This window comes from Nylanderia fulva, unplaced genomic scaffold, assembly GCF_048542155.1.
Source record: "Nylanderia fulva isolate GAGA-0341 unplaced genomic scaffold, ASM4854215v1 Scaffold13, whole genome shotgun sequence".
In the NCBI taxonomy this organism is placed as follows: Eukaryota; Metazoa; Arthropoda; class Insecta; order Hymenoptera; family Formicidae; genus Nylanderia; species Nylanderia fulva.
Window position 1 is genome coordinate 5,460,704 of NW_028189518.1, and position 121,896 is coordinate 5,582,599.

At 30.9% G+C, this 121,896-nt stretch overlaps 4 protein-coding genes across 12 annotated transcripts; 2 read left to right on the plus strand and 2 right to left on the minus strand.

Moving 5' to 3' along the window:
- Positions 1-22,813: 22,813 nt before the first annotated feature.
- On the plus strand, positions 22,814-50,182 carry LOC114932601 (neuroendocrine convertase 1). Its single transcript, XM_029304888.2, has 15 exons — positions 22,814-23,263; positions 23,776-23,935; positions 37,144-37,248; positions 37,513-37,728; positions 38,088-38,234; positions 38,627-38,687; positions 40,292-40,563; positions 42,675-42,884; positions 43,302-43,402; positions 44,165-44,230; positions 45,228-45,383; positions 46,715-46,887; positions 48,991-49,124; positions 49,844-49,969; positions 50,045-50,182. The coding sequence occupies exons 1-15, from the start codon at positions 23,256-23,258 to the stop codon at positions 50,153-50,155; spliced, it is 2,046 nt and encodes a 681-aa protein (XP_029160721.2). The 5' UTR covers positions 22,814-23,255; the 3' UTR covers positions 50,156-50,182.
- Positions 50,183-54,783: 4,601 nt separating this feature from the next.
- On the plus strand, positions 54,784-78,341 carry LOC114932495 (uncharacterized). Of its 4 annotated transcripts, none has more exons than XM_029304725.2 (14): positions 54,784-54,951; positions 65,844-66,064; positions 67,290-67,393; positions 67,547-67,645; positions 67,968-68,066; positions 68,730-68,936; positions 72,842-73,039; positions 73,385-73,483; positions 73,702-73,800; positions 74,058-74,156; positions 75,213-75,308; positions 75,682-75,895; positions 76,208-76,348; positions 76,598-78,341. In XM_029304725.2, exons 2-14 carry the CDS (start codon positions 65,959-65,961, stop codon positions 76,681-76,683), a joined length of 1,647 nt encoding a protein of 548 aa, XP_029160558.2. In that variant the 5' UTR covers positions 54,784-54,951; positions 65,844-65,958; the 3' UTR covers positions 76,684-78,341. The 4 variants fall into 4 exon arrangements, with proteins under 4 accessions (XP_029160558.2, XP_029160560.2, XP_029160559.2 ...); XM_029304727.2 differs by having other exon boundaries at positions 76,220-76,348; XM_029304726.2 differs by having other exon boundaries at positions 75,685-75,895.
- Positions 78,342-78,724: 383 nt separating this feature from the next.
- Hrb27C (Heterogeneous nuclear ribonucleoprotein at 27C) lies at positions 78,725-121,426 on the minus strand. 6 transcript variants are annotated; one of them, XM_085479846.1, is made up of 8 exons: positions 121,241-121,426; positions 119,436-119,643; positions 119,064-119,250; positions 116,362-116,444; positions 115,310-115,700; positions 113,141-113,341; positions 109,819-109,974; positions 78,725-79,896 (listed from the first exon to the last, which is right to left on the minus strand). In XM_085479846.1, the coding sequence occupies exons 1-8, from the start codon at positions 121,276-121,278 to the stop codon at positions 79,832-79,834; spliced, it is 1,329 nt and encodes a 442-aa protein (XP_085335972.1). In that variant the 5' UTR covers positions 121,279-121,426; the 3' UTR covers positions 78,725-79,831. The 6 variants fall into 6 exon arrangements, with proteins under 6 accessions (XP_085335972.1, XP_085335970.1, XP_085335975.1 ...); XM_085479844.1 differs by having other exon boundaries at positions 79,829-81,642; XM_085479845.1 differs by lacking the exon at positions 78,725-79,896 and adding an exon at positions 84,477-85,993.
- prage (RNA exonuclease prage) lies at positions 87,075-92,775 on the minus strand. Its single transcript, XM_085479850.1, has one exon. The coding sequence runs from the start codon at positions 91,849-91,851 to the stop codon at positions 91,060-91,062; it is 792 nt and encodes a 263-aa protein (XP_085335976.1). The 5' UTR covers positions 91,852-92,775; the 3' UTR covers positions 87,075-91,059.
- Positions 121,427-121,896: the final 470 nt, after the last annotated feature.

Genomic DNA, 121,896 nt, shown 5'->3' on the forward strand with positions numbered 1-121,896 from the left:
GTACAAATTAATTTAATCGTACACTCACAACTGTCTCACTTCATCGTTCTGTCTTCCAATGTATAATATGCAATTCTTATAATATATATATATATATATTTGAGATTTTACATCAAACCCCCCGTGAAGGACCGATTGTTCCAAAACATAAGGGAGTCGGTTTTCCTTCTTTCAACAAAAGCTCGTCTATCTTAGCGCGATTCGAGCCATCATTTCTTGCATAAACCGTGTCAAGCGCAGATTACAGAGCGCGGCGCAGACATGGTTGTGTTCTAAAATCTGTTTTCTGCGCGACCCGCCACTAAAAGCAATCAACTTTAACCGAGACTTATCAGCGACAGTCGAGCGCGCCAGACGGCTGAATGGAGGGCGTGCTGCGGCCAGCTTCATTAACCGTTAGATACATACCGGTATACGAAGGTCTGTATGATGCTTTTGCCGCGCAAAAAGCCGCAATTCGCAGGAATCGGGGCGGTCGAGTATTATTTTTCACGGGCGGTTCTCTTTGTACGAAAGGGCGGACTCCCAACATCCTCTTTTATCCCCATGCCGCGACGTTCTTTGCTCGCGCGGATCCGGTTGACCGCGTGCACGCTTGGCATTTGTCATCCGAGATTCCTTTGTTCCGGCGCGAAACAAACGAGAAACTCCCCTGCCAACCCCGTGTTCTCCAACACTCTCTCCACGATCGCGCCAGTTCTACCCTTCCCTTTTCTTCTCGCGTTCCCCGGCCTTCCTTCACGCCCTCTCGTCCCCGTGTGCGACTTAATCAGAAGTTTTTTTCGCCTCGGCTTTGAGATTACTGAATTGTCTCGCTCGTTTCTATCTCGCCTTTACACCTAGTGAATTCTGCACTCGGCAAGATTCCGCTTCGTTATACGCTACATTTATACGATACGGAAGTGCATACGGTTGGTTACACGCTAAATTATTTTACAGGCTTTTTTACAAGTTATTTAGCAGGCAATTCTCTGAGAGAAGTTTAAACACGAAAAACGTAATTGTGTGTAATATTCAAAGGAATTAATGGAAAGATTGATGGGATTAATTTATATTACGCTCGTCAGTTTCTTTAATTCGATTAAAAATTATTATTCTTTAGAAAATAAGATATATTTTTATTATAACAGCTTCTGAAATTTGCGGTACAAAGACAAAAATTAAAAAATATTGTATAACTCTTCTCAAAATCCTATTTAGTGAAGCGATATTCCTGAACGTGGCAAATGTTTATCGTAGGAAATGCAATAAAAACTACTATCGGAACCGTCGGCAAATAAACGTAAGAGGGCTGGAAATGTGCCTGACCTAACAGAACAGGAAACTCAAAGGTAACTTCACAGGATAGGTCAAGCACCTTACGGTTGGTCGGCCAATTGTATGTTCTCGAGAAGCCACAGTTAGGTACGACAAGGTTCATCCGTCACGACGTTATCGCATTGCCGACTACGTGACGAAGATGAAATCTCGTCACGGTGGTGGATGGCGATCGTACCGGGATGAGAACATCAGCCGGAGGCGCCATTTGATCGACTTGCCATCCCCTAAAGGGATTCCGCCGACACGGGCGATGCCAGGCGTTGACGTTCATGTGTCGCAAACCGATCGAAATTATCCACACGCGCTTGCGTATATTCATTACATCGTGAACAAGTATTGGGAATTTGCAACATTTCGCAGCTGTCAAAATATCTATTAATGATATACCTACAATTATATTATCCATATGTTTTTCATTAACTATGATAATAATGCTGCTCATTATTCTTATATACAGATTTTGTTATATATACATGTAGATTTTATTAATTTTACTTCTAAATATATAATGACATGATTAGCAAATATTTATTGGAAATTTGCAAAATTTCGCAGCTGTCAAAATATCTATTAATGATATCCTATATTTCTACAATTATGTTATGCATATGTTTTTCATTAACTATGATAATAATGCTGCTCAAATTATTCTTATATACAGATTTTGTTATATATACATGTAGATTTTATTAATTTTACTTCTAAATATATAATGACATGATTAGCAAATATTTATTGGAAATTTGCAAAATTTCGCAGCTGTCAAAATATCTATTAATAGATATCCTATATTCCTACAATTATGTTATGCATATGTTTTTCATTAACTATGATAATAATGCTGCTCAAATTATTCTTATATACAGATTTTGTTATATATACATGTAGATTTTATTAATTTTACTTCTAAATATATAATGACATGATTAGCAAATATTTATTGGGAATTTGCAAAATTTCGCAGCTGTCAAAATATCTATTAATGATATACCTACAATTATATCATGCATATGTTTTTCATTAACTATGATAATAATGCTGCTCAAATTATTCTTATATACAGATTTTGTTATATATACATGTAGATTTTACTAATTTTACTTCTAAATATATAATGACATAATTAGCAAATATTTAATAAATGTATTATTTAGCCCACAATGATCCAAAAAATATATAATAAAATCAAACAAATAAATTCAAGAACCCTTACTACTTTAAGTTACAGTTTTAGATGACTATAACGTTGCATTTCTAGCAAAATATAAAAATGGAATTGATCTTTGGGAAACAATGGCAAAATTTAGACGAAGAAATCTAATCAGATACGCGAGTTCGTACTTTTTGTCGCGAAAAGCGAGTTGCGCGGCACGAACAAAATAATTTCCAAAGTTCCCACGCGACTCTAAAGAGCAATGAAAGAAAGAAAAAATAAAAAGTCGAAAGATCAGGCGGTTTCTCTCCCATCAAAAGTTTGATTGCGATACGACGACAGTGACGGCACGGGAAACTTCGTTCATCACCCGGGGAGAATTTTCCAGCGGAAATAATAATTCCCGTAGAAACGGCGGGACAGTCCGAGGGACAGTAAGTAACGTCGCGGCCGTCTTAATTCCTTCCGCCATCTTTGTTCCTCCGCGCTAGCATCCACCCCTAGTGCAGGGCCGCCACAAACTTCCCGACCGAAGTTCCACCAACCCGTCACCTTCCGCGCCCACGTGACCGCTCTCCTCTTTCATCTTATATGAAGTTAATTACATTTTTATGAGCCGCCATCCTTCTTCACGAACGCACCTATACACCAACCCGCCTTTATGTTTCAGTTCTGTAAGAAGCCAAGTGCGAACACTCGCCCCATCCCCACCTGCCATCTTCGCCGCCACTTTTCTCGCTTTTTGCAGCACGCCCGTCGCTTCGCCCCGCCGTATCGTTTTTCCGCGACGGAATTGACCGAACGGGCAAGGGTGGTCGGGAGAATAGAGGAGCGCGCCGTGGCGGGAAGTAAATGAGAATGACTTTATTGTCCTCATTTCGGAGCGTCTACCTCCGTGCTACCTGATTGTGAAGAGACGTCGTGAGTGGGGATGAAATAGAGAGAAAGAAAGAGGAACGAAGAAAAGAGGGCGGTGAATAGCAGCGGAGTTCCCTTCGAAGGAAGGTTAACGTAGCGGTAGAAGGAGGAATACTACCCCTCCTGAGTAGAGGGAAAGACGTTACGTTTTTCATTTCCTCTGCTTAAAGGTGATTTCCCGAATCACCTTTAAAGTGGAACCGACGGTGTGAGTAGTTTTTAATCTCGCTTCTTAGCTGCGGAAAGTGTATTTACTGTGCAAAATATAAAATGCCATTTTAACTGTGCTACGCTCCTCGAGATTTAGCCTGCATTATTTCAATTCCGTGGAATATTTTCGCAAAAGTCAAATACCGCATGGAATTAACATATCAAATGGAATAAGTAGTGATAAGAAAAATGGGCAGGATATTTATTGATCCTTCTCGTCGCATTTCACATTTGACAGCTGTCAATCACGATTGAAACGATTAACGTAGAACGCATTATTTTTCAATTGCAAGTATATTAATAATCGAGATACCGTTTTAATGCATACACAAGGCAACAGAAATATAACACAATATTTTATTTTTGTACAAGAAATGGATAAATATAGCAGAATGCTTGTAAAGTAGAAACTTTAAAACTTATTAGTTATTTCTTCATCCATTTACAAATAGTTCAAGGAACCTTTCTCCAAAACTTTTAATGACGTATTAATGTCATGCTCAGAATTTCATAGATCTTAATATACATATGTAGGTTTGATACTGTTATATATCTTTTCATATTCAATATAAATGCAAATATTTTGCTAACTTCTGAATATTTTATTTTTGGTCTATAATTAGTTGCAACAGTATCTCGTGAAAATCATAATTTAATTTCAAATTATAGAGAAACGTAATTTATATAAAATAAATTCACAATTGACATTATATATTATAAGAGATTAATTTTAATATTGCTTATTTTAAATGTATTTATAATGGCTAACTTAATATTTATAGTCTTGGCCGTACTATATAAATAAAACTCCCAAAAAATCGATCTTTATGTGTTAAATAGAAAAATCACCAATAGATAAAATTCATCTTTATTCAATCCCTTAACAAAAATTACTATTAAAAATAAGTAATTTTACTTTCTCAGAGAAAAAAAATTTTTATATTAACTACCAACTATAAAAGTTACTCAAATATTTGTTTTATATTCTTTTTTATTCATATGAGCATTAATAGGCAAATCGCAAAAATATGTAAACGAAAAACAGCAAAAAAACGGATGTAAAGTTTTTAAAATTATACTCTACATTTCTATCAAGCGCATAATTTTCTGTCGAACAAATATTATTCAGCTCACTCGGCAAGTCAGTTGGAAATCTTGATTACACTGTATAAAACTCAAGTTCAGCGGAATCGTTCGCAAATATGAAACGATTTAAGCTCACTTACATCTATTTTTTTATTAAATACTCGTATATGTATATATTTAGTCCTTTTATCTCCAATTCTCCTTCTTTTTATTCTCTCCACTTCTCCTCTTTTTCTGTATACCTATATAATTTTACACAACTAAAATTTTATTACAAATAATTGATACTGTCTTCGAAATAATAGATCTTTTAAAGGATAATTTTTAGCATTTCTTACACAGTATTATTCAACAATATCTGATTGTGAAATTGTTATAACTTTGCTCTCTTTTTCATTTATAACCACATTACAGTCTACATTATTATTCAACTGTAACTCAAAATATCAAAATATATTTTAAGAATTATTACCGTTATTAATACTTAAAAAATATCATTATAAGCATTAAAGGAAGTTAATGAAAGCAATGGTTTTGATCTTGCTAAACACGTTATTTCTTTTTCTATAAATTTATAAACATTAATTTTTGTATTATTTCACACAATTAATATGAAACACGAACATAATTGTTGACAAATTTTTTATTAATACAATTTTGTGGGCCTTGAAGATTATTTTCAGAGAAATTCAGAGATAATCGTATAAATCTTAGCGGAACAGCTCTCGACTAACGAGTAACCCGATATCCGTTCTGGGATTTAGTGCCTGGTCTCATCGTTAGATCCATGATTCAATAAAGGAGTACCACGTCCAGCTATTGCAATCTCCACCAACCCCTCTACCGTTTTCTCACTACCTCTTACCTTGGCCAACTTTGTTTAAGTCTCACAGGGTCGCTCACGATAACCTTTGGGATAAGGTGGTTCCATCGAATAAGTATTTCAGCCACGGCGAAACGATAAGAACCATTCTTTTTTCTCTTGCTTCTTACTAAACCTACCAATAAATCTTATTAACTGTATGATGCTTAGGAGATAGCTCAATCTGCCGAATATATCGCTAATTTGATGAAACATTAGGAGCATTGAGAATAATGCAGCGAATTTACGCGATTAGGAGTTTGGTTGCTCGGTGCTTTGCTTGAGATACATTATCACGATCAGGAAAGTTATTTATTATTTCTTTATCGATATAACAAAATTAAAATAGTTGATCTAATTTATATGTCGCGTTTTTATTATTTTATTTGTCTTGAAAAATTGCATCAAAAATATTTAAAGTTGTGTGAAAATATTAAGAAATTTATAAATTAAGAATATTAGAAATATAGATGTAAGAAAGAAAGAACTCTCTCTTCTAATGTAAGAAAAAGGAAATGAGTAATAAAATTGCTCGATAAAAAATGACTATGGTCATAAGTGTTGTTTAATCAAGGAAAATCAGTTCAAAATATATTAATTGTATTTCGCGAAACATAGTATTTATTATTTAATGTCTATTTAATGCAAAGTGTTGAACTAATTTTAATTATGCAAAATGTTCACATTAGTTGAAATCAATGGATAACATATTAATAGATTGTTTCCATAGCTAATTATTGCAACAACACGAGGGATCATCAAATATAGTTTTGCCATAAATTACATGCGCCTAGACAATAGATCGATTTACAAAGGCAAGAACCGCACTCGCGACCGCGAATGGATTTTCCCGCTGAGAGTCAACTCGAGGTACACAAGTTTTCTAGAAATAATATTTGACCGCCGAACGCGCATAATTAGCTTAATGATCGCGTATGACTGCGTATCCCTGACCGCGCTCGCGAATTATCCTAACAACTTTGCCATAAATATCCTATCATTATCGGCGTTTCATTCTCTCATCAGGGTACGCGCAAGTTGATTAAATTATTCCTCGGTACGGGCAAACATTATTCGCTCGCTTCGACCCATTCGCGATCGCGCTCGTGCCGAGCGGAATCCACTCGTCGAGTGTCATCGGAGATTTAAATTGTGCCCGACAACAAAATGGAAATGAGGGTTGTAGAATGGAAAATGGAAGGCAGCTTAAAATACAGAGGTGAATTGAAGAGAGAGAGAGAGAGAGAGAGAGAACGGAAGAGGATGGTGCTAGAGAGAAATCGGGAGAGATAACGAGAATGAGAGTAAGAGAGAAACACGTTACATGCGCGGAAAAGGAGAAAAAGACAGAGAGAGAAAGAGACAGACTGTTGGCAGAATTTTGCAGCGATCCGCGCGTTTGTTCCGCACTCACCCCACGCGAAAAATAATGGCCGACGGATGCGCCTGTTGTTTCATTTTTGAATTCGCAACCATTCGCGCGGCCTTGTTTGTGCGTTTCCTTCTCCTCGTTCCACCATGATTTCTCTCGCCTGCTCTCTTGTTCGTGTTCGTTCGTTCGTCTTCCTGAGAGGGTGAACTGAGAGAAAACCCAAGACGCGTAACCCTCAGTCGAGAAACCAATTCCTATAACCCTCTATATACTATTAGCGCCAGCGCAACTTGCGTGTTTCAACCTTCTTGATGAATATTCACGTAAATAAGACTGTGTGTAACGAGGGTCGGGTTAATGTAAATCCACGATGTACGTCGAGACATTTAAAGAGCCGCGAAGGGAAGACGGGGATGTGGCGTGCATTCATTTAACTGGATAATAAAGTACTGATAATTATATCAATGAAATGGGGCGAGAGGCACGCAAATGTTGTGTTACCACACCCCATAACTGGTTAATTCAAATTTTATTTTAAAATCAGTACTTACAAATAATCCACGATTTTATCACAATATTTTATTACTATAACAATTGAACGTCAGTTTTGGTTTTTTATCTTAAATTAAATAAACGTCTTTATATTCAACAGATTTTTAAATTTTTGTACTAAATTTTAAAAAATTGCAGCGCATTAGTTGTTAAAATATAATATTATTCTATCTATTTACGTAATTATAATACGTATTATAATACGTATTATATTACGTAAATATAAAATTTTCATTTTTTATTTTAACGTATAATGTACCTCAAATTAACAGTCGCAACAAAATCGAATCGTTACTGAAACATAACAAAATATTAAATTGCGTATTAAATAGATTTATCTTTTTGAGAAATTATAAACATTTATTATAGATTTATTTACATTAGGAATAAATACAGAATTATGAATTCGAGAATTATATAATTCAATATTTTTCTTAGTACACAAAATATGTTTTATTTAATCATACAAAAGGCGACATAAATATATTTTATCATGTAATATTATTGTCAAAATTATAAATATAATTTTATAAAGAATAAAGACATTATAAAAATATGATTTTTTAAACTTATTATATAAATTTGAGAAATCAGTATGCAAAAAACGTATTTGAAGCTACGTGTTGGAAAGTGGAAGAGTCGGTAGAAATTGCCGTGACTTTAGACAATCCGTTCTAGGAGAGCAGGACTGCTTAACGCGGATCTTCGTTAAAATTATTCATAAAGTTAATGTAATACCAGAATCCAATTAATTCAGAGGAATGATACTGGTCTTAAAAGAAGAATCTTTACTCTTTCTGTACGACTCGTGAAATATTAATAACCTCGACGAGTGTCTCAGCGGTCTGCGACAATGTCAGAGTCTTGCAATGAAATAGATTGAAGAAATAATTTTCCACGTATGAGGTAGGATTTTAAACGGATATACTGTTTGTTTCCCGGAGTGGAGCTTCGCGAGGCATTGCAGACGACGTCTGAAGGAGATATAAAGATCTCGGCAGTATAGAATTCGCGATTTTCTCCAGCGCAGATGGCACGGAATGATACTTTTCGCTCTACATTATACGCTGCAAGCGACTGCTTTCATCTCCGCAATTGTAAAGAAAAAAACAGCATATATTTTGTTGTCGAACGGCAAAATTTCTTCTTGCTTGATCTTTAATCTTACTTTATCCCAAAACTAATAATATTTTCAACTTATTTTATTGTCTTGCGACAATTGTTAAGCATTTCATAATTTTTAATAAATCTGACGAGTTATTTCTTATTAATACTTTAATTATGTAATAGAATTGATTTATAAAATACAAAAAGCAGCTGTCTATAAAATAAAATTTTTTAAAATAATTTCTCTCTCTCTCACTCTCTTAAAAAGTGTTCTTTTACTTCTGAAAATATTGCACAATATTATCTCGTATTCTCAAAGTTTATATCAATACTTTTATATTGTAAAGACTTTCTACTTATTATTTAATTCTACTTGTTCTACTTTTTATCTACATCTCTTTTCTATTAATTACATGCCCATTTGTAAAAAAGAAAAGTTTTTTTAAATAAATTACAATTGTTTTTTCTTTTTTTTCCAAATTTTGCCGCATGATCAAACAGGAATCCATGTTAGCCATCGTATTTCCCCGAGGGTGCAAATCCACCCCACTAGAGGACACGTAAAATCAAGCAATAGATTGCGAGAAAGATTGGAAAAAAATTAAAATAATCATATTTATCTATTAACTTATAATTACAAGACAGATATATTTTTTTCTCGCAAAGATATTTACAAATGGCCCATTACATTATTATATTATATATTATTTGTACTTATTAAAATCTTAACTTAAAAGTAACTCTCATAATTATTATTATTATTATTATTATTATTATTATATGGCTCCGAAAACCCTCTAATCAAATACACTAGTTCTCGTATAACACAAATATAACACGAATCATGCACCAACAATGCATTATCAGTTACATCTGATATTGTCAGCTTATCAAGTTATAATTTCACGTTCAGTGTGTAACTGGATAATAATCAATATGTGATTAAACACTGACAATGAGTGACACATTATACGTTACATACCAGTCCTTTTAATTATCATAGCTGCACTCAATGTGCCATTCGATTTATTTAATGATCGAGAATATTGCTGTGAGAATAGCATGAAAATTTTCATTATCGATTTTAAAGCACAAAAGAGACATTAAAAACTATTCTATAATTTCTAATTATATTTATAATTTAAACTAATTAAATAAAGTCAAGAGATAAGATAAAATATTTAATAATTTATTTATTTGTAGATAATCTTGTATTAAATTTTTTCAGCATTGTGCTATGATTTTAAATAAATTCTTTTCGAGTAAGATACACATACACACCAAACAGATATAAAATTATATTTATATATACAGTACATTTATATTACATTTAAAAAATAAATATAATTTTTAATAAATCTTTCTTTATATATAGCAGAACATAACTGATTTCTCGCTTAGAAAACTATTCTTTTGTAGTTTGGATGAAAAATGTACGTCGTCACAGCACGAAGTAATGATTTTAAAATTTGCTGCGATTCCGAAGAGAACGAGACCATCTGGAAAAAAATATTATTTTTATCAAGATGCATACTATAATTTGTATTAACCTCGTATAAGACTTCAACTAAAGCTATAATAAAATGCTTTTAATTCAAATATCAAGACTTTTATATATTCTAAAAATATGTTACAAAGTGGTATGTTGGATGTGCAATGTTATTTCGCAAAACAGGAAATTTTGAAATAGTATTGTACATAAGATATTACGAATATAAATAATTTTTTTGTATAATTCTAAATTCGTCATTTAATAGACCATGATTTATGATAGAAACAAGGTTTATATGACCTAATTACGACTCTTGATGAGACCGCAATCATTACAAGAAGTACACGCATTAAAATCCAAGCAGATTTTGCATGAAAGCAAAATTGATTAATTCGATAATTCCGAGTCCTCATTTCACTGTGACGCATCTCTATGAGAAAACTTTCCGCAATCTACTTTCATTTCCACGTCGGACATCTCCGACATCTCCGGAGAGACTTGTGTTCGAAAGTAAATGCTTCCCACTCCATCCTCGATCTTTCTCATGTCCTGTTCCTCGCTTGCCGCTTAGTTACCCGAAACGCACCTTTGCCGTTCTGTCGTTCCATCCCTGAAAGCTCGCCAACCCTTGCCTACCGCTCGATCCTACAGTCGGATTCTCGGCAAATAGCCTCTTGTCTAACCACCACACTAATGCTGAGGGACTTTGAAATGTAATACGTAGGAAATCGGCGTACCACTAATACCTTATACCGGTCCAACCTCGCCTTCATGAAAATACCGGAAAGGAATTCAGTTTCGTTGCATCAGAATTCATCAAATTTTGCACAATAATTAAACTTCCCCCAATAATTGACATTTGTGATTAATCAACAGCAATCTCGCATAGAGAGACATTATTATATTCAAATTGTCATTATGATTGTCATGATGAAGAAGAAGTGTACATCGGAAATAATGATGGGCAAAATATAAGCAATTCAAAGCAGAAGTAAAAAGATATTCGAATTTATAATTTATAAAATGTCTAGGATTGCATAAATATAAAATGATAATATCAAAGGATTGTTTTTTTAAACAATTCCCTTCTTCTCAAAGAAGGCTGCTCTTTGAGCAGATTGGTGAATGAATTATGAACGAGCTCTGAATCAAAGCAGATTTTTAGCTGATGCAGTAGCCAATGGCAGAGTCATTTCTTCAATCTCATAATCTCATTCCACCGGAATTGAATTCCACTTTTTGTCTTTATGAAACACGCGAGAGATAGTCACGTGGAACCTAATCGGTTCTACATGGAGGATTATTACAGTTTTATAGCCGCCACCGGACGATTATTACGCCGAATGTTTTATTTGATGACGCAGTAACATTAACCTTGAAAATATATTATACATTTCTCAAGTGTCCGACATTTTTTCATTTTCTCACGCGCGTTTAAAATCCCATAAGCATTAAACTTATAAATCACATTAGCAAAAGACGATGAAAAGAGTAGTATTATTTCTTTTATTTCAAATCTACCGACGTAAAGAGTTTCCTTTTCTATTGACCCTGGGGAAATTAAATTTAACGTCCATTAAATCGCCGAATAATGAACACAAAATAAGCATGCATTTTCAATACATGTACACACGGTGTTTAAATTATACTATCTGTTTAAACAAAAAACTTTACTTTTCGCACATTATAACGAAATTGAATTTCTCTAATTATCTGTAATTTTTTACGCAAATTATTTATATAAATTATTATCTATACATTTCTTACATGTCTCGATATTCTGTCTTCTTCGTTTTTACTTCCTATAAAATAGATGTTTTTATCAAGCAACGGCATATTGCAAGTACATATTTTGCGAAACAATTTACGGTAAAAATGTTTATTGCTCTTTGTAGATTGTAAAGCATTTTAATATAATATGAGAAAACTGTCGATACATTCAGTGGGATTCGGTAAGCAACATATTGCAAACTAAAGTAGAAAGAACGAAATTTTACAGAGACGTAATTTCTCGTAACGAGATTTGATAATCTGAATGCCATCGAAACAGCTGCGTGGCGTACCGTCTCGAAAATAAATTTCCAGCATATACACTCAATACAAAAGCGGCAAGAGCATTACGAATGCAAATTGCTCGCAAACTGCACGCGTATATACATACTTATGCGAAATTGCCACTCGTTCGGCGCATCGATCGTGAATTACTGGATAATCCGAGTTTACGGCGTTCCACTCATGGAAACGTTCGCATAACAATAACTTCACACCGATGCGCAGCAACACCAGCGTGTCATCCAATAAATTTGTAACTTTATTAAAAGCCTAGGTTGCAAAAAGCGAACGATTGTCAACGATGCCCGCGGGAGTATATATATATATATATATATATCTACTAAAAGGGTCACCTCCTTTTTCATTTCCTGTTTCACCGAGCATCCCCGGAACCGCTCTTAATATCCATTTGATGAACATAGAATGGAAAATCCGGACGTAGGCGCACGCTCCCGCATATGCGAGACGAAGAAGTTACAAATAATGTTTCTCGCATCGAAATCTGGTGAGATAAAACGCGTACACGAGTGTCATTGTGCGCATATATATTTATTGTATGTATAAAGAGCCACGTATACATAGATACGCTCCAATATATTATAGAAGATATAGAGCGACCCGAAGTCACTTGATGACCTGTTAAGCTTTGTGGGAGATGAACGTTTCCAGGATACGTACGTGAATACAGACTCGCGGATATGGTAATTATATCGTTGCAGACTCAGACCGCAACACTAGTTTCGCATTTGCGTTCGCGGTCACTCGTATGTCTCTCCGTTTACATTAATATAACTGACTCGACATGGCTGAGGAATGGTTAATTATAGACGAAGAACATTGATGAGAATTCTCGTGTAATATTTAAACATTAAGAGCATTATTAGGAAATGTACAGCTTTGCTAAACAAAAACATTAGTGTTTTCCTGCATTTTTAATCATAAACTGCTGTCTAGATGGCATTCCATCGGCTAAAGAGAACAAACTAAAATATTTACCATTCATTCTGTCACAATAATCTTTTATTGTCGCTTACAATCTCTCCCGTTCGAGTTATCTATTCTTGCGTAAATGTATCTTCGCGGACTTATTATTGCAATAGGATTTTTCGTAATTATTCGGCGCTAAATTAGCAAGCCAAATTAAAATCTCAGAAATGGAAACTCAACAATCGATGGCGACGTAGCTCTATGTTCGTCGCTCACGTAACAAGAGCACATCTCGCTTTCCACCTCAGCTTCCGCACCAGCTATACCTTCGCAATGCTTCCTCCAGCCAGCTCTCCTTCTCTTTCTCTTTCTCTCTCGCCCGCAATCTCTTTGCTCTGCACGAAGACGGAGGCAGATGCGCTAAATAGCCCGCAGGGAAACCGAACCGCCACCACCCTTAACGTCATGAATGCGCGCGAAGGGTGCATTTTATGGGGCATTGCGCTCATCGACCTTTCTCTCAAGCTGACCTTCCCATGCTTTCGTATCGAGATCAATCATCGCGCCATTTACGTGCTTCTCATTACGTATCTATAAGTATCTCGTTTATGATCATTAAATTATATACGTATAATTAATTTATCTGAGCAAAACTGAATTAATGCTTGTATTTAATAATTTGCATCTGAGAAACAAAATAAGTACATGCGTGATTTTATTCTTTAATTTTATACGATATTAATTTTGCTAGAATTTGTATAATATTCAATAATAAAATTATATATAATGATTAAAAAGATTCAATTTTAATAATACAATTCGCGGAATCTTATTTTTTTATAAAGACAATATTAATATCTAGAATTGACTGCATCGTGCATTTTTAAAAAAACTTGCATATGTATATTATATAGTTTATATGTACAACATATACACGTACAGAATGTATAATATATTAATATATTTATATAAACTATATCATAAATGCGTCACCCGCTAGAAACAATGAAGTTGACCGCGTGTGCTTTATGGGCGCTTAATCTCTTCGATAGTATCCAGAAAAAATTTACTTTATGAAGGATCGAGCGAGGAAAGCAAAAACCCCTTGGTGCTACATCGACGTCATAATATATCCGCGCTAAACACACGGATAAATCAATACGAGTACAAAATAATGATGATTACGTACTGTTTGAAATAGTATATAATAATAGTATCAGAAAACATTCTATTTATATACATACATATATACAATTTATTATTTATAAATATTATATTTACTCTCTTTTTTTTATAACTCATTCATAAACATAAATCATAATTTACAGTGATTTATCGTTCTAAAATGCACAATTCCATCCCTGCTAATAAGACGAATTCTTTAAAGCAATAGTTGTATAATAAATGTGATTTTATACTTTTAATAATAAACGAAAATTCTGAAACACATGACAGAATAGATTTACCTATAACGCGGAAAGATTAATATTAACATCGGCATTAATTTCACATATAAATAGGAAGAAGTGCGAGAAGGGAACATTTCCTGTAAGCTCGGCAAACATTTAGATATCATTATTGTTCGTCAGGCCAATTGTAGATAAGAGCTTTAAATATTAAACACACAGGATAAGATCACGACTCTGTACGGATTTATCTTAAGGCCAAACAAGCCCGCAGAATTTATGAGTTGAATTTTCTTTCTACCGCGCGATAAGGAGTTCCGCTCGAGCAATTAAACAATTCTTAATTATTCGATAGAGATAACGCAAGTAAGTACCTACTTGTTTTTCCCTCTCCGCACGTGCGCATTCTTATCTCGCAAGTGCAAAATGCACGACAGGTATTCTTCACAACGGACAAGACTCTCGCAATGATAGAAATTATTATTACGCCGAAGCGACGTGTCTTTATTACTCCGAAAAACAGAGACGAAACGCAGAGAAAACTTGGAAAATGGCCGGAGAAAATGTTTCTTCAATAATTTCTCCGAAAAATTCTTTTTGAAGAGGCAACGTTTCGGAAAACAGAAGAAACTTCTCTCTTCAAAAGCTAATCTTGCAATTACGTATCTCGACTAGCGTATGCGTGCATTTCAGTTCTGTTTACGCTACATCACTTTCGTCGAGAAATTCTATTTGGCCGGGTTTACGAAAGTACTAAACGTTCCGGGGGAACCCGCACAGGGGTTTATTGCGCAAGAAACTTGAGATACACCCTCTCTCACCCATCTCTTTACTACCGAAATTTTTCCGGTATTATTCGACCTACCCCTATTCTGGTACTCGCAGCAGCTTACTTCATGTCCGCCAGGCGCGCAATAAAAATGTGACGGTAAAGGCGACTGACACGTCAATATAATATCGTTTTTATCGCACTGATCTCTCCAATTTCTTCTTTTTCTCCACGACAGACGACCATTTCTCGATACGCTCAACAACTAGGAGCGAGATGGCGAATTTCATCGCGCGGCGCAGTTTCCGACAGGAGGAAAGAAACACATCACGTTTCCATGTGCCGCCTTATTGCTGCTTATAAGGAGAGAAAAGCGCGAGTTCAAACGCTAAAGTTTTCACGAGTGTTAAACCGAAAGCACCGAAATGTGCCGCGCAGAAGGCGACAGGACCGAACGGCCGTAATAATTTATGCGATCATAGATGTAATCGCATTTGAATATTCACAACTATGCGCGCGTCGCCGAAGGTAGGGAAAGGGAGCCAGTAACTTTATAATTACCAAGTAAATTACCTTTCCTTCCCCGACACCCCACCAACCAGTTAGCGTCGAACCACGTACGAGAGCGAGCGCGTTTCGCGCTCCCTGGAAGGTGAATTTATTGAAAATTAAGTCCGATTTTATCGCGCGGAAAGTTTCCAATTTTCCACGCTTACTTTCGCGTTCTATTTCGACGGCCGGGAGGAATTTGTGACGAAAGCCGACGGAGTGCTTAATAAACGGTCCTACTTTCCTTCCGTCTAGTTCGCGCTATCTCCCTTCATATCTCTCGCTTCTTTCCCCTACATATATTTCTCTCTACTTTTCCCATCATTTTTACAAAAACAAACTTGCTAGAAGATTGTTGAAATATTTTTCAGATAGATTTCCAAGCGATTCAAAGAAGATGTTCGCAAATTGTAGTCTGCGAAGCTTTTACAGCTTTTAATTGTCATATTAGGAAATAAGGGAAAAGCAATTAGGGATCGATTTCAAACTTAAAATAATATTATATGAAATGATAAAAAACTTTTATTATTAAAAAATTGCTTTGCAAATTTAATTCATTAAATTAAATGTATTGCAAAACCAAGAGATCTATTCAATTAAGAAGATACATATATATATATATATATTAAAATGATTTCAAAAATCGATGTTATTTTTTATATATATTTCAATGATAGGGTTTTCTAAGTAAAGGATTCTAACTCAGCAAATAAAGTAGGTCAAATGATGTGACGCAGCTGCTTCTCAGGTACTAAAATCTGCTCTTTTGTATAGAATCTTGAAAAGAGCTATTCTTGAAATTGACCATCTGCATGTAGAAAAAGATCTTTAGGGTATTTTGTCAGTAGCTTATCATCCGTGCAACTATATGTTTCGAAGCGGTTTAATAGTGAATTTGTGATTATCATGCGAAAATCTTTAATAAAATTGATCAACAAACCACGTGTAGAAAAATAAGAATAATACAGTGAGTATGAAAATAGATATAAAGTAAGAAAACAAGAGAGAATGTATATTTCTTCAAGAAAAAATTAAAATTTTACGAATGATTTTGTAAAGTGCTCGAAGAAAGAACTTAGGATATCGAATTCTGAACTATATTATTGTATTTATTGTAATTTATAAATCATTGCGTAAATTGTAAAAAGTTGTAAAGAGAGTTGAAGAGAAATTTCAAACAAAAAGTACTCGAGGAATTACAGCGTCAATTTAATAAGATACTTGAAAACATTTATTTCCCTCCGTACATTTCGAATACTATGAATTTTGATTTTGTTTTTTTTTTTTTGTTTTTTTTGCATTAATGACTTTTGCAAAAGTTTTGCGGTATACATCGAAAATACATTGATAGATGCATGAAAAGTGGAACGTATGCAGAGTTGAGTAGGGGACGATGGAAATGCACAAAATACACGAAGTTACCTAATGGAATACGAACTTCCAATAACTAATGTAATGAAATTATCTGAAAACTGTCGGAACATACTACGTATGGGATGCACTAATACAAAACTAATGCCCGACTGCATATATACATTATACTTGCCAAATCACGAAATTACTTGATATAGGCGTCAAGCACAAATGCAAAGTTCTAATTTTATTAAAAATTTTTTTACAAAACGTTAACATAATTAACACATTACATCATTGTATAAAATTACAATATTGACAAAATGCCATTGACATGTGGATAAATTTTGATTTGAATTGCAAATCTACATATAGGGTCGTATCGTTAATACACTGCGCTATATAAATCCTGCAGTTTCAAATGGTATCGTTATATCAACCACTTTTGATTGCCGTCGATGTTAAATACAAACGTGCATTAGGTGCAAATCCGTTCGATGTAAAATTTGAAATATCGGAATTACGAATTTACAAACGACAAAATTTATTGATATGACCAACAAGCGTATCAAATTTGTAACAAATGTAAAAAATAATTGAGAAGAATATAACTGAAAAAAGAAGTCAAATCTAATCATATTTTGCTTTAACAATAATACATTTTTATGATGCATTTATATAAAATAACAATTATTATTTCTAACAAACATATTCGAAGTATAGTAAGAATATATTACTCGCCACGATCGTCAAAGTTTTCGTACAAGCAAGAGATTCGGTTGAGACGTTTTTAAATCGAGAAATTTGGTTGAGACGTTTTTAAATCGCTATCCTTACCAAAAAGTGTCCAATAAAAAACAAAAGTTACACCGTCGTAATTCTCTTGTTTCTTTGAGGGGAAATTTGCGTAAGAAACAAGAAAAAAGAGAGTGAGAGACGGGAGAAAGAAAAGAAGAAAACTACGGAAGGGACAAAGATTTATCGCCAAATTCGACGTGAACTGAAGCAAAACGAGTATCTCTTTTATCGATATATACTCCTCTCTCCTTCTCGTGCGGATTTTACGTTTGCTGCTTCTCTGTTTAGGCTTTTATCGACTGTCTTTTCCGTGTATATCTGCCTTAGCGATAAGGACAGATAGACAAAAAAAAAGCCGAATTTATTTATAAGCATTACCCTCGAAGAAACGACAAAGTGGAGTCGCTTTCCGAACCGAAAACTGTGAAATGACTTTTATTCGCTCAACCACCCTTATATTTCAATTACACGGATTTAAATGTCACACGGTCGTTTTCATTACTCAAATAAGGAAACGCTTTGTTCATGTCGGGGGATTTTGGAGGCGCGAGAACCCTCGGTAGCTATTGTTAATGGAACTAGCCAGAGAATGATATTAGAAGCAAATGCCAGAATATATAGTTAAGATATTTAATGTTTTATATTTGAATGCATGAGAAAAAAATTATAATATTTTACAAACAGTTAACATATTTAATCCGAATAATAATTTAACTTTGAATAATTTTATTAATATAACATTAAATTTTTCTATTTTCTATACACTTCTCAAAATAATTAAGGGATCAAGAAAAATTGTCCAAAAAATAAACAAATTTTAAATAGCTGTAACTCTTGATTATAGCTTAAATAGCTTTGTTTCAAAAAATAATAATTTTTTTAAAAAAGAGTTTAAAAAGCTTGAAATCTCTACTTTCGAAAAGTCATAGCTTTTTTCATTTTCTTTAATTCTGATATATTTTACATACAGAAAACGACAAACATAACAAATGGAAAATTTTCTTCTTGCTTTGTAAACATATGGCATACACAACAAGATTTGAAAACATTTTTTGACATTTTCACGTTAAAGTCTGAAGTTTTCCCTGCAAAATCGTTTTTCAAAATTTAAATTTCGATCTTTCCTTATGAAGTTATCGCAAATTAAAGAGAAAACGTCATTTTCACTTTAATCGTTCATAACTCTGTTAAAAATCATCTTACAATAATTTTATGAATAGATTCTTGAAGCTAAATCTTTGCTCTATAGCATGATACAGAGACTACATTTTTTTTAACTCGTACACTTTTTACAAATTGGTAAAAATAACAAAGAACTTCATGAGTTTTCTCCTTTTTGTTTAAACTTTAAAAAAAAGTTACGTAAAGTGACTAAAAGAATTTTATCGACTAAAATTTTTGTGCCTTATAGTACCCCAAACTTGGCAAAAAATCACAAACTTGCTGTGATAATTTCTTTATAATGATCCGTGTGTTTAAAATGATCAATGTGTACAATATGTTAAAACATCTTGATTTGCTTTGATAAAAAAATTAAAAAATAATAAAATCCGTGGCAGAACAATCTTTTCTCCACTTTCTAACATAATCTTTTAACTCAACATAAAATTTAGAAAATGTAAAGTTGCATATCATGTCTAAAATTACCGCCGACATCAGCTTCACCTAAAGAACAAATCCAATCAAACAATCTTCACGTAATGCACTTTTAAAAATCAAGAGTTACAGCTATTTAAAATTTGCTTATTTTTTGGACCATTTTTTGATCTCTTAATTATTTTGAGGAGTGTATTTATAAATCAAACAGGCAGAGTTTTAGATTAGCTTTATATATAGATTAACTTTCACAAAAAATATATTTGACACACACACACATATACATATTTATTGTATACATCATCCTGTATGTATCGTAGAAAATGATTATTTATTTGATATGTAAAAGATTGAAACACATTTGTTATTCAAATATGACTATTTTCATCAATATTTTGGATCAAGTATGTAAATCCAGCTTAGTAATTCGCTACTTCTTAACTAGCTTTTCCTGTAATATAGAGAAAGAGAAAGAGAATAGTTTAATTAACTTAATGAAACGTAGTTCTAAGCTATGTTGCTGTAGAGGGCCCTAAATGGATTATATCGAGGATTTGGTGCAGTTTAAATCGTATGCGGAAGGTTCCCACGAGGCGACGACCAGAAACTCCAGAAACCGGCGGGGCAGGCAATATGCGAGTGAAATTCCGTATCAACGTTAAATCCATACGGGAGTACATATTCGTGGTACGAACGCTTGTAGAATGCCCGTAATTGCACAGTCGGGACTGCATAACGGCACTTAACCAGTCGTTTATAATTACCAAGTTATCATCTCGCGAAAATAAAACAGATCGGAAACAAAGGAAAATAAACGCGATAGATATCAATGAACACGATTTGCGCGCTAGAGGCAAGTTTGCAGTTTAAACGCAGGTCGATTAAACGTGACACACACATCTCAAAAGTTAAATTCCGTTTACTTAATGATAATCCACGTCTAAACGCGCTTACATGTTACGTTACTCCGAGCGTAGTCTACGAAATGCATTTCTACTTCACGTTGATTTAATGTTAATTCTCGATTGCACGAAACTGAATAAGATTCTAAGTATCATTTCCTGAAAGGGCAACTTATTTCAAATTAATTTATAAATTTTCGTTAAATAATTCGTCATTTCACATGATTCAACTTTTTTTCCTTTGCGCAAAGATGAGAAATTAATATTTCAATAAACTATATTACGAAAATAAAATGTCTTCAATAAAAACTTGTCATTTTAATTAATTTCTGCTAAAAATTATAATTCATAATAATATAATAAATATAAAATATAACGCAAACATTGAATATTAAGTGTATAGCATCTAAAATCCCTGACGTACGCTTTAGCAATAAATTTAAATATTCCGAGTACTCAGAACTGCATTGTCTGGCTTATAATCCTCCAACATGAACTCAAAGAATTAATTCAAGCTAATCGCCGCGCAAATATCCGACGATAGAAGGAAATAACCGGCGTTAAATACTGCGCTTGAACAGCCATTCGTTAAAAGATTGCGAATATAACTCCAGGGCGCCGCAAAGAATTAATCGAGTGTATGGAAGTAAGTTTCGCGCCAAGAATATTAAGTATATTGATCTCCAATTTTAACAATCAAAGAGAAGTTGCGCGAAAGTTGAGTTTCGAAGCGCGATTAATTCTTAACATCATAAACGTCGGTATACACAATTGTGAGCATTTGGATTACTGCGAAGGCCCCGACGTACGCGACTTGAAGCATCTGTTTGATGCTGTTATTTCGCGTCTCAATTACATCGCAACTAACCCATTTCGTGGGGCAATGGCTCGGAATAATTCCCTCAACAAAATTGCCGCACGCCATTTCCCTTAGCGAGCTCTCGAGGGACTCTACAACGAATGTCTTCTTGTTTCAAACGGTGTCGATCTGAATTCTCATTAAATTCCGCAAATACGTCCAGTTATGTCAAACTTGGCTCTTTGGAGAACTCTCTACAATACTCTTCAATAATAATTAACTACAATTAATACCTTCCATATGAGCCTTACATTGCGGGTCGATATTGCCAAATTCTTACAAGCTAAAAAATATTGTCAGAGTATCTTTTTGATTTTTTTATATCAATCGAGAATCTGTCATACATCTTCAAACTTATTATTAATTTTACTTTTTATCGAATCTCTTTAATTATTTTATTTAAATTGGACGATAGAGTATATGTATATATATTCCAGAATTTTGCCTCTTATTTTCTCTCATAGTCGAACAATGATAAGAGCAAAGCAGTAAGGATAGAGAATCCCCTACAGATAAAAAGAAAACAGCGCCGGGCTAATTACCGTCCACGCTACGACCTGTTGTCGCTCGACCAGCAAACTTTATTGCCCGGATTATCAGCGCACACTTGACTTGGTAATAAACGGCTTTTCTTCTTTCTAATCTATCCATCCGTTTTCTAATACGTTCGCTTCAATAATTTATATAAAAAACAATACCCTAAGTAGCGCACGAATAATTTTAAGCGTCACAACAAAATTAAAATTAAATAAATAACCAATCAAACATATATAATCTTCTGTAGGCATTTTTTGTATAAAGACGTTAACCGACGATGAGATTAGCTGATTTACGTGTTTTGTTTGTCGACCTCGTGCCGGGTACTTATTTATTTGTAATATTTATTATTGAAAGCGTTCTGAGCGATCCTTTGTTTGTCGAGAAAACCGAAAACACAGTTCTGCGCGATGAACAAAGGTAATTCTGATTGGTCCGATGTTTCGGGTAGGGAAGGTTTTAACACCGGGTATAAATATGCCGACTTTTTGGGAATCGGCACAGATCGTCGTTGAGAGTATCATCTTCGGAGCGTTTCATCGAGATACCAGCACGCATTCTCTCACGAACCGGCAGACAATCCTTCATATCGAGGCGGCGGAAGGAAGATAGAGTAGAACCGGGACTTGGACAGCGAAGACGTTTCCGACTCGCAATAAACATATATATATATATATCTTCCGAACCTGACTTCTTTTCCTGAGTCAACAAAATTAATCCGGCCTTCTCCTGCACTCCTACATTTCCTTAATCAATAATTAATTGATATATTCGATATTAGATAAAAGATACGCCTACACTTCTTAATTAAAATATATATAGATATAAAAATCCAAGCGTTATCGAGAAAATAGATGCGCCTGTATTCCACGGCACACAAAAAATATTGTGAAATATTTTGTTCGTTCGACAATGGAAAAACGATATCAGTAGGAACATATTGCAAGGCAGCTTTGTTCATTATCGAGAATCATCCACAAATCGTTATCATTGGCTTGCTCCGTCCCACGCGCGTCCGTTACGTCATGTATGCTTAGTTTAATCCGCCACCCTTCCGAGCCCCACCGGCCGGATTATCGTCCAGCGTAGCGTGGAACTCCGGGGGTGACGACAAACTCCCACCCTCCTATAGACAGACAAAAAGACAATCGCAGCTAATTGCCACGCACACTGTCCGATCACTTGTCACTTGCGATCCAATAGCCGGCGAATTCCGTCTGTTGTTCTGTTGTTGCTTCCAGTCGCGTAGGTAATACGAGAACGGATCGCTAGAAACTCGTGGGAGCGGTATCGCGAAGAAAGTGATAAGAAAAAGAACGACGATATAATCCTCGGGAGTATAGTGCGCTGAAAGTATTAATTAATTGCACGCTCGTCGCTATATTTATTGCTTTTTCCTCGCCCCACGTATCACCCGAGAAGGAAGATTACCCTGATGGTCAGGTACGTGTCACGTTTGCACGTGATGGCAGTGGAAAATAGTGTCTTTGCTATTGAAAATTGGACCGACGAATGCAATGATAATTGCAAGTGATAAAGCTGATGAGATAGATAGTTTCTACGTGAATATATATCTCACGTATCGCGAATGAATTAAATGTCAAAATGAAAGATATTTGGATATAGTACTCTAAATATTATATCGCCCTTTTAATTTATACGGTTTTTCAATCTCTTGATGATTAATTCAGAAAGTGTGCCGATTGCGCTCTTTTTAAAACGGAAATTAAATGCGGCGGTGTCACGCAGGAAATTTGCGAGAATAAAACAATCGCGCGTTTCTAATATTTTCATATCTACGGCAATCGAGTATTCTTAATATATACCATATGTAACAGAACGGTTCGTAAAATTGGCTTACAGAGGAAGAGGCTTACCGCAATCTTCTTTCTTCCACGCTACGACGTGAACGGAAAAAATGTAATTTTCGAAACTCTTTTTATTCATTTATACAGAGTGTACTGGCTAGTTATTATGCAACTCTTGCATACCGCATCCAATTTGATCGACGACGTCGACGTGGATTATTATGAGGAATGGGTCGTCATGGTACAAGGTGGACCACAAGTGGCGTCGCTATTGGCAGCTGAATCTGGTTACAAACATCATGGCCCGGTAAATTCTTCTATTAATTTGATATATTTTACTTATATATAATAGACTATTTTTGTCTATAATCTAACGACGTTCTCTACAATTTTATAACGTCGCAAGAATTATTATTTTGTCTGCTTGAAGAAGGAAATAATGGGATTAGTTATAAAAAAAAGGCATAATAAAACATTCACGGTATTATTTAAACTGTTAATTCGCGTAATTAATTAATAGAGAGTTGCTCAATATTGCAAAGTAATTTTCATTTTATACATTGACGTTATTAATTTTATATTCTTTTTGAAATTCGCTCAATACATCTTATGACGAAAAATTTATACATTATTTTGCACATGCGTCACTGTTTAACGAACACTTAAAAATAGATTGATTTTATGCAAAGATTATCTCACGCGAAAGAAAGATGATGCTTTGTCAAGTGCTTGACATATGGTGTGTATTGAGCTGCATAAATGATAATGCCGACTATTGAAAAATATATTAAATATATCGTATTATATTATATATAATATTAAAAATATTTAATTATAAATACAAATTCTTACAAATATTATTTTTAACTTAAAGTAAAATATTTTGGTCGCACAATTTAATTTGAAAATAAAAATCAGAAAATAATATATATTTGTTACGATTCTTTTAATAAATTAGCTTGGAGTGTATATAACATGGCAAAAATGTTTAGTTAACTTTAATAATAAATGCCTTTATTTCAAAATGTTTTACAAAGTCTTGAAATTTAATTAATAATAAATGTTGAAAATGAAAAAATTGTATTTACATGTTAAAGAATATTCCGCTAAATTTTTGTTAAATGAAAATTCTTTAGTAATTACATAAATAAAATATTTATATATGGAAAGCTCCTAGATAAATGTTAGACATATCTTATAGCATAAATACATACATGATTTTATTCAGTAGCAACTTTTTTATCTCCAAAGATCGGCTAACTATTTTTAAGAAAGTCTTATCCTAAGAAGCATAAAAGTTAAACTACAATACTCTGACGTGAACAAGACAAAGTTAAACTAAAATTGGGCGTTGTACAAGTAACAATAAGTTATCAAGCAGTTATTCAACTTTTAATTGCATCCCAATGTTTCACTTTATGTATTACTTTCAAAAAAGATACAGATATTTTTCGCAAACTTATTCTTTATTAGCTCGGCAAATATCCGATGGAAGAAAACTAATCTCTTTAGTTAACAGTGGCAATAATATGATAAACACAAATTGTATTATAGACACAGACACCTTCTAAAAGTCCCTGCAATATCAACACATTTCCATAAATTCAATATTTCCTACTTTGATAGTAAAAATATTTGTCGTAACGAAATTTCTGCAATTTTCACTCGCAGAATGAAGAGAGATGTTTTCTTACGTCAGATAATTTCGATACCTGCCGCAGAAAGGAGTTACTAAATATTCACTACAATGTAAATGTACGTGCAAATACGTATGGATATCAAGAGAGATCGACCCCATCGCGAGGGCCGGCATTACGGCGAAGGCCGTAAAAAGTATCCCAATTTCTACGAAAAGTTTCCACCCTGTGGGTCTCATTCAGTTCGCAAATACAACTTTGGGAAAAAGGGACGTTCACCGCCGCGTCGAGGTGAAGGAATTTTTACCTCGCCCGGCCGAGGGTCTTTGAAGAAAGTATTCACTTTTGTACGTACACACACACATATACATGCCACCAACGCAACGTTTCGAATCTGACCGGGAAGCGTGAAACGTGTTTTGGAGTTTCGGCAGCAGCTGATGGATTGGCGGCCACGCCAAATCGTTTCCTTTGCCATACGGATGACTGCAAAGAGATTATCCCCGTAAGCGAGAGGCCTCTCACACGAACCATTTGATCGTTCGTTCATTCCGTTTCGTTCGCGTCCGCTGCCTTTGCCACTCGCAGACATCTCGCGCGGATCCTAAAGCCCGATGTACTTTGCAAAACGAATTTTTCTCCCTCTTTCTCTCGCCTTCTCTCGTCACGAGATCATCGCGAGAACCCCAGAGAAAATATATATCGGCGAATGGGAACCGATATCGTATCTCTTTCCCTTTGACAAGAACGTCTCAAGCAATCGCCTTATTTTCATCCGCCACGTCGGGTGCTCCTCGCAATTTCCGATGCGTAATATCGAAAGACGTATGAGGAGAATCACCAATGCAAGCCTAATCTTTTAAAAATATCTCGTTAATCATATGTTGAATTAAGTAGCACACGTGTAGTATAGTTTTTATGCAAAAATATAATTTGAAATATATTGTCTTGTGGGTATATAAAATATTGTAAAGTCTGAACAATTAAATTTTCAAACATATTTATATAGATAAAATAAATCGCGCAAATAAAATTTAACAGTAAAAAATATATATCAATCAAAACTTTCTCAGATTTTCAAGAATGTGTACGGCAAAGAGGAATAAAAATTTTCTATTATAACATAATATTCTATAATAAGATGATTGAACATAAAATTACTGATGTTTGCAAGAAATTATATTTGCAAACAAATATTTATTATTTGTTTGAAATATAATCTAATATTTTTAAAATGCAATTGCTAAAGAAATTAATAACTCTGAAACTCACTTAAACTGCTTGTGATATAATAAATTTAAATCTAATCTTAAGAAAATCTTCATATCAACCTTAACATGTCTGTTTACGATAAACCGAAAACAGAATCAGAGTTACTAAAATACGTTGTCTAAATTCACAAATAGCGGATAGTATGTATAGTTATCGTGCACTTTACACAACGAGTTTTACCTCACTATCTATAGAAGGAAGTATCGATGGGAAGAACGATATCGTACGTTTTCCCTTGGCTTTGACAAGTGCACGAATGCAATCGATGCTTTCCATCTGTCTCACGATACGTGGTTTGCGTCGGGAACGTCAAGTCATCTATGTATTTCCGAAAAAAATAAAATATACTTTAAAAAGATGTTTTTGCATAAAATAACATCTCGCAAATTATTTCCACCGACAATTATAATGAATAAAGAAACAACAACTTTTTTTTAAATATACGCATTTTAATAATATTTGTAATATAATAAAAAATAATCCAGTTATCCTCTGTTACGATATAACATAATTAAAGATATAATATAATTATTTAATGGCCATTCATTCAAATTAACGGCTCTGTAATCAATAAAAATATCTGTACACAAAAGATGGATATGATTGTTTATCTGTATGGATATTTTCTCTGAACAACAGTATAAAAATAAAATCAGTGTTTACTGATACAGTTAATTTCATCCAATAATTGCAGAAAATAAATATAAAATAATCATTAATTTTTTGATTATAGAAACAAACGTCTGTGGAAATCAAATTTATATTAAAAATTAATCCTGAGTATACGTTTTTAAACCAAAAAATAAATAAGTAAATAAGAAATTTATGATTTATTACGCATCTAAATTTTTCAACCTAAAGAAGTTCATACTCATCTCTCAGATTCCTAATTTGTCATGTCACCGCTTTATCACAGTATGCGTTTTCTGCGTACAAGAATGTATATGGCATAATTAAACGTAAACATATCGCAGCAGCTTTTTCAATCTATAATGTAGATTCCCCTCTTCAGATGCGACACTTTCACCCGAGAAACTGCGAGCTACACGCGAGAGGAAAGCCGCGTGCAGCTGCTTTGCCGAGCACGCGGTCTACCGCAATCCGCAAGCGAGCGCGATGCATGGGGCTGCTCTTAGGCTGTCTGTAAGCGCATATATCTAACGTGGCTCCACGACATGCAATTATTTTATATAATTAAAAGCCCACTCGTAACGACCAACCAAGAATACGCAATGTAGCCGCGATGTTAACAGGCCGAATGGAAAAGTGATGAGCGCACTTTAAAGAGCGGACTTAATTGCACACGCAGAAAGTCAGATAAGATATTTGACGATTAATAGATTATAATAGTTATATTTCATTGGTGGGCAACTATCATATTCCTTTCTAAAAAAGACATGCAAAGTCGATTATTGCAAATATTGTTGCTGCTTTTCGACGATGCTGTTTGGTTGTTTCGATTAATATTGTGTGTGTTTTATTAATAGCATCAAACAACTGCTATCGTGAAGATTAATAGTTTGACAATTGTAAAATAAAAAGTAAAACTAATATGAATAACCCGCGCAAAGTGTGCGCTTGTGTTGCCTGGTACATAACAAAAATTCAAAAATTAAAATTATATACATAATTAAAATTCGGCAAATTATAATTATGTACTTAATAGACATTCGAGAATTAAAATAAAAATATATACTAATATATAAAATTAAAATATAACTGTTTAATATAATATACTGTAGCATTATTTATACCTGTATTATTGTTTAATGAAAATTATTGAATTGTATTTTTCATATTTGTATTACTATCAGTTTCCTATACTAACAATCATTTACTATCATAATTACTTGATAAAAAAAACTGAAATGATTAATGAGTCGACACAATTACTTTTACTTGTAACTTCCTATTATATTAACAAATCTGCTTATAAATGCTATATTATTATAAATATTGTAGCATATATATATATACAATATATATATATATATATATATATATATATATATATATCATTTTATTTAATCTAACCGAATATAATTATGCACGCAAAGCGAAGTTATATTATTCTTTGATAATAAAATTTCAAAAATTACGACGCATGCGTGCAAAAATTATTATTGCAATCAATGCATAAAAATATATCAATTAATTATACAATGCATAAAAAATTCAATATTTAAATCTTTTACAGAAAATACTAACAAAGAAATAAAATTTTCTACAAAAATCTTTTGTGATTAAATATCTACACTTTCATTAGAATCGCGCGAGACTCACATCCCATACATCCATTAAGCTGCGCGGCTTGCGCGAAACTGATTCTCGTGCGGGGTATCGCGAGCGCGGGCCCGATGGTCACATGATCACTGGTCATGTGACTACTGATCATGTGACCACTGATCATGTGACCATCGGTCCCGCGCTCGCGATACCCCGCACGAAAATCAGTCTCGCGTGAACCGCGCAGCATGTCAGATGTGGGGTGTGTTAATCTGATGGAAAGAATTCACATTTTCGTGCGCAAAGCGCGCGCTTATGTTGTCTAGTACTAATAAAAAATTTAATGTACATTTTAATTCCCATAAACAAGCGCGAATCGAACGATCATACAGTTTATAACAATAGTAACTCGTTCAATACGTCTGCACAGAATATATTATTATTTTTAAAAATCCACATTTTTACAACACGATATATAACAGTAACAATTAAATTAAATCTCAATTAGATTGAAATGACACGTAAAACTTTTTGAAAATATGGCTTTGCCTTACAGTTAAAAATAATGTACGAATTTATATGTACATTATATCATCTCATTCACATCATCCCATTTATTTCTATTAGAGAAAAATTTCTAGATCTGTCGAGAAATGAATACGATGTCGTTTGTCAGAGTAAAATGCATGGGTCTCACTATTTCGCGCGTAACAGTGACAGAGAAACTGATTGCGAGCTTCCTAGGGTATGAGGCTTGGCAACGTCGATTTGGCAGGACATAAGATAAGGATAATTCCGGTCCGACCATCGTTCTTCGATAACGACAATAAATTACGACCGATATATCATTTATATACACATGTAGACTTAGCGCGAATTTCATTTACTTATTTACAAATTCCAATTAAAGATTGAATAATGTATATGAGTGTCATTTATATTATGTAAATACCATTTACGATATATTTACTCATTATTTCGCTTAATTAGCTCTTTATTGACAGTACATTGTACTGTTTAAATACAATTGGTCGCATTTTATTCACTCATCTGTGAGAAGCGACAATATCGTTTATCTAACAATATAATTTATACGTTAAAGAGAATTTGTTATGGTTATATAGCAACTTATAGAGTTGTCAAATTATATTATCCGCAATTCTAGAATACTCGATTAACAAATGGATGGCAATATTATCTTACTATTCAATCGGAATTTTGAAAGTCTCCCTAGTTTGCTTCGCATTATCGTACATCTTACGCACAATCTTCCGTTATAAATGGCCAAGATTGCTCAATCAAGCTCGGGCCTCAGGGCAAATTGGAATTCGGTTATCGAAAATCTGTTATGGAACTGTCAGGATGAATTTCCTGACATTAATTTTCCTGCTGACAGACAGAAACCATTTCTTTATTTTAAAGGGCAAAAATAGCAATCGCGGTTATTTAAGGAGACAGGAATATTATCGTCCGAATATAAATTGTAAGTTACATCTGTTTTATTTGAAATACATTTTAAATATTTACTAAATATTTTATTTTGATAACAAAATATATATTTTGTTATCAAATATATCAATATATTTTTAAATTATTATTTTTTATGTAACATATTATCTACTATTTTTTATATAAAGAAATATGTATATTGCTCTAATTAAGCCAGAATAACGTAAATAGTTTTTCTAAATTAATTCTTTTATCTATATCTGGTATTTTGCAAATTTGTTAATAGTTTGATAATAAAATCTTTAATAGCAGTTTTCTATTTTAAAACACAATTTTTTATTTTCTTATTTTTTATTGTCTATTATAAAATATTAATAGATTATGAATTAATAAATTAGAAATTATGATTAACGATTATTCCTACGCAAACGTTTCAACATTTCAAAACAGAAGAAACTACTCTATTTGTCAAGTAAAACGATTTGTGACCTATATATATAGTTCGCGTAATGATGGTATTTTTAGACGACTTGGTCCAACGTAAGTATTAATGACGTTCGTAAATTATCGATAGCTACCGATATCGATAGTTTGCTGATTCAGCGTTTTGCAATAATTGAAATAAATGGCGTGACACCCTGCTGAACGCCATAATGAACTTCACGTTATGTCGGTTGACAGATGTCACAGTGATTTGCTATCCGGGGCTCGCCTTTGTTAGCTTGCTCCTTTTCTCTCTAAAAAGATTTAATCTCAAGGTGAATCTGCCCACGTCGATATTTCGGCCGATGAGCTTAATAAATATTTGATAGCGTTTTCATAAATCACACGGTAATCCAATTTATGCAATTTATGCAAAGCGTTATAGGTCATGCAATTTGGTTGAAAATCTGATACATTTAGACATAATTAGTTAAACATAACTTTGATAACGTTTCAATTTTTTCGCTTATTATCCAATTATCTTTATTCTTTTCCGATATCATTAAAATTATATACATGTATAAAATACTAAAAATGATGTCAATTGTACATTTTAAAAGTTTCGAAAGCATAGTTTCAAAATGTTACTAAAATCGACGTATCAATTTGCATCTCATTAAATTTCGTAATGCTTCCAAACTGAAATTGTAAAACTTTCGATATGAGCGATTTTTTAATAGATCTGAGCAATATTTACAATACTTATGCTTGCAACATTTTGCATGCGTAATATATATATATATATACTTGCTTTACAAAATCTAGGTAAACTTTTAAGAAGTACTTATTGAGTATATCTTTATCGATTATTTCAAAATATATTATAGCGTAATTACTTTTGCCATTATAAGTAGTTATTCGACATAAGATGATTTGTTTAGGATATATAAGAGAAGCTATATAAGATCTATAATCAATATTAATCGGTTTAAAACACCCCAATGAGATCGATTGTACCAAACTAGTTGGAGTTCTTTGATCAAATTCACGTGATACTAGCGTGTTATAGCGTTGATTTCAATTAAAACTTTAACTTTTGACATCGACTTCGAGATGATGAAGTTTCAAAGGTCGAACGTATTAATGCAATTTCTCCTTGCTTATACACGCCCGTTGCGATTCAACTATTATACAGATTGCCAAGTTTGATACTTTCTTTGCTTCTTTAAGTTTCTTAACATCACCCTTTGAAACGTTCAAAACTCTTAAAAAGATATTTTTAAAAAGCACATAGAAATATATGAGAGTAATTAGAATTTGTAGAAATGCAGCTTAGACATCATTTCTCGGAATGCAAATATTAAATATTAACTCTGAGTCTTAAATACTGTTTACATTCGTTTACTCTTTATTTGGTGAATCCATATTTAAATGGACTTAGAAAACTGTTTTAATCCCAAATATATTTTTTTCTTTGTATTTTATTATTGATACGTTTATAAAAATAAAATTTAAATATATTTAAATAATTTAGAATCAATAGCTACAGATTTATCACCTTCTAACAAATTGCAAGTAAATCAAAGTAATCTTAAGTTATTTTTTATTATTCTCGCGTGTACAAATTTCTTTCCAAATATAAAAATTAAAATTATAGCAAAAAATGTGATCTGTTTGCATGACATAACTTAGCTTACAATAACATTATCAATTTAGGTGTTTATTCCTATATCTCATCACGCTTGCGCACATAAGCACTTGCCTAAAGTATGAGTTTTGCCAGTTTACACGTGAACTTGTACACACAGAGCAGCGGAAACTTCTACCATCTGCTAAATTCAATGCATGTAATTGAATTTGCAGCCCACAAGTGCCAGACATCGCGTAATCCTAAGTAACATGTACATATATCAGAATGTCATGGGCCGCTACTTATCATATGTTTAGCTGGTAAAACAAAAATTTTCACATATTACTATCTAATAATTATAATGAAAATTTAAAATCTTCAAGCCTTAAAGTAATATCGTCAAAAATAATTAATAAATCAGCTTATAAATTTTCTCTTGTGTTATATGCATAAACATGTATATATTATTAACAAATTGTATACTTCAACATAATTGCATATCACTTATGGGATTCATTGTACTAACAATAAGATGAGAAAAGATCAAATATATTTAATTAGAGTAGACTCAAAATAAAATGCAGAATAAAGTTTACAAACAAATAATAATCACAACTTTTGTACTTGCATCTTCAAAATTGAATTCTTAGTCTACAGTACTCTTTATTTTAATTAATAATTTATCTCGATATTTCGATGTTAAGAAAAAAGTCAACTGTAATGTGCTTCATAGATTCCTAAGAAACGGTTTACAAAAAATTTGAGAGAGAGCACACGACAGGTAGGACATTGTGTACAAATGTATATACGCGTGCACACACTCACGTACGTAAAGTACAGAACGGAGAACGCGGAGAATGCTCGCAGGAATCCAAGAGACGAAGGTGTGCTCGGGAAACATCGACGAGGGTTGCATGGCCAGATGAAGGGGAGAAGAGGATAGAGACGTTAGGGTTTTCATTGGAAACTGACGACGCCTGCGGGAGCTTACGGGTGCGGGATTACGAGAGACAGTTGGAAATCCGATCAAAACAAATGGACTGCGAAAATACTTCGTCTCTCTCTCTCTCTCTCTCTCCCTCTCTCTCTCTACATTTCTCTCATCTTTACCCACGCTTGCCATTTCGCCCAAAGGGGGTTGCAAGCGACTTGGACTACCACAGATTTTCCTGTATCTATACCGAACACGAGGTGTCGTCCCTTCATAGCAGTCGGAAGACGCAATCTGAATACCGATAAGACGAATCGCCCGCTGATCGCGAAGTAATAACCGGCTCTGATTTTTCGCCTCTATCTGTTCTTCCCTCTACGCGTACAAAGACATTTTCCATTAGTATATATACTCGTACATTCGTGTGAAATACTACGGTCGATGGTGATGATACTAGAGTTCCGAAATGTCTTCGCGCGAACTTAAGACGATTGGATAGGAAATGTATATAGGACGCGGCAAGGGTAGCATAATCCTTTTCCGAGAGTTCGTATCGAGGAATCGTTAAATGGCGAGGAAGTCAGGCAAGATGCAATTGAGCGAAACTTCGCTAGTCAGCGAATATTAGTCGAGTGATAACAGGATGCGATATAATGCAACCCTACAAAATTAATAAACAAATAAATCATATTTGCTAATAAACTAATAATTCATTTTTAGCAATAATATTCTTTTTTTATGCAGAGCATTGGCCTATCCAGCAAAAGATGTGTAAAAATATTTCTCGTGAAGAGTATATCTTTTTTTAGCAAAACTGTCGACGTGGATTATTAGACGTATATCAAATTTTTATTATATATATTTAAAATAAATATTAAAAAATATTAATTACTTATTTTTATTTCGGACTATGATCTTTTTTCATTTTTATGGCAAATAATTACGACTCTCCAAATTTAATAGAAACTAACACTGCGCATTTATTTCGTACAGTTTCTGAAATATATCTTATTGTATATTTGAATTTTTGTATTTTATAAAAATGGAGAGAATCTTGAGTTACTTATATAATATAAAAAAAACTGCATACATATTCCTGGCGTAATATGTTACTGCATTTCACGTACATCGGATTAATACTGCGATATCATAGTAATATCATGGTAATACTTGGCAATAACTGTAATATTTGCCTTGTCGCTCGCTGATTGCGAAGTAATGACCGTCTCCGATTTTCCCTTCGCGCTTCTCTCACGTACACGTTCGTGCAGCTCTCCCAGTGTGCATCTCTTCGACCACTGTCGAAAGTGGCTTACCGATTACGACCGAAGGGGGCCAAAGGGAGAGAGCCATTATCACGTAGTCGACGAATTCGAGTTTGAAACGTTTTCACGTGCAATTTAAGCACTCGCGTGACACCTAGAAAGCATCTATCCGTCGGGCACAATTTTACGTTAAAAGCGGCGATTTTGTTTGAAGTTGCCGCTTGTTAAAAAGAAAACGCATTCACATACGCGTGCTAATTAAGAATCCCTTCTTTGAGAATGTTACAGTTGAAAAAGTTTGCGAAAATTGTCTTGGACCGCGAGATTTCTCGAATTAACTCCATTCACGTACCTACGAAGTTGAAGTAACTTCGAAATCTAATTAGTTGCTTTAAAAGTTTTTATCTCAAAATCCATTTACAACACACACGCATATACACATATATATGATATCTTACACAGAAAATTAACTCTAGAGATAATTGGTAACAAGTGCTAAATTGAAACATACTGATTTTTTTTATAAATTTAGAAATTGAACAAACATTAATTGTATATAAGAAACGAATTAAAAACCACAATTACATAACTTCTTATTAATATAACTGATTTACATTATAATTATACAATACATTTTTCCTTATTTAATTAAATTACTTGGCAAAAGATTAGCAGATCTTTCCAACAAATTTTATCTGCCCGTATTTATTTGACATTAAATTCCTATATATTTGTAGACCTAGTTTGCAAAAAGGAGAAATGTTTCCCATCGATCCACGGATCGTGATGTAAAATCCTAAATGCTTAACGCGGCGTGCATGGCATACGTGATCATGGATACGCAAACGTGCAACATTTATGCGCCGCTGTATTGAAAAGTGTATCCCGCCGGATATTCACTAGTTTATCAGCGAGTTCAGCGAAGCATTTTGACGATCAAATTTATTTCTTTTAACCGAATGCACAACAGATATGATGGATAGTGGATTAAAGGATTTTTGCTCATGGTTGTATAGGGTTAAGAGGATAGCAGAAACGATTATTGTTTTATAATCCCAATGACCTGAATATTTCCTTAAATCCTACTGTGGAGATTGATCGTGTTTGATGTCATATCTATTTTGTGGAAATTACAATAAAAAAATTATTATATTGCCAATAGCAATTAAAATATATGTATACGTAAAACAATTCAAAATGCTGTTTGGCAACAATTAACTGATTTCTTAAGCTGTCACTAAAAAAATGTCAATAATAATAAATATAATGAAATGTTTAACAAAGTATCAATTTCAAATATAAAACATTAGCTCAATATTAAATTGTACTGTAGTAAATAAAATTATAAAAATAATTAAACAATGTTTTACATAAAAATTATTTGAAGTACAATATTAAAATTAATAAATTATACACAATTATATTTATATGTATAAATTATATAATACATTTATGAATTTTATATATTTAGGATTTTAATTTTTCCAATGAATTAATCGCAAAAATAAATTTGCAACATATATATATAGATTAATTTTTTACGCGCAGTTTCATGTGGTTTAATATTTGAAAACATGTCTACTTTGCACAAATTATACTCTCGGATCAATAAAAAAAGATTAACATGGATGATTATCAGGAGAGACCGGTCGGACAGTCAGGAGGTCTCGAAATAGACGGTATATGCTTGATGTTACGGAAATATAGTCTGCCCCCTTGCACGAATGACGTTGTTTCCTACCAGGTGGTCCCCTTCTCTCACGATTCCCCTTACTCTATCTCTGTCATATTTATTACTTGCGCCATGTGATGCAGCACATTGCATACGGATGCCGTACAAAAACGAAGGCAAACCGGCCACGTGACACCATGGATAATAATAACGTTACACACGCGCGATAGACCCCCATTTAGACTTTCGATAGTTCCCCCTAAAAGAATCGCTCGATTTACCAACTGCTTTCGTATGCTATCCTGATCATAGCGTCCCTTTTGCTCATTCGAAGGGCGCAAACGTCGGGACGTCCAGTTTTACTCTCACCCTAAACCAACGAAGGGTAGTTAACCCCTTGCAATGTACATGAAATAGAGACATGGTATATTCTTAACACACAACATTCGAAACATTTCAAAGTATATTGATTCAAGTATCGCATGCAACAATTATATATTATTTTTTAATTTATATTAGTTTATTATTATAGTTTTTTATCTAAAATGAGTAACTTTTAATTTAAATAATAATTTAATAATAAATAAATATTCTCAGTTATTTTCTATCATGTATAACGTTTATTTCTATTTTAATTAGTTAAAAGATAGATAAGTGTATGTACATGATAATAACTATGATAATTTTAATTTATAAATATCGCACTAAATAAAAATCTTTCTCTCAGCTTATATAATTAATTAAAGAAAAGAGCATATTGATAAAATTTACAAAACGTAATATGTTGATATAAAATAAACACATTTTAATTTTAATCTATACTGATGAACATTGAGAAAAAGGATTAACTGTAAAATGATAATAGAACGGATGGATAAGACTGGTGCTTTAATACTTATTTAAGCAAAAATTTAAATAAAATTTTAATTCGGCCTGAAATTCATTAAATATGCAGCGTATATCGCTGCTCTTCTTCAAAAAATTTACATGTAATGGATCTTTTCATTCAGGTTCTTGGATTCAATGACACATATATATGGCTTAAGGATAATAGCCCAAGACAGAGGAAAAGAGGAAATCTTCACTTAACGAAGGATCTTAATACAATTTCCAAGGTAACTTTATATTTTACACGAACATTATTTTATGATCTCAAATAATATTCTAACTGCAAAACTTAACAATTATCAATTCTTATAACTTTTTTTTAATATTACTTGCGCTTACATAAAATATTAATGCAGGTTTCTCTACATAAAAATGTGTATTTTTTAATATGTATCTCTATATAACAATTATAATAGCATGTAATATATTACAATATGGTATGCAACAAGAATGCAACTTTCTTAGCACAATTCACATTTTGCCAAGGAAAGATCGTCTGGGCGGATCAACAGAAAACCGTGAAACGACTTAAACGCGATTACATCTCGTTAGCCGACCTGGAGTCTGAAAAACCTTTAACGAGAGAAAAGCGTTTGCAATTAAACGCATACGAAGTTGCATCAAATGCTGTTAACAGCGAGGAGGAAAATTACGATGCTGCCGATAGAATATTTAGTGATGAGCTTTGGGATCAACAATGGTATCTGGTAATAATGCTTTACACATTTTCTCAGTATCGCTCAATAAATAAAATATTCTCGTTTTCAGATTATACAAAATAAGATATTTCAATAATCAAATAATAAAATTGTTTTAAGATAAAAATATAAACTGCAAATATAAAAATTATTCCAATTATTTTCAAAATATGTAATTTTAAACAATATAATTCATAATTTATATAGAATATTATACATTTCAACACAAGTTTAAACAGTTTAAAAATTTTATTTATTTGAATACATCAAGCTTGAAAAAATTATTTTGTACAACTAATTACTTTGACATATATTTTTGTTATTATTATATTGTTGAGATTCTTGAAAGTTTTTATCAATTGCCATAGCAAGATACGAAGACCGAAGAAGGTTTGCCGAAGCTCGACTTAAACGTTCTGCCTCTCTATCGACAAGAGATAACTGGTCAAGGAGTGAGAATTGCAATTCTCGACGACGGTTTAGAATACAATCATGATGATCTGCGGAGTAATTACGTACGTAATATTTGCTTTGAGCTTTCTCTTCATCTCATAGATGACGAATCATGCCTCAAATATATATTTTAAATTTTAAAAAACATTCCATTTTTACGTTTATATTACATACGACCATTATTATATTTTTTATGCATAAATGACTACAATATATATGCATTTAAATTATACGTATTACACCAACAAATATATGTATATAAAAAATTATATTTATAAAAATTTATCTTCTGAAGAAGTTTATAAAAATCTTATAATATTATAATATAACACATTAAAAAAGATAAAGAATTTTTTCTGCCAGACATTATAAAAAAAGACATATTATATATTTATTACTGCATTATTTAAATATGTTTATATCTTAGCTTTATTATTATAATATTTAAATTTAGGATGCGGCCATTAGTTACGATGTGAATGAAAATGACAATGATCCTCTTCCAAGATATGATGGTAAGGTAATTTCTATTTAAGTATATACTAAATTTTTTTATAACAATATACCATATACATACATAATATATAATAAGTAGTATAATTAAATAATATGATATTTTTTATACAATAATATATTATGCAACAAAATTTTAAAAAATAATATCTTTACATAATTACATATTTAATATATCCGTTTAATAACAAGTAAACCAAAAATATTCACACATACAATTTTTTAAATTACGATAATCTAAATGCTCATAATAACTCACGACACGTGACGATATGGATATGTCATTATAATTACATTCACGTGTGGTCGCACATAGCACTCACGTTACAATATATCGGTCAAACTATGGTAGAAACTACGTGATGTAAACGTGTCAAACTCTCGAGTAAATTGCGGTCTATCGAGGGGAAAACGCGCATCCAGCGGATTCGGTAATGCATTTAAACCATAAACTATCGATAGGTCACAAAACTAGTTTAAAACTTGCTTGCAGAAAACTTTGCTCTCGTTGAAATTATCCGACGATGATAAGAGCTTTAATATATAGAAAAATATTAAAAATTTTGCATCATTCGCGCAAATTAGACTATCTCACACTTATCTAACTGTAAACAACTTCTTATATCCGATATTTTTTTAATTTGATGTTACTTTGTATTAATATATCATTATTTTATAATTTGTTTTTTCTGAAAATATTTAAATATTAATAATTATTGAAAAGAATTAGATCTGCATTTATGTGACAGTTTTTAAAATTAGACTGGCAAAATAAATTTAAAAAAAAAATAAATTATTGATTAGATTAAAAATATATAAATACTTTTATATATATAACAACTTAGATATAATAATAATTTATATGGTCAATTTTATTGATGTTTTTGTCAATATTATCTTGCATTTGTATTCTAAATGTTAAAATATAAGATATTTGTAACTCGGTCATTCGAATAATAGCAGTTACATATAAATTCAATTAATAAAATTTAATAAATAATTTACATTCGTAAAAATGTTAACGTGCCGATAACAATTTTCGTGAAAGCAGATCAAACTAACTATTTCGTGAAATCAATACATTTATATGTTTACAACATAGTTTTGTTTAATTATATTTTAATTAATTACAGTTACAGACTAAAATTAATGCAATACGTAAGTAATCTCACTTTGATTGCTACACATTCTAATCAGATAAAATAAAAATTAACAATTATTGGTTATTGAAAATATATTTTAATAGAAATATCCTCGATTTATGCAAGAAGAAATGAAGAAGTTTAGAAAGAGAAATATGGTAAAAATTGAGAACAATTATTTAAAACAAATAATTTTAATTTTCTATTATATATATCAATGTTTGACTACTGTTTTGGTTCCTCGGTTTCCTTTGAAACAAAATTATTTATGCTGAATTTTATATTTCAAAATGAAGTAAATGCGTAATGGTACGAAACCAGATGTTGAGACTTCCTGGGTAGGTATTCCCTGTAGAACATGTTTAATTCTTATCCCCGCGCACACAACGGACCTTAGCAAATTTTCCTGGCCCAATTGAATATTATTGTTTCACAATCATATCAGAAATTCAACTGCTCCTCAGGGAAAAACAGCCACGGCACCAGATGTGCCGGCGAGATAGCGATGGAAGCCAACAACCGAAAATGCGGTGTCGGAATTGCCTATGGGGCATCCATCGGCTGCATCAAGCTCCTCGATGGTCCAATGAACGATCGGGTAGAGGGCGAGGCCCTAAGCTACAAGCAAGAACTCGTCGACATTTATTCGGCTTCTTGGGGACCGTCTGATGATGGAAAGACTTTGGATGGACCTCGCAGACTCGCCTTCGAAGCGCTGAAACGCGGCGTAACAGAAGTCAGTTTACTACCAAGTTTATTTCTAATACACTTGTCAAAATAATTAAGGGATTAAACAAAATTGTCCAAAAAATAAGCAAATTTTAAATAGCTGTAATTTTGTGTCAAAATATGATAATTTAATAAATAATAATCCTTAAGGTTGCCAGTAATAATTAATAAAAAACCACTCCTCAACGTTTAAAGTCGCCAGTCTGGTCGACTTTAAACGTTGAGGAGTGGTTTTTTATGATAATTTAAATTTTAAAAAGAGTTTCAAAGCTTGAAATCTCTACTTTTGAAGGATTATAGCTTTTTTTTATTTTCTGTAATTCTGATATTTTTTACTACAGAAAACGACAGGCATAACAAAATGGAAAATTTTCTTCTCCCTTTGTAGACACGTCGCACACATAAGAAAATTTGAAAAATTTTTTTGACATTTTCACGTTAAAGCCTGAAGTTTTCCCTGCAAAATAGTTTTTTAAAATTTAAATTTCGATCTTACCTTGTCAAATTATCGCAATTTGAAGAGACAATGTCATTTTTACTTTGATCGTTCATAACTCCGTTAAAAATCATCGGACAGCAATTTTAAGAATGGATTCTTATAAAGCTGAATCTTTGTTCCATAGCATGATATAAAGACTGATTCTTTTTAACTCGTGAACTTTTTACAAATAGGTAAAAATAACGAAGAAATTCGTGAATTAAATTCTCATTTTCCGAAATAAAAAAATTATAACTATTTAAAATTTGCCTAATTTTGAATAATTTTTGTCGATCCCTTAATTATTTTAAGGAGTTTATTAAAAACCAAATTTTCTTTAATAAAAAAAGTTTATAGTTAGAAAAATAATAAATTTAAAGCTGAGGAGAGAGAAGAGACTCAGCGTCCTTGTAATCGATAACTTACAGATACTTAGTAAAATTTATAATAAATATTGTTGCCTCTACAAATTCAAATTATACTTTTTACAAATGTTTGATACCTTTTGTTTCTAAAAGTTTGTAAAAAAGAAAGAGGATGTAAACTTTGTAAGACTTTGTAATCGGATTAGATTGAATGGATTGACTTTAACATGGAACAGGGTTTTTAGTGATTTAATATTTAAACAAGCTTTTACACAACACCGAGACTAAGCTTATTTAAGCCTAATTAAACTTTAACTACGTTTCCCATGGCGATTCGTTGCTTATTGATCGCTTTTTCAGACAGCAGACAATCCTAAAAGCTTTTGTCTCTCTTTTACTTTTTTATTTACTGCCAAATTCACAATACTATCTATAAATTGCACATATGTCACAATCATTCACATATGCTCAGCAAAACAAATGACTCGTAATAATCAAATTTATTTTTACTCATTAATAAATTCGCGGTTGTACAATTTGCGTTTGAAAATTTAATTTCACCGAAATTAGTAAGAATTAAGAAGTGTAAAGGAAAAATTGGGGAATGACTTACTTAACTTAGCTGCAATAGCGAGTTGAAACTCGGTCATGCTATGATCTTTCTTTATGCGCCCTGATTTTTATTACAGACTTTGTCTTAGTAAGTCTATTTTATACGATTACGAAAGTGTGCCGACTTTTAATATTATCGTCGCAAATGCTAACCCTGGCTTCAAAGAGATGTTAGCAAGACGCTCTTATGAAGTGTCTCTTCTTTTCTCATTTCTTCCGAGGATTAAATATAAATGAGAAGCGAGTTTAACATTAGCCTGAAAAAGAAAGACAAGATCTCCTTGCATATTTATATACAATATATTATGAGTCATTTTTATGCATAAAACAACACTCACACACAACACTGTGTCTTTCATAAAATTATAATTTGCATAAAATATAGAAATTTTTAATATATATTATATATATATATATATATATATATATATATATATATATATACACATATATGTATATATAATTTGCACACATTTTTCTTCTTTACCTTTCTTTTCAGGCTTTTATCTTTCAACAGATTTTTCCAGCACTTTTTATGATTTGCAAATATAACATTTTTATTATATAATCTGATATATAACGTGAAAGTTTCATCATCTTGTGAATAAATCATCATTTACTTGATATTACGTGAAGCAATATTGATACTCGAATACGTGACAGGGTCGTAACGGTAAAGGTAACATTTATGTATGGGCCGCTGGGAATGGTGGCAATTCGGACGACTGCGGATATGACGGATATGTTGGAAGCATATACACCATAGCCGTTGGATCAATTAGCCAAACTGGAGAACTTCCTTGGTACGGAGAGAAATGTCCTGCTATTCTCGCTGTAACAATCAGCAGCAGCAGAAGGTACAATCACAAAATAGTAAGTATTGCATTTATTTTTATTTATTTATTTATTATATTTATTAAATTTAATAGATATTGATATTAAACAACAATATTGACAACATTTTTTCAAAGCTTTCTTTATTTGAATATGTAATATATTTACAAAATGTGCGCTGTATAAATATCATATATAATTTTATATTTCAATCTGTTCAATTTATCCAGAAAAATAAAAGATATTTTAATGTTCAAATCATAAATGTAATTTATGATTAAAGTGTTACGATATTTTACTCGGAATAATCTACTTTAATCTCTACTTAAACGCGATATTTCAGACTTACTGTCGGTTCTTCCCCTCTGAGATTGAATGAGTAGTATCCACGAAGAGAGAAGATCCGTCTTACGGAGAATACCGAATAATTTAGTAGCTTTTATTTATGTTTTCCAGGTAACGACAGATCTAAAGAATACCTGCACGACCAAGCATACAGGTACTTCAGCTTCTGCTCCATTGGCCGCCGGAATATTAGCTCTCGCGCTACAAGTAAAGTACGAACATACTCACAATCAGTCAGTATAGCAATAGTATTTTTCTATTAAACTTTTCTTTGAGAAACGAGAAAACAGTAATTTGATTACGTTACTAGTTATATTTATTTTTTATTATATGATAAAATGGTATATTTCATTTTACTGCTACTATATTACTCGAAACTTTCTCTTTCCGCAAATGTTCCACTCTTCTAATTAATATATAATTATAAAAATATTAAGAGAAAGAGAGGGAAAGAGAGAGAGAGAGAATATATATAAAAGATAAATATAAGCCAAGTAAATATATATTACAATAAAGTTATGTACGCGTATTTCATAGATAATTTAAATTACATCTTTATTATACAATTTCTTATATCAAAGTTAGCCTTTAGAAATATATAATCTTCCAAAACATTAAATATAATCCTCTTAAACAATGAATTATATCATCAGGAAATAAAAGAACTTATATGTCAAATTACAATTTTAATATTTAAGAAAAGAAAATTATTTTAGGCAACTGTTCCTGAAATGAAAGATGTCTGAAAATCTGCATATTGCAATATTCTCTTCTCCGATTTTTCTTGGTCTTCATCACATTTTAAGTACGATCGCGTGAAATGTTCGATACATGTCCGCTCTTTGGAGGTCACCGTATATTGAGTTTCAATTTATCCTCGATTAACCCACGACCGAAATAAAGATGTTATTTTAGTAAGAAATTATCAATATTCTAATCAAAGTTCGTACTAACGACTTCTTTTATTTTTACAGCGAAGACTTAACGTGGAGAGACATTCAGCATTTGATAGCTTGGTCATCGGAGTACAGCCCTCTCAGGTGAGCATTTCGCGAATAGCAATTCAGGTCACGTGTATCTGCAATTGTGTCAGCTTCAATTTTTATTCTCACTTTAACTCAACAGATTGCAACGTCACTTTTACATTGAAAAATCATAAATTAAATAAAGCGCACAGGAAATGATTTTTCACGATCTAAAAATATTATTAAAAAAAAAAATTCTCAATGCAATCAATTATAATTAACAATTAAGTTCATGAAAATTTACGAAGCGACACGATTGAGTGATAACAATTTGAACGCATAATTGTCTCTTTAAAAGCATCTTTATTCACTTCGAAAATTCAAATCAATTTTTCGATATTTTAAGATATCCAAATATGTATTTTAAATTATGGTTATATTTTTTGCAAATTTAAACAGGTCACACCTAAATTATTTCTTGTAATGATATATATATATATATATATATGTGTGTGTGTATATATGTATAACTTTTACTGAATAAATGTTAAAGAAAATAGGTTACGCATGCACAATGCAGCGGAAAAATGGTTATTTAATCATAAATACTAAAAATACGTGTACCCAGATGGCCCTGCATATTTCAATTCGTTATTGCTCTACTTCGTAATTTATATTTCGTACTAATTGCTTTTTATTATCGTCTCAAATTATAAAAGCGATCGTAATCGCTTGTACAAGAAGGTATTATGTTCACGTCACGAGAATATTAATTGTGAGATCATATTTTATACAAATAAGTTACATTTGATAATTAATACTTAAAGACAATCGATTTTCATTCTACATAGAGTGAATATCAGTTTTAATACTCCAAAAATCCACTTAGCACATCATTTTACAGAATTTCAATAATGGCGCAAACATCGTGTTACTTCCAGTGTAAAAAGAATCATTTTTCTCTCCTTGATACTTGTCACTTTCTTATTGCTTTCACGCATTCATGAGAAGTAATTTTTTATGCGCGCGCGAGGTGAGAGAGTTTTTAATAATTACATCATAAAATTTTCAGCAAAAATCCGGGATGGTTCAAAAATGCAGCTGGATTTTGGTTTAACCCGGCTTTCGGATTTGGACTTATGAACGGAGAAGCACTGGCAATGGCAGGTTACTACTGGACGACAGTACCAGAGAAGACTATTTGCGAAGTGACTGGCGAAGTGTACGGGTAAGTAAATTAGCGGATTTAGAACGTTGGAGCTTAATTACGTAGCACGCAAACTTTCTATCGAGACAAAGTAGATAATACGGTTAAAATTATCTATGCTAAATGCTTTTGCAATTCAACGCAATATTAGGTTCAAATATGTATGCATGATTAGAGTAATTGAAAATAAAATGGTCTACAACTTTTTTCAATTTTCATTCTGTGTCACAAATATTTGCAAAATTATATTTTTATTTAATTTATATTTTATTTAAATAGAATATTAACAATTATATGTATTATGTTATATTTTCTTTTTCCTACGATATTTAGCCGTAGATTTACACAAAATATTTTATTTTGTGTGTTCTATAAGTATTAAAAGGCTCTTTACTTAACCCGATTCTTCGGACTTCATGTCAATCGAGCACGATGACCTCCTTTTTCAAAGAGGTATTTCCGGATGCTCGAAGAAGCGCGAGATAAGAAATGCATCGTTAAATTCAACAAGGTCGTAAAAGTCTTCATTCGTTACGATAGCACGGAAGAGGCGAGAAAACGGTGCATCTAACGATTGAGGACTTTTTTCGAAGTACGCTCTTGAAAGGACAGTTTATTCGACATCCGGGAAAACAGAACGAAATTCTTGTTAGATAGATTAAAGATACGAATATGATCGTTTCATATAAAATAGCTTCTAGTGTAGTTAGCCGAAAATGCATGCTCATCTCGTTACATAGTTCTCCTCTCGGTTACTGCAATTTAAGTACATATGTACATACTTTGAAGATTCACCCAGTTTCACATCTCTGCGTGTTTCACTTTGCATCGAGTCACGTCTGCGATTATGTTCATAATTTGACTATAATGCTCACGAAGCGAAGTCAGCTTTATTAATTTCTTCTTATATATTCTATGATACTAAATATTAATTATTCTCATATTTGTAACTTTCCACGTACACATAAAATTTAATCGCGCGTTTATTGTTACATTTATACTGAAAAAAATGAATTACAATAGACAAAATTAATATTTATAATTTATATAAATTAATATTTATATTTATAATAATCTATGAAATATAAAAAACAATTTGTAATATATTGCTTATTTTACATTTTGGAGATAAAAATAGAAATTGCATACAAATATAGATAGGCAGATTTTGCAACTATATGCATTGTAAAATATCAAAGCAAAATTTTTCATGTAATCTAGCGATTTTTGAAAAATACATATGTAACAATTTCAACATTTCGAAAAATGTTAATTTTCAACGCTTAATGCATAAACATACTACATATGCATAAATGTATAGCAATTTCTGCACATGTGTTTTTGCGTTGCAGCATCAATGACTTCATATCGACTGAAAATGACAAGTATCTGATGTTCGATGTCAGAGGTAACGTTTGTCGGACATTGGGGAGTGAAATTATCTTTTTGGAGCACGTGGAGATCGAGGTGAATCTCGAGTACTCTCATCGCGGCGCACTCCAAATGCATCTGCGTTCACCACAGGGTATACATTTTTCATTTTCCAATTATTCATCATACATTCACAATTCTTTCTACGTATATTAATTAATAAATAGATTCGCACGTATGCGAGAAAATACAATTTTTCTCGTGTACGTATTCTTAAGCTTCTGATAGTAAATGTGTAGAAATAATAATATAAACAACATTTTAAAACTTTAATCAAACTTTTATGCATAAAGTCGCACAAACAGTTCTTGAGCAGTTATGTTTCATTTAAATGCATGTCTGGAAACGCTATTTGTATCCGATTTGTAGAAATGAAAAGAACGGAAAGACGAGAGAATAGTTATGAGGACCATCGAAATGCGTCATTTTACATCCTGAGCTAAGAGACTTAAGAGATCTTTAAAAATATCATACAAAGAAAATGCTCTATAATTATATCAGCGCTGAAGTCTCTGGGAATATTCTCGAAGACTAAATGCAAATGCATTTAGCTGCAATCCGCTTGCCAACCAAATATATTGAGTTCTATTTGCTGCTGTATTTTAATTTATGAAGGAAAGAACAACTCTTTTATAACAAAACGAATAAATAAAACATTAAAAAATACAATGAAAATAAAAATAATAAAAAATGTTAATATTATTAATAACTAAATTGTTATCGATTTTTTTTCAAAAGTTATGCCTAATGTAATATAAAAAAGAAATAATAATACTTTCCATAATAAATTTTTAACAAAGTAAATTGACAAATTTTTTTAGAAAAACTTCTGATAAATTAATATTATCCAATTTAATACGTCTTTATATTATTTTTCAATCGTTCTTATCAGTCATAAGTTTTGCTCAGTTTGAGATAATGCAATCCTAATAAGAAAGAACAGCAAAAAATGAACGTATAATTCAAACAGAATTAATATCTTCATTAATATTGGAAGTCACGTTTCTGTGTCGCAAATGCATTTAACTGCACGAATACGTTCTTGATCCAATTATCAGTGGAAATTCAATTTAATACTCCTTGCGATGCAATCTGTTTATTCGGAAAAGAACAGAAGATTCAGTGGAAATAAAATATATTTATTATATATAATTTGTTTATAAATATAAAACTTATCGAATGTTGCCACGCTTTAAAAATATTATATAATTATACATTACAATATACGATAATTATAAATGTGTAATAAATGTCAAAGAAAAAAAATTTGGCTTTAAATACATAAATGTTTCAAACGTGAATACGAACGAGTAGATTGCAATTGTCACTTTAGTCAATGCGTCGCGTTTTAATCTTGTGCATGTTTATTGATTGGCGTTATTATTGACAGATGATATTATCAAAATATAAAAAAATCCCAATATATTGAAACGTAAAAAAATAAATAAAAATATCCAGATGCATCCGAAATAAAATAATACTGAGAATTTTAAAAATTACCACATATTCTACTAAAACTTCAAAGTTACTCTTTAATAAAGATATCAGCTCTTGTTTTTTTTCCTCATTTCTTTAAAACCAGTATAAATATTAATATCAAGATTTCAAACCCCTTTTAATTTTTTGTAAGACAAAAATATGATATATGGGTAGTATTATTTATACATATCTTATATGTTATATATTGCAATTATTATTATTTATTAAATATTAATCTACCAATCTCGTAATTAAAATTTATTATAATAAAGTAATTTTTATTATTATCACATAAATTTTGAAAGACAAACACATAAGGTTCTGCATTGCAAAATCTAATACTAACTAGGTCGTATGTATGTGCATATAATATTATTCATAGTTACATGCTTGCTACGCATGCTTGCAAGAAAAAAATCGATAACACTCGTACATAGCCGCAATTAATATTCGCACGTTATACACAACCGATAATGTTTAGTTATCCAAACTAAAATATATGCTATGCATATACATACACTCTTTACATAAATCAAATTTAACTTAACACTTTCACATTAACAAAATACATCACGATACATCGCATGTACAATCCTTTATCTTTTAACATAATAAAATACTATAAAGCAGTATATACATATACATTTTTATGTATATATATATATATATTTATACATAATTTATTTGTAATATTGAAGCCATGTGTTTCATTTCTTAGGTACTTTAGTAAAGATACTAAGTGCAAGAAAGTTGGATGAATCTAAGGATGGTTTTAGAAAGTGGAAGTTCATGTCCGTCGCGACGTGGGGCGAAGACCCTCGAGGAATATGGATCTTGCACATATTTGATAAAGTGAGACATTGGAATCATCTTACCGCAGATCTAATAACAGATTTTGCTATTATCGTCATATTATAATATATTAATACATATATTGCAAAAGAAAGATTTAACTACAAATTTATAATTAAAATTTTGTTACTTTTCAAAAATAATGAAATATTTTATTAAATAATAAAAAATAAGAAATATAACTTTAATTGCAATATATGTAATATTTGATTGTTCCTTTTAAAATCAATACTTATATGAATTTTTATTAATAAAAGTGTTTTATAAAGTATAGATATGCTACTTAAAATATTTATATATGTGCACATATTTAATGGTTGTAATAAAAATGAATTCAAGAAAGATTGGATGCAAAGTTATTATAAAGATAAAAGAATTTTTTCTCTCTTTGTCATTATATGTTTGAAATCACAACCCATAAATAAAAATCTGACACAATATGTATTCGTATGAATAAATTTACATATAAATAAAAATATTGCAAATTTTTAAAGCCGCTTTTCTTGAAACATAATATCATATCGAAGTACATCATACGCCATATCTCTCAATTTCATCAAATTTCCAAAAATGTAGATTACGGAAATATTTAATGCAGTTGATTAAGCAAATATTTATTGATTGAAATTACCTTTCTGCATATCGCCAATCATGAATTGTACATCAGTCACGTTGCATTTGTCACGTGTATTTGATGATGCATATTTGCATGCTTGCAGACAGACTCGAAGCAAAATTATGGCACAATTGGAGAATTTACACTGATTCTGCACGGCAGCGAGCAAATTCCAGCCTACCGCAGAAACGGACCGAGAATTTACAACGAAATCTACAATCGTAAAACCGTAAGTAGTGCCGTAAAATTCGGAATTTTATTAAACGTTAAATTCGCTTCATTAGCATACTCAATTCTATTTCAGTACGATGCGGTAAAGTCGGCCACAAAAAATATCCTACAATATAAAGGCGATCAAGATAGAACCAGCGACAAGATAGAACCAATAGATATTCATTATCCAATTTATACCTAAAGTGGACAATGCTAACTACAAAAAGTATAATAGTCAGTTTTCTTATATATATATATATATATATATATATATATATATATATATATAATTATGTTATTAAATACTAAATTATCGACTACTATTTAATTAAGCAAAATTCGAAATACTTCAACAATTATTTATTATGAATAGTTAACTCAATATTCACAAATATATTTAAATATTTAAATTAACATTTATGCAAGCTCACGCAATCACATTTTTCGAATAAATTAATTCTGTTTAATATCTACTATTTTCTTCTTACACTCTAAGAATATGATGTATTAGCAGCAATTACAATTTATTTATGGGAATTTGCTATATGTTTACAACGACTGTATTTTATTTATGAGAATTTGCATATATGTATTAACAGGTGGTTAATTACATTTCAATAGTCTTTGATATTGATGGTAGTATAATGAAATGATCAGTTTTCTCCATGAATGTACCAGTGAAGTAGTTCTGCGAAACAATCATGTATGTATGTATGCGTGTGCGCATGCGTGTGTGTGTGTGTCATTCGAGATACACATACATATAATTAGTTATACAAAGCTTACTCTCATATTCCTTTGTTGCGGCTAACTGGCTCATTTAACTGACGTTATGGTAATAACGTATGGTAATAAATATTTCCGAAATTCGAAACTTCACGAAACAAGATAACAACTTTTGTATATGCAGAAATATAAATTGTGAATTACGATTTATTGTAACTAGAAGTGGAAATTACAAACGTTAACTTTTGTACAATTACATGTAAAAAACGTTTAGCAACTATCATCAAACAATAATATAATTACACAGATACACATGTGCGTTAATCAAAATAGCTCAAAATTTTAGAATTTATGTAACATAATTAATCTTTTCTGTGTTAAAAGCAAACAGATAGAGAGAAATACTTGAGAATTTTTCAATTCGAATTTTTCGAGAAACTCTCCTTTCACGAAAATATTCGCTTCAGATATGCAATCTTTTGTGCATCATCTTAAAAATCTACATGTACTAAGCTCTGCAATAGTGAAATGTCGTATAGATCCAAGGATACATACAAATGTTTCCTTTTACACATACCAACGATTACCATAAGAAACCGGCGAAAAAGGAAAATGGATAAATTGGGTTTACAATTTCAATCATCTTTCACAATACGTAACATCTCTGCGAATTCAATAGGACGAAGCACGTATGAAATAATATTAAATATATTTCTTACCAAAATCAAATTTTATATAAGCAATGACAAATTTTTATTTTATAATAAATTAAATGTTGCAAATATTATTATTGCATCATTATAATAATATAACAGTGATGTAACAACAAAAATGTTCAAACTAACAAAAATGTATATATATTATATATACATATATATATATATATATATATATATATATACAGAATAAACAAATATTAAAACATAAATACAAATATATACACATTTATAGCATAAGAAGAAATGATTTTCTGCTCATATATTTTTGCGTGATAAATTATTTTTGTAATATCTATATGTAATGTGTGTTTGCAATTTGCAATGCAATTTAAGGATAATATATGATTTGAAACTGAATAAATTGAAACTTATTTTTTAAGACCTATTTTTAGTATATATAATTATTTTATTTCTATAAAAATTTCTAAAGCTAAATCTAGCTTTATTTAATTTAAGAATAGCTTTTTCTATTGTAAGTGCTACTACCCTTGTATACCTGCACGCTTTGGCTATAAATCATTTGCTATGTCAGCCTGCAAGAATTGAACTTACACAATCTCACGGGCATATTTTGCAATGATATATAACTGCACGAGAAGAAGCAAAATATATTGCAAAGTATTATTTATCGTGATCAGTATATGTATATCAGTATATATTATACATTTTGTCCTTGTTTCAGAATAATTATATTATCCGCATCGTTCAAAGCTTTGACCAACAGCGAAAATTATTTAATTATTATTAGATTAAGTACGTTTTTACATAAATACAATTTTACATAAAGCAATAAAGCTTTTTATTTTACAGAATTTAACGTGCAAAAAATTTAATTTTATATAAATTAATTTCACGACGAAAAATTGCGCTAAAACAATTTTAGAGAAACGCGTGAAATTTTGCGCATCATGTCCGCGTATTTTAATAACATTGATGTTGCATTATAATATTCTTTAAAGAAATATATTTCGCCAAATTAAAAATTGCAATGGTTAAGTTAAAGATTTTAAAAGTTTTATCATTAACGAAAACAATAATTTTAATCAAATAATGTGTATATATAAACAAAAAAAATGGTTAATAACAATTCTCTCATAGAATATACAATTAATACTTTTATGAAAAATAATGCTTGGCTTATTATTTTAGAAAAATAATACAAATCGGAGTAGATGATAAGATTGAATGATCTTTTGGATTTTGGTGCACGTACTATAAAGTACTTACAATATATTTTCCGTATATCTCTCTCTTCGTAAGAAACCAATCCTCGTAGTAAATATTAGTTTTGACCTTTACTCCTTTCCGACCAAAGATAAGCAGATACTTTATAGCACACGTGTGCACCAATGCCCAAAAGTTTATTTTAACCTTTCCAACATTGCTTAAATATGATATATATAGTTACAGTTTCGTAAACCAAATTAATATTTGTATATGTATATTTTATAAATTGTTAAAAATTTATTTTAATTTAATAATTTATTTTTAAGCAATGTTTGAAAGATTTCTTGAGTTTTAAACAATAAAAAATCTTTTACAAAAATTAAGTTGTAATATTAACCATTTTAATATGCGATAAAAGATTTTTCGTTATCTAACTTCAAATAAATTTTACAGAATGTAATTTTAATTTTAGAATAATTTTTACTCTGTTCTCTATACAATTGAGAAACTAGAAAAGGGTTCAAGAAAGTTTTTGCTAAAAAGAGAAAGTGATTTGAATTTAAATATATCTTGCACAGTATTTAAAATATTTAGTCTTCCTAATAAACTAATTAAAAACTATTTATTTTGCTAAATTGTACACTACGCGTAAATTGAATAAACAAGAGCTAAATGATATACATTTAATTAGCGCTGGAAACATAGCAAAATTAAATTTCAGTGCATTTAGAAAAGACCCGCGCGGCAGTGTAACAAATTACAATAAATTCTCGAGAAATTTACCTCATATTATTCTCAGTTCCCTTGAAATTCCGATGGCGAAATTCCAGGATTAATTAGAATTGTTTGTTCGTCTCCCCACGCATTCCATATTTGATTCGTACATACATTATGAAATAATATTTGCTTAGCATGAGAGAATTGCAAATTTTATATTTTCAAAATAAATGCGTTTTTATATCTTCTCAAAAGTAGCCATATTCACGTACCGAAGTTTTTTCCTAAATAGTTAAATAATGCTTTGCTATTTGATATCAAAATTACTATATTAAAATTCTGATTTTTATTGATAACATTTATTTTATCTTGCTATGTAAAGCTATTTTGGAATATAAATATTTAATTTATATCTTACAAACAATTAAAGAGAAAGAACATTAGAAATAATATGCGCAAACGTATAAGGCAAATTGATTATCACGCAATATTATGTAATTCTTCATTTAAATGTTATTACGAAAGATTCAATTAACGTGATATCGGATGTATCACGATATTTCAACGTTAATAAGATCACGAATAATAAATTTGTAATATAATTATACTGTATATTAATAGACAAAGACGAAAATTGTCGTCGCCATATATTATTAACGTAAAATTTATATTAATACTAAATAAACTTGTTTATTTTATTACCAAATTTTAGCGGATTTTGAAAAATCACTATACATTTATAGGAAGATTCTAGCTTTATTCTAGTGTTAGTATAGTTCGATAGTAACAGTCAAAATATGCGTCGTAAATTGTGCAGATACAAAAGATCAATACACCAAAAAAAAATACGAATACGATAGATACACACCGACATTGTTTTATTTTTTCCAGATAAAAATCCAGGATTCTACAGGTACAAGTGGCATACTTTTATGTCTCTTCTTGCTTTATAAACTAAATGTATAAACTTAATTATTATGTATAAATATAATCTTCAATTCCACAATTAGTCGAATATTATGTTTCTTTAAGGTTCTATTTAGTTTATTACCAAACATTTAAAAAATGATTCAAATAAAATGAAAACATAATGTAATTGCATATACATATAATAAATAGCATTTAATAATAAACGTGTTAAAAATAATAATTAAAAAGAAGTGAGAGAAAAAATATTTTAAGAAACATTAAAATTCCAAAATATGAAAAAATTACGAGTGCAATTATATCATCGTTACCTTAATGGCGAGAGCTTTTAAATTTGTGCAACTAATTGCTTTAACTGCACTTGTGTATCATATTTTAATATTACGAGCGAATGAGTAATGAGAAAAAAAATGTATTGCAATCTCAAGATGATTTCAAGCAGTTTCCAAATCAGCAAGTTCGAATACATGCCAACTAGAGCTTGTAATAGTGATCCAACCCTCCATGTGGCTGCGCTGCTGTCGACCTAATAATGGGGTTGTCTCGCGAAACGGGGGATGATTCGGCCAGTAGCATGCTGCTTCTCGTAGCATGAATCTCGGTCAAGCTTTTCGTTGCTTCTATCGTGACGCAGCATCCGTTGTTCACACCTGACTTTTCGATACTATTGTATTAGTGAGAAATCAAAGAGTTAGACAGTGATTCGTCGTCACGAGAATAGTTTTGCGGAAAAAAGCAACACGTAAGTGAACATTGAAAAAAAAATATCTTTACAAAATTTAAATTAAAAGTACATATTTAATGGACAGAACTAAATCTAACTAATCAGTTGATATATAAGCGTGCTAAAATATAGAAATATTATGGGAACTAAATTTATAGTAAATTCTAAATAATAAAGAAATTAAATAAATCCTTAAGTTACGTTATTTATATTTTTGTATTATGAATATATAATTTTTTATCAAATATATATATAGTATAGTAATTATAATAATTAAAGAAAAAAAAGTAGTCTTGAATATACATTTTATACTCTGCAAATGCAAAAACTTGTGACTAAAAAATTTGTTTGTGTGTTTTACAAATATAATCATGATTTAATTAAAATACAAAGAGAGAACATGAAGACCATTAAAGACGTCATGCGACACTTATTAGTCATATCGTGTCCATTTCCCACATATTCTCACATGACAGTCATGTTCAAACTCCGAACTAATTAACTGTCACAGGAAACAACCCCGCTCAATTTAACAGATTCTGTAACATACATTTCATGTGATTTCACGAAATAATTAGAATTTCTATTTTGCGACGTTTCAACTTCGTACTCACGTATTAATTACCGTCACAAATCATAAAAATTTCTGAAAGGTACTAAATACTTATAATGAATGACTAATTCTAATCTAAGAACAATCTCTTCTATGAGTTATATTTAAAGATTCTTATAAAAGAATTATACTTTCTCTCATAAATTTTAATATTCTCACAAAAATAGTTATAAAATAAAAATTTATAAAATATTAAATATAAAAAATATTATATTTATCTTATATTATTCTCGTAAAAACTCATATTATTCTTGAAATTTTATTTGATTCTCCTTTGATGTCTCTTTTTTCGATATCACTATATTAATATCTCTTCATCAGTTAAAATTGCTTTTCGAGAATTAAGCATTATTCAATTTTATTTTAACAAAATTGTAATTTAAGATTATCAATTACATTATTTACAACAAATCATTTTAATATAAAAAGTTAATAGTTGTCAAAATATTCTCTAATACGAAGAGATCTTCAAATCAATAAATTTTTTATTAAAAAAAAATGTATTATATGATAGTGCATATTATCCCATTGCATAATGCAGCGTATGTAACAAATGTAGAGTATATAACAAATACTGAGAAAAGTATTACAAGCTGTAAAATTAAAATCTCTTAAAAGATTTGTAAAATGTCTGTTAGTTTTTAAAGCAACAACTATTCTTATTTAGAATCCTAATGGAAACACATATTTATAAAATTTTGCTAAAAGCGCAAACTATAACTCCCGAAACTAATCCTGCATAATAATACTAGAATTGAAAATGCATTCCGCCACAAGACAGAGATTAAGCATACATTTTGTCATTTTAAATAATGTAAAAGTAGAAATTAATTTATAAATCGTAAGAAAAACATAAAATATAAACAAAAAATAAAATTGCATTTATAATATTTCAGTTTTATCATGGAGTATCAATTTAATAACTTTTGTTTGCAAATAATTAAAATATAAACAAAAATAACAATTGTTTAAATTAATATTTCCATTTCAATTTGTGCTAAAATAATATTTTATATTTTATATATTATTATATAGCTAGCTTGTGAAAATATCGATTATTTGCAATAACATTATATATCTTTTACAAGGAAAAATAAATGTCCCTTAATAAAAAGATTAAAAAAGAAAGAGAGTTGAACATTTCCCTTTATAAATACAGACAAGTTGAAGATTAGCATAATAACAAAAAAGATTATTACAACGAAGCAAGTCAATAAATGGTGCCCTTATATTATCAATATTACATTTAATTTATATTAAAAAATAAAATTAAAACAGATAATAAATTAAATTAGAAACAGCGTAAAATTTTTATAAGAAGGATCTTGTTTTTAAAAAAAAAAACACATCATTTTATTTATTTATAGTTAATAAAAAAGGGTCCATATTTTCAAATTACCTAATAAAACTCTGCCCACAATTTTTCCGGGTCGGTCCTAGAGTTTTATTAGGATATATCTGGACACCTGATTACAGGAAATTGAGCTAGCGGCCAAAACTTGATAAAACAGGTAATATTTTGCGCGAAATTCCTAGTTAGGCGAATGAAGCGAATAAAGCTAACAAGCGAAGATAATACGTGACGGTAATGTTAAAATAATTTAAAAGGGCTGCGTATATACATATCTCATCCGGCTCCCGGCCTCCAGCGTTCATATGTATGCATATATACATACATACATATACACGATACATGAATAATCCGTTGCGAAAGGCTGACCGACGCTTGCATTTCGCCCGTCATTTTACATCAATAATCGACGACGCGAAACTCACAACGGAGATTAAAATTGACAAAGACACAAACGCAAAATGATTTGACAACTATACAACGAGAGACTATTACTGTCATCAACAAATCTATGTAACTTTAAATTTTCGTAATAATAAAAGAGAGGATCGTTATTTAAAATGTTGTTGCTCAATATCATATTGTTCAATAAATACACAAAGTTTAAAAAAATTCTTTTAATAGAGATGAAATATATATATTTACTAAGGGATAAATGGAAACGTCGTATAGATTGTATTTTTAGCGTTTGTCATATGTATCGAGAGTGGTATTTTTGAAAAACATTCTAAATGTTGAAAACTTTCTAGTGCGCCGTAAATATATGAAGTACTTAAATATCTCTCGTTTTTCTATCTTTCTATTTTATAGTTAATATATTTTGCGGAATATATTTTTGAATTTCTATTCTTACATTTGCTTTCTACAGTAACATTCAAAAAAATAATTTCTAAATCGTTGTAAGCGGTGTAACAAAACTGTATTTTTTACCTATATTTACCAAAGATTAGAATTAAGAAGCAACAACAGTTAAAGCAATCACAGCTTATTAATACTTATTTCTAAATTTAGCAAATTAGACTTATGTACAAGTAAATTATTTAAATTTTTTTTTTATATTTCTAATGTATTTCTAGTATGTCTCGTGTTTCTAATGTTTACATAATTTTAAACAACTTTTAATAAATTTATGGAAAATGCTTTAGTTTAAAAAGTAATATAATTTTTTTTATCGAGTATCATTAAGGAAGCATGTTATCATATATCGTATAAAGGGATATAGCGTAGCCTAGTTTCTGACTTTCTTTGGCAAGTCTTAAAGTTAAAAGTAGTAGAGAGATAACTAAGTTAAGAATTGTACACGTTTTAAAAAATTCTAAATTTAAATTTGAATCTTATTTTTATTTCTCAACTTTTTCTGGTTTGATTTTTAGTTAAGTAAAATTAGCATAACTTTCAATTAATAAAATTAAAATTCAATCTGATAATTATTTGCTCATGTAACTCCTTGTAACACTTTATAGAAGATAATAACCGATGCTTTGCTCTGGAAATTCTGGAAACTTGATATATGTTTCTGCCGATATTCGGAAGCTTCCTAGATACGTGGAAAGTTCCATTCGATAGAAAGCTTGAATTATTGAGAAAGCGTGAACAAATTTCTATTCGGGAAACTATACGGTCGTTATAAGACAAATGGCTTAAATATCGTAATTACAATTGCGGAAGCTTGAAAATAATTATTTACCCAAACAGATCACCTTTCGCGCAAAGTGACAGCAAATAACAAAGTGACTTGAGAATTTGTTCTCGACTAATCGAGTAAAGTCACTTATCTCTTTTTCATTAGAATCTTTTTTATCTGCACGCAAAACTGTTATTATATCTTTCTCGTCACAATCTCACGCGATATTCTTCCTGATATAGTCATAATTTGACATTTTTTACGTTAATTGTAGTAGACCCAAGATCAAGTCGCACGCGACACATTTTAATCCCTAATTATTCGCGTGACGCTTTATTACAATTTATTGTTTATAAACATATAAATATATAATAAAATAATTTTATTAATATACTAATTTACAAGTTTTAAAGACAAATGAATAAGTATTTGCTGCGCAAATTTCGAGTTATAATTTTTTATCGAATCTCACTACAATTTAAAATTATATTGAGTATTTGTGTTAATATTTTATCCGCAATAAACTTAACGAAGATTCCTTGGGTTTGTGATGAAAAAAATACAAAGTGATCGCTATCAGCTGATTATATAGTGCGTCTTTTTTCAGCGTGAGTGCGATTATGTTGTGTATCATATCGTAACATCAATTTACTGAGTTCTAAACACTTTTTCCTCTTATTTAGGCACATATTTTTTTCTTTCCGAGTCATTTCTCTTTAGCCAGACCTGCGGGAAACAGTAAATACGCGAGTCTTTCAGAGTTCTCAGAGATACAAACATTCGAAGCACGATTTTTCATCAATCAGCCGCCGGTTAAGTGATGGAGTAAACGTGTGGTCAGACGCCGATATAATTTCATATAAAATGAATACTCTCTTTCGAGATATATTTTTTTCAATTACGTATAAGTTTACATTAATATTAATATGTTATTAATATACCATTACGTTATTATAACTCCGCATACACAAATATTAAACAGAATGTTTTATGATGATTTTTCGTCCTTTCTTATTAATTCAAGACTTACAAGCTTTGATTCAACATCTGAAATTTTACTCTCGCTATGTAAATGAAATTGTATATGAAATTAACAGCATGGAAAAATACGAGGTTCATATCTGCACCATAAATAAAAGAGTCGACTTTGTCGACTTCATTTTGAATACATTTGTGTGTGTTACTGAATAAATTACAAAAGTTAAGAAAGGTAAATTATCTCAACTAAATTTTTAGTCAAAATTGGAAATTCAAAAAGTGACATTTAGAGAAAATCAGTGTTAAAGTTTAAGAAAGTTTAAAATTCCTTCGATTGCATTTTTATGCATATACTTATACTTTTAAAAATTGTATTCTATAATCTAAAAAACAACTGATGCTATAATTGCTATAGATGCTACAAAACAATGCTGTTGCGCAATTATTACATTACATCAATATCAATAATATTTATCATAATTTTTATTTTAACAAAAGTCCATTCAGCTGTACAATGCTAAATTGTGAAAATTGTAAATTAAAAAGCACTTTTATATACACTATAATAATATACTATACAAACAAAAAAAATTTCTTTCGCTCTGCATAGAAAGGAAATAATTTCGTAATTAATTTTAATTTTGCTATGTTAATATATAATATTTCATCATGTTGAAATCCCGTCTCAGTAGCGTATTTTATATTATTCCGTAAAAATCGAAATACACACATGCAACAAATACCTGCATAAGATTTCGCAATTAACCTACTAATAAAATGTAATATAAGCTTTATTTGAGTAGAAGATATTCGAATCGTACAAAGCACCATCCACGTGTGCTCGAGCAAAGCTGCATCTTCAGTTAAGTGCATCAATCAATACGAGAGAAATTCGAATATCGTATCAAAGCACTCTTTCACCAATATCGAATCAAGTATTCATTTCAATGTTTATCGCGCGTTGATCAAATATTTCAAGAATAAAATTTATATTGCAAATTGAAACACAATTATTTCTCTTACATTATCTTTCATAATATTCGTCTCGTGTATCACTTTTAAATTATATCAGATGCTTATTATTACACATTCTGATTTTTATACAACAGCTTTTGATATTTTTGTTTTCGTTATTAATGACGATATAAAACACGTAAAGATATTGTTAGAAAAGATATAACATATATTCTCTTTCTTATAAGAAAAAAAAATTTTAATATTAAAAATAATATCATTCTCGTAAGAGAATAACATATTAAATACAAATTAAAACTCTTAATTAAAACTTTCTCTAAATCATATCAGAATATAGTTTTGAAATAGAGTTATATATTTAAGATATTTCAATTAAACTCTTATATACAATAAGTGGAATTCGATTTTTAATTTGACCTTTACGAAATTATTTGATTTCCCTCTGCATTTTAATTGAGAGATATATCAAATATAATTTCTTGGAATAATTAAAAATAGCTTTTCGCCCATATTTCATCTTCAATTTAGCATGCGCCCATTATATCTGGCCATGACATTCTGATTCGTATTCAAGAGATCAATGCACCATTGCGTTTCAAAGCTCCAAAATCTTACCGTATATATGTTGACAATAGATTGTTCTGGGAGAACAATAGCACACTTCCAAACATTCCTCAAAATCCAATTTATGCATCTGTCATTTCTTGCCTATTAAACGCTGCATTTGATCTATATATTATATATATTTCTCGAGACTAAATCTATGTAATATTAAATTATTGTATATAAAAAAATATTTGATTTACAAAATTTACATTTTGTATAAATTTCTTACAAAGCAAATCGCACACGTAATTATCAATATTAAAATAGAACAATTCCATTACAAAATTACATTTTAGTCTCTTTAAATATAGTATTTGAAAAATAATGAAATTACAATATAATTTATGGAAATCCATTTTAAATATGATATTATATTAAAATGAAGTTTATAAAAAAAATATCAGAGTACTCTAGTTTGTTTTTATATTTTATCTTATATACAATTTGATATATATCTTATATAAGATTATTTTAAATTTTGTACCTATAATATGTATTAACACTGTATTAAGTTGCCACACTCAATCGAATATTCTCTGTAACAAATAATTTCATATTAAGATTATGTAATAATAACATGCAATAAACTTGTAAAAACTAAACGTGCAAAAATGACACGACTAGAGTGATTAATAAATGTCGATGCAATCTTGTAAAATGTTATTTTTTTTCTGAAAATTCCCAAGCGACTGCATCTCATTATCCATGTTACAAAAAGATATTTTACTAGCACAATGTGATCTTTATAAAGCAAAATGCATAAATGCATAACGAGATTTTGCGATATGATATGACATAGGACGAAGAGACAATAATCTCTAGAGACTCTAATGAGACAAAAACGTCATGAAGGGTTTCAGGAAGCATATTCCAGGAGAACAAGAAAAAGTATGAAATTCTTTTTAAAGTCGAGCGTCGTTGCTGTCCGGTTTGACTTTTCAGAGAAAAATGTCGGCTTACACTCACGTGATGGCAAAATATGAAAAATGGTAACAGCTGAAGATAATATATTTCGAGATAACGCCTCTTGATGATAAAGATTTATGAGCAAAATTTGCTCAAGACTTGCTTCTTTTTGCAAATTTAATAACAGCATTTATTCCACAAAATACTAATATAAAAATAATCAGGCAATTTCTCTTCTTTATATATCTTAAAGAAATGATATTTATAAGATATTCTTTTTTCTGTAAGTCAAATAATAATTGAATAAAGAAAATTTTAATCTCTACAATTAATAATATATATATATATATATATTATTAGTATATATATTATTAGTTATTAATATATATATATATATATATATATATATATATATATTATTAGAAGATATTCTTTTTTCTGTAAGTCAAATAATAATTGAATAAAGAAAATTTTAATCTCTACAATTAATAATATATATATATATATATATAAGTTTATCATTTTTAATTTTTAATTTTACGAAAAGATATAAAATTTATGAAATTATATTTGCAGTTAAATGCTAACTTTTAATTTGCTAATTCAAATAATAATGCATTGTAATTCGAGAAACTTTGGTATACAGTAATTTACATTTACGTTTTATTCAATTTACATGGAACTACATTGCACGCGAATAACACATTTACTTTCCAAGCGGATAAATGCACATTTGTGAAACGGATGATCAGGAAACGGAAACATCGTCTGATATTACATTATTAACGAAAGGACATGCTTCGCTGAAAAGCCATTCTGATGGTGCATCCATGAAATGAACAATGTACACAATGTATCGTATGAAACTACATTTGCTTCAAAACAACAAAATAAAGGACTTTAAAAAGGCAAAAAAGAAACAAAGTTAACAATGTATAACAGAAACATTGTATTTTGCTTCTTTATCTTATCATGAAATTATTCTTTTAAAAATTTCTGATATATAACGCTAAAATATTATTCAAATAGTGTTGTGTATCCTATAATATATAATAACAATGTTGTACAATAATTTTTAAATAATTATATATATTTCGAGTTGAAGAAATTGTTGACATTATTAATATTTATATTTGATATTATTCTTAATACTCTTGACTCTTACGTTTTAAATATACATAGTAAAAATAATTGTTAAATTATACCAAGAGATCCAACATCGCATACAGAATTAAACAAATGCAAATTAACGTCCAGAAGTTTCAGAAGTACCGTATTATGTATGTACAGTGAGAAACTCTGAAAATCCCTTGGCTGTGCAATAAAGTCATGCACAATCAATCATTAAACAGACGGCAGTCGTAACTTATAATACGAATGAATGTATCATGGATGAAAGCGCATTTTCCCAAGCGACAGAGAAGTATAATAAAAAGCATTCTCCAACTCGAAAACTAACCAGTCGGTTATTCGCTTTCTCTATATTTTCTCGAAGGCAAAGGCATTCTTCGCGGATTGAATTAGAATTAAGCATAAATATATTATATTATAATCTCTCTTGTGTGTTGCATTATACGTTCGCGAGATGAAGAACATTCTCATCCAATACTCTGTGCACAACACATTCTGTACACGATCGTATCCCACTTGAACCGTTATACATTATGTATTGCCACGCTCGCTTTCAAAATAAAGCTTAAAGAATGAATATCGATTACGCTGCCAAAGGTGATTATAAACAAAGTGCAACTTCCAATTAACGGCCTGCAATCTTGATGATAAACGTCAAGATGTTTGATAGAATTTCCAAGTTAATTGTTAGAGTTTCCGCGATTTCGCGAATTCAGCTTCTGACTCAACTGCGGAATATTGTTAGATCTATGAGATGCTGCCACAAATATGATCGAAATCAGAAATTAGTAACTCAATCGACGGAATTAGTTTTATATCTTACCATATATATTCGAGAGAGCAATTTAGCATTAAATATGTCTAATCCGAGTTGGAAATTTGCGAGTTTCAACTTATAACTTATACGAGAAATTTCTAATATGTTGTAAAAGGAGACCCTGCAATCTAAATGACTTTCATTTTTTCCAAATAATTATACATATATACATAAAAATTAATATGATCTTGTGGAACAGAAAATATGATTCTTTTAATTAATGAAATTCAGAAATTCAATAAGAGCCAACGCAGTCTGTGAAGCGTACAAATTTATTATAAATTGATTCTTTTGAATCAATTAATTTTAAATTTGGCTTATTTATCTATCCAATCATAACGTGTCTAAAATCGAATTTATATATTTTCTTTGGCTCACTCATTAAGTAATTTGTGAAATGACTATTAACTGTGACATCAACTTGAAAACACACGAAAACTTGAAAGCGAACATTCGATGTGTACAGAACTAATGAAACCAGTGCTTACGTAAAGCTAACACTTTTGATTTAAACGTCTATATTTATCTACGAAAATGGAATACGGTTGGAAACGTCAAAAGGATAAGCTGAAAGACAGAAGTTAAGCGAACCGGAGATGTTTAGAAAGAAAAAGAGATTGACAAAGTTTTTCTCATCGCAGTGCGACTGAGTAATGTGGGAAATTTAGTAGACATCACAGACATTTCTATGATTGCACTTACATACGAGTACGTGTGTTTGCACAATGATAAAATGGATGAGCTCTACTGTACAATAAACTCTGTGAAAATCTAAAAAAACAGTAAGTTAAATATACAATCTATTACTGCAAAAATATAACGTTTAAATGAATATGGCATATGGTTCATTTGTGTGATTCATCATGAAATGCGAACGAAATATGAAAATATGAAAATATAAAAATTAAAATTGAAAAAATATAATCCGAGATAATGAAGCAAACGTATTTCTGCTGATTAACCATAACATTTGCGAATACATATTTTTCTTATGTTAATGTGTATTTTCGTATTAATTTCAATATTGTTTAATCAATAATCGTATATAGCAAATTATGTATTGTTAAAATACCTGTAAAATATATATACGAGTATATATGACTTAATAACATTTGCAAATATATTATAATCGTAGTGCAGACTAATTAAAAATATTAAAATTTATACAGATATCAAAATAGCATATTCTGTTATTCCTGATATTATTTCGAAATCGAAGTCCACGAATTAATTAATTACATATCCACAAATTAAATGTAATACTCTGTTAACCAAGCTACGAAATATAGGTACATATTATTCATTCCAATCATATCCAATCGTAACCGCATATCTCACAAATGTAGTAATATATTTTGTCGTGATAAAATGAAGAAATTTTAAATGAGACAAATTGAAATATAAAACTAGAATAATACTCGTGATTTATTCATCCTCGCTTTATTAATGTATTTTACTAATTATAAATATGGCCATAATTGCAAAATATATATGCAGATTTTAATAGACCGCCTCTTAACGAAGCTCTACCCTCCACTTTTAATGTATCAAGTACTCGACATATTTTTGATAACTGCTAGGCAAAATAAATTAACGTTTATATCAAGATAATGATAAATAACTGTTATTGTAACTTATCTGTCAGAAAATATAAAATAATAAATTATTCCTTTTTTTACTTTAAATTAAATTCTAATTTAAAAATATCTTATTTCTATAAAATTTAATTTTTCTCGCGAATTAAATGTTATTCTAAAATATGATCCAAATATAACCATTGATTAATTTCTTTTTTTATCATAAGCGCGCTACTAATTCAAATCAAGTTTCTCTCAAACTTGTATTTTCAATTGCGATTTTTGCGATTATACGTATCCACATTACTACTTAATAATAATTGACTTTTTAGGTCGTCGATAATTAACAGCTGAGCTGCAACCCGAGATGCATTAGCATCGCGTAACGACACCGAGAAAACCCCGGCATCGATTGCAATGCTAGAATCAGAACAACGGCAGTGAAAGATGGTGGACAAGGAAGAGTTGAATATAACGAAGGCTAAGGCCCCTCCGCCGTTGAATCTCAACGAGGCGATCGAGGACGAAGTACTGAACCAAAAGACTGCTAGAAGTGAGTAAAATACGAATTCGCCCCATGCAAAATGTGCTACGAAGCATGCGAAGATTTAAGGCTGTCTCGGCAATCCCAAGTGAAACGTGAATATATGAAAAATGTAGAGAGAAAGAGAAATAGAGAGAGAGAGAGAGAGAGAGAGAGAGAAGCGAAACATGCACCCTTCAAGATTTATGTTATAAAACTGAGAGAATTACACATTTGACTGAATTGCTTGGATTTTTTTAACTGATAACTCTATTTGATTTATTGCAACCGCGCCAACTCTTCGTTTCTTTAAATCTCAAACAAATATTCCTTTTATTATAATAATTTTTGATAACAATTTATGTATTACAAAAATAATAGCTGTAATATTGTACGAAAATTTTAATCATTCTCTCTTACTTTACGTATATAAATAAAATAAAAATAATTGTTTGAAAATAACTGCTACATATACAACAACCATATATTTTTCACGGTGCTTGGTATCTTTATAAATGATAGAAAGGAATAATTATAAAAATATTATAAAATATTTGGCATGTATTTTATCAATATTTATACACTGTGCAACCACTATCAACACGCAATTAACACGCAAAAACGAAAAAATACTCAATTTGTATTGCACGTTTGCAAAATCAACCATTCAATTAATTAACAACACTCTACGTTCTCGTGTTCGTTCCAACTTTTCTTCCTTCTTTCCGCCTCGATACTCTACGCGATCGATACTCGTGCAACCCGAAATTATAAAAAACGATATGCAATGGTAACGACAGAACGTGCGCTACGTTGTGACTGTCAAAAGTTAAAATGAAAAGTCTGTAACAAATTAATTAAATCCATACTTTTTCGCGCTTTTCGTTTCAAGTTTTACTTCAATAATTTCGCAAAAATCAGTACAAAATAATCTAGAAATTAATTTATATACAGTTATGTTACGCTAACAAAAATTAATATACATAATTTTGAATATTTGAAAAATATAAAAAAAGTTAAAAAACCATTCCATTTACATTCATACTACGGGAAGTGGATTGTTACAGTTTAATAAAAAAAGTTAAAAGCAAAAAACATTTGGCAACATATCGTTATTTGAAAAAACAATTTAATGACTTAATAAAAAAAAAAAAGCAATTTTATAAACAATTATTTTCAAAAAAATAAGAGAATCTTTTTTATTATACATTTCTCATTATGAAATATGAATAATTTCTATCTTCTTTTTCATCAGTCCTTAAGAATGATCTTCTTCTACATGAGGCTGTGATAAAAAACGAACCGGACACCGTTCGTAAAGTACTTAAGGAGACTGTTGACGTAGATTCCAGAAATAATGTAAGTTGCTACAAATATTTCAAAGATAAAAATAAATGTGTCATTTGTTTTATTTTATTTGATGTATTGAGTGTGATTTTATTTGAGAAAGAAATTAATTTACAATTACATTAAAAATAAGAAATATTTTTGAAACTATCAAAATCATTTTAGTATGGCCGCGCTCCGATTCATTGGGCAGCATCGAGAGGAAATACGGAAATTATCGAAATGTTGATACAAGCTAAATGCGATATCGAAGCGAGAGATAAGGTATGACACATTTTTCAAATTAAAACTGTTCATTAAATAATTGCGAAGTAAATTAACGAGAACAATGAACGTAATATTTTCTCGTGATAAAAAAATAGAAAACTTTTTACGTGAAATATAGATGTATTCTTTAGAGATTTAGCATTATCATTTCGACAATAAATAAAAAGTTGATGTAAAAATAATAATTGCATAAATAAATAAATAAATAGCTCATTTACATATTCTCGAAGCATTTCTTTTGGAATTTAATCTAGACTCTGCTGACTTGATGAAATTCCTTATGGAACATTAATTTCGAGCTATTCATTTCTCTTTCAAGTATGGAATGCGTCCCTTACATATGGCAGCTCAGCACGGGCACCGAGACGCGGTGAAGATGTTGATCAATGCTGGAGCAAATGTATCCGCGGTTAATAAGGTACATTAATAATCCTACAACAATAAGTTAAATTAAGCGCCTTAAATGAATGATCGTGTCAAAGCGAATTATTCCTCGAGGAAAGGATACTAGTAAAATGTCAAGCATACACAAAACTTGCATGGAACGTATAAAATGCATATAACTATCGTGTGAAGAGAACTTCATTTAAAAAAAGAAACGCAAAAGCTTTCGTCTGACAATTCACGGAACATGTTGCACGGGATTAAATTGTATGTGTAATTGAAGTTTATTGATCATCGGATACGATAGAAAATATTGAAACTGAAATCTCGCGCGCGGAGGTTGTGAAAAAAAGTAAATACGTCGTCGGGAAACCGCGACGAAATTGAAATCAATAGTGTGTCAATATTGATATTGGCATCGGTCCTAAATAATAACGCGCATTTTCCCTCCTTTTCCTCTTCACAAAATCGAATCATTGATGGAATAAGAAAATAAGGCACACACGTGGACTCTATATATAGAATAATCTCTCTTGCACGCGGAGGAGAGACGGAGCAGCGAGGTTCTTTTACTAATTAAAATTACAAGAGAGAAATGTTACGCGCTTTATAATGTAAAAGCAGCGAGTGCGAATTTTCTTTTGCGAAGCAGCCTCTCTATTGCGGAAGCATAAACAAAAGATCTCTTTCCGGTTAGAAACAATACACCCTCTTAATGTGTGGTGCTCGCGGCAGCAACGTAAGCGTGGTGGACTATCTCGCGGAAGCTGTGGAATCGTTAAACGGTGAGGCTACCGACTGCACCGGTGCGACTGCACTTCACCACGCAGCCATTTCCGGGTATCCTGGAGTGATAACGGCGCTCTCCAATATTCCACGGATCGTACTCGACGCTACAGATAAGGTAAGCACAATGCTTATTTTTCATACGTTATTTCATTCGTTAGTTCTAACCCGGTCGACTTATTTTCATTTTGTTCATTTTTTCTTTCACGTTCATTATTATTATATTAATTATCAATAGCACTGTGAATCTGACATTTTTAAATGAATAATTAGTAATATAAAGCAGAGGGTCACAAACCCCGACAATAGAGTGGTATTTTTAAATAAATAATTTGATTAAAATTTCTAGTTCTATTTACTCTCAAAATAAATGTGTATTATACAGAAAATTCTGATTCACGCGATGGAATTATTTGTTAATTTTATTATACGTTGCTTTTATAAATCTAAAATAGCTGTCCTTGCCACGCTTGAAAGGTCGAAAAGTGGGCCGTTTATCTTATATGTAAAAATTGCCAATAGTCCGCGAAAAAATAAGAGCGTATATTTTGTATCTCCGCGGATATTGCTTTAACTTCACATTCTCGTTGTTGTGAACGAAAGAACTCAATCATCTCAGTTTCTGTGACTGAGACAAGCTTTCAAATTTGATTGCTGCATAAAGATATAAAAATAGAAAGAACGTATTTCATCTGCAAAAGAAATACGAGATGTCAAAGAAACTGCAGAAGTCACGCAACAACTACCTCAATAGTTCTCTATTGTCGATATATCAAATATGGTGGTCTAAAAATGTTCCTAATTTTAGTTGCGCACGTTTATTTCATTTTCTTATTGCTTCAATGAAATTTATAATCTCTGGGTAATCACTCTAAAATCAGCGCTTTCTATAATCCGGGTAATATCTCATGTATAAGTTATTAGACCAGCGAACAAGTGATGCACAGCAAATGGGCTTACGTGTCTTGACGTTGAGTAACATATTAGTGTATATGCACATCGCGTACATTCCAAAATACATAAGCTAATATGCTCTCTCACAATACGGGCGTGCTTTGCTCTCAGATTCTCGAACTTCGCGTTGCAATATAATCCACATCTGGAAATTTGATTCTCACATTTCGCCCTATTCATTGCTTCGAGGAATAATCATCCGTTTATCCATTAGCATCTTGGTATCTCAAACTTTACTCGCAAAGCTTCCCATTACATAACATAACATTGATATAATTAAAAGTCGATCACTTCCGCGTAAACATCATTCGAACATTCATTGTGCAGTTGCCTCTCATAAATTATTCATCAATTCTCTTTCGGAAAATATTTATGCACCAACGCAAATTATGCATAATTTTATGCATTTTTCGGTTAGATTGTATGAGTGCCTACAACAATATTTTGGAACATAACTTTGTGATGTATTGTAAACTGATTTTTACAAATATATACATATATTCATAGAAGAATTCATTTAGAATACATTTCAAGTGAAATTGATTGAAGCAATGTTTAATTCAAAGATTAACTACGTCATTTATAAAGAAAAATTTATTATCCTCAAACTTTAGCAATAAGATAATATAAAATACCAGACAGAGACAAAGATCATACTTAAAAGTGGATTTTTTCCTAAGAAAAAAATGTTCTTATCTAAAATCAGTTATCACTTGACAATGCAGTTTCTCTGATAATCTTTTTCTTTCTCTCTCTCTCTCTCTCTCTCTCTCTCTCTCCGCCATTTCCAGTCGATGCGGTTCTCTGGCATCTTTTATTCATATACACCGTCACGACAATAAGCATCTATCCATAATCCTAGATCGGCTTTGACGTGCGACGCAGACACTCTCTGGAACGTTTCAAGTTGCCTCTCGATACGCGAAATATAGACATCTAACATCTAACTCCCTACAAACACGTTTACTCCTGGGAAATGTGCTTTTTGCTTCAACTCCAAGTAATATAACGAACATGAGTGCGCAGTTTTGTAATAATAAAAGTTCGTGAAAAGCAGGAGAAATAAAAGCAAAATTATTTCAGTACATTTAATTTCATTCAAATTTAGATGTTGCAAATACTAATTAAACATGTTCCGAAGATTATCTATTTAAATAGATATAATATTATTTACTAAGATTATTTCTCTTACACTGAATCAATGAAACTGTCGCTGAAAGCAGTGAAAAGATTTCAACGAAGAGTATTTCAGTGAAACACTTACAGTTTGCTCCTCCGTCTTTTACTGATTACGATTTCATTGAAAAATCAGCTAATACTATTAATTTTTCTCAGTGAGATTTCATAATTTTTAACTAAAACTGTTGCTTATCAATAATAACGTAGCGATTTCATTAAAAAAATAAAGAAAGAAAAAATTAATTATAAGAAGAAATCTAACGTAAACAAATAATCGAAAATTAAATTAATAGAGACGGTCGCGATCTGTTTTTGTATCATATTTATACAAATATCTGTCTCCGATATCAAAATTAACAAAATCATATTTTAACAGATTCTATTTGCATCTTGTTATGGGAATTATATTATCGCAAATATATTAAATTTCAAACGTATAACCTTTGCATTTCACCGATATGCGAAACTATCACATATCACGCATATTATACGCCATAATGCGAAAATGCATCAACAATTGTCCGAGAATTGTGAATGGCTATGGGGTAGTGCAGTGCAATATCGATCGCGCATAGAAAGACAAAAGGGGAATTTATAATTTATCGACAGGAACAATCGACCGTGTCCTCTCACACACACACACACACACACACACACACACATAGTTTGTTATGCATTTAGAGGTAAGAGGAACCGCTCAGATTTCCGCATGTGCAACCATATATACGCTCACAAGTAGGTAAATAGGTAGATGGAGTAGGTAGGTCACAGAGGGTATCTTTCCCCTCAATTTAGACCCGGGAAAGTGGGTCCCTTTTCTCTCTTTCTCTCTATCTGTCGCTCCCTCTGTACCTTCGTAAATGTATCTCCGATGTAGAAACTGTTTTAACGTGTCTCTTCTTTTTATCGAAAGGATAAATGAAATTTTTCAGAAAAAGAATCTCCGATTGCAGAAGTCGACCGATTATAAACTCGAATACACGCATATTTTACAGAGCAATAAGATTTCGTGAACTTTAATCTCTCATCTCTTTCCTTTTCCATACTCTTGCTTTTCCATTCAATTTACTCTCTCATGCATCCCTCGATTTTCTTCGCAGTCGTGAGCGGAATTTTAATCTCGCTGAGATATCTTCCGTCTGTTCCATCTTTACGTTCTGCATGGCTTGCGTATCGAGTAACCATTTTAAGCGATCAATTCCTTCTATCTTCTCGGAAAATAGCACTTGACGTCTATTAGGGTCGTACATACACACTTTGGAATAAAGAAAAAACATCGACATACCATTATCTTCTAATAATACAATTCATGATCAAATCTCAATAATTTTATAATATCTACTAAATAAGAAAATTTCATCACTAACGATTTAAAAAATCAGTTTCATAAAAATTAAAAAATATTCAAAAGCACGTTTGTTTTCCACATAAAACCACAATAATCGATATAAAGTTATAATAACGAATATAAGATTCTCTCTTGTTGTGTGATATTTCACAGAATTATTTATTTAAATTTTATATGATTTCCATTTTTGCTAAATAAATATTTTGCAATGCCATAGTAAGAGGGACATGGAATAATATATTTTTGTCATCCAGTATAAAATATAAAAGTTTTATAAACAAAAAAATTGTACTTTCTACACAAATATTATGATCAGTATTTTTACTAAAATTCCACGCAGTTTTTATTTTCACCGAAATTTTATTTAATTCTAAAAATAGTTAATACCCTTGCTAAAATCCTTGCGAAAGTGCCTTACATGTATAAATATAGAAAGATAATGATATATTTAAACGTGCAATTTTTATAATAAATGTATAAAAGTACATCGTGCTTTCAAGGTTCATCGAACCTTTCGCGATTAAATTTGAATGAATTTTCAGAAAGGACAAACCCCGATGCATTATGCCTGCGCCGAGGAGCACTTGGAAGCGGTCGAAGTTCTTATAGGATTAGGCGTGAACGTAGACGCCCAGGATAACGATGGGAATACCCCACTTCACGTAGCCACCAGAACGAGGCACACCGGGATAGCGCAATTATTATTAAAAGCTGGAGCGAATACCGAGTTAACCGATGCGGTAAATTGAATAATCAAGTAACATCACGTCATTTAACGAACGGGAAAAGATAGAAATCACTAGGTGAACAAGACAAGACGCAATAAAAGGAGACATGACAAAATTAAATCAATTCAACTGCGATATTAAATTCATACGTAAGAAGAATATCTATTGTCAAATATTTGAATTTTTATTTATTTATCAGCAAAAACAGTTTTTCTTTTTTTTTTTTTTTTTTTTTTATTTCTTATTAAATTGAATGGATCAACGTAATTCATTGGCAATGAGATTTCATCGTAATGACAGACGCGTTTGCGTCACGTCTGATTAATCTGTATCAACTTTATCTCTCTATATTTTCAGGAGGGTTTCACTCCCCTTCACGTTGCCGCGAGTCAAGGATGCAAAGGAATACTCGACTCCATGATTCAGCACGGAGCCGATCTTAACAAGCAGTGCAAGGTACAAATATAATCCGTGCCAACTGCTGCATGCATAATGATACTTCTCAATATTTTGTCGACGCAATATTTGTTCATAGAAATACGTTCGATAATCATGCAAGCACGATGCACAACGAATCAAATTAATCAAAATATTGAAAAATATAGATACTTCTTGAAAAAAAATATATCGAATAAATTAAATACATTTTTTTCTCTTTCAATTATCTATTGCAGAATGGTAACACAGCCTTGCATCTGGCCTGTCAAAACAACGAAGTAGAGACGGTAGAAATATTAATTAACAAAGGTGTCGATCTCAATTGTTTAAATCTGGTATGTAAAATATATAAATTATATATTTGCACCTAAAGCTGTATTCTTAATAATATTATATTTATTATATTTTTAATGCAGCAAAAAATAAAACTGTATAAATTTTTCAATAATATTACACACATCAATTTCCAAATAAATTTTGTTATAATACATATTTTCATATTTTCAATTATTTTCTACTTCCACTCGAGAGATATCAAAAGCTTTATAATAGAATTGTTAACTTCTTCGTTTTCCATATCGATTTGTTTTAGAGACTTCAATCTCCGATACATATTGCAGCCGAGATGGGACATACGGATATTTGTGAATTACTTCTTGCAGCGGGCGCGAATATCGAGCAAAAAGAACAGGTAAATATACTATCCAAAATAGAATCCGCAATGGAAACGAATATATATTATATCCTTTAACAATATAATTAACTCAATCCGTTTATGTTTCAAACATATTATCAACACTTGACTAATCATTTATAGACATAATTATTTCATTATTAAACTCGTCTGCCATTAAACAATTGCGATATAAATCCCGAGCTCACAATATGCTAGAATTATAATTAAATATGAATTAGTTGCTAAATAATTAAACCTTGTTTATAAATCAATTATTCAACCCGTTTGACAAATATATAATTTGCAATATGTAAAAGAAGATTCCAGAGGCACCAATAAGCTAAATAAAAAAATATCTAATTAAATCTTGGTACATCAAAGTACAGCGACAAAGTATTATAATAAATACATGGTAATACTCATATATATTATTATATCTTTTGACATATAATTTGTCAATCAACAGATCTACTTTAATATTAACCTTCGACATTACGATACTTCAACTTCAATCAAAATAATAATATCGATCACATGAAATATTGTTGCGGCTACGAATTGGTAAAATTAATAAAAATACTTATGTATTATATATGACACACACCCACACATAAAATAAATAAAGAAACACTAAATTAGAATTTTCTCAATAAAATATTTTAATAAAAATATATGAATTTTCTTGATGTGGTGTCTTTTATATATCCCTAAATATAGGGAGGCAAGATTTTTTTCCATAAAATTATTGGAAATGATTCGATCTATTTTGATTGCGTATGTGAGCAGTTCCAATAATATAACAGCGCGCACACACACACACACACTTAATCTTAATTGCAATCTTAATTTATTGGACGACAAGTTTATCGCGTTTACACGACACGGGTCGATCCTGTCGACAATGTGACACGTGCCGCGGGAAATTGAGTCGTGCTATTTGCAGAAAAGCTTCGAATCGAACGCTTTACCCTAATCTCACGCGCTGAAGTTAACGCGATAGGGGTTGCCAGATTGATGGCTGTTATAAACTCGATAATAAAGTTAAAGCAAAGTTTATCTTGACGTTTGCAGAGCGGTCGCACGCCACTTTATATTGCGGCAAGGGGCAGTTTCACGGCCATCGTCGATATGATCATTAAAACCGCGAGATTGGATTATCCGACCCCGGTGGGTATGCCAACAAGAAATTTGTTCACATTTTTTTATTGCACGTTTGATACACGTCGCCTTCGACGTGAGGCTCGTCCTAATTTGACGCTTAAGACTCCTACTTTAATCTAAAAACTTGGATAATTAATTGTAAGAATAATATATTAAATAATATTTCTCGTGTGCGGAAATTCCAGCAAATGTTTCCAGAGATATTTCTTATTCGTCTAGGAATAAATATGATATTGTTGCAAATTTAATTCCAAACAGATAGCTTCGATATATTCATGTTGAATATACTCCAGTCACGAGTCTAGTGTTTAATTGTAATAAAGTAAAAAAAAATCTGGAAATTGACTACGAACCTTAGGAAATCTTGAATTCTGATAAGGAGGTCCGAGAGTTGACTCCGGCGCGAAGGCGATGGAGAGAAGGATCATCCGGTGGCAGCATCTCCAGCAACAATGGTCGTCTCCCCGAACAAGTTCGATCTATTCTCTGGAAATTGGCCTACAAGCAATTAGCGCCTGGCGACTGGAAAAAATTAGCTCTTCACTGGGCCTTCACCCCTGATCAGATCAAAGCTATCGAGCATCAATATACAGGTGAATCGACATTATGTCACACAGATTTCGGTTCCTTTGTCGCGAATCATTATTCCATTCTAAAATAAACATGGAATTAATTTTCTCGATATTTGCCTTGAAAAGATAAAAATATAGGTCTCATCTCATCGGGGTGCAAAAGTAAGAATCGTAAAATAATTAATGAAAAAAATAATAGATGAATCTGTGTTATGACATATATAAGATAATTATCATATAATGAATTTCCGTTTATATATATATGTGTGAGATTTGTGCCTCGATGTTCATCTATTCTGCACCTAGAACAGCTTTATGAAAAGGACGATAAAGCTCCCATTGTAGGTTCCTCGAGTTACAAGGAGCACGGATTTCGAATGTTAATGATTTGGGCTTCCGGATTAAATCCCGACGTACAATTAGCAAAAGAGCTCTGCGATGCTTTGTCAGCGGTGGATAAGAAAGCAATTGCTGGTAATCTCTTTCGTATTTTATTATTGTATATATATCTCAGCAAATTTTCTATAATATGCAAAATAGATTCCTCATTTTTATAAAGATAATAATGATAATAATTACAGCACAAATGCTGTTTCCAAAGATAAAAATAGCAAATCTAATTTTTCTAATTGTAAGATTGAACTTTGAATTGAATAAAATTTCTTGCAAAAGGGAATTGTTTTCACTTGCAAAGAAAGTTTGTTTTCTTTTCATTCATTTCAGATTCCGTTCGTAAACAAATAGAACAGGGAAATGACAGCAAGGCGAAATCGAAAGGGCAACGATGTCATAAATGTTCCATCACATAAACATTTACAAGTGCCAAACTCAATCTCACATATAAATACATTCTATACGAAAATGTAACGAATGGATGTTGTAACTTGTGTAATAACTATTGCTGTTGGAAATGTCGCAGATTATAAGAAAAGTTTGAAATTAGCGAGCATAATTTATGACAGAGATAAAAATGACATACGATGAATATCTTTTGTACTGATACATAATATTTCATAAATTCTTGAAATACAACGATTATTAATTTATGGTGCAGGTATAGCTGTCATTATCGGTTTAAAATAATCAGAATTTTTTCCTTGTATTAGATTATCGTACATTTGACTCGATAAAATTTATATGCCAAGTTTTTAAGCCAAAATTTAAGACTCGAGTCTAATACACTCAACAAAAAACACATCATAGTGAATAAAATTAATTCGTTAATATTTCGATAAAAAGTTACACACGCGAATAAAAAATCTGAGAAAATGTAGAAATAAATTTTTACATATATAATAAATTACTTTTTCATAAATTTTTAAATCAAGCAGATTACATAAATCTATCTTGCATGAAAAGTTGACTGAAAATAAAGCTTAACTAAAATAAATTATTCTAGAAAATATATTATATTTCTCTCCATTAATCTATCGGGTTAAATATATCATTCACATTACACACATATACACACGCACATATATATATATATATACAAATATAAATAACATGTGAACATAAAAGAGCAAAACAGTGAAGAAGATATTCGAAACACAATATTATATATAAATTATGTGCGAAAAAGAAAACTTAAAAAAACGTGAGATACTTAAACAATTATATACGTATGAAACCAAGCCGTCCTAAGCTAATCCTAATTTAGATGATTATTATAATTCCGTTTATCCTTGCGATTCTCTTATAGAGGAACGCAATATGCCTCTGTAACTTGTAGAGACAAAATTACAGTTAGTATACAAAAGCCATCGAAAAAGCGGTACAATTGTAAAATCAAAGTAACAATCTCTAATTGTAGGAATTCTTCGGAATAGATATAATAACGCATAGAGTAAGTATAATAAATTTTGCAGGGCTTTTGATGTGATAAAAAGTTGTTAGATTGTTAGATTTCGATAAGAATATTTAAAAAAATAATTGATACCGCGCGCGATTATCACGCGCATATTTCTCGAGAGAGACAATCTACATATCCGAAATCTACAAATCTATATTTAATTAACTACGGGCAATAACAATATTTAACTTTATTGTGTGTCAAAATATTTAGTATATTAAAAATTACAAAATTTTTTGGATAAAGTTAAATTAAATGAATAATAATACATTTTCAAATGAAACTTTTCTATTTCCACTACATTTATATAATTTTAAAAGTTGTATAATTTTAAAACGTTTTTAACAAATAGAATGGGATCGAAAATAATTAAGTACAAAAGTACTTTTTCTGTACTTGTATCTCTATTTATAATTCTGTAATAAAATTGTAACAAATTATTAACAAAGAATATCAATAATGAATAAGAATAGCGATACATATATATAATATAGAAACAAATACTTACCGCTTGATTTTAAAAAAATCATGGACTTCCGAAGCTGCTTTCTGAAAGTACGATTTTACAACAATGTACATATCTCATCTTGATGTAATAAATCGTTGTATTCTGTGTATCGTTGTATATTAATTATTGCAATTATTATCCAAACAATTCAAATCTGTGAAATTGTGACTTATCAATTAAATCCAATTTTCTTTGAAAAAAAAGCATATATATTATTTTGCCAAGATTACAAACAGGAAATTGGAGCTGAAAGGAACGAGAATCAAGATCATTGTATTAATTATTATTGCAATCGTTATCTAAAAACAAATCTATCAATTTATGACTTAACAATTAAATAAGCCTAATTTTTTCTTTAAAAAAATAGCAAATATATCGCATTTCCAAAATTACGAACAGGAAACTAGAGCTGAAAGGAAAAAAGGATTAAGATCAGAGAGAATAAAATATGACACGATAATTCGTGAATAATTAATAACTCCGCTAAATGTTTCTATTAAAAATGTGAACGTTTATTAATATTAATTATCTCTATGCTATAAAAGAATGCATGTGTCGCCGGCTTCTTGGCTCGCAGTAACCAAATATTATGAACAATAATATAGCATCAGCGCTGAGGATAAAAATTGAGATGGTGCCATCAACAGCAATCATACCGCGACGGGTAACTCTATATAATTCCTTAACTGTAATCTTAATATTATTATTACAAATATTACACGACCGTACGTGTTGATCAGCTCTGCTTTCGTTGTTGCAATTATCTTCTCAGAATTCTCTTTTAAAAAAATTTGCAAATTTATCGCGAAAGTACATTTGCCAGAACGCAAGTGGACCAAAAAATATAATCAATACGCATTTTCTTAGATGCACTGAAATATATATATATATATATATATGTATATATATATATACATACATATATATACATACATGGGGATTTACATTTTAACATAAGATACAACCGTACATGCATATAAATATATTTCCATATCTAACCACTACACTTATCCCTTATCGCTATCGCAATTTTATTAAATACGTTTGGCATTTTTTAATCTTATCTATCTTTTTACAAGATTGCCCAATTTGTCATGACTCTTTTTTCAAAGTCTCAAAGTGATAAAAGATTAACGAGCGCAAATATCCAAATAGATATTTATATTTTTCATTTTTAAGTAATTATAATCTTTTACTCACTTTGTGTATGAAAAATTATTTCTGATCATCTCTCTCGGCTCGACACGTTTAAAATGAGATTTCAAATTGAAATACAAAAATCTATTCTTTCTCCATTTAAATGTCTTTATAAAAACAATTATGAATAAATAAATAATAATTATATAATAACATTTTTGCGAATCAATGCATTATTGCTTCTCGTTAATAAGTCATTAATAAGCAACAATGTGTGAAAATTTTTTTCACATGTAAATAAATTTTAACTATAATAAAAAGAAATTGAATATTTTTTTATTTCGGATACCGAGATTTTAAAGCATGTCGAATCGCAAGAGAAGAAAAAGAAATAAGATATCAAGATCGGGGCACATCTTTGCTCTATGTCTTTCGCGTCTTTAAATTTTTTTTTTTTACCTCAAGTCCATAAGCCTCGCGTCATCCAGTCAGTAAAATGAACAGGACGTCTAGGAAATAAACTTCCTACGACAGAAATCGAAAAAAAAAAAATATTAGGTTCTATATTTTAATGCTGTCGTCGCGACAATTATAATCAACAAGAAACGTAGAAACACGAAAAGTGGAAACAATTTGATCTCGCGCAAATCAAAGTACGAAAATAAAAAAATTTATTGAGAGACTTAAGACAATATAGGTCGCTACAATTAATGCTAAAAATAAATCAAACTGAAAACTCTTGAATTATACAATACTCGAATTATAAATAAAAAAACTATTTCTGTGTTATCGTTGTCGTGTCTTGTAACGCTGCCAATGAAATTTGTCATCTGTCGAATCAATTGGTTCCTTATTGCTATGCAATACGTTTCGATTAAGGATACACTAGTTTACTGTTCCTTATGCTAATCGACATTTCTGCTCGCAATATAGCGCTAATTTATGTACATTCAATTTCGATCGCATCTGGGATCATGCACCAAACGTCAACGTGCATTCGCAAAATCATCGCTTAGATTGCTTCACTTGCGTTCATAGAAATCAAATGTCTCTCTAGCTCACGGATTTTATGTTAGTTACTTAATTCGACATGCAGAAAAATGTGCGCGCATTTTGAAATTAAAAAAAATAATCAATACATCAAACGCTATATCTTTTTTTTATGTAATTCACTTTTAAAAAATTATTTATTAGTGATTAATCATTGATAACTTCTCATAAAACACTTAAGACATATAGCAAACGTTTAAAATTTAAGTAGTATGATATTGGAAAAATTTATTAACTTTTTGTAGAAAAGTATCGTTATTATTTGTAATAATAATACATATATATTTATAAATTTATATATATGTAATATTTACATTATATAATTGTAGTTATAATTTTAAATCTTTTCAAATTTTAGTATTTTATTATTATTATGATAAAAATTAGACTATTATAATAAAAACCATACACATCATCAAGATTATTATTGAGATTTTATTCAAAGAATTATACGACGAGTTTTACGTGAGATCTATAAAAAGAGTTCAGTGTGAAAAATTGATTTCAATTTCAATAGGAATAATGCTCGCTGTATGCATAAAATATCGCGATATATTTCCCCGTGAGTGGCACCAATCTATGAAATATTTTATTAATCTTAAATTTACTTGATACATTTTTTAATATTTTTTTCACAATGATCGTCCAATGGAAAACAGATGGAGTAACTTTGCGATTTTTCGTTCGCGAACTTTCTCCATTTATTTTTCATTAGCTCGCAATTGCAAGTTCCACAATTTTTCTCTATCTCTCTCTCTCTCTCTCGCTTATCCTTCCCATCAAATATTGTATGCTTTGTCAAAATCGAATAATGTCGCATATTGTTCATCGAGTGTACGCGTAATGCATGCTCACGCGAATATAATCGACCTATTTTTTCTACGAATCTTCACCGCAGACTTGACTGAGTCCATTGAAAAATTCAGAGAAAAAATTCAATGAATTGTATGATTAAATATAAATCATTTATTGTAATAAGTATAGTTAGTTATATGCACATGTGCATTTGCATATGCATTTGCATATAACTAAGAAGAAAAGATGGGAGGTTCAAAGCGCAGATTATTTTGTTGATTTTGTTTTATTCCTCCTAGCGACGATAAGGATGATAATTGTTGGTACCGGACGATGATCTCTCTCCTGTGTAACCCCTTTGGGGGCCACCGCTGTAGTTGTTGTCCGTTGTTCCTGGTGCAGCAGGAACGCTCGAGGATCCATATCCTGCATAGAATCGCACAAAAGAACATAGTACTACGTGCCAGGACGTGGCGAGAGGATACGTAACCGGAGTAGGTGGTACAGAAGTGGCGCGTGTTACTTTACAATAACTCAAGACTGATCTTCAATGGGTGGTCTGATGATTGAATATGGAAAATGGAGGAAGCTTAACTCTTTGCAATCCAAATTAATATATAGATCATTCAAAACAAATCAATATTGTAATAAAGTAATATATTTTTATCTGTTTTGTGGCGCGTTTAAATTCTCCACGAATTTAACCAACATAAATTTGATATTTTACATATTAAAAATAAAAAATTTATATATATATATATATATATATATATTTTATACTTAATATTTTATATTTTAGTTACATTTACGATTTCCATATTAATTTGAGATTATTAGAAGTACGGTTTATTAAGAGATTATCGTAGGGTTTAGATAAGATGCGATAGTATTCTTAATATCGTATATAGAATTGCAAAGAGTTAAAATTAAAGAATAGAATTTGCAAAAAAGCAAAATTGATTTAGAGAAGAGAATGGAAAGAGCAATTAGAAGAATAGCCCTGAGAGGCTTTCGCAAATTCAAAATCGAATAGATAATTCGAGACAATTTATCGCTTGATATAAATGCATGTCATTTTATAAATAACAGCATATTGTAATTATAAAGACAATTTTAATCAATAAATTTAAGTCAATATTATTTTAAAAAATTAAATAGATGGAATAATAGTGAAACTGATAACTTAATAAACAACTAAAAAGTATGAAAACTGAAGTAGAAGGCTCTGAATATCCACAAATAGAGGGAAGTCAACTAATTAAGAGCCAAGCACGATAAACAGCACGCAAATTAATTTTTCTTATCAAGTATTTTATTGCACTTTTATGTTTCGGTCCCAATATCAACAACTGTCAAATATAAATAAAAATAAATCTTATAAAGCACAGATTGTGAACTCAAATCCAGTTTAAACATTTTACAAGATTTTCCGCACAATTAATTAAAATCAACAAAATGTAATCTCTTCCTTAATAGCTAGAAAAAGGAAGCTCAATAAGTTTCTTTAATGTGAGAATTATTGAGATTCACAGATAGACCATGCATGATTCAATCTATTTTATCGTATGTATTTTTACATTAACAAAATTTAATATATATTCCGTATTATATTTGTACAAAAAATTTGAAATAATCTATAAAATCTACATTTGATAAGATTTAGTTTTATCTATATTTGACAATTATTGATAATGTGATCGAAATTGAGACCGAAACGTACAATATTTAATAAAAAAAAAATAATTTGCGCATTGTTTACCGCGTTGTTTGGCTCTTAATTAGCACGTTCCCCTTTACTTATGGGTAAAAAGTATGATCCACGATATAAATAAGTTAGATGAAAAATATATTTTCTATGTGTTCTTTCGAAATTAAAATATGAGAAAAAAACTAGCTTAAAAAAAATTTCAATATACAAAAATCATATTTTATAAATTGAAATGCCTCGAATTTACAAATCAATTTTCATAATAGATTTTTTCTAATGCCAGAAATTATTCGTTCGAAACAAAAGTAAGAAAGAATAAAAAAATGTGCAAACAAAAAAAGATTAACGCGTATTTCCTTCCTTTCATTAGATATATTTTCTTGTATTTATAAGTACTTAAAAAAATTTATATAGTGGAATATACTCTAATATCACTCTTCTACAATCATATGCACGTGAAAAAAAAGAAAGAAAGAACAGTAAAAGAAAGCAAAACAAGAACACAGAAACGAAAAGAAACTGGCAGGAAATCATGAAAGCGTATTTATCCGGGACGAATTAAAGTGAAATCAGAGGGAAGCAGGCAAAAAATATAGTCGTGGTAGTATATTATGTATAGGATATGTATCTCGTGAAACGATCCGGGTCACAGGAAGGACAGATGGATGAATGGACGGATAGATGGACAGAATTTTGCGGGGATTAATTTGAATTCGAGAGCAAACAGACTAATCTCACCGATCTAGGGTCTCGAAAGAAGCTTTGCATACATCTTCTTGCCGGGTTCGAGAGATCCGAGTGCGCATCACAGCGGTTGACTCATATAGGGCATTCGAACGAATTTCGAGTCGCGAGAGTTCGTGATTAATTTGCAAAAAAAGGGACGTCCGAAAAGCGGGTCAACGGGGTCGCACTGACCTTACATCCGTTCACAGCGAGGCGCAGACACAAAACCGGAGCACCATCACGTCGACGATTTATCGATTTCCCTTTAACGCTTTCCAACTCAATTTCACCTGTATTAAAGACGACATCTTCGGATCTACGCGAGAATATCTATCGATTAAAGATCATTGACACTCATCGAAAGAACGTTACCTTCTTGAATTAATTCAGTGATCTGATAAGAGCAATCAAAATTATCTTTAATAATTTCTCATTCAATGGATCATTTGTGACGTTCTATCTATTTCTGACAGGAAAATAAAGAATTTAAATTATATTATTTATATATTAATATATAGAGAGAATAATAAAAATAATGATGTAACAAATCGAGTTTTTTAATTTTCTTTCGTCAAATATCAAAATAAATATATTCACGATATATTAGTCGTAGAATTGCTAACTTGCAATATTTGCAATTGAAAAGCGTTAAATGGATATATCTTGTGTTTTTATCTTTTTCAATGACTTATATTATTTTTAACTGTTAATTCCTTAAAACATTTATAGAGACATTATCGCGATTAAAGCTAACACATGTATGTATATATCCATAAAAAAAAAGCGAGACATATTTTAGGACTTACTACAAAAAGCTACTACACTCTAAAGATTAAGTGATAAAATTTAATGTTAGCTTAATAATGAAATCGTACAGCTAACATTGGATACGGTGGCTTAGCTAATCTTACTGTATAAACCGCGCGAGCGCATTCATTCCAAACTAATTTTCATAATTCTTATTTAATAATCTTACTGCGCGCTAATCTTTCGATTGCTGGAAACGAGCTCCAAAAAGTCACCGTATTATAAAATTAACAAATGGTAATATATAATCCAAACTACAGATATATCTATATATATGTAATACCCGTGTAGAGATTCCGGCCGGAAGTTACAAGCAAGTTATTTGCATCCATTCTCTCGCTCTCTGTCACTCTCGTCCATTCGCGCACTTATGAAACTGATCTCTCTCTCTATCTCTCTCTCTCTCTCTCTCTCGTTTCTGTTTTTCTCGGCCGTTCGGACGACATCGGTGTTTTTTAGCGTCTATAGGGATGGTAATTCGTGTGTTGGGTCAAGGAGAATCGTTGAGGACCCGGGGCGGCGTCTCCGTTAGGTATGAAGGTCGGACTTCCGGTTTCGACATTTTTGAATTTGGGGATCGGGAGGACGTCTGCGGGAGAAAAAGAAAGGAGAGATCGTTAAAGCTCGTTTCATCGTTTTTCTCGAGTGCCACTTTCTCTCGAGAAGCACCGAGTAAGATTCGCAACAGTCAAGGATAGTACGAGATGAGAAGAAAGGAATTAAAGGGGAGAGAGATTCGTTTTTCTCTTTGAGAACGGTCTTACTCCTTACTAAGTAGCTGAACACGAAGTCTCTCGAAGCTCCTAATTTAACCCTTTAACCGAGTTTTGTTTGCATAACATTACCACTATACTATATATTATATTATATATTCGTTATTAGTCTAAGTTCTTATCTAAAATTATTATTTAAATATAATTATATATTATCAATTAAGTATATATTATGACGCGAAGGTAATTTAAAAGCACCACACACGATAATATAATAGATTGTCATTATATTAAATTAATAACTCTTATGGATTATAAATTTTTAGATAATACATAGATTGTATTATCGAAAAATTTATTCTGATTATATTCAACTAAAATTATCTTCGTGCCATTTTGATATCGATTCATTGTTAGACGGCCTTGAGACGGTCATTTACATATACGTATAAATTATATCTATACTAATATATGAAACTATACTATTCTAATGTATGAAAATTACATATATATTAAAATTACGGATGTCAGATAAATGTTTTAATTGCCTGCCCGGTTAATGGGTTAAGTTTTACGATATACTTAGAGATTAAGCTTCGATTTATGATCAGCACTAAAGATTAAAATGATACAAACTATCTTTATATTACGGAGTTATAAAAAACTAAAAACTATTTCATTTACGTAACTTTAAGTATTATGTGTGTAAATTAATTATGTAAATTATTTATCTTTAAACACATAAATATAAAAATGTACTGACATACACATGCCAATATACATGTCAATACCAAGCCAACTCGAAATTGAGACTTTCTGCAATCTAAAAAAAAAAAATGCAAAAGACATCATTGCAATTTAAAAAAACGCGAAAGAAATTCTCGTTAAGTTAGATTATATATTTACAATATGAGAGCTATTCTCATTATAAAATTGCACGTCTCAGATTCGAAAAAACATGGCGGGATATAGTATGGGACGCGCATAAAACACTGCACCAATTTAAAACTTCTCTCCACCGTTTCGGATACGTTCTAAATATCGATATCAACAAAAATTCCCCTCCCCCCAAAAAAATTCATTCAATTAAAATCTTTTTTTTTTTTTAACAGTGGACCACCTCTCTATAATTTTGTTCTCGTTAATGATAGAAACGCCGTGCATACGAAAATTGTTGCGGTATGCAGAAAATGTTTTTCAAGTAAAAAAAAACACGTGCTCTAAAAAATTAGTGTCAAATTTAAATTCTCTTGGAGGATATCGCTTTTTTGATATCTTCCGCACAATATATATATATATATATATTGTGCGGAAGATATCAAAAAAGCGATATCCTCCAAGAGAATTTAAATTTGTATATATATATATATATTATATATATACAAATATATATATATATTTGTGTAATATATATATATATATATACACACACACATACATATGAGTGACATTTCTCGTTTGCGCCCACGATCACGTATGCACGGTGGAAATCGCAATGCATGAGGTAATTGCAAAACAGAAGCGACAAAAAGAAAGTAGAAGGTCACCTCGCATATCGGTGTCGATCGCATCATGATTGCAAGATCAAGAATCTAAGCAAACTCATGTAATCTCTTTTCTCCCGCGCTCTCTCATGCTTGCTGTCATTCGCACATTAATATATTTTTCTTATTTGAAAAAAAGATGCTTAAGAAAGAAGATTTCACACACATCCCGCGATTATACAACTCCTAAATATATTCTAATATATGATATAATCGCCACTGAAAAGAAAAATATTTATGCCGTGCAGTGTTTTAAGTCTTTCAAGCGCATGATAGGAAAATAATAAACTATAAGTAATTACGTAAGAGATACAATCTATAATTTAAGTGAAGGGATCGAAAGTAATTCGATTGATAATATGCAATTGATAAAACTCTTTTTTTCATCAATATTATTTTCTATTTAATCATTCCTCATAATCTATACCAGTGTGTATTTTTACGAATAATGATCCATTCTTTTCTCTATATTATATCATAGTAATCAGCATATCAACTTATCATCATTATATATGTATATATATTTATATATATATATATATAATATTATATTAATATTATTAATATATCTTAAGTATCAATTAATCAATTATTCTACTAGAAACACCATTAAGTATATTAATATATTTATATATATATTTATATGTGTGTGTACTCAATGATAATAATAATAATAGTAATAATAATAGCAGTAATAATCATAATAATAATATAAGTAGTAGTTGTAATAGTTCGTAATAGTAATAAGTATAAGTATATATAATATTATAATAATAAGTAGTATACAGTAACTATCATAATAGTACTGTTATTTTATGTCTCGTCGAGAGTGGGAGGAGGAAGTAAGAGCTTATGGTGTATGACGTACTCGTATGATGTATAGCGTGTGATAAAAACATGTATTTGTATCTATCTACGTAATGAGACTTGGCATGTATTGTATGTGTGTTTGTTTGTACTTATTTACCGAAAAAAAAACATTAAAAAACAAGTTACTCACGAATTGTTGCGTGTTATTCCCTCAATTACGAGTACGTAAATTAATTGGATCTAAGAAATATATATTACGTCGTAAAATATATTTCTTATATCGAAAGAAGATTCTTACATATTTCTTATACTTGATCGACAATCAATTGCAGATGGATAAAAATATCGAACAATTCGCGAGTGATTTGACTTGTTTCTTAACTCTCCTCGGCAAGTATATGTATTATGTATCGGTATGTGTCAAAAACAAGGGGAAACAACGAGAGGAAATCTGCGGAACGAGTCGACATCGATCTTCTCCTTCTCTGAAATGATCCTATCACCTTTAATGGATTAATTACATCGAAGTCGAAACTACATCAAAGATCGCTGTAAAAAGACACGAATGCACACATGTTTTTCTCGCACATCTTTTCCTCAAATACGCGTTCCTAACTTTGATTCACACTTTTACATCTATTCGATCTTCAAGTCTCTTCCAAATATTCTCCTCGATCCTTTTACCTCTAACTCGAGTCTAATCTACACCAATCATCAACGTGATCCACTTTTGAAGTACCTGTTTCATAACTGACGTCGACACTTCTCCCTCTCGACGTTTCAAATTCCTGCTCGTGTCCGATCTGTTTTGATACGCAATTCTTAATAACTCGTTTTCACTCCGATTTTTTTATTATTATTATATATCACGTAATGTATTCTTTCCATTACACAATCCCAGTTAAGTCACCCGCGCTCGATATTTTTACGCTCATACGTCTACGATATCTTATGTCACTCCGATTATGATGACGTATATGAGAATTTTTTTATACACTGAAAAAATTACATTCAAACAATTAGTTCCATGTACTTTTACATGGAAATTACTTGTCCAAAACTGGAAAAATTACTAAATTTTCACTGTAATTATTTTTATTCCAGATTTTGAAAGAAACACCGAAAAAAAAAAAAGGGGGGGCGTTTTAACGCAGGTTCAAATCCACCCAGATCCCAGTAGTAGGAATTGAGGAGAAAAATAAGTTGTCAAAACGAATATCTAGTATAGTGAAACGCAAACTCGAACAAACCTCCCCCACCCCCACACGAAATTATAAGTATAAAAACTTATATAGGTCAAGTGTTTCGTTAAAGTGTACCGTCTGCTCACGTGTTGCGTTTTAGATTTTTCAAGATCTAATGTATTAAGTTTAATGAAATAAAGGAAGGATAAAGTCTCTGGCAAAAGCTTTTGGGGACTCCAAACAAAAAGGTATTTTAATTATAAGGAAAAAAGTAAACATGGTGTTTGCAACAAAATACAGATCTGTAATAATGACTTTTGATTCACCCGTTTACTCACGCAAAACAAGAATAGACTTAAATGTCTGTGTCATTAATTGTACTGATGTGTACACATATACATATAATATATGCACCCTTGAAATGCATATACGAAGGTAAAATTACTATTTTTATGTAAAAATCATTGGTAATTTTAAATTTAATATTTTTACTTTATAAGAACTTAATTTATAAGCATTTATCTATTTTATTCAAAACATTATTTTATAGCATTTGGCATTTATACATTAGTAGCATTTCCTATGTGTAATTCCATGTTCGTAGTAGAATATTTTTATTCTTGAAAATACTTTTCATATGAAATTACATATAATCTGTAATCTTCCATACGAGTAGCAAATATTGCATGATTGTGCTGGGTCAGAAAAAAGCCAGGATATTTACGTAATTTTACACAAATATTTTTTCAGTGTATTAAAATTTTTTAAAATTCTCGAAAAATCCTCCCTCCGTTTGTCGTTCGTCCACATCTATCCTTCGCGGTCTCCCCCTCGTTCACCGAGTCAGAGATAACATCGCTAAAATTAGATAACGATCGTTAATTACTTTTTAATTACACCGGCAATTATCCTCCCTCTCCGTCAATCCGCCTCCATCTCCTCCTCCGCTCTCTCGCTCTCGCCATGTTCTTGTCTACACGCAGGATGCCTAATGTCCTGGCACACAGTCGAGTTCGATTCAACGACCGTTCCTTGACCTCTCTTGACGACTGACACGTCACGCACACATGCCCTCTACGAACCTACAAAATGTTGCATCGACAAAAAGATATGTGGCGAAAAGAAAAATAGAGACACAAAAACGCGCGGGAAATGCACTAATGATCGAGGATCTCTCTTTTTTTTTATTTTGTTTGATTTGTGACCGCAATTTTTTCTTTTCTCTCTTTCGTTCGATCTTCCGAACGAACGGCAGGTTCGAGGGACGTCGATTTGGAAATATTGCACCGGCACTCTTCATCACATCTTCGTTTTAATAAGCACTAACGGTTTTTAGCTATGTTTTTTTTCCTTTAATGCAAATACTTCCTACATACTATACGTAATGCAGCTTAATAAACTTTACTCTGTTTCGCGTGGTTTTTTTTACTTAGTAAGATTTGGCAAACCTTAAACCTGATTTCGACGCGCGTGATCGCGCGTCAACTTGTACCCCGTACAATCTATGCTCCTGTATTACTAGAAAGTGTGTGTATGAACGTCTCTCTCAGTGTGTGTAGGTATATATATATATATATATATATATGTGTGTGTCTGTCGTTTGGTTGTCAATGTCGAATATTTACGCTTATGCTGACTCGTCGTCTCGTAATCATTCGTGCAATCATACAGCCCTTTTGCTCGCTCTTTCTCACAATATTGATTCTTCCACACCGACTTTTCTGTTCGAGAAATTGGATTTATTCGTCTTTTTTTTCATACTATTTCTCAAAAGTCTTAATTTATGCATTATTTATCTCAAACTAGCAAGCGAAAGATCTTCAATTATTAACTTATCATCGAATTTTATTATGTTTCGATATAATTTTAATTTATTAAAATTATATTATGTCTCGACATAATAAAAATTATTGAATTATTATTATGTTTCGACATAATTTTAATTCATCGAATTGTTATTAAGTCTCGACATAATTTTAATTCATCGAATTTTTATTATCTCTCGACATAATTTTAATTCATCGAATTTTTATTATGTCTCGAGGTAATAGTAATTCATCGAAGTTTTATTATGTCTCGACACTTTGTAATTTTACTTTAATATGTTTCGGCGCTAGAAGTTGAATCATTCCCGCTGATTCCTGGTAATGATGCGCTGCCAATATTGAGACCATTGCTTTCGTTCTTACTGAAATTGCGTTCAGACTTTATAAGAATGTAGCGCGCGTTCCTACATTCATCTTTATCTCATACAAATTAATGCTGTTACGCGCTCTTCATTATTTTTTATTAATTTTTAATTAGATCACATGATATGATCTTTCATAGAAGTTCTTCCTCTTTATGCGAATTTAGGTGTTAAAAAGAGTATTTTCCATTCCAATGTTCCAACATTCGCCAGGTTGTTTGTACACTACGTCATATGTGATTTTATTTTCCTGCACATATAGTAACACTAGATCTTTGACTGCGCAGGCATCCTCGAAGGAATCATGCGTCTCTTGTATGATCCGGTTGAGTTTCCACTTCGCTAACCATTTTAATGAATGACAATACGGAAACGGTTTACTATGTGGGAACAGCACGGAAGTATCGATGATTTTATCGTGGAACAAGCGCAGCATTCTGAAGTCGCTGCCTAGATTATGACCGAATATAATCGTCTCAGCGTAGATTATGGTCTTCAGTTCTTTCTGAACATCTTCGAAGGTCGTGGTGACATTCAACAAATCCTGTTCCGTAATGCCGCTGAATCGAGTATTGTAATCGATGATTTCGCTGCTCGGCTTGACGAACTTGTTGTATACTATTTTGCCACACAAATTTACAACGGTGACTTTGATGAGCTCGAAACCATGTCGCGTGTAGCACATCTCGCAATCCAGAGCATAGACGGTGTGATTCTGTTTATCTTTAGACGATTCGGTATATACGTAACCCGCGAAGGGTCCGTTTATTCCAGGTTTCGTAAAGCCGTTCCACACATGTCCGTTCGCCTTCGTGCAGCCCAATGACAATTTCAATTTGTTACAGCATGTCCAGTATTGTTCTTCGTTGTATCTTCTGTCATGCAATTTGCCCCAATGATAAGAGCAACAGTCCTTCTTCAAGTACTCGCCAGTCTCGTCGACATAATATATCATTTGGCATCTGGTACACGTCCGCTTGTTTTTTTTCCGACAAATTCTCCTGCTCGTCTTCGAAAGAACTATCGGTTATGTAACCGCTATCATTGTTGTCATCTTTTTCTTTTGCAATGGCGGTTTTCTGGGACGGATATATTATGTTATTAATCATCGCGCAATTTCGAGAGTCGCTCTTCATTATTTTTTATTAATTTTTAATTAGATCACATGATATGATCTTTCGTAGAGGTTCTTCCTCTTTATGCGAATTTAGGTGTTAAAAAGAGTATTTTCCATTCCAATGTTCCAACATTCGCCAGGTTGTTTGTACACTACGTCATATGTGATTTTATTTTCCTGCACATATAGTAACACTAGATCTTTGACTGCGCAGGCATCCTCGAAGGAATCATGCGTCTCTTGTATGATCCGGTTGAGTTTCCACTTCGCTAACCATTTTAATGAATGACAATACGGAATAAAAATTCTTGAATTATTATTATGTCTTGACGTAATTTTAATTCATCGAATTTCTATTATGCACTGACATAATTTTAATTTATGAAATTTTTATTATGTCTTGACATTAAATTTGACATGACTGAATTCCAGAATTGTACTTTCCATCTCTTTCTACAAGTTTCATTAAATTAGTATCAAGCGTTTTATAAACTTCTTTTGGAATATAACTGTATTAATATTATCTCTTCAGTATTAATATTATTGCTAATCGTACATATCGATTTTGTGTTTGTATCATTCATTATTTCTATATTATTATTTAAATTTTCAATCATCTCCTTCAAAATCTTGTTGTCAGTATTACAGTTATCGATTTTCTTTGTTGTTATATTTAACATAGATGTTCTGTAATATTAGTAAATATTGATTTCAAATTCGGTATTGTATCTTATAATGGAAATATGTACATAATCTAAAAATCTAAATTAACTAAATTTCTATATATACATACTTTTATACATATATACATAATTTTAATTTACCGAATTTCTATTTCATTTTCTAAGAAACTGAAAAACTGTAATCAAAACCACTCAATCGCAAAATTAATAAACACTTATTCATCAGATTTTAATTATTAAATACATCAAATCCTTTAATATACATTGTATACTGTCTTCTTCTTCCTCAGCCCATTTTCGTCCACTCCTAAACGTAGGCCTCTTCCATAATCTTCCACTGTTGTCTGTCATTGGCTGCCATTAGCCAGTTCCTCCCTGCCACTCTGCGGATGTCGTCCACCCACCGCAATTGGGGTCTCCCTATGCTTCTCTTTGTCATCCTCGGTCTCCACTGCATTATTCGCTTCGTCCATCGGCTGTTGTTTTGCCTCGCGATATGTCCCGTCCAGCGCCATTTTAACTTTGCTATTTGCTCGAGAACGTCTGTAACTCCAATATTCTCGCGGATCTCCTCGTTTTTTATTCGATCTAGTAGGCTAATCCCCAACATAGACCTTTCCATTGCTCTCTGACATGTTCTCAGGCGGCCAGCACTGCTCTTTGTTATTGTAGCAGTCTCCATACCGTAGGTCATTACGGCGAGTATGCATGCCTCGAACACTTTTCATTTAAGGTTCGGGATTTTTCTGTTTTTGAGAACGTGACTCAGTTTACCAAAAGCTGCCCACGACAATCCCACTCTTCTGGTGATTTCTGCAGTCTGGTTTTCTTTCCTTTGTTTGAGAATGTGTCCCAGATACACACACTCCTCGACCACCTCCAGCGTGTCATATACTGTCACTACACTATAACCCCTCGATACATACAACTGTCAAAATATGCAATGACAGCCGCTCACGAAGTAAACACTATGACGAAACCAATCGGCATCGCGGATTAAAGACAAAGATACTTCGAGATATTCGAGAATAAATAACATGCCTTTTTTAGCAAGAGATAATCGACAAATAAAACAATATTAATTAATTATTTTATTTATTAATTCTTTAATAAATTTTGGTGTCAAAAGATTCATTGAAAAAAAAGACGAATTTATTCGATTCCTTCGATCCACCGCACGTCATCAGTCACTCAATCATCACACTTATCAATTCATAATCATTAAAATCTCATCAATCACTCACATTCTTCTGCTTCACTTGCACAAGTATTTGTTTCATTCGCGTTTCATTCTGCCTGTGATTTATCATATATCCCACTTTACTTTCTCCCGTCATCTTGCTCTCTAACAAAAAAATGAAATTACAACGACTTATATAATCAACGACTTAGATACGCTTTTCTTTTTTGTTTTACTTAAGAATTACGGAATAATTATGATTCTCACGAGAACACAATGGTTGGCATTTGTTGTTTCATTAAAAATATTTCACTTTTTCCTATTTTAATACTTGTCTACAACGGCCTTATTTCGAAAGTTACAAGTTTAATTAATTAATTAGATAATAATCGATACCTTAATTATTTTGACCCTATGCGCCGTACTCTCCCTCGTCCACGCTGTCGAAAGAAGCGGGACGACGGGTCTCTATATATATAATATTGTGTTTATGATAATTAAAACGAGTCAAGTGAGTTTCATTAATTATTTTTTTTCCTTTCTGCGTTAAGGTACTCTGAGATATATAATCGTTAATTTATAATACATTTGTACACAACTTATCCCTTAATCAATAATTATATCGATTTACCCCTATGACGTCTCGCCCAAGTTTCCACATTCATTCATCTTTCATCCCATCTGTCTTCTTCTGTCATCCCTGATCGCGACGTCTAACGTCGCCGATTTTAAGACACGATTTCAAAAAGAGCCCATGCAAATATCGAAATAACGTTTTCTGATCGGTATATGAGAGAATGAAAATAAGCGGTTTCACTTTGTTTCACGCGTAGCTAGAGCAATTTATTATTTATTTTTTTATTTTTTTTTTTATAGTATTTGCTTTAAGTGCTTGAAAAGATTGATTTATTCCAACATTTGCCAGCTAAATATATTTAAAGCCGTCATCGATCGTAATGTGATGCAATGTCGAGAACCGCACTCGAGAAGAAGGTAATATAATTAAATAAATTGATCGATCGATGATTGAGAAAAAGGGGTAGATTTTCTTTACAATTATATCCCTTCTCTCTGTCTTTCACTTTCCGTAATTATCTCGCGTTACATCGTTCGAAAAAAAGAGATGTGTGTGTAGCACTTTCGGTGTGTACTTTCTATCCTCGTTATTATTTTAACATGATTTCGGCCTTACCCAGTTAACCTTACGATTGCTTTTTCGTAACAGCTATCATCCTTAGGCGGAGGTAACGAGTTTTATTTAAACAACTTCCTTTTTTGTCCATTTATCGAGTAAACTAGACCGTAAGACATTAGAGATAGCCCATTAACTATTAATAACAATAAACGCGAACAGTCGTTTGTGACCTTACAGCCAGCTTCCCTAATTAATTATTCCGAGGATTGTGATTTAATTAATTCCCAGTCTTATTCCAGATTCGTCTTATATACGTCTATTTATCTACCTAACCGAGTCCGAAATCTTTGCCGCGCCGATCTTTCGTTCTCACACTCGATACCCGCACGCAACATTCGGCTGCGCAGGATTCTTACAGCGATATAACGATACCAATTAATTTCTCACTCCCATCGATCGAGCCTAGTTACGTTTAATCACGCCCACTTTATTAAATCTAAGCTACCCTCGCTCCGTCGCACGCGCCTCAATATTCCGTAGCCTCAAGAAGCTGTCAATATAGTATTTTATTAAGCAAATAGTAAAGCCATGGCTGGTGACAATTAATTAATTAATTAATTAATTACAAATAGAAATTAATAACATCAGTACAGTTTTCTCTATTTATCTCGCTCTTTCTCTCTTATCCTGTAGTCCTCTCTCATTTTAAGTGATACTAACGCGTTAATAGTTAATAGTTAATTAGTGATAATTGTAGCAGTACTCTCTTTGACACTTCTTTTATCTTTTAATAAGATTTTGTTTTGTCCGTTTTTTTTTATCCTAAGCCTAAGTGTCACGGCAATATTTCCAAATCGAGTTGAAGCGTGCGAGCACGCGACTCGCAAGGAGAAACAGCAAAACGCATGATTGTTATTAATGATTTGTTTTTCTTCTCTTATTCAGCTCGATAAAATACGCTGACTACTTGTCATATTATGCTTCGCGATGACCCTCCTGGCTAGTCCCGATCAAAAAAGAAGCACCAGACACGAAAAGGGCCACCGCTCTTGTGTCTCCACGAAGGGCAGTGGTCGTTGGACGTATTTTACTCGGCGAAATAATGCGTTAAACTAAATAACTCTAGGCGTAATATGCTCTGTATTAAAACGCAAAAATTAAGAGCTAATAGTATAGTTTCGGCTTTACGAGAACGATCGGAATTTTTTTAGTTTCTTCTTCCGTCTCGATGAAACCGAAATTCTGGAATGAGCAAATTGTATATAGACTTTCTATCTCGCAATTCAATCATTATTTTGTTACACATGTAGTGGATAATTAAAAGCCCAAGATTGCAATGTGAACCGTTTTGATATCGACCACCTGACTATTCTCCTATTTCATGAATTTCTCGAACTGGCTTTCTCGGAATGAGGAAAATTTGGACAAACGAAATTTTCACAAGCAAAAAGAAGCGAACGCAAGGCGCACTACACGATGTCCGAAAATGCGTTCCAACCACCAACCGACCCTAGGCTCGCTGGGTCTCAATCGATATATAACACAGTTATCTCCACTGTGATTATTTATCTATATGTATTTACGCACACGCGTATAGTGATGCGTGTGTGTGTGTATGTGTGTGTGATGGATGAAAACATCAAACATTAAATATTACCTCGTTAAAATACGAACAGTCATCTAATTAGTTGCGCGTACAGATTTCGTAAATACTATTCATACTCATTGTCAGTGTAGTTCGGCTTAATGTATCCGCCATTGTTTGCTTAGTAAATGATGTGTACGATCCCACCAATATAATAGGAGAAAACGCGATATCCTAATCAGTAAAAGTTCTCCAAGCGTTGCTTGTATGTATATAAATCTTTACATACATATAATATGCGCCACCTTAAAAGCGTCTACGAAGACGATGTATGTGTGTATATTTCGATTTTTTTTTTTTTCGAATGTCACATTTGCGTCGCGTCCGAATCACAAGTGTAAAGAATTTTTCGTTAAATGCAAAAGGTTCGACATATCAGCGAGCTAGATGAATGGTCGGCAACGCTATTGTATTACTACGAATTAAAACTAAAAAGTAATTTAAAAAAATACCCACATTTACAAAAATAAGTCAATTTATTCATAAATAATAAAAATAAAAGATATATATTTGCATTACAAATTGATAGCTCGTTGATTTAAAAGCCACGTCAATGTAAACAAGACTAATACGTATCAAAATGTGCATAAACAATAAAAAATTGTATTCAAATAATTGAAAATATTTGCCAAAAACGTTTCATAAAATTTAGGATACTACAAAATCTAAAATAAATGACTGAAATTCTAATAATATAATGATTTAAATAATAAAACGTATTTACGCAGTAACATCGACATTTTGGCTCGTTTAAATCTTACATACGAAATGATATTTAATGCACAGGTTTGCTACATTTCTGACAAATATTTTATGATACCTTTCATCATACGAGTACAAGTTCACCTGCAATTTCGCAGTTTTGGATCAACAATTCCTCAAAAAAAATGGCTCAAATGTGTGTATCTAAAGTTTCTGTTTATCTGTAACATTAAATAAAACAAAAAATTTGCAAAAATATTTTATAATAACATTAGAATAAATATGTATTGTGCGTATAGAATTTATTTTAAAGAACATCTATACATTAATATATTAAAATATACTGATATTAAAGATTAAAAAGAGTTGCCAACCATTGTATGAATATAGATTTCTTGTTCGCACACATGATCGTGATTGGTCATTTAATTAGCCATTAGTAGTAGTTCCTTAATTAAAAATATAAAACAATTAAAAGGCCAATAAAAACCATGCGTAGAGGTCGTGCACGCAATGGTCTAAATGGTCTAAATGGTTTAAAATGGTTGGAAAAAATGGTCTAAAATTCTAACAAAATCGATAAAAGGATATTTCCAAGGATTAATATACATATAAAAGGCAATAAGAGCTAAGGCTAATTAAATTGTTATTAATAATTTGTGGAAAAAAATTTCCAAGGATTTTTAAATATTTTCTCAAAATGAGACGGGATTCCAAAATTTCATGGCTTTAATTAAAATTGAAAACAATTATACTAACCTGTAGGATACTACGGATGCAGTCTTTAAACACACGAGTTTTCATTTTATTTTATGGCATTGGAATCTCTGAAGATTGCCCGAAGTGGGACCGAAACGTCAGATAATTAAATTTATATTCAACTTTATAATTCATTCGTTACTTTAATGTATTATTCTCTTTAATTTTATATTGCGAGCACGATCTCTACGCATGGTTCTTATTGGTCTTTTAATTGTTTTAAATTTTTAATACGTAGAACCTTTATTCGAAAATACTTGGCACAATCTACTGAAAGGAGACGCACCCTGCCTTCTGTGAAAAGGAATGAGAGGGAATTAAAATTTGTACGCATTATCTTCTGCAAGATGACAAAAGGTGGTCCCGAAGCAAGTTTGTCCTCGCAAAGGACTTTAGTATAAAGAAGAGATATGGTATCAATTTGTGATGAACCTCGATCTTCGGGGGAGAGAAAGAGAGCGAGTTCTTCTTTCTTTTCTGAATCTAAATACGGAATCGATATTGAGAACGAAGAGACACACGCGGAAAAGGAAGAGAGGCGTTTACGCAAATAAAGGAGCTACAGCCGGCTGGAGAATGAAAAAAGGGCAAAATCGAGACGTACACTTCAAGAAGTCAGTGATGTCGCGTCAGTAAGTGTCGGTGAAGTCAGCGGAATTTTCTCTTGCGCTAACTACTACGTTGAGGAAACAAGAAAGGATGACAATTTACCGATATGCAGCTTCCTCGTCATAATCGTGATCTCTCTCCAAATCACGAATGTCCCCCTGTGGCGAGGCAACCGCTCTTATATATTTATTATTCCTTAATTAAGTTCCCATAACGATCTAATTACAGATTGAACGTACCAGCTAATATTAACCATGTCATTCTATACGAAAGATGAACTATTGATTCACACAAATTTTCGTTTATCCTTCTCTTATTAAGCTGTGAAATGCATTATTCGATCTATCATCGCGCATTTTTGACATATTCTATGTATCGTAGAATAAAATTTACACGTATCATATCTCTATCTTCGAATATAAGTTCATATATATGTAAGTATATATGTATATATGTATATAACCAAAGTCTAATTAAATATAAATCCATTAATTATATGAAACCCTCGTCGCGCAGTCAGTTCTTTTCGTCAATTAGTCAAGTTACGAATTATACTTAGTTTATGCTTTACATCGATCTATTGTTACGTCCTGGCAATGTTACGTAAGCAAACGCGCGTGTGTGCCAGACTTAATTATTTATTCATTCAAACGGAATCGAATATTGTTGTTATACGTGATACTCCCACTCGGCCCTGTGATATCTCTAAGAGTTACTATTAATTAATTAACTAGTACTTAAACAAGAAAGTGTTTCTTTTCGGGTCCCAAGTGACTTAGAGACTGGCTTACTTAAGAGAACGGATTAACTGCATGTTACTAAGACTTTCCGACTGGTTTTAGGAATTTACTTTCGAGTTTTGCTTAGAATACATCCTGACAGATCGATTGGGATATTATATACACACGCACACCAATCCCTTTTTCGCGGTTTACGCGACGCGATCGCAAATGTGACGTGTCAAGTAATATCGCGAGGTGCTAAAAAAAATGATGTTTTATTTCTAATAGAGACAATGGCAAATTGTCGATCAATTGTTCCTTCCAAATATCATACGTCATCTTCTACTCCTTCTTCTACTGTGCCTTCTCAAACTTTAGTAGTCTCAGTTGCAAGAAATATCTTGGACGTGATTCATTGTATAAAGATGCAAAGAAAAAAACGACAGATGGATCCAACTTCCCTAACAAGAGATCGATAATTCTTCCTCTAATAATCTGTGTATCCTTCCTATATACGCATTTTATCCTACGCACACATTCACTAAAAATCTCAATTTCAAATACACCCATCTATCTCGTATATTTCCATAATTATGATTCTCTTTAACTCATTTCTAATTCATCTCTTTTTCAGAGAGAAATAAAAAACTAATATCGTATTAAAACGTCGTCGAATAGCCTAAACCTTACTTCTACAACGATTGACGAGAAATATTCTTGCAACCAACATTACTCCGACACAACAAGCATCGATAACATTTCTTCTTTTCAACGAACGAAAAGAAAAGGACAATGTATGTATTTTGGTATATGTATGGTGAGACTGTTTATGTATTTAGATTATTATATATATATATATATATATATATATATATATATGTATATGTATGCACTGTGTGTGGTATACATATGTATACATGTATATATGTATGTCGAACATACGCGTGCACAAATAGTCGTGCATACAATGTACATACCTTTAAAAAAATATTTATAACCCCTACCGAAATACGCATATATTTTTAAAGGTATACATTTTACACGAACTGACATACGAGTGCGTGTACATACACATATGTCGTAATGAATATATATAGATATATGATAGAGTATAGCATGTAAATAGTGTTCTTATCAACATAATCTCTATATGTTGATTATTCAGCATTCAGAATCATTATAGTTATCATTAATACAAGTGCGACGAAAAAATTATGCTTTTAAATATCTCTCATCTTTTTTAATCCTCACTCTTTCTCTCTTTCTCTCTCTTTCTCTCTCGTTCTCTCTCTCTCTCTCTCTTTCTCTCTCTCTCTCTCTCTCTCGCTCATTCTCTCTCTCTCTTTCTTTTCTTTTTTTATTTTTCTCTCGCTTCTACATCCTTCCTACCTCTCTTTTTATCCTATCCTGTTTTTCAATTTGTAGCTCTTTTGGCTTTTCTCTTGCAAAAAAAAGATTTAAATAGAGACCATGCACTTTGGCCTGGAACGTACATCTAAGTGTTGTTCAAAGGATGTCCGATTTTAAATCTGATGAAAATCTTATAATCAATTATTATTAAACCTTTTAGTTCGAATTAAATACAAAAATTTGATTTTAATATAAACATAAAAATTTGTAGAAGTTTTAAAACGGTTAAAGTAACTTCCGGGAACATTCAAGAACATTAAAGTTTTCTCTTTAAATATTTTTACACAATAATGTTTGTTAAAAAATAAGGTAAATACAAGATAAAGTTGCCAAGAACTAATTAGCAGTCCTGGCATGCAAAAAGAAAAAAAACAAAACAAGATGAAAAAACTTTTTAAACAAAAAGATTGATTTTTTGTTTAATACCGTTTTGATAAGTTTTAATAACTTTTAACGATTATAAATAAATTTTAAACTCTTAACTTAAATAAATTTTATTATCTTAATACATTTTTTATTTAGATAATAAGATTTATTTAATAATTTTAATTTTAATAAATTAAAATTTAATTGTATAAATATAAACATTGAAATGATCTAAAAAGTATTATTTACATGACTTGAGACTTTCCTCCGAAATTACGACTAAACATTATAAAAATACAGAGAATATATTAGATATTTTATTTCATATAATAAATTTATCAGTAAAATACCTGGAAAATTATATATTTGCGTATTATAGATATGCCAAGTTTTTTCCACACAAAAGACGAGGTACAATTATTACCATAATGTCTGCAGCACAACAGGCTGGTCAAGAATAATTTAATACTGCAGCAAAATGGATTGATAGATAAATATCGATAAAATATTTTTTTCGTCGATATCCATGTACCATATATTGCAAGCATAAATCTCCTTTATCCAAAATGTTTCTAGATTTACTGCTTTCGCACCCAGCGATTTTTATTCATAATAGTTTAATTCATTATTCACAAAATATACCAAGTATTTTGCGTTTTAAAGTAATAAATATTTATGTTGCAAAGTGGATAATCGAACATCCTTTCTCAACACAAAGAGACATTAAATTTGCGGCACTAGGAATAAGACGGATCGAAAGCGCGCGAGCGTAAAGATGTCATTTAACAAGTATATTCTTATTATTCCAGATGAGCGATTATAAGATGCTCATCATATTTTTTTTCCAAAAAATCGCATATCGCATATGCAAAGAGCCAAATGCGGCACAGTGTGTTGTGATACTACTAAACTTACTATCATAAATTTTTCTCGTTTTTTTTTTCTTTTATTCTCTATTTTATTCTATTCACGTTTATAGCTCGTAAGGGGACACACGACCTTACCAATACAATGCTAAAAGTTTACAAGTATACAGGTCATGTTATTAATAATTTCATTTATTATCGTTACAATCATTACCAACTTTACGTCTATTACCTTATTACTTCACACTAAAATATGATAAAAGTAGATCGATCGATTCTCTCATCGTACCATGTGCGAGATATTATTTTAAAGCATCTCAACGACTGTAGGAATTTTCCATTCCACTAAAATCGAAATAACCTTTCGGTCGTTCTCGAGCGAAGTAAACGGTAGCGTTGATGTTTCCTCCGCGTTCAACAAATTAAAAATATTCAACTTTATATTATTTTCCCCTTTTTAGCTTCTTTTTTTTCAAATAACGATCTAGTAGTATCTGAGAATCATTAATCTCTCGATCATATGTTTCGAGATTTGATGATCAAAATAATTTTATATAGAACTTTATTTAATTATTTCATCTTCTAGCTAATTTGTCCAATTCGCTAATGCACTCGTGGTCTTTATCAAAAATCGCTAATCACTCTCCCGATATACTCACTTCTTACTGTGTGTATTTACGGATTGATGTGTGTGTGTGTTTGTGTGTGTGTAAAAGAATAGTGTATATGATAAATGTATCTGTATGTATCTTCTTATCCCGTTAATCGACTCTACCCATCCTTCCCTCCTTGTTCTTTCCTCTCGTAACATTGAAATATCTTTTGCTCACTGTGCAAATCTTAACATAAATATATATTTTAGAATTTTCCTTATATGAAACTCACTTGTTTAAATTCCTACATTGTGTTTTCGCATTACTTATATTTGTTTAAGACAATGATTACCTTGCTCTATCAGACTCATAGGAGAAAATCACTTTGTAATTATAATTTAATACCTTAACTGCTTCTATATAAACGTAATTTAGAATATCTTCTGTGTATCTGTGTGTGGGTAACACATTTATATTTTTCTTACATTAATTCCATTTGAAATTATTATTTTTACTGCCTTATACTCGCGCCCAACACGCACGGGCGATTATCACATCTGAGTACAATGTACCGTCGACCTCTTCTTTATTATCCGATCTCGCTAAACATCTTAATATAATTAAAGAAACAAAAAGTTAATAAAAATTTGATCGAATTTTTAGCAAATGTTAAAATTATTTGCCGATTAATCGCCCGAAATAACATAACAAAAAGTTTAGATTTGATAACAGCTTCATTGCTAATATATTCTTTCTTCTTTCTCAATTATCGTTCCTCGATAGATTTTTTTTTTTTTGAAGTTTTGAAAAAAAAATATCTTTCTATCTGATGGTTTCACTTATTTTATGATACAACCGTTATTATAAATAATAAAGAAGAGGAATTGCGCGGTGTTCTCGATTTCAAGGGTTAATAATCGCTTGATAAAAATGCAATAGCCAATGATTACACATCGTCATATGTTATCAACTAATTGTAAGACATATACTAATGGTTAAAAACGGCAGGAGAAACTCATGTGTATCAATAAAAAGTGTTTTTTTTTTCACAATACATTACGAATAATAAGAGTAGTTAAGTGTAATATTTAATTATACGACCAGTCTTTAGTGTGCGGGACGCTAAAATATATACGCTTAAACGTTAAAACAGACATTTCGCGACGTCCCCGGGAATTATATTTAAGGACATTTATTTAAATATCAAAATACTTAACGTGTCTTGCAAAAACTTAACCGCATGCTATGCATTTAATGATAGAATAAACAAGATCAATCCACGCGCATTATCTAATTAAGTTAATAGAGAAAAAGCAACGACTTAACTTAGTGGCTGTATTATTCATAATTTATATCCTTTTTATTTTATATTATATTTCGCTATTAATCATACGTGTAAAAAAATGAATCAACACGAAATCATCGAAATGCATGAAAAACACAGAGAGGCATATACAGATAAATGTTCATTTTGGTAAAAAAAAAAGTAATTTTTATTTTTGCGACTTGAAAAACGAGGCAACATAAAAGACAGCACGTGTGAATGTGGTTTTTTTTTATAATCGACAATGCACTTACATCAGCCATCATAAATTATGCAAATCTGATTTGTAATTTATGTTTACTTTTTGTGAAAGCATATAGAATAATTTTATTTTTTATTTTTAATGGAAATTTATAAGAGATTAATTAAATATTAAAAGAAAGTGACAATATTTGAGGCACTTTTCCTCGTTTTTCAAAGTCGTAATTATTATACAAAATAAGTCTTCAATATTATACAAAATAAGTCTCAGATGTTAGATACGTTGATTTTTTCAGATTTGTTTAAACGATCTAGAAAAAAAGAAAAAACATAACATAAATAAAATGCCTCAGTCTATTTAAACAGGGATAATGAACTGTCGAAAGCATCGCGTAAAAGATGTTTCAATATTGAACCTAGGGCCTCTTTACAGGATACTTGATGAATAGCGTGTAAGTGCCCGCTTAAAAGACAAAAAAATAAATACATATGACTCGGTAAGAGTGGATGAACTTAAGATAGGGAGGAAGAAAAAAGAATTATCTCGCAGAAACAATAATAAAGAAAGAGAACAACAACAACCCTGAGAGCAAGCCGTACAGTTCGCGAATTGTAACCGCGAATGAGGCAGATAGTAACAACGGCTAGAGAATCAAAGTATATCTTTTCTATATGCTACTTATTACATTAATTAGATGCGTCATCTCAGTATTTAAAAATACTAATAATATTGCGTTAAATATAAATATATTATCTGTTATACAATTAGAGAGTAATCGTTAATATTATTTGAATAGATTCTTGCCCTTTTTTTATAGCTAAAAATGATGATCTTGTATCTTCTTATAATATTCCCGATTCGTAAAAAGGTCCAAACATAAATCATGATACGAGCTTTCGCCGTGCATGCCTTTCTGATCAAGCGAGCAATTATGAGTATCTTAAGGTATCCATTATCACAATCAATGTACCATTCGCGTTTGATGATAAATTAAATAAGAACAAGAATCTGTCTTTATCGAGTAAGCAGAGTAAATTTTCTATTGAGAGTGTAACGCATTTTGTGCGACGTTTGGATACCTTTATCATTTTCTGGAACTTTTATTTACCACGATTTATAAAATAAACTTTGCGAATTCTCCCCCCGTTCTCTAAGCATCTCTTGCCTTCGTTTTTATCTTCCATTAAATTCCATTGCGCATTTTTCAAAACTGTACCACCGTAATAGTCTAAAATGTATGTATATACAGTTCCACCACAGACAACCATTAAATCTTTATAGTTTTTATTTTTTCCCCTTCCCGTCCCCGCGCTAGTATTTAAATTTATTTTATCCGTCTGAGACTCATTAATATCATAAATTAATTAGTTCAGTTATATACCAATCTTCAACAAACGCATCGATTATATTTACGTGTTCTGTACAAATTAAATGTAACCGCGTTTCCTTAATACCTCGCATACACTTAAAGACTTTAAAATTCACGCTTTAACTTTAGTTAAAAATCGATAATAATATAAGAAATATTATTAGTAATAATTAATATACTATTTTATTACTTTGCATCGTTATTGACTGAGGATTAATTTATAAAATAAATTGCGAAAAACTGAGACTTTAGACACATCGCTATTATCTTCTTGCAAGTTAGATTAAATAACAGGTTATTTACCTTAATAATCCCGAATGACCAAATATTGTGCTACTTTTCAAAATATTTTTTTACCAATTTTTTTGTTTTTAAATTTTTGTTATAATTTTATATTTTTTTATAGTTTTATATTTTATAATAATATTTAATATAATATATGTACATATGATCTAATATCTAAACATAAAGTTCCAAATATTTCATAATACATTTAAAATAATAATTCTTGAGTAATCTTTTTGTAATACAATTAAATAAAAATTAAAATAAATAATTGAGGCTTTTCAATTTATAATTGAGACTTTTCAATTTATAATTGAGGCTTTTCAATTTATAATTGAGGCTTTACTAATTTATATATTATGTCTATAAAAGACTACAAATAAAAAATAATAAAAAAGTAATAAAACATTTCGTTGTTATAAACCGCATAAATAACGCGTTATTTAAACCTAATTTGTAAGAGAGAATAACAAATAATAATAATATATCTTATATATATATATATATATATATATATATATATATATATACAGGGTGTCCGCTAACTAATAGACCAACGATTACAAATGGATTCTTTAGTCAATTTGGTATCGATTTTTCCTCAGCGAAAATGTCGAAAAAGGTCATCATTTTTTACAACTTTCCAATATTTGTCATTATGTATCTTTATAACTAAGCCTCAAATTAAAATTTTATTATAGTAAACTCTACCTGAAATTAACTGAAGAATGTAATTATGTTAGACTTTTAACTCCAAAACGTTTAGTTTTCAAAAAACCCATTTTTTTCAATCGCTTATAACTCAAAAATTATTGATATATATATATATATATATATATATATATATATATAGGGTGTCCGGTAACTAACGGACCAATGATTAAGAGCGGATTCTCTGGCCAATTTGGAGACGATTTTTCCTTAGCAAAAATGTTGAGAAGTCAATAATTTTTGAGTTATAAGCGATTGAAATTCTCTGTGTCCAAATTTATATTTTCTGTTTATATATATATATGTATATATATATATATATATATATATATATATATATATAAACAGAAAATATAAATTTGGACACAGAGAATATGTCGTAATTTTTATGTCACTTAAAATAAAATCTTGAACAAGCAATTTTGCGCTACCAAAAAGTAGTTTATCAATTTATTTTTTTTATCCGCGAAGTGTGTACGTGTGAATAAGTGTTCATAAGTGTAAATGTTATCTGTATGTGTTTCGTTTGTTCTTACTATAATAATTAATGTGTAAAATTGGTTGTTTGATTGAGCTCTCTAGTCGCATTTCGTTTTACGTGTTTAATTGTGTTATTGCGTTGATCCCAGAAGTTAACACGAGTCGCGTTTGTTAACGTTTCGCTCGTCATTTCTCTTCATCCGATATGTATAATACCGGTTTTCCCTCCGCGATATATTTCGCAGACGAAAAACAAGTTATTATACAAGATTTCTAATCAAATGCACAAATTGACTTTATATTCAAACTCGATATATCAATCGATATATCGGTAATAAATATTGTAATAAAAAAATTAGCTTACACTATAGATTTAAATGTATAATATTCAATACTATTGTCAGAATATACACCAAACATTAAAATGATATATGAACGGCGTGCGAAACGCACAATAAAAAATACGAAAAAAAGAAAAACAAAAATAACAGTCGATTATCTTGCACTTAAGGTATAATAAAATCTTACACTGTTATTCGATGAATAAGAAAAAAAGTAGACAATGATAAATTACATTATATGAGATCACATTTACGACACTTAACGAAATTGCGATTCTTTGTAATCTATTAATTATATACCTTTATGTGATAAAAGGTCTATTTACTTGGTGAATTATATGTATATTAGCGTAATACTCGCCATCATCGACAAAATAAGACACAACGCGACCCGCTCGGTAATTAAACATGAGCATTTCGAGAGCACTCTTCCGAAATATTCCTCGTTTAGATCTATGGTAAATCCTACAGAGTAAATATAATTAAGTCATATATTTAATCAGGTAAACTTTTCAGATCAATGTCCCCTACCGAGATATATATCCACACGATTATAATATACCCTTCCCTCCACCTTATATCCATCAGTGATCTTGTTCTAATCATCTAAAATTTAAACACTTATAAGCACATCATCATACAATATTTCGTAATTATCGTCGACAATAATAATAGTGTAATAGTAATAGTGCAATTGTAGTACTTGCAATAGTAGCAATAGCAATAGTGATAAGAGTATAATATTTGTATATATAGTAGTAATAATATAGAATTAATTATATATAATAGTAACAATAATAATCGTAGCCTTAAACGTGCCTAATAATAGCTATTATAAATCGGAGGTAAAAAATAAACCAGTTTCCACGTGCATTATGGTATGGTCGAACAGAAGCCAGTCCGACGACCACACGTAAGTTCTTATAATACAATTTGTAAAAATATTTGTGATTGTTTTTTTTTCTTATTATCCCCACCCTTTCGCACATTGATATTATTTCCAAATTATTGGAAGAGTAGGAAAGCAGTCGCTAAACTAATTTGAGGAATTAGTCGTAAACAAGAAAGAGTAGAAAAAAGGAACTGAGAGAGAAATACGTATTTTTAAGATACTACTAGTGATATGACATAAAAGTAAAAAAGGACGCCCGCAAAAACTGCATCCTGCTGAGTGTAAAGATTTATATAGATTATACAATACACCATATTAAAATGATCTATATTTTACACTATTTTCTATAGTCGTAGGTCAGCCTGTGATCATCTTACTTAATTATCTGATTAATTACTCTCGTTATCATTTTTTTCCTCAATTATCCGATATAACAACTATTTAATAAATACAAGATCGTGGAGGGACGAGTGTCTCGAATGTGCAAGTCATCGCGCTGACTTTCCACTTGGAGACTATAGTTTAAATATTTCTTTCGTTTATTCTTATCGTTTGTGTTACCGAAGTGCCTGCTAACGATCAGGAGGTGAACAAGCATCGAAATTTGTGCCTGTTCTGAGAAGATATCCTCTCCAACTTGAGATCTTATTCACCTCCGTAATAAATGCCATTATCGATTAAATGATTAGCATTCCTGACTCTTTACGCTCGCCTTTATTCATTTATTTTTTTATTTTTATTCTTCTCTAAAGAAAGTCACTCATATCATGTGTAATGTGTGTATTAGTCTTACAGTATTTCTACATCACGCTTTCTTCCTTCTATCCTAGTGCCATACAAATTTCGCTTGCATCATGGGTGTCTATTCTAATTCTTTCGAGCTGCTGTTCTAATTTATTCAATGTAACTTTAAAGGAATTTATTTCCTTTTTTTCTTTTATCTGAAAAGATCATGGGCCGTTCTCGCGAGCGATCAATAAAAAAAATCAATATCTAAAAAGAGCCTAAATACCCCTTCTATTCCTTGACGCTTCCGTCTTCCAAGCTTACATTTTGATATTGTCAAAAAAGACATTTATTTATAAATATGACCGCTCGCAAACGACATACTGGCTTCAACAAGAGACATTCTTTACGTCTTCTATCGTCGATTACGTTTGTTAATGTTAGCAACTTTTCCACCAATTACTTTACAACTCTAATCGTAACTCTAATTTACAGTTCTACAAAAATATGCGCAGAATTCCTTAAACAAGGTACTTTTTTCATTATAAATAATGACCATCCTAACGCACATGATAAATAGAGGTAAGTGACGAGTAAAGCAGCAAGGAATGTCTCGTATCATAGCGCAGATTTCACGATCAAATACAGTTTGTCCTCAATATAAAGTAAGAAATAACCCACGAGCAAGGCCAAGCCATTCAGCGCATTTCTCCACCATGAGTCAATTAAAATGGTCATGAGGTGGGCCACTCTTTGAAATCAAAGCCTTGCTGACCGGGTTTAGGTGCGCTGGCGGCATACCCACCTTGGTTGCTTTCTCCTCCTTGATACGAACGCTGAGGATAGGTGGTGTCGGCGTAGTTACTATACGCGGAGTACCCAGTGTAATCCGGAGTCTTAGCGGAACTGCTGCTGGACCCGGGAGCACCTGAGCCAGTGTTCTGCCGCGAGTACATATCACCTGAAACATTCGTTCGTAACATTAAATCATCACGTTCATCTAAACTCACCAAAAGTTTTAAAATAGAGCTAATTTCTAATGGTTTTTAAAAAAGATACAACAAAAATTAAGTTAAACGTAAATATGTTTAAACGAATACTACAGTCAATTATTTTCAGTATATAATTTTCAGTATATAATTATTTTCAGTATATAATTCATGATGTATGACGTGAACTTTTTTGTGTTATTATTTAAACATTATATACAAAAATTAAAGGCTAAATATTAAATTTTTTAAAAATACACAAATATGTATCTTTTTGTTTTTTATCTACATGTTAATTTATCTTATTTTCCTATCATATTATAATTAAAATATATAGAAACAATATAAATATCTTTCCTATTTAATAATATTATTTTGTGGACAAAATAAAAGCAATATTATTTTTTAAAAATCTGTTTCTTATAATTAAATGTCAAAAAATTTATTAAGTAAATCAACTGAAAATCTTAAATATTTTTTATCTCGTAATTTATTGAAATACAAAAAAAAATACATTTTTCTAGGTAGTCTCCATGGCACGCAATATAAATGTTCCACCACTTTAGAAATGAATGGATATTTCTAGAAAAAAGGTCTTTCACCTTAGCTTCACCTTACCTAAGTACGTTTTCAGGTAAAATAATTTTTTTCTACAAGTATCCATGCACTTCCGAAGTGCTAAAAAAAACTTGTATTGTACACCAATGGAGACTATATAGAAAAATAATGTAAGTGTATACTATTTGTATATTCAATAAATTGCAAGATGAAAAATATTTAATGTTTTTAGTTAATTCACATATAATAATAATAAAATTAATTAAGTTATATTAGTAAATAATAGAAAGATTATGTATACCAATATATCCTCGTAAATATTGAAAAGAATAAAATTTAATTTTGTAAACATTTGTGTGTAAAAAGAATATCTCACCTAGTATGTAAAAAATATTATAAACTTCTATATATATATTTAACTTTGCTATTCTTAATATCAAGACATTTATATATTTATTTATACATATTTGATTAATTAATTAATCTTACTTCTTCTAAATATTAATTTTTATATAGAAATTTAAAATCATAATGTAAAATAATAATTCTATCAAAAATTGTCTAGTAACTTGTAAAATAATATAAATCTTAATAAACATTATAATTTTTAAATCAAAATATATGCTGAAAACATATAATCACTATATAATGACATGCATTTTATATCAAAGACACATTACAATTATCTAGCATAATAAATTGTGCAGACAAACTATTTCAATATTTTTAACATCTAAGTTCCTCAAATTGTTATACATTTATTCACACATATAATTATTATTTGTAAATAAAACTTATCTTAAATAACAAATATTGTAAAAAAACATTTACATATACAAATAACTCGCATTTTTTCACAACAAATCCAAATAAATTTATATTAATTAAAAAGTTTTACTTCATATATATTTTATATATGATTAAATACACACACATATTGTGTGTAAACAATAAAAAGCACTAAGTGAGACAAACATATATTACACACAAGCGAAGATATTAAAAGTATTATATTGATTTAGGATCTCAAAGACGAATTGATGTCATTTATAATAACCTTTATTTTCTTTTATTATAACGTATTTTTATAACTTAAAACGCAATAGCTTGTCATTATTAATATTTTTAATAATGATGATATTTATTATTGCTAATAGCGGAGACATTAATTCGTCATTAATTAGGTAGGACAACGCTAAAGAAATTAAAATATCAGAGAACATGATTACTATCCTACATGATAATTATAAAATATTAATTCTTTTTACACTTTTAATAATTATAATGATTATTATGTTTTATAACATGCTCGGGTCTTGGAAGAGAAGTATCTTCTGAGAATTCTATTCTAAATCTGTTATGTCTAATATAATATGCTAATCTGTCAATTATAAATATAGTTAAATGTATACCCAATAAATAGGTATTGGCAGGGTACATGCTTTTCGATCATCTACATGTAAAAAAAGTTAAACATAAAAAAATATAAAAAACCAATAACAAAGTAAAAAATTTGCAAAGGAAGGAGTATCGGGGTACATCAGGATTCCTGGATATAAAAAAGGTACTCTTAATTTATCGTTACGGCTCAGAAATTATCGTCTCTCATGCTTGAAGCATAATCTATAATATCGTTTAACGATTTAAAACATGAGATAATAAAGCAGATACGAAGGAGAAATAGCGACAAGCGACAGTGCGTCAAGCATATATACAGCAAGCGTTGCTTTCGATCCCAAAGATTGAGCAATATGCAAAAAGCATATCCGATTATTTCTACACAATTCAACGTGGAGCAGAAGCTAATATCTACGCATTGTTTTTCCTTCACTTTTTATATCTCCTAAACAATATCAAATTACGTCTCAAGTAAAGTACGGTGATTTCCGAGCCCTATATTATTTGATTTTATATGAATGTGTAAACAAATTTTATTCTACTTCCTTCAATCTCCATAATAACTAAACTGTATCATATTGTGCGTCAAATGTATTGAGTTTTCTGTGCATTATTTATCTAATATTCAATAAAGCATAATATGCTAATACAATTTTTTTACGATGTAATAAAGGATTATACATGTTGATAATCTATAAATCTATATGAAAGTGATTATTGTATTTTTTCTCAATCTTTCTTTTAATCTAGCAATAAGTTACTAGCAAACTCTATTCACAGGATGTTTTATGCATAAAAGCTCTAAAAATGTTAATAAATGTAATGTTATAAAAATTCAATTTGTTCTGTTATTAAAAGAATATTGTTAAATTATTAATTCAACTGTTAAATTGTATTTGCAAAAATCATTTACACGATTAGCAAAACTCAGTTGCGAGATCTGAAGAAAATTTATTATATATCATGAATAAATCAAATAAATGGCGATAAACATTCTATACATTGTAAGCGCATTAATCTTTCCGAAGGCACTAGACATTTAAAATTAAGTTGATGTAAAAATACGAAAAAAAAAAAAATTATATTACTTTAGCTAGGTTCAAAATTTTGGTCAAAATGGAACTAAATGCGATGCCAAAGGGTGGAAAGAGGAGAGTTGTTTGACTGAGCTTGAAGACTCACCCTGCGGGCCAGAGGGGTTCGAGTTGGAGTTGGGCTGCGAGGAGTTGGGCTGAGGGGGCTGGGGTGGGGGCTGGGTCCCAGGAGGGGGCCCATTCTGTGGCATGTTCCAGGAGCTCCAGGAACCCCCGGGCCCGCCCCCCGCAGCCCCGCCAGTACCGGCCGTGGGCCCGTAGCCCCCTGAAGCGGCCGCCGCCGGCCCACCTGCGATCATCAACCACACAAAAGTGTCACCGACCGCATGTCACCTCAAATCACTTTTCTTATAGCGCTCTTTTAATTTATACTACTATTATCTTTATCTCTAATTTGTTAAAAAAGTGTCTTAACATGTGTCTCTATTTTTTCTCAGCGTTGCGTAAGAATATCTCTTGCACGATCTTGATTTAAACGTTCATGCTTGGTTCTCTTAATATTGTGAACAAAGAAGAAGAAGAAGAAGAAGAAGAAGAAGAAAAGAAGAAGAAGAAAGCGATAGACAGACGATGTGATAATACTTGTGAAAGTTGCTTTTGCAGAAAATGCTGCTGTGCAACATTCTGGTATCTAATTATGATAGCATATGTGTGTGTGTGTGTAGGTGTATGTTTCTTTTTATTTTATAAGACGTGAATACGATATTTATTGGATGGTACTATGGTAAACAGCATAGTATCATACCCAATGTTAGTATTCGCTATCAAGCATACTATTTTTAGCACAGCAATTTGTGCTTTAAAATAATTTATGTTATAGACAAAATGAAAACTGTAAATATTGTTTTAGTGTAAAAGCAGAATTTGTATAAAAATCTGGGAAAGTAAACTTCAATACAGAGAGACGTGAAAAAGGATTAAACTTGAAGAGAATCAAGCATAAACATAGATAAGATTATGAGGTCCAATATTTCGAATATGTATACGAAATATGTATTATGTTCGAATATATACTTTATGTCAATCCAAACTAAATGCTAAAGTTTCATTCAAAACTTAAGATGTTTAATAAAAAATGTATAATAATTATAATTGCAATATAATTGCATATTTTTCATAGTTACTATAAATATATATATGTATTTATGTACGTAATTAGTTATAAAAATATACGATAAAAAAATCGCAGCAACTTGCAAAAAATGATAACACATTACTCGATATTTTCTAAGGAAAAATCAATTCCTCATTGATTGGAAAATAAAAAGAAACATGTATCTTGCTATCTTATCTCTTATTATATTAGTTATAATCTATACTTGTCATGGAATAATTATAAATAAAATACATAAGTCTGGACTGACATAATTACTTTAACTTTCTTTGCGTAAAAATTGTCCTACTGTATTTTATTTCAAAATAAATAAACCTCCAGGGGGCATTGTGCATATTGATCGTATTATATTGCGATTGTAGATTTCTCATGTTCTTATCTTTTTCTTTCTTCTTCTAACCTCTCCAAGCAGGATGGAGGTGGAAGGGAGTGGAACAGGATTAAAGTTATATTTAGCTAAGACCTTATCGCTACTATTCCTGAGCATGATATAAACGAAGTTGATACTTGAGATTAATAATTTTGAAAAAATCGAATTAAATTTGTAATTTTTCAAGGGTAGCGCTTTAACTGCATATATACATCAGTGTCACATTGTATATCTCGAGCAAGTTGATATCAACCTCGTTCACTTTCTCATGTACCCTGTATAAATAATAAGATAATTTTCTGAATATTTCAATAATACTACTAATTTCTATTTATGTCCTATAATTTTATGTAGCATAATATAGTGTTTATAACTTTCAATTTTGCCATTAAAAGTTTAAAGTTTTAAATATTTTAAATTTTATTAATTAATATATATATATATATATAAAGAATTAGAAGATCTTATTTGCTAATAAAATATCGATTAATATTTTTATATCAATAAAAAAAGATTGAAAGAACAGACAGAGAGACAGATTTTCTTTGTAAATTGTCAAAATTTTGTAAAATGTATATATGTATAACTGCCAAGAATTATTATTGAATATTATTCAAATTATCGAGCAAAATGTTGAATTATTTTTCGACTATTTCAATCAAATTAAAAAAGATTAATATTAATAAATTAATTAATTTCTTTATTTCTTTATGTGAAAGTGAAAGAGGGAAAATATTTGAATATTTAAACATAGATTTTTTTTCCTAAATTACCATAGCTTCCATAGCCCTGAGTAGCTGCAGCAGGTTGAACATTATAGCTGCTACCCCATTGATGCGGCGGTGGAGGCGGAATTTGTTGCTGCTGCGGCGGTCCTGGTGGTGCTCCCCAGCCTTGAGCATTATACTGGGTACTATATCCTGCGTAGCCACCGGTTTGAGGACTGGTGCCCCAACCTTGATATTGTTGCATCATGTTACCAGGAGGACCCATCGGTCCACCCATCATCGGTCCACCCATCTGCCCGTTCGGGCCACCCATGGGCCCCATATTCCCGGCCATCCCCATCGGCGGGCCACCCTGTTGAGGCGGACCCCACTGACCCTGATGACTATCGTTCATCTTGCTTGACGAATCTCGTGGCTCTGCGCGTTTAATTTCAACCTGAAAAGAGCAGATGTGAGAATGTGTGTATACAGATTATTTTATCAGAATCGATAAAAAAATGTTGAATTCGCATTGAAAATAAATTTTTGAAAATAAAATTTAGAAATATATGTATACGCGCATTATATATTACTCTTTACAATTATCTTTACGAATTATTATATGTTTTAGGCTAAGAAGTTACTGTTAATTAATATAATATTCTGCACATTAATGTTGCATATAATACTCTATCTCTTAAATAAAAGTAATATTTAATTCTAACTATAAAATAGAAAGTCATTAATTAAACGGTATACTTATATCATATAAACTAACATGTTTTAATAACACAATACTTATATCATAAATATATTAAAAACACTTAATACTATTCAAATTACAAAATTAGTTATCTTCCTATTAATTCAATATATAAGTTTTATATAATATGCTAATACTTGTATTAATTGATCATATAATTAATAATTAAACAAATAATTTATGTGACTAAAATTCCTATGTATATTATTTCTAATTTCAAGAGAACGATACATATTAACAATGTACATATACATATACTTATTTTCTATTTATTACATAAAATCATATGTCATAATAACATATGGTCTTACGCAGCATCATGATTACATGATGATGGTGTATTGATGTGTTATACCTGTTTTCCATTCAGGTTGACAAAATGTTCTGCTACGCATCTGTCCACTGCTTCTTCATCCTCGAAGCTGAGAAAGCCGAATCCTGTCGTCCAAACGTGAGAGAGTATAATCAAAAAATGCTCGCCAGAATAATGCGAGAAAGCAGTTTTTACAATACAATTTGTAAAATATGTGCAATCACAAAAATATATTTATATTTTCCAATCTTATAATATTGATTCAATAATAAATTTTGTCGTTTATATTATTGAATATAATCGCTTTTTATATTGCGCAATATCGCTTTTATATTGTAAATTTTTCTGTAATCCACTAACAATGAGTATATAATAACTCATCATATTATATATCAATATAGTACTGTACAATACAGTTCAAATCGAAAAATTTTGTTCTCATTTATTTTAGAATTTTATTACTTTATAAATTTAGAATACTAAAATATATGTATTAATTTATATATTTAATGTACATATTTCCACAAAAACAACTAGCTGTGTTAAAAATAGACCAAAGAATGAGAAAGAGAAATTTTAGTGCCGTACAACTATTGGCTGAGTCCATTGTCTCGTCTTTCAACAAATTTATTTTGTCTCACACTAAGATTAAAATATCGTTGTGACTTTTTTCTTGATTATTAATAAACTTAATTAAATTTTTTGAATGATACAAACATTTAAAACAATGCAAAAAATTTCGAGAAAAATACAAGAAATTATATATATTATAAATTATTGTACTAGATTATATAAAACTCTATAACATCTATACTTTGTGATGTTTATAATGCAATTCGAAAGTTACACGTATTCAATTTTTTGTTATAAAATTGAAAATTAATTCTTTATTTTTCTTATTTTTATTGATTAATAAGAATATCATTTATACAACTGAGATAATTGTCATTCTTAATCTATAATTTTTATTTCCTTTTTAATTCTTAATCTATAATCTTTATAATAAATATTATTTAAAATAAACTACATTATTCAAAAATTTTGGTAAATAACCGCAAATAAGAATGAGAATTTTGTTGAAAAAAAGTTTAAACTTAAATATTATTTCGTGTTAAATTTATAATCCATGCATATGTGTATTAAAAATTCTGATACTATAATAATAATTTTCAATGCATTCACTGTCAACATCAGAAATTTATGTCAAATATAAGATGCCATAATATTATATAATGTACATTATCAGACAAATAAAATATATATTATTAAACAATGAATGCATTTGTTGGGTCACTCTTCATAAGATAATAAAATTTTAATAGCTTATATTTTCTATTTTCTAATTTTGATAGATATTTTCTAATTTTGATGATGGCTGTCTTTAAGAAGCTTCTCAATAAAAGTATTAGAATATTTTAATTCGAAAAATAAGCAGACATGTACCCAAAGCTAAATGTTAACTTCTTGAATGCAACCACCACACATATAAACAGCTTTTATCTAGCCGGAAAATATTTGAAAATAATTGAAAAATGTTTGTATCTAATCTAACAAAAGTACTAGTCACAACCTTATTTATAAGTACAACAATAGTGATGCTTAGCCAATAGTTTCCAGCTATAAATATAAATTTATTCATTTAGTTTTATTTTAAAATACATTATTATATTATTTAGATTATTAATACGTTACTTTTCCTTTTAAAGCATATTTTATAAATTTAATATAAATAATTACAACTCTATAAATGTATAAATAATTATAAATATAATTACATAAATGAATTACTTCAAAGCACGATATTAAATGCATAATATCTAACAAAAATGGAATCGCTTACTAATTACATAGCAGACTTAAGCTATGTATAACTTACAATAGCATAATTTGATAGAGCCTTATATTTAATAAAACTTAGCCAAAACGCATTATATATAAATTGCTTCATTTAATTAATGTAAAATAGCGCAATGCGTAACGTAATTCTCGCAAAACAAGATGTATTATTTAAAAAAAATTAAATCTGGATATCGTAATAATTGCGCAATATTAGATAATTTTAAATTGTATTATTTAATCTTATAATTAGAGAAAATAAACTGCTTAAAATGTTAAGAATTGTTAACTCTTAATGAAATCTTAATATCACTTTTTATTATATGATAATAATAAATTTACTACAATAGTCAGAATTTTTGATGAAATAAACTTGCACTTTCACAAAATTATCTTTAATTAACCAAAATTAACCAAAAAATATTCAATTTCCTTTACATTCATATTCACTTTGTGGTGCAATAAAATTATTTTAAATTATGTTACATATAATTTAATAAATCTATTTAATTACATACATCTATTATATTACATATAATATAGATTTAGAATGTATGGCATATGGAATCTCTTATATATTATTTCTTTTAGAAAAAAAACTTCAAGAATTCTGACTATAATTTCGATATTATAAAGATTACGAAAAGGTTTAACTTATTCTAAAGCTGTTTTGATACATTGTTTAATAGTTTTCACAATTTATATTCTTAAAATATATACAACATTGAAAAAAACGTAATTTGAAACTAATGTGTTTTAAAAAACACATAAAGTAATTTTTTATCAAAAAAGAGAAAGAATTAAATATATATAATACTAAAAGAAAAATATTTAAATAATGCTGTGAAAATCACCAAACATAATGTATCAATTAGCACATTTTGATATAAAAGTAAATTTACACTTACCTCTGGATTTCTTCTTCTCCTGATCGTACATTATAACCACTTCCATAACTTTGCCAAAGCGAGTAAAATAGGACCTTAAGTCAGTCTCCGTCACATTACTTGGCAACCCACCAAGAAAAACTTTTGGAAAACCACCACTACGTTTTGGTTTCTGCAGAGTGCGTGGATTACATGGTTTTGGATCAATCTGTAAAACAAAATACGTTTTATTTAATTTCCACATTCATGTATAAAATCTTAATTGTCTTAATCTTAAGTAATTGTAATTAAATATGCCATTCAACAATTTATTTTGCAATTTAGTTCACAGGGAAAATATGTTATTTGACAAAAAATATATATATTTCTACATTAATGTATACAATTACATACTGTACGTCCATCAAGTTGATGAGGACCATTTTGAAGAACCAAAGAAACATTAGCGGGATCGCTAAATGTTACAAATCCAAAACCCCGACTGCGCCCAGATTCGCTGTTTTTCATAACAACGCAATCGATAACTTCGCCATAACGGCCGAAGTAACGTTGGAGATTCTCTTGGGTTGTTTCCCATGATAACCCACCAACAAACAGTTTACTGGAACAAGAAAGAATTTCTTTAATATATTATGCATGACATTCAAAAAATAATCATTACATGAGTAAACAATCTATAACAACTGCATGTGATATCATTATAAATCTCATAAATTCATTTAAACGCTTATCTTGATAGAAAAATATTTTGTAACATTTGTGAAGCTAAGTCATATTTTTCAATGCCTTATCTTCTCGTACCAATAAAAGAAATCTTTTTAGATAAAGAGAAATAAAAGTTTTAATTTAATTTTTAATTTGAACTTTTTTAAAAAATAATCAACAGTAAAAAAAGGAATACGTGAACTTTATTTTTACATTTTCTCACACAAACTCATATATATTAAACCAATTTAACATTTCAATTAAAGCTTTTGAAGTATAATAAACATAACAATTATACACACATGCATCATAATAATTTATGTATTTTTATAAAAATGAATATATTTATTATACATATAAATATGTAAAGACTTTATAGAGGGCATATTCCAACACCGCCAATACTAAAAAGCTATAACTTACGTTACGCATATTATATATTTTCAGTACTAGCAGTAATATTGCAATGTGCCCAGAATATAGCAATTTAGAAAATATAATAATTTTAATCAAAATGATATACAAATATAAATATCATAATAATGAATATTTTGAAAGGTAAGCATGTTTATATTTTATGTATGTACTCTAAGTTATATTTAATAAAAAAAGTATTTAAAAAAATATTTTTCAGTTTCACATATTTAATTTCTGAAAACGAATGTGTATATGTGTTGTATGTATTAGCTTCTTAAAAAAAAATAAAAAAATAAAAATATATGTATACGCTGCTTGTATGAAACAAAGACAGAATCAATAATGAATACAAATATTAAAATTGCAATTGACATCTGCATCTTTCTCCCTTGTTATCTACTATTTTCCAAACTGAAACCCAAAAGTCACTTCAATATCTAGATGTGTGTTACGTTACATACATGTTTATTACATTAACATTTAATCACAGAACTCCGCCAAAGTCGGGCAAGCGCCTAATCTATCTGGAATTAGAGCGTAAAAATAGAGAATTTTGAACGCGAGCGAGACCGCGATGCTGCCATAAAAGAATGTGTGAACGATTTAGAGGGGAGAGGAAGAGAATTCCAGATTTTCGCACGGTATTACTTGGCTGATATTCTGAGCAGAAGCTTCGTTGAACGAAGACCCCGAAACCGGACGGCGCGAGAACGCCGAGTCAAGCCGGCAAATTTCTCACGAAGCGGAGTCACGCATCATCGCATTACCGCGAGGAAAAAAGAGAGAGAGAGAGAGAGAGAGACAGAGAGAGAGAGAGAAAGAAAGAAAGAAAAAGACTAACGCAGACTTTCTCTCTTTCAAGTCCATCTTAGGCTCTTGAGAGCAGCAACGAAGGCAATTAAAGCGACTAGGCTCGAACCAGGACAGAGTGAGGAGGATCGAAAAAGTCGTCGAGCGGCGAGAAAATATGGAGCTCTCGCGCGAGGAAAATGATGGCCTCGCGGTACGGTTCTTTTTTTCCGCGAGGCACTCCGAGCCGCAGCCGATAGCGGTGCGGCTCGCGAGCGATTACTCACCCCTTTTCGTCGTCGTCCATTTCGGTCTTCACTCTCATAATATTTCACTTAAAACTACGAGAATGCTGTCTATTTTAGGGCGCGAGTGGGAATATGGCACGATGCTTTAGAGCGCGGACGAGGGTAATGGCTCCGCACAACGCGACGTCGAGAACAGAATGTAAACGTAACGAATAGCAAGCGACGCGCGTCACTTCCGCCGTTTCGCTCCAACGTGATTCGTTTAGCGTCCATTAGTGCAAGAGCGTCTCGACAGGTGGCGCCGCCGATGCTCCTGAAAATTCGACTTTATTTCGCTTTCGATTTTTTCATTCTCTCGAGTCCGCGAGAATTGTCTTATCGCGAAATAAAGCGCATAAATTTGCACATAAATGAAAAAATATATTAATATATATTAATTATAAAAAATATAGATATATAAAGTATTGTTATATATTTTAGAAAATATATAAAAAATATATAAATATAAAATAAATAAAAATAAATATAAATATATAAAATATTTTTAATTAATATATACAAAAAATATATATTAAATTTTATCGTGTGGATCGCTTATATGGTAACTGCATGTACGACTCTGCGAGGAACAATATTCATTCGTAACTTGCTTGTATGTCGCCCGATATTTGTGTCAGATATTCGTCGCACGCTCC

Coding starts and splice junctions, on each gene's coding strand:
- LOC114932601 (XM_029304888.2), top strand. Junction 38,688..40,291: donor TCCTCTTCCAAGATATGATG/GTAAGGTAATTT, acceptor ACTGCTCCTCAG/GGAAAAACAGCCACGGCACC. Junction 43,403..44,164: donor GCTCTCGCGCTACAAGTAAA/GTACGAACATAC, acceptor TTATTTTTACAG/CGAAGACTTAACGTGGAGAG.
- LOC114932495 (XM_029304725.2), top strand. CDS start 65,959: ATGGTGGACAAGGAAGAGTTGAATATAACGAAGGCTAAGGCCCCTCCG. Junction 67,646..67,967: donor ATATCGAAGCGAGAGATAAG/GTATGACACATT, acceptor TTCTCTTTCAAG/TATGGAATGCGTCCCTTACA. Junction 73,484..73,701: donor ATCTTAACAAGCAGTGCAAG/GTACAAATATAA, acceptor TATCTATTGCAG/AATGGTAACACAGCCTTGCA.
- prage (XM_085479850.1), bottom strand. CDS start 91,851: ATGATATATTATGTCGACGAGACTGGCGAGTACTTGAAGAAGGACTGT.
- Hrb27C (XM_085479844.1), bottom strand. CDS start 121,278: ATGAGAGTGAAGACCGAAATGGACGACGACGAAAAGGG. Junction 113,342..115,309: donor TCAGGGCTATGGAAGCTATG/GTAATTTAGGAA, acceptor TGATGATCGCAG/GTGGGCCGGCGGCGGCCGCT. Junction 81,643..109,818: donor AGGAGGAGAAAGCAACCAAG/GTGGGTATGCCG, acceptor GATTCTATGCAG/GATATGGATCCTCGAGCGTT.